A 144179-nucleotide genomic window follows, 5' to 3' on the forward strand; every position below is an offset into this window, starting at 1 on the left:
CTTCCTTCATTGATCCTCAAAGGTGGATTGTTTTGAAAACTTATTTTAACAATACCATCAAGATATTGTTGAATATGAATGATATCTAGTTCATCAAAAACAGCTTTAGCAGGAGGGGATTCTTGTTCCAACAACCAATCAGTAGGAAGCTTAACATCTTGCTATTGAATCATTTTTGGAACTTGAACTTTAGCATCAGGGGTTGAACATTAAATTAACATGGTTTTACCAAAAGGTTCTCTAGGAATCTTAGCACCAGGGTTTATTTGAGTACCCAACAGTCTATAATAAATGCAATAAATCAAAGCACAAGGCTTACTACCTTCTTCCATGTGATAACCAGATGAAGCAATGTTCAAAGTCAAAGCTTTAACAATATTAGGATCATCCAAAGCAGGAGTAAGATAAGGATAACAGTTAAAATAAACAGGACCATCATACATAGAAGCAGTAATCATACCAAGAATGCTATCTTTAAAGATCTTAAATCTAGCATCTCTTCGACACATAAGAACAGAAGCATCAACACCCTTTCGGGTGAGTGGTTTAATAGCAACTTGAACCATACCAATATGCAAATAACTAATTTTTTAGCATCAATAAATTCATTAATATTTCTTTTAGAAAACAAACAGCATTTTTCATGAATTTTTGAAATCAAGAATATTTGTTCAACAGTTCTAGCTTTATAAGCAGAATGAAAAACACTTTCAACAAAACTAGTTTTATAAACAATTTTAGTATCAACTTTAGGAATATTCCATTTATGAAAATTAGGGAGCAACTCATTATCATCAATAGTGTGATCTTCTTCGTTTACAATATCGGGAGGACAATTGTCCTGGACCTGACAAAGGAGTTGGATCTCTACAACCTATCCATACTATCCTAGGTTCAACACTCAATTATCATGTTTTTCTCACAACCGTTGCATTTCGTAACACATACCCTATTCAACCCTATACCTCTCATGCCCTACATGCTCTCTTGGCTCAAACGGGCCTTACTGTTTGGTTCTAGGAATTCACTTTCCGACATGAGTGGCGCCAACGACAGTAAGAAGGGAACACAATAAAGGAGTATCAAAGTTTCGGGTAGACACAGACAGAGAGACAGAGAACACAACCACACTATCACCGGCCAGAAAAGAATGGCTCTAATACCATAAAGGGGGAAGGACACCAAGCTAAAGGCGGAAGCACAGTTGCACAACAATAATATATGTTGAAAATAATATGAAAGCAAAGTAGGACCAGCTAAGGAGGCGATATTACAGTTATAATAAAAAATAATTCAAAAGTAGTAGTAAGGTGGTAGAACCAGCCAAGCAATATATATGAAAGCAATAAAAATTTAGAATTGTCCAAGATGGCAGTAGTAACAAGTAGTATAATGAACAAAAAACTGAAAATAATTATTACTGAAAGTAGAACAAACACTTACAGTAGTAGTAGTTACAAGATCTCAACAGTTACAAGTTAACAGTTATAAAGCTTGTTCTAGTCCTAGATACAAGATTGTAAGGTAGTAGGAAATAGTGGTAGTAGAAGCAAATAATTTTCTCTCTAAGAAGACTTCTCAGAGAAAAAGTTCTAAGGGAAGAAAAATTTGAAGTAAAACTTGTTTTTAACTTAAGGGACGACCCCCCCTTAAATAGGCAAAATTCAGAGTAAATAGTATCATGAACAGTAACAGGTGAATAGTAACGAATGAACAGTGTCGGGTGAATAGTGAAAAATGAATAGTAAAAGTGATTTTTTCTTCTTTTTGACTCAAGATTTTGGGGAATCATACGTAGATATCCAAAAGAGGCCTATAATTCAAGGGTCTATGCCATATTATTGATGTCCTTTTGTGCCAAAAGGAACCAATGAGCACCATCCTTCAGAAGCATTGTTGTCTTCTTGTGCTAAAGTAAACCACATGAGCACTATTATTGGGAATCTTTAGAAGCATCGTATTGGTGGGAATCAAGCTTTTAGCAATGGTAAATATTGAAGTGTTTTGGCCGTTGTGTAGACCAGACAAATAGGAGAATCAAAATCTTCCGCTAAATCTGGGGTATCTTGAAACAGTTTCGGATTGTAGGAAAAGTAAGAATTTTTTGCAGTATATCCTTCAAAATATTGAAGCATTTTGGCCTTTGTGCAAGCCAAGCAAACAAGGGAAAGTAGCATTAGTCTCCAAACAATAGTAACTGCAGGGGTGAAGTCATCAATTAGTGGAAGGAGCATCGGACGGATAACCATCATAAGGAGCCCATGGAAAGTTATCATCACATGCATGCTCATGATAAATAGCATATTTATTACATAGTCCATAATATAAAAGTGGCTCAAACTTTGGAGTTTTTCCTGGGATGAGAAGACTTGTTGGATTAGGATGATCTGCTATCCGCAAGTGAATAAGGGCATTAGCATAGGGTTTGGGACCAAAAACAGAGATTCTATCTGTGTTTCCTATGAAATGATAATTTTTCCTGAGATTCTGAGCAATCTCAAGAATTTGATAATTAAAGTAATTTCTCCAACATATTGCAAGAGCAAAAGGATCATTGAAGGACAAGTGAGAATTTCCTTCAAGCCATTGTGCTTGGTGGGTGTGACCGTTAATGAGAATGAGATGCTTTGAGGGTTGGACATTCATCCAATTATCTCTTACCCATTCTGGCAAAGTGCTCCAGCATCTAATGAAAACAAAAGGTCTAGTGGAAGAGCTTTCAAATCCTTTAATAGCAGTTTGAACAATTTGTGGAAGTTGACTAGCTTGTAAATTTTATGAACCTAATAAAGTCATATTCAAACATTTGGGAAAGCCAGCTAGGATTCCTATCATCATCATTATCTGAATCTTCATTAGTAAAATATGAACCATCATCATAATCAATCAGGAGACCAGGAAATGGATGTTTCTTTTCATACACTCTAAGACTACTCCTAAAGTGTTCTTCCCATTCAAGCTGAATAAAGACATTATCACCTTCGACTAATTCATCAGGATTAGGAATAGTGGCAGTAACAAGTTTCTTGAAATACTTGAACCATAGGTCAAAAGACCTAAACATAGCCTTGCATTCCAGAATACAAAATCATATATCTGAAGGCAAGTTAGCAACAACACTTCTTAACATAGATTGGGTCTTAAGACTCAATCTAGCATAATCAGTGCCCATTATAGTCTATTTATCCATTAAATGGATCTCCTCTTTGCCAAGGAGTTGACTACTATAGGCTTTAAGACGGCTTTTAAGAGCCTCATTTTCTGAAACAGAGGTATTTTTTGAAGCAGAGTTATTTTCTAAAATAAGGTTCTTTTCTGAAACAAAGTTGTTTTCTGAAGCAAGATTATTTTCTGGAACAAGGTTATCATAGTGGCTCATATAAGCCTCATTTTGAGCAATAAGGTTAACAAGGTGGATTTCAAGGGCTCTGATGGTTTTCTAGAAAACATTATGGTGGTTTTTGGTAAAAGCAAATTGAAGGTAGATTGAGAAGATTTAAACATAACTTTTTCTCTTTGATTGGATAGATCAATCAAAAGTTTATCAGTTTTAACAGAAACAGTTTTTTCAACAATTTTTTCTTCAATACAATCAAGCTGTTGACTAATAATATACAAAAATTCATTAGTAAAATTGTTTTATTCAATAAGACTAATAATGAGAGTTTGATCATTAGTAATGTTAAAAAAAAAAAGGCCTTTTATATATATATAATAAAAAAATAAAAAAGCTCATAAAAGCTATATGCGAACAAGAGCACGCCTTTTTTTTTTTTTTTTAATCCTTTTATGAATAACAAGAGCAAGCATTCACTTTTCCATCCTGTGAAAAGTCACTTTTGTTTTTATTATTTATTTTTCGATAAGTACGAATATAGTTGTCAAAACGTGAATCGTATCATGAATCGATTTTTAATTTTTCTGTATCGTGTATCGTATCGTAAGATACACAAACACTTAATAAAATTTATAAAAAATTATAAATATACATATATATAAAGGGTATATTCATTATAAATTTTGAATATATTCAACAAATGACTAATTTATTCATCACTTATGTAATAATATTTAACAAGCTAACTAAATAAATCAAACTAGCATGTGTTTATAACATACGCATTCATATTTCCTAAATCCAAAAGTGATAATATATTACAAATGACCCAAAAATAATAATTTATTTTCATCATATTGCCTAATCAACCCCATCTAAGTCAATGCTATCATCGTGTTTATAATTTTGTAAACTTATTTCTTCATTAAAATTTTCTCCATCGTCATTTGTCATTAACATTTACAATCTCTTCTTGTTCTTTTTATTCTAATAATATTTTTATAAAAAAAAAAAAATTGGCATTCTAGTTTCTTGGACTTATAACAATAATGATAAAAATAAAAAAATTTATATTGTCAATTAATATTTTATTCGTAGTATATAAAATAAATTTTTAAATATTAAAGTGAAGGATAAGTGTGTACTATGTAGTCTAATTGTAGGAGAGAGAGCAAAAAAAACTTATGAATATGTTATTTTAGTAGGGTAAACTAAGTAAACTAATAATTTTTTGTTAAAAACAAGTCTAACAACTTGTTAGATTCAAATAAAAGTACAATTTTTAACAAAAAATCTCATTTTAAAGCATTTGTCCATGTATCGTATGATACGTACGATTTTACGATACGATACGATACGATTCATACGATACACACACTGTATCGTACGATTCATGAGCACTTACAATACACCGATACGATACAATACTTTTTACACATGATATGATACGTATCGTACGATACGTGATACGTATAGTACGATACTGACAATTATGAGTACGAAAAGCACAGACAAAGTTAGCCATTTTAATATCAAACCTTTTAAAATAATATGCATATGATGTAACATGTGGATGCACATCTCAATAAAACGATTCTGGGGCGGTGGTCATATCTCTGACTTTAATGCTTTCATTTAAAAAATAAAACCATCTCTTTAATGCAAACAATTCAGCTTTTGCTTTATTTGCAATTTTTTATTTTTATTTGTCCGGCGAGAATCAAGCAAGATACTGATTTTCAATATTCGTGTCTGATTTTTCTTAAATTTTTAATAAAAAAATTATGTTTATAATATTTTTATAATAAATTTTAAATAATAAATTATTATTAATTCTTATAAAAAATTTATTAATAATTTTAATTTAAATTTATCAATAAAATTATTTTTTCTAATTATTTTTTTCTCATTAATATCATTAATAACAACTTATCGCTCCAAATTTATGGTAAAAATATATCATTAATGCCCAACCGGTTGCACTTTCCAAGGCCCTTTCGACATAAAGACCAATCGTAGGCCTCTACAATTTTTAAGAAGAAAATAGAATGTGAAAGCTTTGTTATGTTCGGCAGTTTGTCTATAAGAAGAAGGCTTTGAACGACCCAATATTCTCCAAACCTTCCTATTCTGTGTGTGTGTTTCGGTCAGAGAGAGATATCAAAGATGGGTTCCATTACAGCATCTACAAAACCTCATGTAGTTTGTGTAGCATACCCACTTCAAGGTCACATAAACCCAATGATCAAGCTAGCAAAACTCCTCCACCATAAAGGGTTTCACGTAACTTTTGTCAACACAGAATACAACCACAAACGCTTACTCAAGTCTAGAGGCCCCAACGCTCTCGATGGCTTGCCTGACTTTCACTTCGAAACCATTACCGATGGGCTGCCACCGGTAGATGCAGATGTTAGCCAAGACGTTCCTTCTCTTTGTGACTCCACCTCAAAGCATTCGCTAGTTCCACTTTGCAACCTTCTTTCCAAACTCAACGACACTTCGTCTTCGAACGTGCCGCCTGTGACTTGTATGGTCGCAGATGGTTGTATGTCCTTCAGTCTTGATGCCGCTGAAAAATTCGGAATTCCGATTGCCCTTTTCTGGACTCCTAGCTCGTGCGGCGTCTTGAGCTATATGCACTATCGCCATCTAGTTGAACGAGGTTTAATCCCCCTCAAAGGTATGATTTTGTATCATCATATATTGAAAGTGGTATTTGATAACACACCTCTCTCATCTCATTAATATCACGTCAGATTATTATACATGTTAACTTCAATTAAAAATCAAACAAACAAATGAGAAGTATATATTTAAAAGATGTGCATAGGTGATCTGTAATAACACATCTTAATTATCAAGTTTGATGTTTTTAATTTTTTTAATTTGCACGTTAGTTTTAATATTTTAATATTGGGTTAGTTATTCACTAAAGTCAACAGTACTTTTGCTTGATTCACAGATGTAAGCGACCTAACAAATGGATACTTGGAAACTCCAATAGATTGGATTCCTGGAATGAAAAATATGCGTCTTAAGGATTTTCCAAATTTTATTAGAACTACAGATAAGAATGATATTATGGTTAATTTCCTCATTCATGAAACTGAGAGAGCTCCAAGAGCTTCGGCTGTCATTTTGAACACATTTGATCCGTTTGAACAAGATGTGTTGGATGCTATGTCCTCAATGCTTCCTTGTATATACACAATTGGCCCACTTGTGTTGCTCGCTGATCAGATTAAGGACGATAAATTGAAATCAATAAGGTCCAATCTATGGAAAGAAGAACAGGGATGTCTAGAATGGCTAAATTCAAAAGAACCCAACTCTGTAGTATATGTAAATTACGGTAGTATAACTATCATGACACCTGAGCAACTTATTGAGTTTGCTTGGGGGTTAGCAAATAGTGAAAAACCCTTCTTGTGGGTTATAAGGCCTGATCTTGTGGGAGGAAATTCGGCTGTTGTTCCTCATGAATTCGTTACCAAAACTAAACATAGAAGTATGTTAGCAAGTTGGTGTTCCCAAGAACAAATCCTTAAGCACCCATCAATAGGGGGGTTTTTAACGCATAGTGGGTGGAATTCAACGCTTGAAAGTGTATGTAGTGGAGTGCCAATGATCTCTTGGCCCTTCTTTGCCGAGCAACAGACAAACTGTCGATACTGCTGTACTGATTGGGGCATTGGAATGGAAATAGATAATAATGTTAAGAGAGATGAAGTAGAAAATCTTGTAAGAGAGTTAATGGACAGTGAAAAAGGTAAAGAAATGAAGAAAAAGGCAATGGAGTGGAAGACAAAGGCTGAAGATGCTGTCAAACCTGGCGGTTCTTCTTACCTGAACTTGGACAAATTGATAGCCGAAGTTCTATTAGCTGGAAGTGCTTAAGCTAAACAAAATTTACTTTCTATATAGCTTTGAATGAACCAGCATTCTCAGTCTCATTACATGTGTTTATTTATATATATAATTGATTCCCACTTTTGCTGTAATAAATTCCAATTAAATTGTGTAACTTTTTTTTTTTTTTGGTGTGAAAATCTGAATTGTGTAATTTGTTTAATTAATGTTCTATTAGATAATGGTAATAATTTTCGTTTGTGCTGCAAATCTGTTCTTTTGTATTTTTCAAGTCTAGCTTTTCATAAAGGTAGGCAAAAACCCATTTAAGATTTATAAACCAGATGCGTTTAAGATAAGACTTTTGTTGCAATTCATTTGGTTGATGCAATGGGCTTATTGTGGGATCCGGGAAGTTAAAGAAGATACGGTTAGGCTTAACCCTATTGGAGCAAGAAATTTGGAGGGCTTAGATGCATTGGATAGATTAGGCTTGGAGGGCCTACTGCTATTCGTGTATCCTAACTTTATTCTTTAATAGATCATTTTCCCTTTTGGAGGGTGGCAGAAAGGTTTTCGCCGAGTTCTTCGATTTTCTCTTCGATAACACATGCTGGTGTTATCTTTGTGTTTGCATCTCTCTACCTCTTACTTTTACCTTTTAATTGCTACTATGTTGTGCTTAATTATAGTGTAGGGTTGTTTATCTATTTGGGGGACGGAGTGCACACATAAAATGGATTCAGAAACTAAGAAAGAAAGAGGGAGAGAGCTCTTGTACTTGCTTTTGGATGCCTGCATCCTTAGCAAGATTTGTATAAAAATCATTCCACATATATAAGATTTGTATCATTCAATTTAACACTCATGTTCTAATCTCCCATTGTGGATTATCCATCTCCCAACCTATATAAATTAATGTCAATCAATGCCTAGTTAACTCATCCGTTGTTTCTAGTTTTTAACTCCCACGTATAGTTTTTTTACTTTTTTTATATTAATTTAGTTTTGAAATTTAGTATATTTCTTATTCTTAAATGGTTAAAATTTTGTAACCCATGCTTTTGTACTCATAGATAAAATTTTGAATCAGTCTTTGGCTATACTTTTAGTCAACTAATTTTTCAAGTAAAAACATATAAAAAGAGTATTTGCTTCCCCACTAAAAAACCCAAGGCAGGGAATTTTTTATTTGTTCTTTTTCGGGGGCCGGGGGGGGGGGGGGGGGGGGGGGCGGGGAAGACGGGAGGAATAATATTGAGGCTTTACTAGTTTTGGCGTAAAACCCTTTCTTTCTTTTTTTTGGCTTTCTTTCTTTCATTGTATCCTTGAAAATAATCTAGAAAACATTTTATGACGTGTGGCTCATATGAAAAATCACAAACTATCCTCTCTCTCTCTCTCTCTCTCTCTCTCTCTCTCTCTCTCTCTCTCTCTCTCTCTCTCTCTCTCTCTCTCTATATATATATATATATATTATATAGAAACTTTAAATCACCACTATACAACATTAATACAAAACAACATTTAACTAGTATAATTTCACAAATATTAACATAATGAGCATAAAGCTTGCAATGCTAACTATAAGAATTTAGACTCCTGAAAAACACAATATGTTTAACCTAATTTATTAGCCAAATAGTTATTTAGATTAATTATTTAGATCTGGATTAAACATTCATCACATGTATCAAACATAGCGGAAAAGTAAATAACATAAGATGTGATGACTTAGAAAAATCAATGAAACAACTCATTTCAAGATAAAAAAACATGGGGAGAACTATCCCAAGAGAACAATTCACTATATCAAATTAAGATTTACGGTCAAGAATACCAATTCATTGTAAATCTAACACAGTTATCAAATTGAACTCTGAACTTCTCAGACTTCTTTGATCTGGATTCGTTCTCACATGAACCACCTGTTCATGCCTTAATCTTCAGTACACTTGATAGCTAAAGGCTTGGTTTTAACTTTACTCCATTGGTGCTAGCAATATGGTTTTGATCTCCAGTAGGTGCTTGATAGAGGTAGAAGATACAAAACCTCATCGATCTCACAGTAGTAACTCTCAAGACTTGAAAAACATGTATTAAGGTTTGCCTTTTACACCTAGCAGTGTTGGACTCAAACCCTAAACATTTCACTGGCTGTAGGGCATTATTTAAAATTCTGCAGATTCATAGTTTGATCGATCGAATCTCTCTCCCAATTGGTCGAGCTCTTCAATTTTTGAATTCTCTTTTCTTCAACTTATATGTTCTTAAATCTTGACTTGTATTAATTTGAGCAATGTCTAAAACACTTCAAAGACCTTAAGATTTAATCCTAGGAAATTTTTTGTTCTCGGTTTGCCAACAGACGACATATTTAGAACCAAAACATTTATGACTAAATATTTAGAATCTAACACCAACATCTCATCTAAAAGAAAATATCAAACTAACAATAAATGTAGCTGACAAAGCATGTAAAAGTTTTTACCTCAATGCTTTCAATGCCATAAATTATATAGAAATGTCACTCCACAACATTTTCACAACAAATCATAAGCGGCATATTGTTACAGGTTTTTAATTTGAATCCACCACTGAAATTACTTTCTTACCTACTAGTGATAGCTCGTAATAGTCTACCATCTAAGATTTGTTGTAAAAATCTTGTGGATGTAGTATTTCTCTAAATTTTAAGTCGAAAATTTAAAAGTTATATGATTGGAAATATCATAAAATTATTTTAGAAATTTTTTTATAAAATTATAAAATAGATGGATGGACAGAAAGGCATATAAAATTGAGAGAAATTGGTCTAAGGAGAATTGTGATGAGTGAGATCCACTAAGATAGAGAGAGAATGGGACAAATAAGGGCTTATTTGGTAAGAGATTTTTAGTAACGTTGTTTAAATTTTGTGGAAATATATGTGGTTAAAAAAGTGTGTGGAAATATGTGTTATAATGTTTAAACAACAGTTTTCATTGTCTATTGTTTAAACATTGTTACCAAACGAGGCCTAAAATTGCACAAAGTAGAGAAATTTATTAACTGGTGATGGCTTGGCCAACAATGGTCATGTGGGATAGGAATAGGGGCAATTCTGGGTGGGTGGGTTGATAGTGTTGTTCAGGGACATATTACACCTCAATGTGTATTTTTTTTTTCTTTTTTACCAAATTTCTTCGCAAAATATTTTATGTAGACAGAATCAAACAGGTCTTTATTTTTTATTTTTGATAATCTTCAATTCTCTTTCAACCAAGAAGAAGCAAGATGACACTTTTTTTTTTTTTTTTTTTTTTGGCTGAATGCAGTCTTATGCACTTTATTTATGCCTAAAGATAGTCATAGATATTTATAGTATTATTTTAAATACTATAAAATAAAAGATATTTATATTTATAGATATTTATGCATTCATTAGCATTTTCCTTATTTTAAAGCAATCCTATTCCTATCCATGATGGGTCAAAATTTGAAATTTCTTATCATCATAAAATCGTCATGCCTCTTTATTTTATTTTTAATAAAGTCCAATACTCCATGCTTCTTAAATGTGTCACAACCACTCTTCTTTTATATATATATATATATATATATATATATATAGTTGGTTTGCTTTTTTACTTGGGGGCGGGGGTGTTAAAAGTACAAGAAATAGAAAACTAAAAAACTTATGGGACAGAGACAATAACATTACCTTTCCACGTGATGGACAACAGAAGACCGTGGATTCCAATAAACCTTTTTTTTCTGTTTCTTTGTTTTGTTTTGTTTTGTTTTTTTTGTTTTTTTGTTTTTTTGTTTTTTTTTTTTGTGTCCTATTCAACAGTTAAAAGAGAAATGTCCAATTAGAGGGCTAATGGTCAACCGTTCCTTATAGTCCAAAAACAACTCCAAGAAAGAGACATAGTTCTCAATTCTTTTTCTTATTTGCTTACAATATGTGGGAAGAACAAGAACTCTAAGTCAAAATAACAGGCTAAAGCCTATTAGAAGTTGAGAGTTTGACTTGAAAGAACCTAAAAGGTAGGTGTGCACGCAAAAAACAAGGTTTATGGGACGGCCCTCGCTTGGGCTCACAATCTATTTGTAATGTGGGTTTTGGATTTCCTACACTAGTAGTTCTTAATGCAAAGACCCAACAAAGTGACCTCTCTTATGAATTCCTCTACTCTCACTGCTACTATTATGTTGCTCTCTCGCTCCCTCTACTCTTAGTCTCCTATGCCACCCTCCTCCAGGTTGTATTTATAGCCAAAAATTAGTGGAAAGTTATGATTACTTTCATGGTTAGTGAGAAAGAAGGTCCAATACCGTTATTCTTAAGTGGGTGTTAGTTGGGAGTAAGGTGCGGTGAGAGTGGCATAGGGGACTAAGAGTAGAGGGAGCGAGAGAGCAACAAAATAGTAGCAGTGACAATAGAGGAATTTATAAGAGAGGTTGCTTTGTTGGGTCTCTACATTAAGAACTATCCAAAGTCGGAAATCCAAAACCCACATTACAAATAGATTGTGAGCCCAAGCGAGGGCCAACCCATAAACCTCGTTTTTGGTGTGCAAAGTAGGCATGAAATTCACATCCAAATTATTTATTTTCTAATTTAATTCTGCAATATAACCATTACTAATTAATGGGAATAGTTAAGCTGTATTTCAATTTTAGATGAAGCAACAAAATTCAATATACTCAGGGAAAAAAAGTAATTTCCGCTCTTTATGTTTGAGGTAGTTCACAATTCCCACCTTATCTTTAAAACCAACTAATTTCGCCCTCTATATTTGCAAAATGAGCAAATACTCCTATGGATGATATGTTTCTCTTTTTGTTATTTCTATTATCATTATGTTTTCACCAACAACTCCAATTCATTACTTTCTAGTTAAAGTCAATGATTTTTTTTTTGGAAGTATTAGTCATATACTACAAGAGAAAACATTGATAATTGCATTATTGTTTTTTTGAATCTGCAATTGTAATCATTGTGATTCCGTTGAATTTAACTTAAAAAAAAAAATTAATAGATTGAGGGTATTTGCTCATTTTTCAAACATAAAGGGGGAAATTGATTTATTTTGTTTTGTTTTTATTTTTATGGAAGGAATAAAAAATTGGTTGGTTTTAAAAATAAGAGGAGAAATTATGAACTACTATGAACAATAAGGGGGGAAAATACATTTTCACAATATACTTATTTTAAAATGAACCCAAACACCTTTTAAGAATAATTTATTATGGGGTCCACCAAATAAAAAATTAGCATGAAGTGATGAGAGCATTCTCATCAAGGTGAGTAAATGCTATAAATCCTATTTTTTAGCGGCTGAACCCCAAAAAACACTCTCCATCGAAATTGTTAAATGCTATAAATTTTACAATCCTGCTACAGTGCACTCTCATTTTTGAGAGCACACTGTAGCTGTATTGTAAAATAAAAAATAGTTTTTTATTCACTAGCTCTTTCTCATTTCTCACTTTTTCCTCTCTCACTTCTTTCATCTTTGTTCTCTGTTCTCTCCTCTCTCCATGGTTCATGGTTTGTTGCTCGTTGCCGGTCTCTACACGTTGCCGATCTCTGCTCCGATCTCTGCTACTCTTCGTCTGCAATGCTAGCATGTCGCCGGTCTCTCTACTCTTAATCACTCGATCTCTCTACTCTCAATCACTCGATCTCTCTACTCTTTGGCCGCAGCGTCGCCAAGTCGCCGGTGGTGGCTGAGATTTTGGTCCAATTTTGGGTTTTATGGTGTTGTCTTCGAATCTCTGGTGGTGGATGCTATTGTTTTTCTAGGTTTTATGGTGAATCGGTGGGTCTCCGTCAGTCACCGATTTTGGGTTTTGTGGATGCTGTTGTTCTCTGGTGAATTTCTATGGGTCTCCGTTGGTTTTTCTGCATCTACTTATGTGTGTGTGTGTGTGTGTGTGTTTTTTTTTTTTTTGGTGGCTGGGATGGATATGGGTTTGCTGGGTTGAGATGGAAGAGTGTGAGTTTGTTGGCTAGATGGGTGGTTGGTGTTTTTTTTCCTGTGGTGGTGGCTGGGGTGTGTATGGGTTTGCTGTGTTAAGATGGTCAAGTTTGCTAGGTTGAGACTTGAGAGTGACAGAGAGGAAGAGAGAGAAAGAAATATAATTGAAGAATAAAGAAATAATAAAAAAGAATATTAAAATAAAATGGTAAAAAATATAGAATGTTTGATGTTTGGTGTATTGTAAAATGAGTTGTTAAAAGCTAAAATTTTGGGTTTTGAGGTGGTATATGCTAAAAATTTTACTCACCTTAATGGGAATGCTTTGAGAGAGTGATGCAAACTCAGTTGGAGTGATAAGAAGAGCTGAAAGGTTGAATTGTTTCTTTTTGGACAAAAATGCACTTACACATTTTCCTCCCTTTCACATTTTATTTCTCACCAAATCTCACTTTATCAATATTCTATCCATTTTATTTTACTTTACCAATATTAGTTGAGAACTAAAATCAAAGTAAGATAGATAGTACCAAAAAGTAGGATCTATGAATAATACCAAAAAGTACAGTAGGACCTATGAATGGTAACAAAAGTAAGTTGAATAGTAAAATAAGTTGACAAAAAATAATCTAGCCAAACAGACACATAATCTCAATCCCTTCATTTTAAAAAAGAAAAAGAGATGAAAAATGTTCAATGACGAATTAAGGAATTATTAAACAAGAAATAATTATTGTATATTATTTTATTTACATTTGTTTCAGCCATGGCGCGTAAAAACTAGAATCAAAGCAAGATAAAGGGGCTTGAAGATCGGAAAATTAGAATGTTTGAATCTATCTAGTGTGTTTGGAGTCAGGGTGAGTCTTCTAGTTTGTTTTTGAATTGGGGAGAAATAGGAGAAGGGTAGTTTGATCTCATTACTGAAGTTGATGTGCTTTTATGTTGGCATGTCAAACTGACTCTGCTGTGAATAAATGCTAGCTTTGTTGTCAATAAAATTAAAAATAAATATGTTCTAAATGGGTGCTGCACTACACCCGTTAACGACTCATTAACTGGACTCATAAAAGGATATGACTTTGGGCAATTAATGCCTCCTAGCCCGCCAAACAAAATAGCTAATACCTATAATTCTATAATATAAATAATTTGTTCTACTTTTAGTATTCCATTTTATAATCCATCAATCATAGTATGTTATGTGATTTTTTTTTCCCCATTTTATACTCTAATTATTTTATAAGGAAAGTTAAATGAATACAAGACAAATTGTGATTGATGGAATATAAAGTGGAATACAAATCCAAGGATAGAACACAAATTTTCTTTTTAATGAAAACTAGTGTATATTTAGTATTAACAAAATATCAATAACAAAAATGAGACAGAATTGGCCTCTGCCCTTTTCGGGCAAAATAAATAGCATTCTACCTCCTTTCCCAAACTAATTAGGGAAATGCCCCTCTTTTGAAACTTGACTTTCTCAAAATCAAACTAAAAAAAAAAAAAATTCTGGAGCCCTATAGTGGCATTTTGAGGAGCCTATAGTGACGTTTTAATGACTTATAGTGGCGTTTTGTAACTTGATTTCCATGAAGTCGAGTTACATGCAATTTTTTTACCTATAACTCGATTTCATGGAGTTTAAGTTAAAAAACGCTACTATAGGTCCTTAAAAACGTCACTATAAGACTGAACTCGATTTTGAGAAAGTCAATTTTCAAAAGATGGGCATTTCCCTAATTAGTTTGAAAAAAAGGGTAGAATGTTATTTATTTTGCCCAAAAAAGGCAGAAGCCAATTTTGTCCAACAAAAATGCTATTGTTGCTACTAATTTTACTAAAATCTTACAAACTAATGTGATAATGAATTGAATGGAATTAGCGAAACATCAATGCCACAATAAAATTACTACCAATTTTGCTACAAATATTTACAAGCTAATGTGTGAATCATGAATGTGAATGGTGCCAAATCAATCAACATTATAATAAACAAATATCTTAATTTTTCATTTAAATTGATATATCAGTTTGTAAAATTTATACAGTACAATTTATAATAGTTGCATCTAAGGGTGTGCATGGGTCAGGTTAGGTCAGGTTAAAGGGATTTTTCGATCTAACCCACCATGGTGGGTTAAAAAAAAATTCGACCCAACCCAACCCAACCCATCACAAGGGTATACAACCAAACCCAACCTAACCCAACCCACGTGGATCAGGTTAGGTTGAGTTGAACTTATAGGTTGGACAATTTTTTTTATTAATTACTATTATTATTAAATTGAACAGAAAAAATATATCTCATGTGCCACCTGAGTTGACAAACAAAATATACATGAACAATTATTCCAACTCAGTTATAAACAAAATATATCCAACTGAATTGATAAACAAAACATACACGAACTAGTATTCCAATTCAGTTATAAACAAATTGGAATGGAGCGGGAACATGGGAGTGGGATGCGACAAAAAGAGAAATAAGATTGTTAGGGTTTGTGAGATAATTGAGTTTTATATAGGAAGAGCCGAATAGAGGGAAAAATTAAATAAACAAATATTAATTATGTAATTTAAATTTTAAATATATAGGTAGGTCGGGTTGAGTTAGGCAAGTTTGTGATTCTTATGACCTGAACCTAACCTAACCCACTATTAAAAAAAATTTGATAACCCAGCCCAACCCACCAACCCACTAAAAACCAATCCAACTCAACAAATTGGGTTAGGTGAGGTCAATTTTCGCAAGTTGGCTGCACACTTCTAGTTTTATCACCATTTAAAATAAATTCCTTTCATCAATCACTAAAAAAAAAGACACAAAATAGTTGTTTCATATTTACATATATCAGTTTGTTTTTCATTTAAAATTTTTTGTTTGAACTATCATCTCTGTTAAAAAGCTATTGACACAGTTATATGTAAAATTTCAATTTAAAAAAAAAAATAGAAAGAAACATACTTAATAATTTTTAGATTAAATTACAAATCACATCCTCTAACTTTGCCTGAAATTCAATTCAATTCTATAACTTACTTTCGTACAATTCAATCCTTAAAATTTCAATTTTATTTAATTTAGGCATTTTGTTCAATTTCCATCAAAATTGCTGTTAGTAACCCAAAGTGATTGAATTTTTTATATTTTTAAAAAAAAATTTCAAGTAAAAAGAAGAAAAAATAATAAAAAATCATTTTCAGCAAAAAAAAAAAACCTATTTTGATGAATCGTTTGATGAAGAGGGAGAAAGAAGAAAAATCGTTTTATGAAGAAAATTTTCTGTACAATTTGATTGCTCATTTATGACGTTAACGCAATCAGAACATACCCAAATACATAAAAAGCACAACAAATCCAACTATTGGGCCTTACCCAGATACCTATACTGTACCCAAAAATACGGCAAAAATGGCCCATTACCATCAATTTTCAAAATAATTTGCTCAAAAACACTGTTTCCAAACTATATAGCAATATACCACTTTTTTAGGTACTCGAGTTTGCCAAGCTCGAGTACCATGTTTTTTTAATTCACTATAGCCTCATATTCAAGGAGCTCTATAGTGGCGTTTTTAAGCCCTATAGTGACGTTTTCGGACCCTATAGCGGCGTTTTTAAGCCCCCATACCAGGTTAAGGGCCCTATAGTGACGTTTTCGGGCCCTATAGCGGCGTTTTCCTGCAAAATTTTTTTTATAAGTCCCCGTAACAGGTTCAAGGGACCCTATAGTGGCGTTTTTTGAGCCCTATAGTGACGTTTTTGGGCCCTATAGCGGCGTTTTCCTGCAAAATTTTTTTATAAGTCCCCATACAGGTTCAAGGGGCCCTATAGTGGCGTTTTTTGGCCCGAAAACGTCACTATAGGGCTTAAAAACGCCACTATAGGGATCCTTGAATATGGGGCGATAGTAGATTAAAAAAACATGGTACTCGAGCTTGGCAAGCTCGAGTACCTAAAAAAGTGGTATATTGCTATATAGTTTGGAAACAGTGTTTCTGGGCAAATTATTTTGAAAATTGATGGTAATGGGCCATTTTTGCCCAAAAATACAGCTAACACATTATTCAAAAGCCTACTTTGTACAATAGCCAATAGATGCGATTGATGACCCAAGCCGATTTTGGGCCACAAAGAGACTATCACATCTCTTGCGGAACCTCTTGATCGAAATTGGAATTGGTTTATTATTATTTTTTAAAATTTTTCTTTCTTTTTTATTATTTGCTTAGATTTTTTTTTTAACTCATTAGTTAAATTTTTAAAATTTTAAAAATCTAAAGAAAAGCAGAATTCGAAAAGTGAATGACAATTCCTTAACAAAAGCAATTAAACGAGTGATTGAATTGTACATGACGAGGGGGAGGAGGGGGCAACGGAGCCTTTTGCTGTTGCTCCCCAATAAGTGGACCTGTCTCTTTCTTCGGCGGACGATCATCCTTGGTGCTATTTTTTCTCTTAAGCATGGATTTGAGGGCCACATTAGGAGTCGATCTCGATGCCTGCTTCTATTGCATGTGTATAGCAGTGGCTTTCCTCACCAGTGCCCTTTGCCTACCTATGTCTGTCTTCGGAAAAAGTGACAGGAGGAGTTAAAAAATGGACAGATAGATATAACAAAGTTACAAACGGATAGTAGGACTTATGACGTCGTGAGGAGGCGTGCAATTGTCGAGCTGTGGGCATCGGCTTAGGTCCTCTGCAAAATGCGTGAACGGTGTCAAGAGTGACCAAGTCCTTCCACTTCCATTGCAACAAAGGGATCTCCCAGACCTTCCAAAGAAAGTTCTCATGCTTGTCAGTTATTTTGAGACGGACTTACGCTGAAAACAAAAGAGAACAAAGTGTTAGATACATAATGAAACTGAAGAAGTAATAGAGAAAAGACACTGACAACTCGCTAGACTCTTTGACAATTCCCCATGTGTTGTCAAACCTGTTAGGCATGCCATCCCACTCTATTACCTTAAAAAAAAAAACTAACTATTTTTCCAATTTCTATTGGAATCTAGCATGTCAGATACTAATTTGAGCGACGATTTCTTAGCCAGGAAGTGGTAGATGCCCTTTGATGATGAAATTTTCTGGGGTTTGTAACAATAAAAGAACTCGTTAAGCATAAGTCAACGGTTCCCTCCGCTTAGTTAACCCTATATCACCTCGGCACCTATGAAAATCCTCCAGGCGTTTGGGGTGATTTGGTTGATAATCAAGCTGAGATAGTTGGCAAGTTGATGGTGTAGCTCCATTAGCGGCAATCTCAACCCAATGGTATACATAGCACCATACATCCCCATGTTTGCCATGATCCTTGAGTAACATTTCTCAAACTTACCTGGTAGACAGAGGGGAATGTTGTTTGGGATTTGGTGATGGTCACGAAAGGTGTTAAAAACTTTCATAGTCATGGTCGACTAAAAGTTGTTTATCGTTTGTATACTCGATAGAATGAAGGGCTTAGTGCTGCTATTGTCTACCTGGCACACCAACCCGTCATTATCCTCTTCACTCCCTTGTCACTCTCATCTTCTTCGTCATCATCTCTTCCTTCCTCTTTGTCATATCCTTCCTCCCCTTTGTCACCATCTTCTCCCTTATCCTCCTCATAACCCTCTTCCCCTTCAACAAGAGGATGGGCGGATGATTCCCTTGTTGGGGACTAGGTTAAATCCTCCTTAGGCTCGTGCCTTGACAGATAGGCCACGTCGAAGCCCGCGCCCTCATGGACTGACGATGACTATTGTGAGAGTGCCTTTTTCGGGATACTCAGGCCCAAGGATCCCGGGCCTGAATGAAAAGGAAGGATTTGGTGGACCAGGCCTTGACTCACCGCAGCTAACGAGCTGTTTAAGAATCAAGTGAATGCAGAGAATACTTCTGACAATATACAGAAAAATGACAAACAAGAATATCGAAGAGTGCCAAAAATTAACAACGTAAGTTCAGAAGGAAAGAAAAATAGGATTAGCAAGACGATAAAAAAAAAAAAAAGAAGTGCTGTGGGGATCTTGGAAATTATGAAACAGTATTTCATTAATACATTATCTGTTTGATTACAGAAAGCTCACTAGGACGTGATACAAGGTCCAATCAAGCTCAAAAATTACAGTCTTGAATGGCTATTTCAGCCTTCAAAACTTGCAAAGTTTGATTCTCGTTGAATCTGAGTATGTGCAATAGTGGCCTTTACAGGATATCGGGAAGCAGTATTTGTTTTTCCCTTAGTATTTTCTTTCTGCACAGATTTTTCTGATAGTTTTTCCTAGAGAATTTCTTCTTTCTTGCGTTTCTTTCTTTTTTTCTCGCTGCCTTCTTCACAACCCATCCCCTCCTTTTATAATGGAGTTTTCTGGGCGTCCCGGGGAACCGTTGGTTCCCCTGTTTTGTTCTTTTGCAAACAGAGCATGTTCTGTCCCCATCGTCTCGGTAAGTCCCTTTTCCATTTTCTCTCATTCTTTCCTTCTCTTGGTTTTGATTCCTTCGAAAGCTTCTGGTTGGCCATCCTCTTTGGGACGTGCTGAGGTATGCCCTTCTCGGCATCCCCATTTCTGGCGTCTTCCTCTTTTCCCTTTCTTTCCTATTTGGGCGGAATCCTGTTCTGCCATTTTTGAAAGTCATTTGTTACCATTCTTCTTCCCTGTCCTGGTTCCCCGAGGCCCTTTTTCTGTCTGTGCCATGAGAGGTCGCTCGCGTTTTTTGCTTTTATTTCTTGTTTTTTTCTTCTGTCTTCTTTCTATCGATCTGTCCCAGTCTTCCTTTTTATTTGTGCTTGAAGGGATCTGCGCTTATTGAGGATCCTTGCTTCCTTATACTTTGCTGTGGTCTCTTTTTTGAATGCTTCTTTCTTTTCTGGGCTTCAGGATCCTCTGGGCCTTCCTTTTATTCCCCCATGGGTCATCCGTATCTATTGCTTTGGGCTTAGCCTGAATTTTTCCTTTTGGGCTTGACTTGTTCTTCTGTTTTGGTCTTATTTTATTATGACCTTTTTTTAGACCTCAACATTTAGCCCCCGAGCTCGTGGGTTGCCTGAAACCCACGCGTGAGTGATTTAGGTTTCCTAAGATTTTCGTGGTATCCCCCGTTTTTCAACTTCTACTGGGTTCCCTTCCTTTTTACTTGGGATCCCGGCCCTTTTCTGCTGCTTTTAGTCACCTCCTTTTTGCGTGTTGCATTCCCTTATAATTATTACTTTTTGCAGCTTCCTCTTTATATGGGACGTGGCAGTTGGGTATTTGAGGTAAAACTCCTCTACCCACTTTTCTCATTTCCCGTTATTTCTCATTAATAACTGCTGATAAATCCCTACTTCAAATTAAATTTCTTGGCAACTGGCGCGTCTTTCCATAAACTGTTTTTCCCAACTGCTATTTGCGCCTTTATTGTAGCCGTTTCATCTTATCACTTTGCTTCTCTGAGTTTTTCACTCTTTGTGTTTCTCTTTCTTTTTCTCTTCTTCTCTGTTACTCTGGTCTTCCTCCCTTTCGCACTTTTAATCTCTTTTCTTCTCATAGTGCGTGTTGTTTCGATGGCTTCTTCTTCTTCTCGAAAGAGGAGAGAGCGTACTCCCAGTCCTTCTGAGGGCGAAGGTTCTTCTGGTTCTGCTCCGAGTGATTCTCACGAGGTTACTGAACGTCCGGCCTTCCCTTTACGGGATCCTTGGTATTCTCTCAGTTTATTTTTCCCTCATATATCTCATGGTGAGGCTCCTCCATCCCCTCACGTTTGGATGTTTTCTGGCCAAACGGGTTTCGCTGGTTCCGCCCAGGTTCCTGATCCTAGAGAGATTTTCGATCTCCAGATCAGACAAGGAATCCAAGAGGCGGTTCCTATTTTCTTTGATTTTGTTCCGGGAAAGATTCAGGGTTGGCCTATATGGGTAGACAAGGAACTGTCTGATGCTGAGTTTGTGGGTCGTTTGGAGCGCGCCGGTATCCTAAAGGCAGTGGCTATTTCCAGAAACCTTGAGGGCTTTAGAGACGCCAAAGGGCTCAGGCATCTGGTACGTCGTTGGTGTCCTTCCCTTCATACTTTTTTCTTTTCTACTGGTGAATTGACGATCACCTTGGAGGATGTGGTTAATAACTTCCTCCTCCCGGTGTTTGGTGAAGAGAATCCCTTTGATATTAACCTTTCTGGTGAGGATCTCGTGGTAGAAGAAAAATTATTTGGTCATTTTGGTGGTTGCGCCGCCTCTTCTGGTGGTAAGCCGGCTAGGATGGGGAGATGGGTGATGACCCTCTCTCGTGAAAAAGATAAGGAAGTGAGGTGGGTCGGTTTCCTGGCTTTTTGGCTTAGTAAGTTTTTGTTTAGTGAGTTCCCTGGGTACAGAGTTAAGTCTTCGTTTTTTCCGTTGGCAATCAAGTTGGCTCGAGGTACCCAGTATCCTTTGGCCCCTCTGTTTTTGGGTCATGTTTATTCTCAATTGGACCAGCTTCATGGAGATGAGGCCTGAGGGTGATTCTTGTTATGTGATCACTTCATCTCTTCACTGTGCTATTCTTCAGATTTTCATGTGGGACCGTTCTGCAGCTACTTTGGCTAAGTGCAGGAATTTGAAATTTGTGAAGGACAAGTTCCAAGGATCCCCCGACATAGTGAAGGGTCTTTGTGGCAATTCTACCGATGCCTTTCCCATTATTTTTCGTTGGATTAGCTTGAAAGGTGGTGGCCTCAATCTTGTGGAGTTGTTTGACCAAGCAGGGAGCTTATATTGGAGATCCCCTCGTGAGTTTGGTCCTGGCTTTGCGTGTGATTCTGTGTTGTCTTCTTTTTTATCTTCTACAGGTAATACCTTTAACTTGCGCCGTGGTGATGAGGGCAGTCTGGCTTATCTTGCCTGCATTAGCCCCTCCTGGCTTCCTGTGCCTTCTTCAAGTGGCCCAAAATATACTCATTATTCAGCACACCGGGTGCTCCGACAATTTGGTTTTGATCAGGACATTCCTCCAGTTTTTAAGGATGTGGTGCCATCCCTTCCTTCCTTGGATCCTTTCTTGAGGCTGCAAGCCTTTTCTTATTGGTCACGGAGGAGCCCCCAATTTGCAGTGCCTAACTCCCAGAGAGGAGTCTTTGCTTCTAGTGGCTATACCAGTTATTGGAGAAGAGTACAAAAGTCTTTTGTTAATTATGTTGGCACTGGTACAGTTCGGGAAGCCCCGAATCCTAGCATTGTTTCTGCTCCGACATCCAATAGACGTTTATCCTTTCCTACTGCTGGGATTGTTTCTGCTGCTGCAAGCAGCAAGACTGGGTTTGCAGAGTGGCATGCCTCCAGGGGAGGTTGGGTGGCTTATGGATAGGATTTTCCTGAGACCTGGCTGGGTGATAGTCTCATCATTGGTGCTTCCTCTAGGGTGCCCATCAAAAAGGGTGCAACAGAGACAATAAGTGCTGCCACTGCTCCGAGTAAAGGTAAGGATGTCAAGTCGAAGAAAATGAAAGTTGCTGATGTTGGCGAAAGTACAGGGGGTGTGGAGATAGGCTCTGAGGCGAAAAGAAGGAAAACGGGGAAATCTCAAGCACACTTGGCATCTCAGGAAGGCAAGGATGTCAGGGAACCTTTGGTTTCAAGGACCCGGAAGAAGACCAAGGTAGAGTCTTCTTTTCCCCAGGTTCCTGTGACTGCTTCAGTCCATGGTTCTTTAGGATCCTCTGGTTTGGTATCCCAGCCTCCTTTAGGACCCTCTGGGCGTACTCGTAGTAAGCAAAAGACTTCCAGAGAATCTGTAGAGAGAGAGAGAAGGGCAAGACTTCTTTCCTTCTTCTCTCTTTTTTTTTTTTACCTGTTCACCTTGTTGCACTTATTTCTATTTTGCTGACGAGTGGTGATTTCCTTTGCAGTCCAAGCGCAAGTCTGATCACAAGAAGGGTAAGAGCCAATCTTCTGGAGACGACATGGTACGTGTGTTCCCCCCCTTCTTTTGTTCTTTCCCTTTTGTTCTGACATTGTGTTGTTAGCATTTCCTGCTGTTATGTTTTTTTTTTTTTTTTTCACTTGGCACTGCCTTCTCCGCTTCTTCTTCCTTTAGGTGGAGGTATCCCCTCCTATGACTGACAAGGCTCTGGGGGAGGAAACTATCACAGCTCTTTCTGTTGTTTTTCCTGTTATGGGGGAGGAGCTCCCTACTGATGATCCAGTTGAGGAAACCGGGCAACCGATGCAAGGTTCCCAGGATTCTCAGGATCCCAAAGCTTCTAGGATCCCGTCATCTCAAAGTCCCCATCTTGAACGCACTCCTAGTCCTATCAGGACTGTGTTTCCTCAATCCTTGTCAGATAAAGGTGCTTTGGGAGACACTCCTTTATCCAAACAAACAGGTAAACCTTGTTTCCTTGAAATAGCGTTATATTTTTACTTTCTTTTCCAGTTTTTCTTGAGTTCCTCCTTTTCCTTTTCCTTTTAGGTCAAACCAGTGAGAAATCCGCTCCCAGTGTTGCCTCTTCTTTAGAATCAGAAAGCTCAGAAGGTGAGTGCAAGCTGCTCCCATCGTGTTTCCTTTTCTTCCCCCCCTTTTTTTTTTCTTTTATATGGCGAAGCCCCCTGCATCTATCCCTTCCTTTAGCCACTTTGCCATTGGTCCTTCACCTTTTCTTCAACTTGCCTTATGTTCCTTCCCAGAATCTTCGGGGAAGTCAGGAGATCAGGAAGAAGAGGCTCTGCCCCAAGAAACTGGAACCGGTTTGTTCTTCTTTTTCTCCTTTTTTTTTTTAAAAAAAAAAGACTAAATCTGTTCTTCCTTTTCTTTTCTTCTTTTTTTTGAATATTGATACAGGCTTTGCAGGTTCTGAGCCTGTTATCCCTGAAGGAATTGTGAGACCTGTTCAAGTTGCTGACTTTCATCCAGAGCAAAAGGCTGCAAGTCCTCCTGTCTCTGCAAGTGATGACACGGCGATAGGGGATGCCTCGAAGATGGCTGCCTCAGATCTTGATTCAAGGCTTTCCTCTTTCCTGGCTCGCTTTGATCTTTTGGAATTCAACAATCTTCCTGCCAGCCACTTCCATGTTTTTGGGTCTTCTTATGGCAGCTTCCTGCGCTTCTCTATTCCTGTGGAAGGCCTGCCGCTGCTAGAGAGCCTGCTCAAGAGTCACGGGGATTTTACCAGCGGCTTCAGGGGAGGCGTTTTTCTAGGCAATATTTTGATGGAGTTGCTGTGTGCTGTGCTGATTTCCCTAAGGAATTCCTCTGTAGATTCCTTGTCTGAAGAAAAGCTTCTGGAGTGGAGAGGGGTGGTGCAAGACCTTCTAGAGGCCAAGTTCAATTTGACTTTTCTGCTGGATCACTTGCGTCTGCTGGCTCATATGCTGTTTCAGAGGCAATCATTCAAGAGTGTAGACACTGAGATAGCTGCTGCTGAGGAAGCTTTGGCTCATGCTCACAAGGTTTTACAAGACTTGAAGGTCAAGCGGCAAAGGATCCTTTCTACTTTGGCTGTGCCTGTTATTTCTCCGGATGCCTCTCTGTTGGCCGGCCTCATTCCTTAGCTTATTTTTTTTTTCAGATTTACATGAACAATTTGGGGTTGTATAAGTTTTTTTTTTTGAACATTGCTCTGCTCTTTGCTTTCTCTTTTGTGTTTCAAAACTGCTTCTTATTTCTTAGTATGTGAATCTGCCTTTTTCTTTGGTATATTGCCTTTTCTTTCCTATGGCTCTTTTCTTTCCTAAGTCCTGGACCATGGTTTCCACAGGCTTCACTGTAAATTCTGGTCCAGGTACCCGGTAATCTATTATGCAAGTACTGAACTGGGTACACTGGTTTCCTTCCCTATGTATATTTTTTTTTTTTTTGAGATACGGTCCCAGTTCATGAACTTTGACAGGTTCCCCTTTTGCCAAGTGCTAGGCTAAGTATCCTAGATATTTTACTTTTATTCTGTGATCCTAGACCTATGCACTTGGGACTGTTTGTGGGATATCTGAAATTATTTGTGAGGTGGATCCTGGGCCATATGTAAAAGGGTATTACATACTCTCCCCTTTTTTTTTTACTCAGGTATCATTCCTTAAATTTATCCAAATTTGGTCTTTGCAGTATTTAAAGAAAAACTTAAATGTTGAAGAAACAGGAATTTCATTAAAACATGGTCATTTTTAAGGAACAAAGAAAAAGTCTTTTGGTACAGTATTGACTACAAAGTGTCAATCTATCACATGTTCCTGAACAAAATTATCTTAGACCAGAATTCATGATAAAGGCTGAAAAATAAAAAGACAAAAATAAAAAGAACTTAGCAAATAGTAAAGCTGGTGAAAGGACCCTGAGGTACCGGGATCCCCTTGTCCTTATGCATAGTATTGCTTCAGCCATTTCCCGTTTATGGGCTCTGTCAGGACTGTTCCATCTTCTTTGGCAAGGTAATAATACCCACTTTCATGAGCTGCATTGATGATGTAGGGTCCTTCCCGTTTTGGGGTGAACTTGGAAGGCCCTGGCAGGTTCCTCCTCACGTGCTCCGCCATCCTTAGCACTAATTGCCCTTTAGTGAACACTCTTGGGCGTACTACTTGTGCATATGCTCTGGTCATTCTTTGCTGGTATCTCTGGCTCCTTTTCTTGGCCAGCTCTCTTTCTTCTTCTACTCCTTCCAGATCTACTAGCCTCTTTTCATTGCTTGCGTCCTCACTTTCTCCCTGATTTTCCTCCAGAACTACCCTTGGTGTAGGAATGACTAACTCCACAGGGCTGATGGCTTCTGTTCCATAAACTAGGGAGAATGGGGAGAATCATGTGGCTGTCTTTACAGAGCTTCTACATGCCCAAAGCACATCTGCCAGATGGTCACTCCATTTTCCTCCATACTCATGCTTCATTTTCTTAAGGATTTTTAATATTACCCTATTAGTAGCTTCAGCTTGGCCGTTTCCTTGTGGGTAGTATGGGGTAGATCTTCCATGCTTGATGTGGTATGCTTCAGTTAATCCCTTCATATCTTTGTTTATGAATGGGGTTCCATTGTCGCTGATCAATCTTCTGGGGATCCCGAACCTTGTAATGATGTGGTCTCGAATGAAATTTGCTACAGCTGCTCCAGTAGCTTTTTTCAAAGGGATGGCCTCTACCCATTTGGTAAAGTACTCCGTGGCTACCAGGATCCATATATAACCATTGGATGGAGGATTTATGGGCCCTATGAGATCGAGCCCCCAAGTATGAAAAGGCCATGGCGTTGTCATATCCTGTAGGACATTTGGGTGAGTGTGAATTGCATCTCCTAGGACTTAGCAAGCATGACATGTTTTGACCAGCTCCTCAGAGTCTCTTTTCATCGTTGGCCAGTAATATCCCAACAACAGTAACTACTTGTACAGCCTTCTCTTCCCTGGGTGACTTCCGCAATCTCCAGAGTGCACCTCTCTGACTACTTCTCTAGCTTCCTTTGGTCCCAGGCACCTGAGGGGATCCCCATGGTATCCCTTTTTGAATAAAATGTCGTTCTGCAAGAAATACCTGCACGCTAGTTTTTTGAGCTTGTGGGCCAGTTCCCTGTCGATTGGCAGGATCCCCCGAGCCAGGTATCCTATGAAAGGAACCCGCCAATCTTCTGCAATAAACACCGCGTAGCTTTCTTCTTTATCGATTGCCAAACGACATTCCTGGCATTTCCCCTGTATGATTGCTGCTTTCTTGTCCATATCTGGCCAGTAATACCCCATGCGTTGCATCCTTCTGTATAGGCTGACTTTTTCTGCAACTCCACATGCTTGGGCGTGTAATTCTTCTAGTTTCGACTTTCCTTCCTTCTCGGTGATACATCTGGACAGTATTCCTCCTGGCAGTCTTCTATACAATTCTCCTTCTATCTGAGTGTAATCCATTAGTTCTTTGATGTTCCCTCTAGGGCTCGCCTCTTTCATCCTTTCTTTGACTTCGTCCCTCCAGTCCCACTGTTTGGATTCCCCGGGGTACATCCCTTGGAGGATCCTTACAATAGAATGTTCCTGCCTTCCTATTTTTATCAGCGTATCCCTCCCATTAAATGGTATTTGGGATCCCAGGGTGGCGAGAGCATCTGCAAACTTGTTTTCACTTCTTTGAGTGTATTCTATGCTGAAGGTTTGAAATTCCATCTCCAGCCTTTGTGCCCAAGTCCTGTAGGCTGCTAAGCTTTGTTCCCGTAATGCAAAGTCACCTTTCACTTGGGAGACTACAAGATTAGAATCTCCCAGCACTCTCATATGTTTCACTCCTATGCTGAGTGCTATAGTCAACCCAGTTAAGTATGCCTCATACTCAACTGCATTATTAGAGCATGAGAAACCAAGCTTGAAAGACAGGGGCATGATATCCCCATTTTCACAGCTTAGTACAATTCCTACCCCATTTGAAGTTGCTGTAGCTGACCCGTCAAACCTCATGGTCCATTTCTTCCCTGGGATCTCCATCACTGCTACCTCACCAGGGATTTCTTCGCTCAGCGGGCCTTCTTCCTTCCCTGGGAATTGAACTAGCAAATCTGCTATGGCCTGGCTCTTGACAGTCTTGGGAGTTCTCATACCTATATCATATTGTGAGAGCAACACTAGCCATTGTGCTATCCTTCCCGTGAGAAGGGGCTGGTGCAGGAGTGCTTTTATGGGGTGGGACTTGGTTACCAAGAGGATTTGGTGAGCTGAGAAGTACCTCTTCAACCTTTGGGATGCATAAACGATCACTAGGCAGGCTTTCTCTATTCTGGGGTACCTGGTCTCGGTATCCTTGAGTGTTCTGCTTACATAATATATGGGCTGCTCATTTCCTTGGTCATCTTCTTGTGCCAGCAAAGCTCCTATTGCCTGAGAGTTTGATGCTAAGTATAGCAACAGAGGTCGCCCACGTACTGGTGCCTGGAGGGTGGGCAGATGATTCATAATGCCCTGAATTCTTTGAAAAGCTTCCTGTTGCTCTGTTCCCAGGTAAATTCATTTCCCTTTTTCAATAGTTTGGATAGGCCTGCTGTAGCTGAGGCTAAACCAGGCACAAACCTCCTGATATAGGAGACCCTTCCCAGGAAGCTTTTGAGTTCCCTAACAGTAGTTGGTCTTCTCATCGTGGCAATAGCTGTGGCCTTGGCTGGGTCCACGCTTATGCTTTTGTGATGTACCAGGAACCCAAGGAACTTTCCAGCAGACACTCCAAAGGCGCACTTCATGGGGTTCATACGTAACTTGTATTTCCTGCATCTTTCAAAGACTTGCTCAAGTACTTGGAAATGTCCTGTTCTGGTTTTTGACTTGACCACAATATCGTCTACATAATCTTCCATCTCCTCATGCATCATGTCATGGAAAATGGCTGTCATGGTCCGTTGATACGTAGCCCCCGCATTTTTGAGGCCAAAGGGCATTACAGTGTAGTAAAAGTTCCCAATCGGAGTTCTGAATGCCGTCTTCTCTGCATCTTTGGCTGCCATGCGAATTTGGTTGTATCCATTGTACCCATCCATAAACGAGAACATTGAGTTTCCTGCAGCTGAATCTACAAGGAGGTCGATATTGGGCAAGGGGAACTCATCTTTAGGACATGCCTTGTTCAAGTTGCGAAAGTCTACACAGCAACGGATTTGACCATTTTTCTTCTTCACAGGTACAATGTTGGAAAGCCATTTTGGGTGTTGGATGGGTTTGATAAAACCAGCTGTTAGTAATTTCTTGACCTCTTGGACTATTTGAGCTTCTACCTCAGTGTGGAAGACCCTAGCTGGTTGGACTACTGGCCTCATCCCTGGGTCCACATTAAGAGAATGGACTACCAATTCCGGGTCTAGACCAGGCATCTCATCATAGGTCCATGCAAACACATCTCTGTATTTTTGAAGCAAGGTTACCAATTGTTCTCTTTCTTGAGCCACCAATTGACTACTAATGAAAACAGGTTTTCGGGATCCTGGTTCTGTTCCCAAGTCTACTTCCTTTAGTTCTTCCTCAGGCTGAATCTGGGCCTCCTTAACTGGTTCTTTTGGGATTTCTTCTTGGGCCATCATGCAGCTTGGTGGTCCGGGACCTTCCTGCACAATGCATTCGGGTCCCGCGCACCTTCACAAACGATAAATTAGCCTTCCCCCAAGTTCCCGCACCACCACACATTCTCGGGATCCTGAAGAGCTGGGCTCCCTCTTTTGTCTTTTTCTTTCTAGAAGGTTTCTCAGGTCATGGGTGCCCCTTCCTCCTTCTTCTTCTTCTAGGATAGGTGCCCCCGGGGTCCCCGGGGTGGGGTTCTCATCATCTGGCTCCAACTCATCATAAAACATCGTTTCTGCAAAATTCACTTCTCCCTGGCTGAAAGGATTATGATTGGCAGGGATCCTTATGGGCCTCCCATTCAGTCTCCCTTTAATGCATTGATGGAACATGGATGGAATAAGACGATGTTTATGAAACCACGGGCGTCCCAGCAACACGTGATAAGAAACTTCTGCATTAATCACATGAAACCTTGTCAGAGCTACTATTGGCCCCACCCTTAAGGCTAGCTGCACGTATCGTTCTGTTGATTCTACCGATCCTCCAAATCCTGTTATCTCCATGGGAGCCCCCAGGATCCTTCTGTCAACTAAGCCAACAGCTTCCAGGGTACTTAAGGCTATGAGGTTGAGTGATGCCCCCGTATCCACCAGTGCTCTTCTGACTTGAACACCGTTTATGGTGGCCATGAGATAAAGGGGTCCACGGTGGTCTGGGTACTCAATCTCCATGTCTTCATCAGTGAAGGTTATTGCATTGGTTGTTTCCAGGAAAGCTCGACTAGCATGCGACTCAGCTGTAAAGCATTCCATCCCTGAATCTGCTGCTATGCTCATGAGAGACTCTGTGGCCACCCTTCTTGCTTCTGGTCCGAATCCTAATTGATTGAATAGTGACCTGAACTTAGGATTCTTCTGGAGGGTTCTGACTGTGCTCGGGTGGAAGGATCCTTCAGATACTCCTGCTTCTGCCGGGTTCCCGTGTATTACTACTGCTACCACCCATTTTCCTTTGTGGTTAGGCAAGGGGTTCCTCTGCACTTCTGCCTCCTTCTGAGTGAGTTCCAAGGTTCCTTCTCTCAACTTTTTGTGGAAGAGTCTGCGAAGGGTCCAGCAGTCCTTAGTGGAGTGCTTCACATAATTATGGATTCTGCAAAATAAAGGATTCTTCCTTTCTTCTTCGGTTGGTGGCCTGGACACAGTGAATGGCCTGACAACCCCATCTCCAATCCATTTGTCTAGGACATGGCTTAACTCCTCAGCTGTGCATGGGATCACCGGTGGTTCCTCAAACACCTTCCCATCTGGTCTCTTCCTTTTCTCTCCTGCTGATGCTGTCATAGCTTGGGACGCGGGCAGCCTTTTTGTTCTCACGGTTTGCGTCGTCCTTCTGGTTCTCTGTAGCAGGTCAGCAAACTGTGTGATACATAAATTTTCAAGGTTGAGCCTGTAATCAAAAAGCATGTTGGCTATACAGGTTTCCACGAGCTCCTTTTCTTCATGGTCTCCATAGCAGTCTAGGGACACATCTTTGAATCTTTTAATGAATTGAACAGGATCTTCTCCAGGTCTCTGCCTCACCATTTGCAGGTTCTGAAAAGTGATTTTGTCTTCACTAGGGTAATATTTGGCGCAGAATTTTTCCATCATCTCATCCCAGGTCTTGATGGACCCGGGTCTCAGCGTGGTGTACCAAGTGTATGCCCTATCCACTAAGGATTTGGCAAATTCCCTTAGACATAATTCTTTGTCTCCTGCATAGAGGCCCATAGTGTGGACAAACCTGCTCACATGTTCCACGGCACTTCCATTCCTCCCATCGAAAGGATGGAACTTTGGGGGTTCGTATCCCTTAGGATATGGTTTGCCAAGAAGTTTTGGAGGGAACGGGGGATCCCGAGAGAATTGCTTGGGGATCCCTGAGAGTTTTTCCCTTTCTTGCTCCAGGAGGGCATTAACGTCTGCCAGTGTCAAGTACTGAGGGTTGGCTCTTCCTCCCACTGCTGACCCTCCTTCTGGCTGTGTCCCATCTTGGTGGCCAGTAGGGGGAATATTGTCTCTGATTTCCTGTGTCCTACCTTCTTTGAGAAGATGAACTTCTTGCTCCAGATCCTTTAACATTGTTGTCATCCTGGCCATTAGGTCTGGTTCCTGTCTTGCGTGTCTTTGTTCTGACACAACCTCCTGTTCTACCAAGGGTATCCCACCTCCTTGCCTGGAGACTTCCTCGTTTTCTCCTACAGGCTCAGAGGTCGTAGGTGGCACATTAGTTCCTTTGCTGTTTCTTTGTCTTGGAGGCATTCTTTGTGAAGGGGTTGTTTCTTCCTTCTTCTTTGCCCAGTCCCCAGCGGAGTCGCCAAAATGTGAGAGTGCCTTTTTCGGGATACTTAGGCCCAAGGATCCCGGGCCTGAATGAAAAGGAAGGATTTGGTGGACCGGGCCTTGACTTACCGCAGCTAACGAGCTGTTTAAGAATCAAGTGAATGCAGAGAATACTTCTGACAATATACAGAAAAATGACAAACAAGGATATCGAAGAGTGCCAAAAATTAACAACGTAAGTTCAGAAGGAAAGAAAATCAGGATTAGCAAGACGATAAAAAAAAAAAAAGAAGTGCTGTGGGGATCCTAGGAATTATGAAACAGTATTTCATTAATACATTATCTGTTTGATTACAGAAAGCTCACTAGGACGTGATACAAGGTCCAATCAAGCTCAAAAAATGCAGTCTTGAATGGCTATTTCAGCCTTCAAAACTTGCAAAGTTTGATTCTCGTTGAATCCGAGTATGTGCAATAGTGGCCTTTACAGGATATCGGGAAGCAGTATTTGTTTTTCCCTTAGTATTTTCTTTCTGCACAGATTTTTCTGATAGTTTTTCCTAGAGAATTTCTTCTTTCTTGCGTTTCTTTCTTTTTTTCTCGCTGCCTTCTTCATAACCCATCCCCTCCTTTTATAATGGAGTTTTTTGGGCGTCCCAGGGAACCGTTGGTTCCCCTGTTTTGTTCTTTTGCAAACAGAGCATGTTCTGTCCCCATCGTCTCGGTAAGTCCCTTTTCCATTTTCTCTCATTCTTTCCTTCTCTTGGTTCTGATTCCTTCGAAAGCTTCTGGTTGGCCATCCTCTTTGGGACGTGCTGAGGTATGCCATTCTCGGCATCCCCATTTCTGGCGTCTTCCTCTTTTCCCTTTCTTTCCTATTTGGGCAGAATCCTGTTCTGCCATTTTTGAAAGTCATTTGTTACCATTCTTCTTCCCTGTCCTGGTTCCCCGAGGCCCTTTTTCTGTCTGTGCCATGAGAGGTCGCTCGCGTTTTTTGCTTTTATTTCTTGTTTTTCTTCTTCTGTCTTCTTTCTATCGATCTGTCCCAGTCTTCCTTTTTATTTGTGCTTGAAGGGATCTGCGCTTATTGAGGATCCTTGCTTCTTTATACTTTGCCGTGATCTCTTTTTTGGATGCTTCTTTCTTTTCTGGGCTTCAGGATCCTTTGGGCCTTCCTTTTATTCCCCCATGGGTCATCCGTATCTATTGCTTTGGGCTTAGCCTGAATTTTTCCTTTTGGGCTTGACCTGTTCTTCTGTTTTGGTCTTATTTTATTATGACCTTTTTTTAGACCTCAACAACTATTCACTCATCGCTTTTCTACCATCTGACATCTATTCACCTACAAGTGACGGAGGTATTCTAAGAACCTATTCGATTGGTCTCGACGACAAATAGGAAAATAAATAAAAGTAGAGAACAAGGCAAAGAAACTTACAGTATGACGACTATACGAAGTGATGTTTGTATGAAATGACGGTTACTCGAAAATGATGGCACAACACGGCAGCTCTAATCTCTAAAGATCTTAAATAGCAAAAAGCAAATTAGAAAAATGACTGAAGAACAAGGGAGTATTTATAGAGAGAAGAGGCACGATATATGAAGCGACGCTTCTGATTAGAAATGAGGCCAACCAGCTGGTCTCGCGTGTCACCTAGCATTTAAACTCAGGGCCACTTATGCCATTTAATGACATTGTATCCAATAAAACACTTAGTTAATGGTCATAAATACTCAGGTACTCCATGGCCCATCAACAAAAGCTGATGGTATCACAAAGCAGGGGGCAGCTGATAGGGGTATTTTAGACAGATACAATACTTTTGAGAACGTCATACAAAGGAGCCGATGGCGCCTATAGGCCCATCAGTTTCACAGACTCAAATGGAAGACTTAGGGTGACAGTAACACAAATGACAACCTTGCAATGACATCCCGACGAGCGCTTATGTGAGCTGACGTTAGACCCTTAGATACCGCTCTTATATGGAAAGGTATCCTAAAATATTGGAAACCCTAGGTGCCAGACCCTCCTAGCAAGGAAAGATCTCTACTTTGGAGGGATTTTGATTCACCACTCATCACTATATAAGCACCAGACCCCCACTATTGTCAAGTACACAGAAATTCCTTACCTCTCTCATTATAGAGTTCTTATAGATTTCTTATTCACTAACTTAACCTTCAGAGGGTTCTTGGCCAATACCACACTGATGCCTTCTATTTGGTCTGTTTGTTCGTACTTCACAGGTACCCATTAAAGTGATTTGGAGCCTACAACTCACTAATACTTTCAGCACATCATCAGATTGATTTATATTTAGGTATTTGGGTTACATTAGGTTGGTTCTTGTTTGTATAAGATTAAAGAAGAACCTTGCTAGTATTCTTTGTATTGCCCTTTTAAGCTATCTCTATTTTTTTTCTAAGAGGAAGGGGGGAGGCAGAGATGGTTAACACAGAAAACACCAACAACCTTAATGAAGCAGTAATGCGTTTTCCTTTTCTTTTTCTCTTATTCAATTCATTTGTACCCCTTAACATCAAGCTTTTTATTTATTTATTTTTTTTATATAACTAATACAATTGATCAAAATTACCCAATCAGATCGTTAGGACCGGCTCAGGTACATTTTTCTCCATTTTTGTTTTTTAGATTTGGATGTGAAATATTAAATTTTATTGAGGTTTTTTTTTTTTTTTTTTTTTTTTTTTTTTTTTTTTTTTTTTTTTTATGTTGGATAGGTTTTGATTCCTTTTTGTTTCGAGTTTTTGGGTTCTCCATGAAAATGTTTATTTTTCACAATTTTTTTTTCTTTTCCTATTTTGGATTACAGAAATCACTAAAAATTGATTTTATTTTTGCACTTCTATTTCTAATTAAAACATTAAGTGTTTCAATTTCATTCTCTGAATTCTATTTAATTTTTTTTTTCTCCCTTCTTTCTTTTATCTTCAATCCTTATATGATGGTTGTTGTTGAAAGGTTGAGACAGAGTTATGTTTTGTTTTTTATTTTTGAAATTTAGGCATTAATTATGATTTAAATGTGGGTATTATGGTTCAATTGGTTACTAATATCCAAAACTGAGAGAAAATCTAATTAAATTCTAAATTGGAGTCTAATTTTGCACCACATGTCTCATCTAATTTTTAAATTTGTGTGTCAAGTGAATTATTAGGTGCAAAAATAAAAGAGTCTAAATTTAATTAGATTCTAAATTGAATTTTAATTGAAATGCAATTTTGTATCATGTGTCCCATCTAATTTTTTAATTTTTGTGGCAAGTGAATTATTGGGTGCAAAACCAAAAGAATCTAGATCCAATTAGATTCTCAATCATGTCTAATTTTGTGTCACGTGTCTCATCCAATTTTTAAATTTTCTTGTCAAATAATTATTGGATGCAAAAATCAAAGATTCTTAATTTAATTAAATTCTAAATTGAATTTTAATTGAAGTCCAATTTTGTGCCATGTGTCTCATCTAATATATATATATATATATATATTAATAACCAAAACTAAGTTAAAATCCAATAAATTATAAATTGGAGTCTAGCTTTGCATCACATGTCTTATCTAATTTTTAAATTTCTTTGTCAAGTGAATTATTAGGTGCAAAAATCAAAGAGTCTAAATTCAGTTAGATTCTAAATTGAATTTTAATTAATCTTCAATTTTGTGCCATGTGTTTCATTTAATTTTTTAATTTTTGTGGCAAGTGAATTATTGGGTGCTAAAATTGAAGAGTCTAGATCTAATTAGATTCTAAATCATGACTCATTTTGCACCACATGTCTCATCTAATTTTAAATTTTTCTGTCAAGTGAATTATTAGATGCAAAAATTAAAGAGTCTAAATTTAATTAGATTCTAAATTGAATTTTAATTGAAATTTAATTTTGTCCCATGTGTGTCCCATCTAATTTTTTAATTTTTGTGGCAAGTGAATTACTGGATAAAAAAATCGAAAAGCCTAAATCCAATTTGATTCTAAATATTGGTTTTAAATGTACCTGTACATATGCACAGAGTTGCACACTAGTTTATCTAGCGTAGAATAATTAAATCCAAGTGTCACATTTCAATTACCACACGTTATAAGCTTACATGACATTTAACGAACACATTAGCCAAAAACTAACAAAGGGGCTAACAATCAAAACGGTATGAAATTTCAAGGTATAAAATTCAAATTCTAAAACGTTAAAGTGTAAAATCCAAAAACTCTCAAACTTCAGGAATGTGTTTTACATTCTACCCAAACTTTTATGTATTAAACATTTTTTCTATTATTTAATTGAAGGAAAAATATTCTTTCACGTCCATTTATATCTATTATTTCACACACATATTCACATTTGATACAAGAATATTCAAATTTTAATGTGTGAAAAAGAGATTTGAAATAATAGATTTGTATGAATCAAACCCCTATTTAGGTATATCGAAGAAAAAAAAAAATCCCTTGTTTGGGTAATATTACAACAGAAAAAGCAAAAAAAGGAAGAAGTAGAGACATGGCTGAGTGCTTATTTCGTACTTAAAAAATCTGATCATTAAAGGAAATATGTGTAAGTACCAACTTGATAATTGAATTAAACTTGATGGACACAAATGAACACCTTCAAAAACTCTCAAGGATACAAGCAATTAAGGCACAGGACAATGAAAATCAACCGTCCTTGTTGAACTTGCCAGACAAATGATAATTTAAAAAAATTAAAAACTAAAACAATGGTTACAAACTTAAAAAGCTGAACTATTTTGGTTTTTTTTTTTTTTTTTTTTTTTTTTTTTTTTTTTTTTTTTATAGATAAATTTGAACTATTGTTCTAAGAATGTGTCTCTTGAAAAACTAGTCTAATCCTACTTCTTCTTCTTTTCTTTTCTTCTTTTTTATTTTATTTTTTATTTTTTTTAATGGTGAAACTAGGAATAGATATATTCCAATTGAAAATGGAGTACAACAGAAAGGAAAGCAACTAAGGAATAGAGTTACATGACAAATCAGATATAAGAAATTGCAGCATAAGAAGAGGGGAGATCCCTTTCCAGACTTGGGATGTCCCAGAAGATTTAGCTGCTTTGGCTAATTTGTGAGCTATTATGTTGTTGTCCCTTTTCAGGTGCTGAAAGGAACATGAGCTAAAGGTGTTCTTGGTACTTCTAATCTCTTGGAGGATATGTCCCTATTCACCCCCATCCTCACCAAAGTTCAAAGCTTGGACAAGGGAAAGGACATCAAATTCAAAGATGGCTATCTCTAATAATCACCCTAATGCTAGAGTTTATGTTATCATTTGAATCTGCCCCATCAACATTGATTTTGAAAAAACCATGAGGGGGGGGGGGGGGGGGGGGCTTTGCAAGTGAGATAGATGAGGGCTGTAATGGAAGGGAAGTTGAGATGGCACCTTTATAGTCCACCAAAGTTCTTTTGGCTATTTCCCAAGCCTGAGTAGAAGGAGAGCCCAAGTCATCATGAGTAGCTTGGTTGCGATTCCACCAAATTGTCCAAGCTATAGTAAAGAATAGCTCTAAGTCATAGGGTGGTACCCTTATCTAGCAATTTTGAGGGCGATGTCTAGGACAGTCTAAGCTTCCAAAGACAAGTCCACAATGCAGTTATTCCAATAAGCCCAAGTTCTTTTTGCATGTTCACAATGAAGTAAGGCATGAGGGAGGCTTTAAGGGACTTTGTCATAGAGGGGGCAAAAACCAGCAGTGTTCATACCTCTGAGCTTTAAATTCTGCATTGTAGGGATGGCATTCGTGCATGTTTGCCCTGCAAAAATATGAATTGTTGCTGGTAACTTTAGCTGCCGCATCAATTTCTAGAGTTGAGACCTTGAATCCCTATTTGAGCTTTCTCCCTCCTTACTGGAGTCAACAATTTTAGCATCAATGTAGTAAGCTTTTTTTACTGTGAAGTAACCCATTTTATTTCCCATCCATATCAATTTGTCTTTTGGCAGATTGTAGCTTAAAGGGATTTTTAGGATTGAGCTTGCTTCAAAGGGGAGGAACAGATTCTCAGTAGTATGCACTTTCTACCATTTTGTGTCCTCGTTGATGAAGGATGAGACCATTGGGAAGTGTCCAAGGTCATTAGGGGGAGAAATCACTTTAGAAGTAGTCGGAGTGGGGAGCTATTTATCTTCTGAAATATGGATTCTTCGGCCATTTCCTACCCTCTATTTGGTACCCTTCCTTATCACCTCTAAGTTGTTATGGATGCTTCTCCAAGCATATGGAGGATTATTAACCTTCTTTGAGTTAAGTTCACCATTAAAAGGGAAGTATCTAGCTTTGAATACTTGGGCAGCAAGCGAATCTAGATTTTGGAGAATTCTACAACCCTATTTGGCTAGCATAGCGAGGTTAAAAGAAGGGTTAGTATAGCCTAACCCTACTTACTCCAAGCAACATAGCCTTTTCAAATTGGCTCCACTTCACTATATATCCCTCCATCAAATTTTTCTATGTAATTATCTAGTGTGTAGAAAGTGATGAGCTTATGTATGGGCCAAGGGGACTACCTATTGATTTTTTGATTTATTTTACTTTCCTATGCTATTGTATATTTTATAAAAAAGAAAAGGAAAAAAAAGATATGGTATAAAAATTTCTTAGCTAGCTCCCCCTTAAAATTGAAAATGTCTCCTTGAAACCCCAAAGTTCAAGTGGCCATCTACAAGAACATGTAGACTCTTTTTCTTTTTGGTAGAAGAGGCTTTTCCTTAACAATAACTAACTAGCCCCCAATAGAGCTAATAAAGTGGTTATACAAAACACTAGTAGCATCTAAGTTAAGCAACAAAATCTTGAGAGAGAAGAGCTCCTCTTCTAGCAAGAGTGTCAACACACTTGTTGGCTTTCCTATAACTTATGTTGCATGGACACAACATTTTTTGCCTAGTGCTTGACATGTGTTGGACATAGGTGCTGTTAAGACACGCCCAAAATCTATGTCCAACGATATCTCTCTTTTTTCTTTTTCTTTTTTAAATTTCGACACAACAGACATGACAAATCCAAAAAAGAAAAGAAAAGGAAAGCTCAAGATTTTGACATTTGGACAACCACTTACCATTAATCTTGTTTGAATAAACCCTAAAAGTTTGCTTGCCTCTATCTTCTAGGACTGACGCCTCACACAGTCACACACACACTTCTTCAGACTTCAGCCCTTACTCCTCAACTCTTCTCATCTGTTGTGCTGAGATCAGCCCACCATAGAGCGTAGATCGGTGACCACCAAAGCTTCTCCGATAACCTTAAAGCCTCTCTCTCCCTTTGACGTTTCTCTCTCCTTCTTCAAGTATCTCTAATTGCGTTCTTTCTCTCTCTCTTTATTTTCGTCATTCTTTCTTTTCTTTTATTTTTTTTCTATTCTTTGTATTCTTTTGGTTTGTACTTTAAACAACATTTTATAAGTGAAATTTTATTAAAAAATAAAACAAAATCAAATTGGAATACATCCTCTAGGTCACTAGATAGATATTCTACCCATAACATTCCTTAAAGAGCCCTCGAAAAACAACCCTGATCCTAGCACAGTCCAAACAACCAAAAAGGGCAGCGTCAAAATTACCTTTGTAACAGGTGTTGGGTGGTGGAAACCAGTAGATTGGTGGCCATTGAATCAGAATCCTCACCTCCTGTTTGTGTACCTCCCAAAACTCATGAACCAATGCCGATGCTTTCTCATCAATCTCGTGAAGTTGCCATGAGAGTTGGTGTTCCCTCAACCTGTTCCGTCACTGCCATAAACACCAAGCCACTGAAGCGAACAAAGCAACTCTAAAACTGGAACCATTTTTGAATACCTCCTCCAAAATATCATACACAGACCTAAACTCTTTTCGAAATAAAAAGCCTCAGGTTCGACCTCTAAACTGACTTGGCCTAATCGCACAACCATAAGCAACGTAGTATCGACTTCACATGACCACCACATACATAACAAATGTCATCCACCAAAACATGGCTTGTCTTCAAGTTCTATTTAGTAGGGAGAGAGTCCTTCACAGAACGCCAAAAAAAATGCCAAATTTTATTTAGGACCCTGATCTTCCAAATAGCCTTCCAAAAAACCTGAGAAGGGTTCGAGGAGGATGAACTCGGCATGGAACTACACTCCGCTGCAACAAGCATATGATATGCGCTACGGACATTGTATTCACCATCTAAAGTTAACGGCCAAATTAAAATATCCTCATCCTAATCTTCACAAAGAGGAATCCTAGCCACCATCTTAGCTTCCCATGGAAGGACGCATTCTACCAATCACCTTGGATCCCAAATCCTAGTATCTGAGTAGAAAAGATCACACACTCGAGTCATTGAAGAATCGTCCCTAGGTGAGATGATTTTGTTACATGCCGGATTAGGCTGGCAATTGTGATTCCAAACATCTATTAAATGACCATTCCCTACCCTCCAAATTGCCCCTTAATTAATAACATCTCAAGCTTGCAAAATACTTCTCCATGCATTGGAACACTTCGGGCGAACATGAGCCTCAAGGATACTACCAGTGGGAAAATATTTAGCACTGAAGACTTTAAAAAGAAGCGTGTTTTTTTTAATAAAGAAGGCACCACACTTGTTTATCTAGCAAAACATTGTTGAATTTTTGGAAATCACGAAAACCCATACCTCCCACAGATTTAGAGGAGCATAGGGAACTCCATTTAACCCAATGAATTTTCTTTAAATCACCATTGTCCCACCAGAATTTTCTAATCATTGCTTCAAGATCTTTACATTGACCAAACGGAAGCTTGAAGACACTCATAGAGTAGGCAGGAATAGATTAGACCACACCTTGATCATGACCTCCTTTCCTGCTTGAGATAGGAGCTTTTCCTTCCATCCTTGCATTCTTGCCCATATTCTTTCTTTGATCTGAGTAAAACACACTGTCTTATTTCGTCCCACAAATGAAGGTAGTCCCAAATATTTCTCATAATGCTAAATGGCAAGCACATTTAAAGCCACCTTGATAGCCTCCTAGGATTGCTCATCCGTATTCTTGCTAAAGAATAGGGTAGTTTCCTCTTTATTAATCATTTGGCCCGAAGCTACTTCATAATAGGTAAGAAGTTCTTGAATTTTGTTACACTCCTCCAAGATAGATCTACAAATAATCAGACAATCATTTGCAAAAGAAAAAGATGAGTCAGTTTAGGCCCATTTTGACAAATAGAAAACCCTTGTATTTCTCCTCTTGATACAGTATTACGAAATGGTGCATTTAACCCTTCCACACAAAATAGGATTAAATAAGGAGAAAGAGGGTCCCCATGTCTTAGGCCTCTTGATGGAGTGATTAGACCTTTCAGTTCCCCATTCACAAGGATAGAGTATGACACTGTAGTAATGCACACCATAATTAAAGCCACCTAAAAATCTTGAAAGCCCAATTTGAGGAGGATTTTTTCAAGAAAGCTGCACTCTACTCTGTCATAAGCCTTACTCATATCCAGTTTCATAGCCATAAAGCCTTTCTTTCCTATGCAATTGGTCTTCATATGGTGCAAAGATTCAAATGCTATTAAGATATTATCAGTAATCAATATGTCAGCAATGAAAGCACTTTGAGTCTCTGAAATAATAGAATTAAGCATAGTCTTAATACAAATAGCTATCACTTTACTGACAATTTTATATATTACATTACAAAGGCTAATGGTTTGAAATCAGAAACTTTCTCTAGGTTATTAACTTTAGGGATCAAAGTAATGAAGGTATGATTGATAGATTTAGGAATGGAGCCTGAGTTCAAGCAAGACAACAAAGCCTAAGTAATAGCCATACCTACATCAGTCCAATAAGTTTGAAAAATTGAGGAGGCATACTATCAGGACCTAGAGCTTTAAGCAGAGCCATCTCACTCATTGCAACTCTAACCTCTTCATTGGTGTAAGGATTTGTGAGAGTTACCCTTATCTCATCTGATACTATGGGTTGAACCCCTTCAACAATGTGCTCTAAATCATGAAGAGATGATGAAGTGAAGAGTTGAGAGTAGTAATCAAGCAAAAGGTCTGAAACTACCTTCTCGTCCTCCTGCCAGACCCCATTCCCATCATGTAGCCCTTTAATAAAATTTCTCCTCTTCCTATGGGTAGCCGAACCACGAAATTTTTTTGTATTCTAATCACCCCCCTTTAGCCATTGAATCCAAGACCACTGTTGCCACATCTATTCTTCCTTGTCATACAAAGAATTCAACTCATTCTTCAAATAGACTATTTCCTCAAGATTGCCAAAGCTGGCCAAAGCTTCCTTTGCCCTTTAGAGCTGCTCTTTTGCTATTTTAATTTTTCTCAGAACATTGCCAAAGTGATCCCAACTCCATGCCTTTAGATGTTTCTTGCACTGCTTTAATTTTGTTGCAGCTGCATACATAGGCGTACCATCAGGAGTATAATCCCAAGCTCTAGTAATTATCTCTTTGCAACCTAGATCTTCAACCCACATAGCCTCAAAACGAAAAGGTTTCCATCTACACTTTTGGTGTTCCCCATTCTTATCCAATGACAAGAGAATTAGCCTATATCCGAAGTAAAGCAGTTGAAATGTTTAATCCTGCCCGTAGGGAACTTAGCTAGCCACTCATAGTTTGCAACACCCCTATCCAATCTCTCCCATATCAACTCCCCCCTACATATACAGTGCCAATCCTAAATCAACAAATCCACAATGGTCTAGGATGACACGAAAGTCCTGCATCAAATTATGTGTCCTAGGAACGCCACCATATTTATCCTACACCTCAAGTAATTCATTAAAATCCCCAAAACAACACCATAGGAGTTCCGGCTTTGAGCTCAACATTCTTAGCATATTCCATCCCTCCTTTCTTTGAATAGTATTAGGTTCACCATAAAATCTAGTAAACCTCCACACATTTTCTAAACCACCATGAACAATTGAATCAATATGGTACTTTGAAAAACTATTAGCCTAAACATTTACACCTACCTTCCAAAGGAAAGCCAAACCTCCTCCCCTTCCATCGTTTAGTACCATGAAACACACATCAAAGTAAATCCTATCTCGGACCCACTTCATATGCTCCTTATTTGACCATCTTTCTAACAAAAACACAATAATGGGATCTTGTGCTTGCACTCTATCGACATGCTCTTAAACTGCACGACGGTTCCTAAGCCCCCTGTAGTTCCAAGCTAAGAGTTTCATGGCTGTTGGCAGGGCTAATCATCAGCCTCCACCATTTTGATAAAAGTTTTTGATGTCCTCTTCCTATGAAAACTCTCTTCCTCCTTGTCGTCTTCTAAATCCTACCTTATATGCTTAGATAAAACCAATTCCATCTTCCCAAGAAGCAAACTTGGCTACCTAACTACCCATGACATATTCTGCTTCACTAAAGCTTGTTTGCTTGATCCAGTGAGAGTGAACAAATCTTTCAAAAAGACTGCTGAATCCACAACTAGAGCACCCACCCCACCTGGCAGAGCAGTTGATTTCGTATCCTTGTCCTCATCCTATTGATTAAACCTTGACAACTTTTCATCAATAATTTGCAGTTATGCTTGGAAGTCACAAGAAGGAGGTGCATCCACAACCTGCACTGAAGCCATACCATCAGGTGAGTTAATAGTCTCAAGGTCTGAAGCAGCACTACTCAAAGCTCCGTGTGCCACCCCCAGTTTAATCTGCTCAGCGTCCACTGTCATGTGTTCCCCTTTTGATGAAGCGTGAACACTAGCTTCACCTCTGCATTCCATACCAAGCTTTGTCGGATCATTAGTCTCCCTTACTTCCGTGTGGTCCATCCTAGTGCTCTTCACTACTCTCGGCAATGCCTCAATATCGTTGCTATCAACATCTTTATAGCCCACTACATGAATTATAATCTTTTTCCAAGGTTCGGGGTGCTTGCTCTCAGCTCTGGCCCGAAGTATTGATCACCCTCCTTCAGTGGTCCCTTCTGTTTAGACCACAATGAGCATTCCTTGTCATGATGGGTAAGACGGCCACACCAGTAACAGAGACTAGGCAGGTGCTCATATTTGAAGCTAACCCAACTTTCCTCCCCATCGTTCAACCTGATCTTCCTACCTCTACAAAAAGGCTTTGTAATATCAACGGACACCCTAACTTGCATGAACTGGCTTCCCTCATAGTCTTTGTTGCTTTCTTCACTCACATTGACTTCTCCAGTAATTGAAACAATATCTTTAGCCACTCCCATATTCAAAAAACATAGAGGAAGATCATGGACTTGTATCCAAAAACTTGCCTTATCAAAGATCAATCCCTTCACCTTCGTGTGTTGTCAGACCTTCTCAGTGCCACTAGGTTCTTACCAAACGACCACAGCTCCTTTGACAGGACCTTGTCAATATCGGACTCATCTGAAAACACAAATAGAACTCTATGGTCTCCCATATCGTGCACCTCAAACCCTTTCGTGGTATGCTAGAGGATTTTAAAGGTACGAGCCACGGCTTCCATACTCAACACTCTACTGGTAAAGAATCTTATAGCCAACAGAAATTTTCCTTCATAACCCTTCTCGTAAACTGGGTATTTACTACCTTCAGACTCAAAGAGTGAGAAGTTCTCCCATATAATAGATAGGTTTTCCATCCCAGATCAATTGAGAACAGGTTTCACGAAGAATAAAGCAAAATTGAAGAAGAAAGATAGCTAACGGCAGCCTAACTCAAGGAGTAGGCACGAATTCTACTAACTTCTAGGGTTTCCAGGGAGCACTAGCACAGAGAAACTTTTTTCATTTTATTCTAAACTAAGTACTCTTGGGTGATAGTTTACTTATTTGTTGTTCTTACTTAAGTTAAATCCTAGACATAAATATATTTTATGTCCTAAAATATTTAAAAATATACATAAATATAAAATTAATTAATTGTCGTACCCATGCTATATCGTACCCTTTTTTTCAAAAATTGCGGTCTCTTAAGGCCCACAACTTTGCTACAACACTTGTAGTAATCCCAATGGCTCTAGTGTATGGTGTACCCTCTGATCCAATCTCTGTTAGGCTCTTTGCTACCTACACAATAATTCAAGAAGATAATCAGGTATAGATTGAAGAAGGTCAAGCTTTTAACATCTCTTATGAATGCAGATACCAAAACTATGTCAACTGCTGTTTTTGTGAGCGCACATTTGCAATGTTCAATCCATCTATGGTGATATTATAGAAGGACATCAGGTGTTTGATATAAGTCATGCCTAGGAAAAGGCTAAAAAGCATTTAGTATTGATGATGCTGAAAAATCACCAGTGAGCCACACAGCCCTTGCACGCTCGTAACAATACCTGCAGAACAAAAACAAAAGACCTTACAGAGAACACTAGTGTAGTGCCGACTGAATACCCTCCAAAGGTTAAGTTAGAATCCTTTCATAACTCTAGAGTGCTAGAGCTGGGATTAATTATGCGTACCTATTTTCCGAGGGTCTTTGGGTTTTTATAGTAGTGTAAAGCCAAACTCCTTGACTTGCATCACAAGTCTTTTCCTTTTGGAGAAGATCTCCATCAATGCGCATATCTTTCAGAATCCTCTTTATGTTAGAATTCTATTCATATTGGGACTCTATGGACTAGGGCTAATCTTGAGATGCAAGTCATTTCCGTTTAGGGTTTCTTGGAGACCACATAATGACCAGTTGAGTGCCATGTGGACTTTTGATCCATCCACCTTGGGTCTGTTCACATTGGATTCATTTACTTTAGCCTATTTTTCTTGCACTGTCAAGTCCATCTAAATGGATCCGTCACCTCCAATTTTCTCCCTCTTCACTTGCCCCCCCACCCCATGGGTCCGTGATCTTTGAGTGGAAGGACCCATGGGGTGACGGTTCAATCTAGTCTCTTGATGAACACCCCAAGCCTTAATAGGCTGGCCTAAGATCATTAATGATGAAGGACACATGACATTAACTAAATGATCACTCACTTGGATCGAAGCACCCCTTCATCTTCCGTGTCGTTCCCTCTATATAAACCAAATTCTCTCCCTCTCATTCCTTTACTTTCTACTAAGATCTACGATTAGAGCGCACTAGTCATTATTGTCAGACGAACTTACCATTTAGTTGTTTCATCTGTCATCAACACTTCTTTAGCTTCCAACCTGGTAAGCATTCTTTTCCCTCAAAACATTTATGTACTTTTTATCTCTAGACTTTGTACTACTATCATCCATTATAGACCCATTAGAGTATTAGGATTTACCATCAAGTGTAAGTCATGTCTAGTGCATTGAGTAACCAGTTGTTTGTTCACAACTGGGCAGGCTACGATGAAGTGTACCCGTTAGGAGTCCGTCAGCAAGTTCTCCTTCCTCAAGAGATGAGGAGACCCTAACAGTCCGAGTGAAGATAGGAGTCTGTTAGCAATTTCTCCTTCCTCAAGAGATAAGGGTTTAGAGACAGAAAAGCTAGAGGATGATGGCATTGTAGATGATGCTAAGCCCCCAATCCAATCCATCATAGGTTTTGATGGACTCAGGAAATTCATCATGTTACCCATATGGATGGTCAATGACTTTACCTCTATAATTAAAGAATCTCACTTTAAAACACTTAGGGAGAAGTACCAAATACCCATCAACGTACCCCTCCGTCTACCCTACATGTCAGAAAAGTGTTACTACAAGGGCGTTGAGGGTGTCGGGGTCTATAAGCAGATGCTGAAGGCAGGGCTCAGATTCCCCCGAAGTTCATTTCATCGTCAACTCCTTCAATATCTAGGCTTGGCCATCACCCAGATCTCCCCAAATGCCTGGAGGGTCTTCCTTAGCGTAGATGTTTTATATGGGATCATGTCTGATGGAACACGGAGGCTTAAGGTGAAAGAATTCTTTCATTGTTACCGTCCAGATGAGATTGCTCAATCAAAATGCATGTATAGCTTTGTGCCTAGGAGCTCATTGTTGAGGCTTGTATGTGAGACCCCCGATTCCAATAGGAACTGTAAGAGTCAGTATTTTTTCATGGAAGGTGACAAATGGATGTGTCGTCCTGGTGACACAAATTATATGCCTGTCAACAAAATACGGGGCATATTGCCCCCGTCTGGTATGAATTCGTCCATATTCAGTATATAGTTTTTAATTATTATATCACTAACCATCTTATTTTATAGTTCGGGACAGTCCATAAGAGTCTCTAGAGGAATGGAGCTTTTTGGAAAGAATTTTTAGCAAAACTAAGTTAGGGGAGAGGACGTGGGCAAAGTTAGTCATGCTAGATACCCTCCATTGGTACTGTGACGATCCAAAACCAACAGTAGTTGCCCGTTAATACGATGCTCAAGTTTGTCAATGTAAGTCTATCACCCTATCTTTGGGTTTCTTAATACTTTATTTTACTCTAGCCATTCGTCTTCCTTTGTGTGGAAATGGACACTGCCAAGAGAAGGGCTGTCATCAAACAACAGGCAGCCAAAAAGAAAGAGGTGGAAGGATAACTCCCTAAAGAGACGGGTTCATCCAATCCGTCCACAAAAAGAAAGCTGCTGGAAAAGCAAGGTCGTCTCCCCAAGAAGCCCAAAACCATCCTGGAGCCTGTCGTGGGACTAGAGGCTGAGGGCAAGAAGATGATTACCCCTGCCAAGCATGAAGCGGGAAAAGGTTATATGAAGGATCCATTTACTACCCAAGAGAAGCCATTCGTCCTCCTCCGTGAGGATTCTAAATTTGCTTTGGAGAAACTTTCATCCATCATAACATCCAAGGACTATGAGGACTTAAGCAACCATGCTACGAAAGCCATGGGGGAGATGGGGCTCTTTTGTATTGCTCAGGTAAGTCATGTCCGTCCACACACTATCCTTCCTTTCCACTTACCTCCGTCACTAACCAACTTTGTCTTCAAGCGATGGTGATAATGAAGGGACTGGTGGGATGGTGCCTAAACCATGAGACAGTGCTGGACAGTGTAAGGGCGAGGGCCAACGAGATAGAGGATGAGCTGAATAGTCTTAAGGCTTGGAATGTTGGCATGGAGAAAAAATTCAATACGTCGGAGAAGGCCAGGAAAGAACTTGAGGAACATATGGAGACCCTGAGAAAGGTCTTAGAGGATAAAAAGAAAGAGATCAAGGATGCTAAGGACTAACTCTGTCAGGCAAAGGAGTCAGCGATCCATGAATATTATGGCTCTGACGCCCTCCTAGAGGAGCTCTGGACCTCTTATGCGAATGGCTTCGATGATGCTAACCATTAGGCCAAGAAAGCTTATCCTGACCTTAAATTTTCTCAACTCAACATTGATACCCAAGCCCAAGCCACTGCTTAACTCGTCGCCTCTGAGAGTACAGAGGATCTGTTTACTGATAATGCAGCTCTTGGCAACAGAGAGTCAGCTCCTGTTTAAAGCCCAACTCAGCCTATTGAGGGTGATGCCTATCAACCTGAGAATGTTCAAAAGAATGTTGAAAACATCCCCTTCTTCAATAATTTTTTTTTTGATGGAATTGTACTATTTGGGGAACAGCCTTTTAACATATTCATCATGCATGTAAAACATTTCCCTTTAAGGGCTTTAAGTAATATTTACTTATTCTATTATTTGTCTACTTTTATGACTTTAAACATGTAGTTAGTGACCAAACAACAACCATCTTTTAGATGGATCCGTCCTCTGATGAATGTGTAGTGTCAATTTTAATTTTACATTGAACCCGTCTACTATAGGGATCTTATAATTATCCTCTTCAAGGGGGCCCGTTCACTTATGGACAAGTGAGGAACATTCAACTGTAAGTTGGGTCCATCCTTTACGATGAGTCCGTCCACTTAGGGACTAGTAACATTAATCCAACTTTATGTTGAATCCGTCCTTAATATTGACTAGTTATCATCTTTTTAGGATGAGTCTAGCAACATTAATCCAATCATAAGTTGGATCCGTCCACTATATGGGCTTTATTTTGAATTTCTAAATGGAGTCCGTCCACTTTACGGATTTTACAATTTAAATCCGTCCACTTTCTACACTTATCTGCTAGCTTTATATTTTATTCATGATTATAATGGGTCCGTTTTGTTGAACCCGTCCACTGTGTGGGCTAGAAGCCGTTGATTTTGACTTATATGCTCCTGTCTATTTTATGGACTTGATAAAATTTCATCTTTCCTAGATGAATCCGTCCATTATAGGAGCTTAATGATTTTTATCCTTCTTGGTTGAATCCATCCAATTTAAGGACTTCAGAATATTTCATCCTTCTGGGATGAAACGTCCAGAAGGATTATATTTATTCCATCCTTCACGGATGGATCCGTCCACTTTATGGACTTGATTAATAACTTGTCCTTTTCATGGACTTCAGAACATCCCATCCTCCTAGGATGAACCATCCATTTTATTGGACTTCGTAATAGACCCGTCCACTTGTTGGACTAATATTTTCACCCTCTTGGGATGAATTCGTCCACTTTATGGACTTGATAAAATTTCGTAGAAAAAAAACACTAGTCATATCTGAATACTCCTCTTATTATATAGTCATTTATTCGTGGGAGAGTAATTCTCTAGGGAGAAGCTTAAAAAGAAACTTAAAAATAATTGTAGCAAAAATAAATTTTCTAAATAGTGAATTGAAAAACTAAAAAATCTAGCAAAAATTAACTAAAAGTAAACTGGAGGTCTGGTGGATGTTGCTCTCCATGTCGTCATCTCTACTGATAGTACTTTCGTCGGTGCTTAGTGTTCCATGGATGTTGCCCATTTAGTGGCTCAAGGTGGTAGATGCATTTCCTTTGCCATGATGTAACTCTATAAAGTCTTTCCTAGTTGGGGCTAAGCTCTCCTTGAATAGGATCTTTAGCGGTGCCCATTACCTTCCTCAAAACAAGGTCTCTAACCTAGAAGTCTCTGTGTTTGACTTTGGAGTTATAGTGATTCGCCATGAGGTTATGGTATCATGCCAACCTTTGCTCAGCTGTTGCCCAGACCTCGTCCACCAGGTCAAGTTACAGGCGTATAGCTTCATCATTCTTGCTCTTGTCATGATTCTCCACCTGGTAGCTTGTGAGCCCTACTTCTACTGGGATGACTGCCTCACTTCCATATGCTAGTCGAAATGGTGTCTTCCCCGTAGGTGTCCTTGCTGTTTTCCGGTCTGCCCATAAAACACTTGGTAGTTCATCCGGCCATATGCCCTTTGTCCCCTCAAGCCAAGTCTTGATAATCTTGAGCAAGGATCGGTTTGTAACTTCAACCTATCCATTGGCTTGTGGGTGGGCAGTTGACGAGCAATGGTTCTTGATTCCTAGTTCCGAACAGAAGTCTTTGAATGTTGTCAAACTGCTTTCTGTTGTTCGAGACAAGCACCTTGGGTGTCCCATATCTACAAATGATGTTCTTCCAGACAAAACTCTAAATATTCTTTTCCATAATAGTGGCTAAGGCTTTTGCTTCCATCCAATTAGTGAAGTAGTCGATGCCAACTACTAGGAACTTTAGCTGTTTTACTGCTATTGGGAAGGGGCCTAAAATATCTAATCCCCATTGGGTGAATGGCCACGGGGCCTTTATAGGGGTGAGTTCCTCAGATGGTTGTCTGATGATGTTGCTGAATCTTTGGCACTTGTCGCAAGCTTTAACATAAGTTTGCACGTCCTTCTGCATTGTAGGCCAGTAGTATCGTGCTCGAATCAGCTTGTTCACCAATGATCGTGCCCCCGAGTAGTTTCTGTAGATCCCCTCGTGGACCTCTCTCATGACATAATCTACTTCCTCGGGGCCCAAACACCTTAGGTACAAGCGGGAGAAACCTCTTTTATATAAGACGTCTTTTATTAGAACAAATTGCAATGCTTGGACCTTTAATTTTCTAGTGGTGTCCTTCCAATATGGTAGCCTACCGTTTCTTAGGTAGGAGACTAATGGCGTGGTCCAGTTGTTTTCAGAACCTATCTCCTGCACACTCGTAACCTCATCTATGAGTGAAGAGATTTGGATGAAGGATAGTACATGATCTGGGACGAGCAAGTATTTTGTAGAGGCAGCCTTAGATAGTTGATTGGCACACTCGTTCTCCTCCCTTGGGATTTGGATGAATTTGATTTGGAGACTATCAATTCGACCCTTCACCTCCTCAAGGTACTTCTTCATCCTTTCGTTCTTGCATTTGTAGTTGCCATTAATTTGACTAGTTACAACTTGGGAGTCACAGTATATGACCATGTTTTCAGCTCTTGCTGCTTTTACGAGGTCCAATCCTGCCACTAAAGCTTCATATTCTGCTTCATTATTTGTCATAGGAAAGTCCAGGCGAATCATGAACTCGATCTTATCTCCCTCCAGGGTGTGGAGTACCACACCAACCCCTCCTGCTTGTTTATTTAAAGATCCGTCCGTATGGACACTCCACTGTGGAACAACTTCTACCCCCTGGCCTTCCATAAAAGTGAATTTGGTGATGAAGTCAGCCACCACCTGTCCTTTTATAACTGTACATGGATGGTACCATTTATCAAACTCATTCAGCTCGACCGCCTACAGCACCATCTATCCCACAGCTTTGGGGCTACTCATGGATCTTTTCAGAGGCCTATCTGTCAAAACAACAATTGTATGTGCTTGGAAATACGACTTGAGTTTTCGTGTTGTAGTTACCAATGTGAACGCTAGCTTTTCCATCTGGGGGTACCTTTCTTCTGCTCCTCAAAACCCTCGACTTGTAAAATAAACGGGTCTCTACAAGCCATCCTCTTTTCTTACCAAAGCCACGCTGACAGCTGCTTACAAGACGGCTAAGTATAGATAGAGCTCTCCCTCTGGCTTGGATGGGCTCAGTAATGGAGGAGACGAAAGTTACAACTTTAGATTTTCAAACGCCTGCTGGCACTCATTCGTCCACTCGAATGATCTCTTCAATAAGCGGAAGGAAGGTAGGCATTTATCCGCTGCCCTTGAGACGAACCTGTTTAGTGCTACTATCTTGCCATTCAGGCTTTGCACCTCCTGACCGTCTTCAGTGGGGCTAGCTCCACTATAGCCCGTATTTTCTCTAGATTGACCTCGACACTCCTTTGGGATACCATGAATCCCAGGAATTTCCTCTCAATAACCTCGAACACACACTTATTTGGATTTAATTTCATGTTGTACACCCGGAATGTGTCGAAGGTCTCTTAGAGGTCGCTCAAGTGTTTATCTTCTCGTAAGCTTTTCACCAGCGTGTCGTCTACATAAACTTGCACATTTCTCCCAATCTGGTGTGCAAACATCTTGTTCATTAATCTCTAGTACGTTGCCCCTACGTTCTTGAGTCTGAAGGACATCACTTTGTAGCAAAAGAGTCCTTGGCTGGTAACAAAAGAAGTCTTCTCTTGATCAGCCTCCTCCATTTTGATCTGATTGTATCTTGAAAATGCATCCATGAAGCTCATAAGTTGATACCTCACGGTTGAGTCTACCAAAGTATCTATCCGTGGGAGTGGGTAACTATAATTAGGGCAGGCTCTATTAAGGTCCATGAAATCTATACACATCCTCCACTTTTCATTGGCCTTTTTGACCATAACAACATTTGCCAACCACTCAGGGTAGTACACTTCTCGAATTAAATCTGCTTCCAATAACTTCCGAACCTCCTTAGCTATAGCTTTGTCTCATTCCTGAGCGAATACTCGCTTTTTCTGTCGGACGGGAGAGGATGAAGGCAACACATTCAATCTGTGAACTATGACTAAAGGGTCAATCCCTGGCATGTCCTCGTGACTCCAAGCGAATATGTCCTGATTTTTTCTTAGAAACGTCGTGAGTGCTTGATGTATCGACTGACAAGCCAACATACCCATTCTAGTCATCCACTCGGGCCTTGAGTCATCAAGGGTCACTTCCTCTAGTTCTTCCACCAGCTCCGCTGTTGTTCGTTGTTCTTTTATGCACATGGTCTACTGGTGATCATCCATCTCTAGCATGACAATGTAGCATTCACGTTCTGCCACTTGATCCCCTCTTACTTCTCCTACCCCCGTATTCAGTGGGAAACTTGATCATCAAATGTTAGGTTGATGTTACATCCTTCCATGAATTCAAAGTAGGACTTCCTAATATGGGTTGTACGCGAAAGAGCAGTCAACGACTAGGAAGGTCATGTCCTTTGTGATCTGCTGAGGGTAGTCTCTGATCGTCACTGGTAGGGTGACTACACCCAATGGATACACCCTTGTTCCTCCAAATCCTACAAGTAGGGCATTGGTTGGGATCAATCGTTCTCTCTTTATTCTCATATGCTGAGAGGTTGGATAATATAAGATATCAACAGAGCTCTTGTTGTCTACCAGCACGTTGTAGGTGTTATAGTCTCCTACCTGTATACTGACTACGAGTGCATCATCATGTGGGTGGTGGAGACGTCGGGCATCTTCCTCCATGAACCCAATTATGGGATTGTTGACCCACGCCATCTTTGGGGCATACCCTATTAGTTGAATACTTTGAACCATCTGTAGGTATGTCTTACGTGCCTTCTTAGAGGAACTAGAAGTACTGCCCCCTATGATTATCCTTATGTCTGCCAAGGGTGGCCTGGGTCACTTGTTTTCTCTCTAGGCTGGTGCTCCTTGGTTTTGTTCTATTTCTTCTTTGCTGACGAATTTCTGTAGTTTCCCTTGCCTAATAAAGGCCTTTATCTGCTGCTTCAAATCATAGCTTTCATACGTGTCGTGACCGTGGTCTCGATGGAAACAACAATATTTATCCTTGGATTTCTTGCTGGGATCACCCTTCAATTTGCCGAAGAATTTCAAGGCTCCTTCGTCTTTGATCTGCATAAGGACCTAATCAATGGGCGTATTCAGGGGAGTGAAGTTTGTGAACCTCCTTGTCGAGGGTTTGGATCATCGATCATCTCTTTTATCTCCCGTTCTTGCCATCTTTTAGCCTCTATCTTGCCAGGCTTCCTCCTACCTCTCTCTCTCTTCTTAGGGTTCTCCTCTCGAGCCAGCAATGCATCTTCAGTAATCATGTACTTAGTGGCCCTATAAAGCACATCTGACATGATTTTCGGGTCATTCTTGTATAAGAAGAATAGAAACTTACCCTTTCATAGCCCGTTAGTGAAGGCTGCCACGAGTATCTTGTCCTCGACTTCGTCAATTGAGAATGGTTCCTTGTTGAAGTGGGTTATATAAGACCTCAGCGTCTCATCCTCCCGTTGCCTAATACTTATTAGGCATGCAGTTGACTTCTTATATCTACGTTCCTCGATGAAGTGTGAAGCGAACTAGGCGTTTAGGTCTTTGAAAGTACTGATGGAGTTAAGTGTCAACCTGCTGAACCAAATTCTTGTGGGACCCCTTAGTGTGGTAGGGAAGGTGCTACACATGATCTCTTCTACCACCCCTTGAAGGTGCATCAGGGTTTTGAAGGATTCCAAGTGATCTAGAGGGTCCTTAGCTCTGTCATATCTGCGGCATGCGAAACTTCTATGGTAGAAAGAAGGAGTTGACAGACCTGGTGAATGGTGAATCGAATTGGTGGACCAAATCGTCGAGGTCGCTGGACACTCTCCCCATGAGAGCGTTCATCATAAAGTCTATATGTTCTTTCATCATCTGCATCTCTACAACAATGTAGGGTGGAACCATATCAGTGATGGATGGATGGCTCATATCTTGTCGTTCTAGTCTACTTGAGGCGTTACTACCTTCCGGCCCCTTTTGGTCTCTTTGTTCAACATTGGTACCTTTTTGGTCTTCCTCTTGGGTACCCATCGCTACATTCTTCTACCGTAGCTATTCTTCTAAGTCTTGGTTCTGCTTGGTGAGACGTTCCACTACTGCTGTGAGGGTTTGGACCTGCCTCTCCAGGGTAGTGGGTCGCAGCTCGTCTCCCTGAACATTGTTGGTGGTCACCATCGAGCAAGTAAGTACCATACAACTCTTTGTCTGGGAAGCATTTGTATGGCCTACAAGTCGCTGTCTTTCCCATAGATGGCGCCAATTAATGATGTCAAAAAATCACTAGTGAGCCACACAGCCCTTGCACGCTCGTAACAATACCTGCACAACAAAAAGAAAAGACATTACAGAGAACACCGGTGTGGTGCCAGCCGAATACCCTCCGAAGATCAAGTTCAAATCTTTTTGCAACTCTAGAGTGCCAGAGTTGGGATCAATTATGTGTACCTACTTTCTAAGGGTCTTTGGGTTTTTATAGCAGTGTAGAGCCAAACTCCTTTACTTGCGTCACAAGTCTTTTCCTTATGGAGAAGATCTCCATCAATGCACGTATCTTCCAGAATCCTCTTCATTTTAGAATTTTATTCATAATAGGACTCTATGGACTAGGGCTAATCTTGAGACGCAAGTCATTTCCGTTTAGGATTTCTTGGAGACCATATAATGACCAGTTGAGTGCCACGTGGCCTTTTGATCCACCTACCCTGGGTCTGTTCACATCAGATCTGTTTACTTTAGCCCATTTGTCTTGCATTGTCAAGTCCATCTAAATGGATCCGTCACCTCCAATTTTCTCCCTCTTCAAGTATTTTACGGAATCTTTACTAGTTTCCCCTTGTTCAATTCAACTTGTCAATTTGTTTTAGCTATCGAAAAAAGTTGCTAGCTGGTGTAACAGGTTTTACCAATCACTTTTAATTCCAAAAAAAAAAAAAAATGGTGACCGTGTTGCTGGTTGTTCCCTTCTAAAACAAAGACAAATTTTTCTTTTTAACAACCCAAAAAAAAAAAAAAATAAATCTAATAAAAAAATTCTTCACTAAAGAAAAATTGCAAGTAACTTATGCTTTATAAGTATATGTTTGGTATCACATTTTGGTTAGAGCCCAAAATTAAAAGTTTTGAGCTTTTGAATTTGGGCACCATCAGGTTTTCTAGCTCCTCTTATTGCTTGGCACGTGTGCATCTTCTGGCAGGTTGAAGCCGCGAGTCCACCCGCGAGTCCCAGCCGCGACACTCTGTTTTCTTGCACACTCTTGAGCAAACTTCACTTTATCTCACTCACTACCCTTACAACAATCCCACCTAAATACAGGGTTTCTATATGCTGAATTACAAGCAAATTTGGCACGGAATAAAGCCAATTAGATGGTTGAATAATTTCAACCTTACAATCTCCCCCTTTGGCTATTCCGTGACAAAACCCTAAAACAGACTCTAGACTTAACATGTGAGTTGGGAACAGTTGAACAAAACTCACTCACACCTAACTCTAGAAGCTGTGAAGCACTTGAATCATATGAACATAAACTCCTGAAACACAACAATACACCATGATCATTGTAAGCAGAAAATTATAAATGCATATGAAACAGGCAATAAGAGATCAAGCAAAGATGGAGTTAATAAACAAACCATGGCTTGATCAACCAAGTGAACACCACAAGGTAGTGATCACAGTGCTCATTCACACTTGGAATGAATACAAAGACATACAAGTTAACAAGCACAAGGCAAGACACTTGTATGCTCAACACTCAACCAATGCATAGCACACAAGGCATATGCATCTAGGAACAATCCTACAAGGGCACAAGAGTGACAGTACATAAACCAAAATGCAGAACATTTAGATTAAGGTACTGATTTCAACATAGCATAAAGGCTGCACTTAAGCAAGGTACATACCATAAAGCCTACAAACTATGCATAAAACAATAACCCTGAAAGCTTACAAAAGCATATGGGTACAAACCAACAAATACCTGAATAACATCATCAAACATATATTAAAGTTTAAAACAAGAGTATATGAAAAGAGTTAGAAACAGTTATACACCAAAACACAGTGTATCAAAAACCATAAAAACCATAAGTTTAGAAGATAAGACTAAAAACAAAAGTATGACAAAAGTATGTGTGTACTCCCCCTATCACTATGCACACTTCCCTTTGACCTTTTCTCCCCCTTACTGAATGCTCTCCCCCTTTTTGTCACGAATAGCTAAAGACTCTCGTCCAACTTTCGTTGAATCTCATCTAGCTGATTCTCCATAGTCTCGAGGCGCATTTGGACATGGTTGTTTGTGGAGTAGAGAAGTGCCACAAGCTCATCAACGCGTTTCTGAATATGCTCAAGTATACTGTCAACTCTGTCAGTATGAGAAGCAGTTTGTGTTTGCGGAATACCAGCCGGTGAAGCTTCAGGAACAGCACGAGATGCAGATGTGGTATGTGCAGGAGTCTCTGAGTCAGGGGCAAATGAAGTAACCGGAGAGATGTGAGCACTTCTTGGTGATTTGGAGGAGTGACTTCTGCTCGCTTGAAGAGTGAATAATGAAATGGGACGTTGACGAGTCAACATTTTACCATCTGCAGGAGGGGTAATGCCTGCACTAAGAATGAGTTTCATGACGAGACTGCAAAATGGAATGATTCCTCGAGCTGTAGATCGACACGTGGTCTTCCTCAAGTTGTAGTAGATGTGAGCACATATATCAATGGGGGCTCCAGTAATGAGATCACACAGAAATATAGCTCTCCCAAGATTGATGAATGTAGTGTTGGACAGTGGGTAGAGATTGGTGAACATGATCAACTTCAGTGTGGTCAGCTCAGATGCAAACTTTGCGGTGCTGATGGAAGTTCCTGCACTGGATACCTCATGATCGTGGCCTAGGATTTGTAAAATTTCTCCAACCTCTAGATTTCGTTCATCATAGGGAGTTAAATTCACATTCTGAGGTCTGGTGATGCCGAGAAGATCTGCGATGGAGTCTGGGGTAACACAGAACTCTGTTCCTCTGACCCAGAAAATTTGGTTAGGTCCAAGATCAGTTGCATTGGAGAAGCATTCTTTGACCAGCTCATCCATTGGATCATCAAAGTTTCCGAACAAGTTTGCCCAGTCTCGTTTCTCAAAGATTCGAGGGATGAAAGTAGTCCCTAAGGTGTTGAACTCTACTACCCGCTCCACTATAGTTGTTGACTTGTCAAACTCATTTGAGTAGGCGTGTGAGTTAAGGGGAACTCTGAATCTATCCTCATTGGGATCTTGAGATGCTTGAGATGATAGACGAGTCCTTTTAGCAACTGGGGTTGCTGGTTCATCAGCAACAATGTCTTTACCCCTGGAAGATCGACGAGACATCTGCAAGAGAACAGACCAACAGAAAAGAACCAAGCAACAATACCCCACAAAAAATTGTCAACAAGATTCAGTATAACCAATATTTCAATATATAAACCCAGACTGATTATAGTGCAGACCCAACCAAACCTTCCAACAATACACAGAAGCACAAACTAATCCATGTATCAAACTTGGTGAAAGTGCACCAAGACAAAGATAGACATCACAACTGACAAAGACTGACATTGAGACAGGTTAACATGACCATGATATGCAATAAGATACAGCATTTGAACATTTAGAGCAGATAACATAAATCACTCCATCAGAGACATGAACATGGGGAAAATATTTCAATCAAGAAGGAACCAAACATCCACACTGGAGCACGTGGTTGAGAATCATACATTATGTTATCATAACCACTCAGTGACCAAAACCAAACACCAACATCAATATTCAGGCAAGTGTAATGAGTAAGTCAAATAAACACCAAACCCATTTCAGAAAAGATTCTCAGATTCAATAATAGGCAAAAATCAGAACAATGAAATATACATTGTGACTGCTCAGCATGAAAACAGGTGAGAACAATATCAAACAAGCCACTCCATACCCATTACACATAGAGAAAAGTATAACGAACACAAAACCAGTCCAAACAGTAACAGAAATATGCAGGACAAAGAAAACTGAGATTGAGAAAGCAAAAACCATACCTTTTCTTGATGATTTGGATAAGAAACGAAGCACCAAAGGGATTTGAAAGAAGGATTCACGAAGTGTTTGGAAGGAAACAACAATTTTAAGAGTAGATGAACAGTTACAAAAGTTCGAGGGAAAACTGAAAGAGGTTTAAAAACTGCTCCTGTTTCTGCAAAACACGCGATTTTCGCGACTGGATTAAGTCGCCACAAAGTCGCCAGCTCAAGCCGCCAAAGCACTCAAGAACAAAATTTTGAAAAATTTTTCTAAGTGTTTTTCGCGACTGGAAGGTCTACCCGCGAGAGAGTCGCGAGCTGAGCCGCGAAAATCTCTGAGTGAATCTCGCGACTGGACCTTCCACTCGCGAACAAGTCGCCAAAACTGACCAGCGAAGATGCGACTGAGGCTCGCGACTTGACATACCCGCGACTGAGCCGCCAAAATAGGGCAAGACTGTATTTTTGAAAATTTCAGATTTTTCCAACAAAATACTTTCCAAAAAAAAACACCTAAAACACTCAAAAATCTTTTTGTGTTTGAATTAACAAAGATTGAGCATGTGAAAACACATTTTATCAAGTACAATCACACAAATGAATATGGCATTTATCGAACATAAACTTGTGTGTTGTGTGTGGATATCAACAATGAGATAGTCCTTTGTCTAATGTGAAGCTTCAATGATCAATTCAACCAAGGCATACACAATTAGCACTAAATCATGTGACCAATCTCAATTATAGAAATATGAATATATGACTTCCCACACAACTTGATAACATAAATTGGAGCTTTTCATTTGACTCCACTTTCAAACATAACATTTGATCTTTTTGATCTTTTTGAGACAATCAACTCTCATTGTGAGAGGGATATGTAACATTTCTCTTTGAAGAACAGGCCTTTGGCCTTTTTGAATGAAATTTCACTTTTAATATAAGGTCGCTTACCCTTTTTCCTAGTCAAATACTAGAATGTGCGACAGGCTTTTGCAGCTCAATATCTCTTTTCATTTGGAGATTTACATTTGGTGAGCTCTTTTTAGCAAAAAAAAATAAAAAGTGGGAAGATATATAGACACAAGTCTATGCATGTTTCAAGACCAACATAACCATTCACTAATCATTCATGACAAGTTTGAAGATCTATTTACAACAATCACATAGATTTCAAGATTTTTCCCATAGTGATATAGGTGCATGAAGACAAGCAATGCTCGGAAATGCACAAAGCCATTAGCACAAAGGTACACGGCAAAACGAGTTTTAAGACAAAACTCAACAAAGTCAATCAAGCTTTTTGATTTTCAAATTTTTTTTTATGTAATTTTTTGGATTTTTGACTCAAGAAACAAAAAGATTGATAAAACACAATTAAGAAATATTCACAAGAAGACAAGCAAACAACCAAAGTCAAAAACAACAAGCATACCACACAGACATAGTCACAAAGCATAGGAAGTATTGATGCATGGACATGTTGTAATGCTTATGCATGAGTACCCCTTTTCACCCACACGTCACTTGCGTTTGGGGTGATTTCCTTAAAGGATTGGGTACGGGAGTTAGGGCTTTCAAACCTTCGTGAGAAGCTTTCCAAGCAGTTGGTGAATGCACCAATCATCTTCATCACGTTCATCATTCCGGGATCTCCATTTTGCTTTCTAGGTTGATCACTTGCCCAAGTTCTCCTATCAATTCTTGGTCCTCCTGACCTTTGAGGAGTTGCACTGTTCTTTGCTCTCAGCTTTTGGCAATTTGGTCGAGTGTGCCCTTGAAGTCCGCAATAATGGCACACATACATTCCTCTAGGACCTCTTTGTGGTCGTGGACGTGACTTGGCACGAGATTCAGACCTGCCCACAGACTGATTACGATAATTCAGCATCGTTGGTCCACCACACTCTTCTTCTCCTCCACTTCAAGCTTCACACCAGTAGGGTCAGCTACAACTGGATCTTTGGCCTTCACAAACTTCACTTCTTTAGTGACATTTCCAGTTGAACTACTTCCTCCGGTATATCCCAGTCCGGATTTGTCTGAAAAGCTCTTTTGAGAAGATATAACATCATATAGCTTCTTGGTGGTGACCCTCTCTATTTTAGCATTTGCTTGCATCACCTCGTTCTCAAGAAATCTCACTTTAGTGTAAGCTTCGGACAGCTCACCATTCAGAGTTTCAATCTCGCATTTGGCCTCCCTATACCAGATTAGGAGACTTTTGTAGTCCTCCTCAGCCTTCTTCATCTTTCTTACAGCAGCCTTGGCTACCCTTGTGTATTCACCCGACTTCTCCAAGAGTGAGTTGTAATTTTCTTGAAGAGTTGCTGTGCTTTCTTCTTCTTCAGCTTCCGATTCTTCAACAATTCCTAGTGAGTCATCCTCACTATGTTCTCCAAGGTCTTGAACAAGCAAACTCAACTCATCCGAAGACTCAACATGAGCAATAGTCATGAAAGCTGAATAGTTCCCTTCTCCATCACAGCTCTCTTCAGATTCTGAGTCGGACGAGTCTGAATCACTCAAGGTCGTGGCATACACCTTGCCTTTCGATTTCAAATAATTAGGACATTCCTTCTTAAAGTGTCCATGCCCGTTGCATTCAAAACAAGTGACACCTTGTGTGGATTGGGATTCTTTTCCATCTTTCCTTTGGAAATCCCTCTTCTCCCTTCCAGAATTTTGGAATTTTCTCTTATCATCAAATTTTCCATTGTTTTTGAATTTCAAAAACTTTCTGAAATTTTTAACAAGATAGGCTACATCTTTGTCCACCATATCTTCTCCCGATGAGCCTTGATCTTCCACCTTCTCATTAATGGTCTTTAGAGCAAGGGATTTACTCTTCCGTTGATTTGGCAGCGACATCTCATAGGTCTGTAGAGAACCAACCAGCTCCTGTACCTTGATGTCGTCAAGATCCTTGCTCTCTTCAATAGCTGTCACCTTAGCACGAAAACTTTCCGGCAATGATCGAAGGATCTTCCTCACAATCTTTGAGTCCTCCATTTTCTCCCCCAAGTTAAACTTACTGACAACCACTTCGTTTAGCTTCCCATAGAAAGAGTCGAAAGACTCATCCTCACTCATCTTGAGCTCCTCAAACCGAGTGGTCAGCATTTGTAACTTGGTATCTTTCACTTTCTTCGTGCCTTCATAAGTTGTTTCCAGAATCTCCCATGCATCTTTGGCAATGATAATGTGAGAAATCCTGTGAAATTCATCTGGAGACACACCACAGAAAATAGCATTTAGTGCTTTACTGTTAGCATTAGATGCAGCAAGTGCTGCCTTATCCCATGTGGATTTGGCTGCCTCAGGTTTGGTCCAACCAATCTCAACAGCATCCCACACGGATTCATCAATAGAGCATAAAAAAGCTCTCATACGAACCTTCCAAAACGCATAATTACTTCCATCAAAATATGGAGGTGCATTAAGGGATTGAGACCTATCCATCTCAAAAAAGGGAGTCAAGGATCACACAAATGGTAATGAAACCAAACAGCAGTGTACCCGCTCTGATACCAATTGAAAGTTCAAAAACGTGTACAAAAACACTTTTGAACGTTTAGACCCCCAAAAACCAACTTAACCAACACAAGCAATATGTCAAACAACTAGTGTGCGGAAACTTAACATATGCTATAATATGGAATTGGTTAAACAACTATCTAAGCCATAACAAAATAAACCACAGCAGATAATGTAAAGGCAGAGATAGAGAGGAAGGAAGATGCAAACACAGAGATAACACCAGATATGTTATCGAAGAGGAAACCGAAGACCTCGGCGAAAAACCTCTCCGCCGCCCTCCAAGTGGTAATCAATCCACTAGAAAATACAGTTGGGATACAAGGACAGCAATAGACCCTCCAAGCCTAATCTACCCAATGCACCTAAGCCCTCCAAGCTTCTTGCTCCAACGAGGTTGCGCCGAACCTTTTTCTTTTCTAGCTTTCCGGATTCCGCTACTACACCGTAGCATCAACCAATGAAGATTGGCTCCTTCCTAACTGCTTCCCAGAACTCCAAACGACTGTCTCACAGAGATGATGATGGTGAGAACCAGGTTTGGTATAATGCCTCTCAAGGATTTGACAATGGAGAGGAAGAGAGTGAGGGAATTTGATGAGACTCTAAGGTAGAGATTGTGGGTGAAACAATCTGGTTTTTCTTTAGGGTTTCTCTCTCAAAATTCTCTCTGGAAGCTCTCTTTCAATCGTGGGTTAAAAGAGTATTTATACTGGAGTGAAGAGGAATGTGAAACGTCAGGTTTTTCCAAAACAGGGGTGGCTCGCGGCTTGACCTCGCGGCTTGACTAAGTCGCGAGTTCTAGTCGCGAGTTAACCGTATGGCCAGTTGTCCTGTTTTGTCCTGTAGTGCTCTAGCTAGCATGACTGTTCATCTTCCAGCATGCTTGGCACGTGTGCATCTTCTGGCGGGTTGAAGCCGCGAGTCCACCCGCGAGTCCCAGCCGCGACACTCTGTTTTCTTGCACACTCTTGAGCAAACTTCACTTTATCTCACTCACTACCCTTACAACAATCCCACCTAAATACAGGGTTTCTATATGCTGAATTACAAGCAAATTTGGCCCGGAATAAAGCCAATTAGATGATTGAATAATTTCAACCTTACAAAATAGGTTATAAATGGGTCATTTGTTTTGATATTTACATGACTTGTTAATGAAACAGGTTAAACGTATCGTGTTGCTCAACCTGTTTAACAAACAGGTAGTGTTAGAGTCGAGAATTCTTGATACTTCTACAAAACAAGTCGGGTACTCGGGTTTGGGTCAACCCATATAGCTAAATACTCATGGCTTAGCACGACAAGTACCCGATATGTGAATATGAATTGCCACCCCTGATGCCTAGCCTATTCATTGGGTTGGGAGCATGACAAATTCCTTTTTTTTTTTTAAAAAAAAAAAATTATGTATCGTGACTACTTACGTTGATATATTTTTTTTTTAAAAAAATAGAATCTGGTTTTATTTTTTTAAGTATTAATTTAGTTTTTAATTTTAGTATATTTTTAGTCTTGAATCAGCAAAATTGGTTAATTCAAATTTTGTCTCATCCTTTCAATCAAAATCCTGACTTTATCCTTGTGTTTGGGAGAATAAGTCTATACACATGTAAGAGTATAATTAGAACTCTGAACACCCCAAATAGTTATGTTCATTTTAAATTTTCAGTAAACAAGTTCATCCAATCTGTCAAAGTCCAAAATAATAATAATAATAATAATAATAATAATAATAATAATGGAATACCACTATTCAAATATATATTTGTACATCACATAGGATAACAACCAGTTATGTTCATTTTAAATATAATCAAACTAGTAAAAATTTAATTTAAACCAATCTTATGGGACAAATTTGTAGAGTCTATAGATAAAATGGAAATATGGTTATAAAAAAAATATATAAAATGAAAATATGAATAAATTATAATTATCTTTCTAATTATTATTGCCACCATCATCATTATATCGGTTCCCACCTTCATGCCATTTTTGCTGCCAATATTAGCCATTCAATTTTCAATTTTCCACCACCACACTATCGAGTCCAAGTCTTCTGTCCCACTCTTCTTGCTCTACTATATACTCTACAAATAAAAACATGCCACATGTCCATCTAATTTATTAAATGCTAAATTTATGCTTTATATTATTTCAATTTCCTAAAATAAATAAATAAATAACCCATCATATTTAGGTAATTAAAATAATAGAAGGCACAAGTTTAGCATTTAATAAATTAGATAGACATGTGGCATATTTTTATTTGTGGAATATATAGTGGAGCAAGAAGAATGTGATAGAAGATTTGGACTCCACACCATAGTTGCGTTCACTCCAACAATTAAAAAGCAATAAAGAATAAAATAATGTCATGGTTTCTATTTACGCATGACATTTCCGCAAATCTCTCTTTTTTTCTTTTTCAAAAAAAAAAAAAAAAAAAAAAAAAAAAAAAAAACTTTTACAATCAAACAGAATGATCTTTTCTCAGTCCAAAAGTTAGGCATATCCTGAACTCAACACAAAAAATCGAAAAATTTGGTGTTATTTTTATATTTAATTATATATATATATATATATATTATTTTAAAAGCTCATAAAAGTTGTAAGCAACTAGTCGCTAACCTATATTGTGCATAAGAACCTACCTATTTTTGAGATAAACTAAAATAATTTTATAAAATCTTAAATTGATTAAAAAATTACACCACCGCATGATTTGTTCTTGTATGACTTCAATTTGTGTTACAATTTTATAAATAAGTCATTGCTTGAACGTCTAATGACTTACAAATTTTTTTTTTAGACAGTTTCAAATACTGCAAAAATATAACTCAAAAGTTTAGATATTAAAACTTTTGAATAGCCAAAAAATATTAAAGAATAAGATGATTCAATGTTTAGAAATTATTGAAACAAAATATATACGATTAAATAATAGAGAAATATAAGAGAAAGATGAGTTACATTCAAAAGAATAATCCATACCTATAACTATTGAAATGAATTAAAAGATTCAGAACCTACAAATTATAGATAATATATATATATATGTGTGTGTGTGTGTGTGTGTGTGTGTGTGTGTGTGTGTGTGTGTGTGACTACTCAAATTCAGTTGTTAAAACTTCCAAAGTGTCATAAAAGATATATAATTAAAGAATAAGTTATTGAAAAAATTCAAAAAATATATGACTATTCAAAAAAGAAATATAAGAAAAAGAAAAAAATACACAAACCCATAAAACAATAAGTTATATATTTTAACAAGTCTAAACTTTAAACGAACCTTATCAGCATGTGGCCCATGCTAAAAAATGTTGAGTAGGAGCCCATGTTGAAATAATGCAAGCCATACCTCCTCTTAATATATCGTATATAATCTTTCTGCCTAAAAAATTAACATACTTTCATATCGTGAGGTGAAGTAAAGACATATGCAGTAGCAGCAACCTCAAATTGCAAAAGAGAGTCTGGTGGTTCACGTACAAATTTTTTTTTTTTTTTTTTAAATTGTACGTGAATCACCAAACTCTCTTTAGCCGTTTTTTACAAGATAAAAAAGCTTGCAATACATGAAGAACCATACTATATATATATATATATATATATATATTAACAAAGTAGAGGAGAAGAAAATAACAGAAAAAGAGCTCATACCTCTACTCTGTTTTTTAAAAAGAAAAAACAATATATATATAAATATATATATATATATGTATATATATTGGGGTTTGCACTGCTTTTATAGTATTCATGATTATCAACGTTTAAGTTTGAGTTTAAATTGGACTTGTTAGAAAGAAAGAATTTCACTCCTTATTAAGTTTGGACTAAACAAAAATAATTTTGTTTAAAAAAAATGATAATGATGAGTTTGATTTTAAGTTGGACTTGTTAGAGAGATAGAGTTTTTTTTTTTTTTTTTTTTTTTCTTTTTTTCTTTTTAATTGTCGAGAGATAGAGTTTCACTCCTTATTAAGTTTGAACTAAATAAAAATAATTTTATTTTAAAAAATAATAATAATGTGGTATGTTTGAGGGAGGTCAATAAAAAGTCAAAAATTTCAGTTATATATATATATAATATGAAGAGTTACAATTATAACTTAATTGAGCAATTTTAAGTTTTTGTTTGTTTGTTTGTTTGTTTGTTTGTTTGTTTTTTTTTTTTTTTTTTTTTTTTGGTTGAGAAACAGCCCTTTTAAAGTTAAAACGCAGTATTATTACCCGTTAAAACGTGTTTCGCATGGGGACATCGCAACTCAAATAATAATGGTTGTCATCCAATAAGCTTGATAGATAGGGCATGAGAACGTGAACAATATGGTCCAAGAGATTGACAAATTCTCCACGGTACTGTATTATAGTCTTGCATGGTCTCAATCTCACCTGTAAAGCAAGTGGCCATATATGCACCCAAAAATATCTATGCAGTAAACACAGACAAAATTGGCCTTTGCTCTTTTTAAAAAAAGCAATCCAGCATTTTATCCTTTTTCCTAAACTAATTAGAGAAATGCTCCTCTTTTGAAACTCGACTTTTTTAAAATTGAGTTTTAAAAAAAAAAAATTCTAGAGGCCTATAGTGGCATTTTAAGGATCCTATAGTAACGTTTTAAGTATCTATAAGGGCGTTTTGTAAATCGATCTTCATGAACTCAAGTTCAATATAAGTTTTTCCTTTTTTTTTTACCTATAACTCAAGTTTATGGAGCTCAAGTTACAAAACGCCACTATAGGCTTATTAAAACGTCACTATAGACTCCTAAAAACGACACTATAGGGCATAACTGGATTTTGAGAAAATCGAGTTTCAAAAGAGGGGCATTTCTCTAATTAGTTTGGAAAATGAGGCAAAATACTAGATTTTTTTTTTTAAAAAAAAAAGGACAAAGGTCAATTTTTTCCCAGTAAACATTGTCCAAAATGAGAAGAATTCTTTCTCTCTCAAAAAAAAAAAAAAAAAAAAAAAAAAAAAAAAAAAAAAAAAAAAAAACCATCATATTTTCCTTGACAATGATATCCTCTTTTTCTTTCACATTTCAAACAAATGATAGGTTCACATCCAAAAACAAAAAAACAAAAGCAAAAAAAAAAAATCATAGGTTAGGTGAAAGTTACTAGCATATATACTAATACCACATACAAACGAGGACAAAAGAAAAAAACGCTGAAGGCAAAGAAGAAAGCGAAGGTGAAGATGTTACACTTATAGAATGTGTTTAGATTTGATCCACGTCATTGTTCCCTCGTTCCCCTTCCCCGAGGAAAGAAGGCAAAGAAGAAAGCGAAGGATGAAGAAGGGAAGGATCTTTTTACTAAAATGATCTATGGTGAAGAAGACAGCAATAGTAAGGTCACTCTCTCTGGTTTGTTGAATTTCATAGATGGATTTTGGTCGGCTATTGGAGGGGAGAGGATCATTGCTTTCACCACCAATTATTTGGAAAAGCTTGATCTAGCTCTCATTAGGAGGGGAATATGGACAAGCACATAGAATTGTCTTATTGTGGCTTTGAAGCATTCAAGGTGTTTGCCAAAAAATACTTGGGTATTGACTCACACCCTTTGTTTGCGACTATTGGCCACTTGTTGGAGGAAACCAATATTACTCCATACAGATTTTTATTTTTTTATTTTAATTCCGATTTTTTTTTTTTAAAAAAAAAAAAAGAGAGAGGGAAAAACGGCGTTGTTTTAGTGACATTAATGGTAGCCCATGACTGGGGTTTAACGGAATCCTACATTGACAAAAATTGAAAGTTAGAGGACTAAATTGATAAAATTGAAAATTAGAGGACTGAAATGAAAAAGAGTGAAAGCTAGAGGGTCAGTTTTGCATTTTTGCCTTAATTTAAAGTTAGGTCAATTGAATATCTAGTGAGGAAAAATGTTTTTTCTCTTCAAATTTGTTAGGACATATGTGATTCAATGTTAGGAACATATGTCAACATTTTATGTAATTAGCTAATCATTTGATAAAACGCATTTTACTTGTAATTAGGTAGATCTAGGATGTGTTTAATGCTTCAAGAAATAAGGTTTCAAGTTCAAGTGTTAAAACCATCCAAGTTTGTCCAAGAATCAAGTGAGAAAGTACAATATTTTAAAGCTTGACAGTTAGCTTGATAGCTAGATCTATCGAGATTTAAAAGCTGCTGAAGCCCGTGGCTTGACAGCTAGCTCGATAGATGGCTATCTATCAAGGTTTATGAAGTTCAGTTTTTCAAGCAGATTTTCATCCAATCTATGAATATATGTTTGGACTTTCTTTTCTCATAACCTTAAACATATATAAGGATTATTTTGAGGGTCGTAAAAGGTTGCACAAAAGCAAATTCCACAAGTGTGAAGAAAGGTGTGAACGGAAACCTAGTTTGCCCTAGTTCTTGAAGAAGCTATTGTGTTTGTGCACGATAGGGTTTTGTGACCAAGCAACTTCATGATCTTCATTGTGTGATGAGCTGAAGAATTTTGTAGCCAACATCCTTCTCAAGTTGGTGATCAAGTCGGGTACTGGGATCCGCGCAATTGGTTAGTCATGTATTGAGAGCCGTGCATTGAAAAAGAGAGATTGTCACTACAGAATAAGTATAATTGGGTATTGGGGTAGGGGTTCAACTGTAGGTTGGTATAAGGTATTGGGATTCCTTTACTTGTAATCGTTTGTTTTGATAATAGTAGATTCTCGGGAGTGGTGACCTCAAATCATCTGGTGGGGTTTTTGCCGTGTAAGTTTTCTCCATTCGTAAACAAATCACCATGTCAATTTATTTTCTGTTGCATACTTTAGTTAATTGGTGATTTGTTTGTGCTACTGTGTGCTATCATGCGCTTTGCATGTTAATTTGATTAATTAATAAACTTGACTAATTAATCAATTAATTCATCACAAGAGGTCAATTCGTCGTTGGCCTATCAAGTGGTATCAAAGTAGACACACTCTGATTAGGTTAATTTCTGTTGTGTGATCCATTAGCTCCTGTTTGTTATATATAGAAGATAGTCTCTTATTGTACCTCATTTATTTGATGGCACTAACTATGCATACTGGAAAGTATGCATGGGAGCTTTCTTGTAGTCTTTGGATGAGAAAGTGTGGCAAGTTGTGGAGATAGGCTGGATTAAGCCTACAGAAGCGCCGACCGACTGGGATGATGCTAAGATCAAGGTGGAAAACTTCAACAACAGGGCATTGAATGCACTATTCAGTGCAGTCATGAATGAGGAGTTCAAAAAGATATCTTCCACTGAAACTACAAAGGAAGCATGGACCATCCTCCAAACAACCTATGAAGAAACCAAGGTTGTCAAGGATTCAAAACTTTAGAGGCTCACTACCAGTTTTGAAGAGATCAAGATGGAGGAGGATGAGTCATCTAATGAGTTCTATCCCATGCTCAAGGACATAGTAAACTTAACTTTTAATTTTGAGGAAACCATTCCTGAACCCAAGATTATGACAAAAGTGCTCAGATCTCTACTCGAGAGATTCCACGCCAAGATCATTGCCATTGAGGAATCAAAGGACATTGACAAAATTCCTTTGATAGAGTTGGTTGGCAATTTGCAGCCTTATGAGTTAGGTTTGACGAGGATAGGGAAATCAAGCAAGAGCAAGATCATGGCTTTGAAAGTTGAGAGTAGTGACATGAATGAGTCTTCAGACGATGAAGATTCTAAGATGAAGTCTTACATCAACAGGCAATTCAAGAAGTTCATGAAGAATGCCAATGCAAAGGGCTTCGACAAGGATAGTAGACAATTGAGTTCTTCTTAATCTAAGAGCCAAGACAAAGGGAAGAAGGATGCTAGGGATGGTGGTCAGTACACTATTCCCTTAGGACCAAAGTGCTTTAGGTGTCAAGGTTTCGATCATATGAAACACGAGTGTCCTACTTATCTCAAGACCATTAGGAAGAGCAAGGCACTTGCTGCTACCTTGAGCAACACTGAGCTTAAGGATAACTCCGATAATAAGGATGACGGAATCCTAAATGCCTTCACTGCCACTGTAGATCTTACTAAGGGGATTGTTGAAGATATGGATGAAGAAAAGGAATTAGTGGAGTCTAAGTTTGATAAGATGGATAAACAAGACGACATCAACACACCCTATTCAAAGTTATACAAGGTCTCAAAAAAAACATGAGAAATTGTATAGGTTGGCCATCAATAAACTTAGTGATGTGGAGCTCGAGCGAGTTGAAATCTCTATAAAGTTTGATGAAGCAAATTAGACTATTAGAGTATTAAGATTTGAGAATAATTTCTTGGCTAAGAAGACCAAGAAGCTTGAGATAGAACTGTTCTAAGTTAGAGCTCAGCTAGAAAGGACTTTAAGCACTAAGCTCAATGAGATGCTCAGTCTTCAGAAATCGGCTTCCAATCGAACTAGTTTAGAGTATGATTTCTCTTCTCCTAGTATTGCTTCTACTTGTGCTACTGTTTTTGTTCTTCCTGCTAATAATATTGAAATTAAGAACAATGATGTTAAAAATGAATTAGCTAGTGAGAACACAGATAAGGTTAAATTTATCTTAGGAGCACCCCCTAAACTTGATAAGAAAGAGATTAAAAACCCTAGGGCTAAGAAGGGAAACTCTCAAAAGTCTAGGGAGAAAAAGCAGCACTTCTGTCATCACTGTGGAGCAGCTAGACATACTCGACCTAATCGCTACAAGTGACTAGCCACTCAAAAAAGCAATAGCATGATTGCGTCAAGAGATTAGAATCAGTTTCCATCCTTTTTTGCTCTTCTCGGAGATCTTCTCAAAACCCTAATGTTCCTTTCGAACTCGAATGAGTTTAACTCTTCCCCCTTACTACCGAATCAAGGTTTGCTAAACAGAAAGGCTCTTCCAAGGTGTGGAAGGAAAAAGGCTCTGAGTGATTTTGTCACTTATTCTCTCTCCCTTTCGTGTTTTTTGTGTTTTGCGTTACTTGTGTGTTTAGCTTTTTATTTTGAGTTAGTCTAGTTTTATGCATTGATTTGTTTTGTTCAACATGTTTTTGTTTGTTTATTTTTTTTTTTTCAATTTTGCTTTATTTTTTTTTCATTAAAAAAAATTGAAAAATCAGAAAAATACAAAAACAGTGTGTGTGTACATTGATACTTGTGTACCTTGGATGGCCATTAAAACAAATTTTTCTAAACTTTGTATCTTTTGTAACTTAGATGAGCATCTCTATGCACAACTAAGCAAGTGAGTTTTGTGGCTTGTGTTTGTGATGAGTAAGATTAAGTAATCTCTTATACTTAACACTTATATCACTTTTTTTGATAGGAAGGACTAGAAAATCCTAAGAGAAAGGCATAAATAACCATCTCACTACTGTTCCTAGCCAATCATGAAATGCTATTTGTATGCTTTGGCATAGTAAAAGTGGAATGTCAAATGCTTAACATAATTGGGTATTTCTTTTCTTTCTCTTATATGCCTATGCATGGTTTGCTTAAAAGAAAAATATGTAAAGAAAAATAAAAGCAAAAATATCAAAATGCTTTATATATAATTGCAAGCATGTATTCTGGGAGATGTGGGAATTATAGGATGTACCTTGAAGGTGATAGTCCCCATCAAACAGTTATAATTGTGTGTGAGTTAAAGTGATTTTCTCATATCTCAAATCATCATAACATGAAGACATTTATGCAATCTTGCGATGTTTTTCACACACAACACGCAATATTCTTTACTACTTTTGATACATGTGTAAGTATAATGTGATTTGGCTAATACAAGGAATACTTTATGTTAATGTATGCTCACTAAACTATCTTAACTTGTTTTTGAAATATAAAATTAGTTAGACTTGTTTAGTGTGTGTGTGTGTGTGTGTGTGTGTTTTGGGATCTATGTGCTTGCATTTTTCTTGATTGAGAGATGTTTTTGAGAGATTAAAATGTTTTTGGATCCTTGGTTGAATTGCATGTTTGATTACATTCATGTCTTTGTTTTTCTCTTCTTGAAAAATTGTTTTTAAGCAATCTCAAGAGCTCCTCAACACCTCTCAATGGCTGGCTTATTTATCGAGCTCTTCAACTTCTTTTTATAGCAATCTCGATAGCTTCTCGATAGCTCCTTGATCCATCGAGAAAGTTTCTGTCTCCTTGATAGCTATTCGATAGCTCCTTGATCCATTAAGCATGTTTTTACTGTGGACACCTCTGGACACCTACTCGATAGTTGTATCTCTTCATGCCTTTAAAACTCGACACCTCTCAACACTTCTCGATCTGTCGAGAATTCTGAAACTTCTATATATACGTGCTTCACGATTTTTGTCTCATTTCTCTTTTATCTCTCTCGATAGACAAACTTCTCTCTCACTCCCAAACTCTTCTCACTCAACCCCTTCATCTTCCTTACTCATTCTTTGGCCTTTTCATTGCATATTTCACATGTATGATTTCTTTTTTCTCAAGCCTTTAATCATACATTTCATCCATTCTAACCTAGATTTGGGGATTTGTTGAAAAATTTGGGGTTTTGCAAAATCAAAGAGGTTTTTGCAAAACTTTTGGCATGGGCTTTGTGAAAATGGTTCAAAATCATCATGCATTGCATCTTATTTGCAATATAACAATGTTTTATTGATGATTGTTGTGTGTTTACTTTGTTGAACTGATTGTGTGTTGGTATGATTGGATTGGGCTAAGCCCATGATGTGTTTACTATTGCATATCACATGCTCTTGCATTTTCATGCATACGTACCTTACATTCTCTATATTCTTTTATATTGATTGTGTTTGGTGCTTTTCTATGTGTTTTTCTCTCTCTTGTTTACGTTAGTTGCTTCATGGTACCTAAACGTAAATCTACTTTGTCTTGGAACCCTCTTCGTTCTGGGGCATCCACTTCTTCTGACCTTACTCCCTTACACGTCCAGTTCCGTGATGAGAAGACCAAAATGGACTTCTTTGAGAACTGAAAGTTCAAAAACGTGTACAAAAACACTTTTGAACGTTTAGACCCCCAAAAACCAATTAAATCAACACACGCAATATGTTAAACAATAGTGTGCGGAAACTTAACATATGCTATAACATGGTATTGATTAAACAACTATCTAAGCCACAACAAAATAAACCACAGCAGATAATGTAAAGGCAGAGATAGAGAGGAAGGAAGATGCAAACACAGCGATAACACCAGATATGTTATCGAAGAGGAAACCGAAGACCTCGGCGAAAAACCTCTCCGCCGCCCTCCAAGCGGTAATCAATCCACTAGAAAATATAGTTGGGATACAAGGACAGCAATAGACCCTCCAAGCCTAATCTACCCAATGCACCTAAGCCCTCCAAGCTTCTTGCTCCAACGAGGTTGCGCCGAACCTTTTTCTTTTCTAGCTTTCCGGATTCCGCTACTACACCGTAGCATCAACCAATGAATATTGGCTCCTTCCTAACTGCTTCCCAGAACTCCAAACGTCTGTCTCACAGAGATGATAATGGTGAGAACCAGGTTTGGTATAATGGCCTCTCAAGGATTTGACAATGGAGAGGAAGAGAGTGAGGGATTTTGATGAGACTCTAAGGTAGAGATTGTGGGTGAAACAATCTGGTTTTTCTTTAGGGTTTCTCTCTCAAAATTCTCTCTGGAAGCTCTCTTTCAAACGTGGGTTAAAAGGGTATTTATACTGGAGAGGAGTGGAATGCGAAACGTCAGGTTTTTCCAAAACAGGGGTGGCTCGCGGCTTGACCTCGCGGCTTGACTAAGTCGCGAGTTCCAGTCGCGAGTTAACCGTATGGCCAGTTGTCCTGTTTTGTCCTGTAGTGCTCCAGCTAGCATGACTGTTCATCTTCCAGCATGCTTGGCACGTGTGCATCTTCTGGCGGGTTGAAGCCGCGAGACCAGTCGCGAGTCCCAGCCGCGACACTCTGTTTTCTTGCACACTCTTGAGCAATCTTCACACTATCTCACTCACTACCCTTACAACAATCCCACCTAAATACAGGGTTACTAAATGCTGAATTACAAGCAAATTTGGCACGGAATAAAGCCAATTAGATGGTTGAATAAATTCAACCTTACAATCTCCCCCTTTGGCTATTCCGTGACAAAACCCTAAAACAGACTCTAGACTTAACATGTGAGTTGGGAACAGTTGATCAAAACTCACTCACACCTAATTCTAGAAGCTGTGAAGCACTTGAATCATATGAACAAAAACTCCTGAAACACAACAATACACCATGATCATTGTAAGCAGAAAATTATAAATGCATATGAAACAGGCAATATGAGATCAAGCATAAGATGAAGTTAATAAACAAACCATGGCTTGATCAACCAGGTGAACACCACAAGGTAGTGATCACAGTGTTCATTCACACTTGGAATGAACACAAGGACATACAAGTTAACAAGCACAAGGCAAGACACTTGTATGTACAACACTCAACCAATGCATAGCACACAGGGCATATGCATCTAGGAACAATCCTACAAGGGCACAAGAGTGACAGTACATAAACCACAATGCAGAACATTTGGATTTAAAATACTGATTTCACATAGCATAAAGGCTGCACTTAAGCATGGTACATACCACAAGGCCTACAAAGCTATGCATAAAACATAAACCCTCAAAGCTTACAAAAGCATATGGGTACAAATACAACAAGAACCTGAATAACATCATCAAACATATATAAAAGTTTTATCCAAGAATATATGAAAAGAGTTAGAAACAGTTTATACACCAAATCCCAGTGTATTAAAAACAAAAAAAATATAAAAACACTAATTACTCCCCCTCAAGAGCTGCTTTTCTGCTTCAATTATCAATGAACTCTCTCCCCCTTTTTGACATGGAATGGCCAAAGGGTCACTGGTCATGCTGAGTTGTGAAGCTGTCAAGTGTAGCAGCCAAGACATCAATATGGTCTTGCATGGCTCTCATTCTGTCAGAATGCTCAGTCTGGACTGCCCTGATCCCATCAAGCCTTTCCAGAATGATCTGGAAAGCATCTGGAGGTGCATCTGCAGAAGTTGAAGCTCTGGACCTCTTGCCACTCCTCCTTGGTGTTGAGGTGGATGCATGCCCTGCTGTCTCTGCATCAGTCTCCATTGGGACTTCCTCTCCTTCATCACCTTCATCTTCTTCTCCTGGAAGCCTAACACTGATCCTTTTGCAGGTAAGTTTGTTGATTGCAGAGGGTGTAGACATGTGACTGATGTCTTGAGGAATTTGAACACCCTTCCTTCGAAAAATCCTCATTAGGAGACTAGGAAAGATCAGTTTTGGTCTAGATGTTGTTCTTGTCTCATCCACAATGATGTCAAAGATGTGGGAACTTATATCTATGAAGTTCTTCTCTTTGAGATCCATCAGAAAAATTGCTCTAGCACAATTGATTGTGGTCAACTTCCTAATAGGATAAAGGTTAAACATCATGATTATGGTTAGAACCCTCATGTCCACTGGAAAGGCAGTGGTATTCAAACACTTCCCTTCTCTCTGCCCACCTATTCTCTGTTGAACTGTTTCAATAGAGACACTCCTATCCTTGAAATTGACAAACTCCTCATCATCCAAACCCTCAAGCCCTAGTACATCATCTATGACATGTGCATCCAAGATGAATTCTTTCCCCCGAACCCAGCAATTTAACTCATTCTCCTTTATCACAGCATTTGAATAAAATTCTCTAATCAGAGGTTCACACACCAAAGGAAAATCACTTAAAAGTTTGTCCCATCCTCTTCCTTCAAAACAACTGGGAATAAAAGTTTGCCTTAAATCATCCAAATCCACAAATCTCTCTTGAATGATTCCTGCATTCAAGAAGTTATCCTTGTATCTCTCAAAATGATGAACTGACCTAAACAATCTAGGATCCATCTTAAGTCTTTTGTCAGCTTTCTTCGCAGTAGATTTCTTCTTCTGGGGTGAAGGGGCCATCTGTGAACAATCAGAAAAGGCCACAACAACATATAACAATATATGTGCACAACCAGTTAGTACCATGTATTTAACAGAGAAAGATATCAATCAAACAATGTGAACTTCAAACAGTTAACCAGCAAGCAATTTAGTTCAACCATATAGATAAACTAATCCTAGGATAGGAAACACATGAACAACATGGTGAAGCCATCCTGAAGGCAGATGAAGGACATTGAGGCAGAAAAAAATGATAAGACAAACAAATAATATATAGAACCTAACATGGTCTTCCCACAGATTATCAAACAAAGACATGCACATCTTGCAAAGGAAAAACTCACAACCTCAACAGAACCAATAGTAACATCTCAACAGCTCAAAGTTCAGATTGAATATGAAAGGAAAACTTAGCTAAGCACAAGAGCAATAGGACAATGACTATCATTAACACAACCTCATTAACACAACCTATAACAACAGAATCCACAAGCTAAGCAAGAACAAATAGCAGAGACCGAACCACAAACCCATTTCAAAAACACAATCAAATGCGAAAAATCAAGGGTAAAAGCACAAAATCAAGTAGAAAAGAGTGAAAATCAGAAAACCCATACCTGGAACTCGACGATTTTGGGCTGTAAGGATGCAACACAAGAGATTGGAAAAGGGAGCACGGAGTGTTTGGGAGGGAGAGTGTTTAGAGAGAAGATGAACAGTTACAAAAATTCGAGGGAAAAACTGAAAAAGTTTAAAAACTGCTCCTGTTTCTGCAAAACACGCGATTTTCGCGACTGGTTCAAGTCGCCACACAGTCGCCAGATCAAGCCGCCAAAGCACTCAAGAGGAAAATTTTGAAAAATTTGTCTAAGTGTTTTTCGCGACTGGAAGGTCTACCCGCGAGTGAGTCGCGAGCTGAGCCGCGAAAATCTCTGAGTGAATCTCGCGACTGGACCTTCCACTCGCGAACAAGTCGCCAAAATTGACCAGCAAAGATGCGACTGAGGCTCGCGACTTGACACACCCGCGACTGAGCCGCCAAAACAGGGCAAAACTGTATTTTTGAAATTTTTCAGATTTTTTCAGCAAAACACTTTCCAAAAACACCTAAAACACTCAAAAATCTTTTTGTGCTTGAATTAACAAAGATTGAGTAAGTGAAAACACATTTTATCAAGTACAATCACACAAATGAATATGGCATTTATCAAACATAAACTTGTGTGTTGTGTGTGGATATCAACAATGAAATAGTCCTTTGTCTAATGAGAAGCTTCAATGATCAATTCAAACAAGGCATACACAATTAGCACTAGATCATGTGACCAATCTCAATTACAGAAATATGAATATATGACTTCCCACACATCTTGATAACATAACTAGGAGCCTTTCATTTGACTCCACTTTCAGCCATAACAATTGATCTTTTGAGGCAATCATCTCTCATTGTAAGAGGGATATATAACATTTTTCTTAGAAGAACAGGCCTTTGGCCCTTTTTGAAAGAAATTTCACTTTTAATATAAAGTCGCTTACCCTTTTTCCTAGTCAAATACTAGAATGTGCGACAGGCTTTTGCAGCTCAATATCTCTTTTCATTTGGAGATTTACATTTAGTGAGCTCTTTTTAGCAAAAAAATAAAAAATGGGAAGAGATATAGACACAAATCTATGCATGTTTCAAGATCGACATAACCATTCACTAATCATTCATGACAAGCTTGAAGATCTATTTACAACAATCACATAGATTTCAAGATTTTTCCCATAGTGATATTAGTGCATGAAAACAAGTAATGTTCGAGAATGCACACAGCCATTAGCACAAAGGTACAAGGCAAAACGAGTTTTAAGACAAAACTCAACAAAGTCAATCAAGTGTTTTGATTTTCAAATTCTTTATGTAATTTTTGGATTTTTGACTCAAGAAACAAAAAGATTGATAAAACACAATTAAGAAATATTCACAAACAAACAACCAAAATCAAACAAAAACAGCAAGCATACCAAACAAACATAGTCACAAAGCATAGGAAGTATTAATGCATGGACATGTTGTAATGCTTATGCATGAGTACCCCTTTTCACCCACACGTCACTTGCGTTTGGGGTGATTTCCTTAAAGGATTGGGTACGGGAGTTAGGGCTCTCAAACCTTCGTGAGAAGCTTTCCAAGCAGTTGGTGAAAGCACCAATCATCTTCATCACGTCCATCATTCCGGGATCTCCATTTTGCTCTCTAGGTTGATCCCCTGCCCAAGTTCTCCTATCAATTCTTGGTCCTCCTGACCTTTGAGGAGTAGCACTGTTCTTTGCTCTCAGCTTTTGGCAATTCGGTCGAGTGTGCCCTTGAAGTCCGCAATAATGGCACACATACATTCCTCTAGGACCTCTTTGTGGTCGAGGACGTGACTTGGCACGTGACTCAGACCTGCCCACATACTGATTACGATGATTCAGCATCCGTTGGTCCACCACATTCTTCTTCTCCTCCACCTCAAGCTTCACACCAATAGGATCAGCTGCAACTGGATCTTTGGCTTTGACAAACTTCACTTCTTTGGTGACATTTCCAGTTGAACTACTTCCTCCGCTATATCCCAGTCCGGATTTGTCTGAGAAGCTCTTTTGAGAAGATATAACATCGTCAAGCTTCTTGGTAGTGACCCTCTCTATTTTTGCATTTGCTTGAACAACCTCACTTTCAAGAAATCTCACTTTAGTGTAGGCTTCGGACAGCTCACCATTAAGAGTTTCAATCTCGCATTTGGCCTCCCTATACCGGATTAGGAGACTTTTGTAGTCCTCCTCAGCCTTCTTCATCTTTCTCACAGCAGCCTTGGCCACCCTTGTGTATTCACCAGATTTCTCCAAAAGTGAGTTGTAATTTTCTTGAAGGGTAGCTGTGCTTTCTTCTTCTTCAACTTCCGATTCTTCAACAATTCCTAGTGAGTCATCCTCACTATGTTCTCCAAGGTCTTGAACAAGCAAATTCAATTCATCCGAAGACTCAACATGAGCAATAGTCATGAAGGCTGAATAGTTCCCTTCTCCATCACAGCTCTCTTCAGATTCTGAGTCGGATGAGTCTGAATCACTCAAGGTCGTGGCATACACCTTGCCTTTTGATTTCAAATAATTAGGGCATTCCCTCTTGAAGTGTCCATGCCCGTTGCATTCAAAACAAGTAACACCTTGTGTGGATTGGGATTCTTTTCCATCTTTCCTCTTGAAATCCCTCTTCTCCCTTCCAGAATTTTGGAAATTTCTCTTATCATCAAATTTTCCATTGTTTTTGAATTTCAAAAACTTCTTGAAATTTTTAACAAGATAGGCTACATCCTTGTCAACCATATCTTCTCCTGACGAGCCTTGATCTTCCACCTTCTCATTAACGGTCTTTAGAGCAATGGATTTACCCTTCCGTTGATTTGGCAGCGACATTTCATAGGTCTGTAGAGAACCAACCAGCTCCTGCACCTTGATGTCGTCAAGATCCTTGCTCTCTTCAATGGCTGTTACTTTGGCACGGAAGCTTTCCGGCAATGATCGAAGGATCTTCCTTACAATCTTAGAGTCCTCCATCTTCTCCCCCAAGTTAAACTTACTGACAACCACTTCATTTAACTTCCCATAGAACGAGTCGAAAGACTCATCCTCACTCATCTTGAGTTCCTCAAACCGAGTGGTCAGCATTTGTAACTTGGTATCTTTCACCTTCTTCGTGCCTTCATAAGTTGTTTCCAGAATCTCCCATGCAACTTTGGCAATGGTAATGTGAGAAATCCTGTGAAATTCATCTGGAGACACACCACAGAAGATAGCATTTAGTGCTTTACTGTTAGCATTAGATGCAGCAAGAGCTGCCTTATCCCATGTGGATTTGGCTGCCTCAGGTTTGGTCCAACCTATCTCAACAGCATCCCACACGGATTCATCAATAGAGCATAAAAAAGCTCTCATACGAACCTTCCAAAATGCATAGTTACTTCCATCAAAATATGGAGGTGCATTAAGGGATTGAGACCTATCCATCTCAAAAAGAAAGGGAGTCAAGGATCACACAATGGTAATAAAACCAAACAGATGTGTACCCGCTCTGATACCAATTGAAAGTTCAAAAACGTGTACAAAAACACTTTTGAACGTTTAGACCCCCAAAAACCAATTAAATCAACACACGCAATATGTTAAACAATAGTGTGCGGAAACTTAACATATGCTATAACATGGTATTGATTAAACAACTATCTAAGCCACAACAAAATAAACCACAGCAGATAATGTAAAGGCAGAGATAGAGAGGAAGGAAGATGCAAACACAGCGATAACACCAGATATGTTATCGAAGAGGAAACCGAAGACCTCGGCGAAAAACCTCTCCGCCGCCCTCCAAGCGGTAATCAATCCACTAGAAAATATAGTTGGGATACAAGGACAGCAATAGACCCTCCAAGCCTAATCTACCCAATGCACCTAAGCCCTCCAAGCTTCTTGCTCCAACGAGGTTGCGCCGAACCTTTTTCTTTTCTAGCTTTCCGGATTCCGCTACTACACCGTAGCATCAACCAATGAATATTGGCTCCTTCCTAACTGCTTCCCAGAACTCCAAACGTCTGTCTCACAGAGATGATAATGGTGAGAACCAGGTTTGGTATAATGGCCTCTCAAGGATTTGACAATGGAGAGGAAGAGAGTGAGGGATTTTGATGAGACTCTAAGGTAGAGATTGTGGGTGAAACAATCTGGTTTTTCTTTAGGGTTTCTCTCTCAAAATTCTCTCTGGAAGCTCTCTTTCAAACGTGGGTTAAAAGGGTATTTATACTGGAGAGGAGTGGAATGCGAAACGTCAGGTTTTTCCAAAACAGGGGTGGCTCGCGGCTTGACCTCGCGGCTTGACTAAGTCGCGAGTTCCAGTCGCGAGTTAACCGTATGGCCAGTTGTCCTGTTTTGTCCTGTAGTGCTCCAGCTAGCATGACTGTTCATCTTCCAGCATGCTTGGCACGTGTGCATCTTCTGGCGGGTTGAAGCCGCGAGACCAGTCGCGAGTCCCAGCCGCGACACTCTGTTTTCTTGCACACTCTTGAGCAATCTTCACACTATCTCACTCACTACCCTTACAACAATCCCACCTAAATACAGGGTTACTAAATGCTGAATTACAAGCAAATTTGGCACGGAATAAAGCCAATTAGATGGTTGAATAAATTCAACCTTACAAGAACTTTTCTAGACGAGGCATTTATTTAGAATGCCAAGTCATTTTGTTAGACTTCTTTAACATTGACCTACCCATTGTCATTCACAGTAGGGGTTGGGAGTCACTGTATAACGTCTCGATCACATGTCCATTCGTGCTTATTTAGGAGTTCTACTCCAACATGCATGGATTTGATTATTCAGTACCTCTCTTTGTTACTCGCATTTGAGGTACGCGCATCGTGGTCACTTCGGATATTGTATCCAAGGTGTTCCATGTCCCGAGGGTAGAGCGTCATGACTACCCTGGTTGTGAGCATCTGAGGACTGTGTCCAAAGACAAGCTCATATCTTCTTTTTATGAGCGTCTCTCTAATTGGGGTGATCATCAGTTTACTTCTTGTATGGCCTTTGCTAAAGGTCCTCGATTTCTTAACATGGTTATGACTTTTTTTTTACATTCCTTGTCTAATTATAACTCCATTACAAGGCCCCGTGCTTGATTTTTACTTTCCCTTTTAGAGCATTTTACTATAGATTTTCCCTCTCATTTTATTCTTTCCATCATAGATGTATATAGGGATACGGCGACCTATGATAAGCTCATCTTCCCTTTGACTATCACGAGGATTTTACACCATTTTTCTATTTCCTTTGCTATTTCTGACCACTTTCATGTTATGTGTGCCATAGATGTCGCTACCATTAAACAGAGTAAGGCGTAGCTATGTTCGAGGCGGTCCGAGTCAGCAGCTCCTCCCATTCCTTAAACTCCATCCACCTTCGCTCCCTCTTCTTTTGCGGGAGGTGTGACTCTTGATGTGATTATGGCGTAGCTTCAGTGCATGGATGCTTGCCTTGACATTCTCAGTGATGAGTTATGTCAGGTGAACACCGGTGTCGACCATATTGCCAGGTGGCAGGCTCACCTTAGTGGCTTTGTGGAGTCTCCCTCTCCTCCTCCCAAGGCATCTGAGGATGATAAGGCATTTAAGGACGATGATGACTCTGACGACGACAATGATGATGAGGATGGAGATGCTAGCTCTCCTAGTGCTAGCGAGATATCTACTTGATACTTTTACCCTTTGTCACTCATGACAAAAAGGGGGAGTAGTTTTGGATATGAGAGTAGTCATACTCGTAGGGGGAGGATTAGTATAGGAGATTTTTGTTAGGGGGAGTGTGTATTTTGAGAGATATAGTGAGGACTTTATGTATCTTTTTCTTTTCTTTCTATTTTTAGATGCATTGTTCATGTACCTTAGATCTTGTGATCATATTGTGATAGCAAACCTTGTACTTGTTGATATATATACATTTGAGGTTGTTATTAAAGATCTTTCACCTATCTTTACATGTGTTGTTTCTTTTTTTATTTATACATATGTTTCTTATTCATTGTATGCAATCTATTATTTCTATTTCACACTAAGATGCCGTGATGAGTTTTGTTTAAAGTGTTTCAGAAATACAGGTTGTCAAAGTCTACTTGCCATAAACTCTCTTCTTGCAAAGTTTTCAAGAGTTTGTGTTAGGATAGATTTTATTGTATTTAATAAGTGAGTAAGAGTTGAGTGATTTATGATTTCTCTCGTATATTCATTTGTTTGTTGTGGTTTTGTCACAGATTGCCAAGAGGGGAGATTGTTAAACATATGTGATTCAATGTTAGGAACATATGTCAACATATTATATAATTGGCTAATCCTTTGACAAATGACATTTTACTTGTAATTGGGTAGATCTAGGATGTGTTTAATGCTTCAAGAAACAAGGTTTCAAGTTCAAGTGTGCAAACCATGCAAATATATCCAAGAATCAAGTAAGAAAGTGTAGGATTTTAAACTCGACAGCTAGCATCTTTCAAGATTTAAAAGTTGCTGAAGCCCGTGGCTCGACAGCTAGCTCGATAGATGGCTATCTATCAAGGTTTATGAAGTTCAGTTTTTCAAGTTAATTTTCATCCAATCCATAAATATTTGTTTGGGTTTTCTTCTCACAACTCTAAACATATATAAGAATTATTTGAGGGCTGTAAAAGGTTACATAAGTTGCACAAGAGCAAATTCCATAAGTGTGAAGAAAGGTGTGACCAGAAACCTAGTTTGTCCTAATTCTTGAAGAAGCTACTATGTTTGTTCACTACAGGGTTTTGTGACCAAGCAACTTCATGATCTTCATTGTGTGATGAATTGAAGAACTTTGTAGCTAATATCCTTCTCAAGTTGGTGATCAAGTTGCGTACTGGGATCCACGCAATTGTTTAGTCATGTACTAGGAGCCGTACATTGAAAAGGAGAGATTATCACTACAGAACAAGTCCAATTGGGTATTGAGGTAAGGTTCAATTGTAGGTTAGTATAAGATATTGAGATTTCTTTACTTATAACTGTTTATTTTGATAATTGTGGATTCTCAGGAATGGTGACCTTAAAATCACTTGGTGGGTTTTTGGCCGTGTAGGTTTTCCCTATTCGTAAACAAATCATCATGTTAATTCATTTTCCGCTGCATACTTTAGTTAATCGGTGATTTGTTTGTGCTACCGCATACTTCGCATGTTAATTTGATTAATTAATAAACTTAGCTAATTAATCAATTAATTCATCACAAGGGGTCAATTCGTCGTTGGCTTACCAAAATTTGGGGTAGAGTGTTAGTTAACCACATCTTAAGGGTGGGAAGTAAATTACTCTTAATATTTTTTTTCCCAAGATGAGAACCATTTTTACCCCTAATGATGATCGATAAATTAAGCCAACATTTGTGAAAACCATCAATACTCCACTAATAAAGACAAATTTCTGATAGAAAGAAAAGGGTGGAGGGTGGGGTTTAAATGCTTATATGCCACGTAATGTGTTTAACTTTTTTTTTTTTTTTTTTTTGGTGATGAATCATAATGTGTTTAACTTATAACCTTTTTCTCTATTATTATTATTATTATTATTTATTAAAAGCTTTTCTACTCCATGATTACTTGTAGAGAAAGAAAATTGTTTGACCTATAGAAACAAGAAATTCATCATTGAGGCAAATTTATGCTCTAGATTTAATTAATTACTTCTAATGATTCTATTGATGCAATGATGCTGATTGACTTGCCCCATAGACAATGAATTAAAGCAGAATCATGAAGGTAGATAGAGGGGGAATCTAGGCGAATGCCCTTTTTGTGCAAAAAAATCAGTGTTTTGCCCCTTTTGCTAAACTAATTAGGGAAATGCCCCTGTTTTAAAACTCGATTATCTCAAAATCGAGTTTCAATTTAAAACTCGATTTTTGGACAATCGAGTTATAGCAAACTGAAAATTTAAAATAAAAAAGAAATTTCTAGAACTCGAACTCCATGAACTTGAGTTCCATGCAATTTTTTAAAGCCCTATAGGTGCATTTTAAAACATGCAAGTTTTTTTTCTTAAGTATGATCGCTCCATAGGGAGCCCTATAATGGCATTTTAACATGCAAATTTTTTTCTTAAGTCTGATCACTCCATAGGGAGCCTTATAGTGGTGTTTTAAATACCTATAGTGACATTTTTTATGGAACTCGAGCTCTATGAACTCGAGTTCCATGCAAATTTTTATTTTATTTTATTTTGTTTTAAATTTACCTATAGTTGTGTTTCATGGAGGCCTATAGTGGCATTTTTAATGGAACTCGAGCTCCATGAACTTGAGTTCCATGCAAATTTTTTTTTTTTTTTTTTTTGAAAGTTTGATTGCCCCATACTCGATTTTCTACAAATTGAGTTTTACATTGAAACTCGATTTTGATAAAATAGAGTTTCAAAATAGGGACATTTTCCTAATTAGTTTGGAAAAAGGGGCAAAACACTGATTCTTTTGCACGAAAAGGGCATTTGCCCATTTTGGCTGTAGAAAGAGAAAGGAGAACAATGTATTAACATATATGGAAAAAGTATTTAAGAGTGAAGAAAAAAAGAGCCATAATAACAAACAAGAAAACATTAAAGACTTACAGTACCACAAATGCAATAAACTCAATTAAGGGAGTTGAAAGTTCTTATCATATTATCATCTTCTACAACACATAATTTAATGTTTTGCTAAATTAGATAAAACCAACCACTTTACACTTCCACCTCCATGTGATGTTATTTAATTAGAGTTAAAAGATCCAGAAATGGCATCCGCAAGCGCTGAACATAAACTAAGAAAGGGAAAATTTTAATGGATGGCAATAGTTTAGGAACTATTTTAGAAATATTTTATGAAAAAAAGAAAAATAGTAACTAATTTTTTTTACAGTGTTTTATGTTTCTTGTAAAAGTGGTATAAAATTTTCCTAAAATGACCCATTAATAAATGCCCTAAAAGCAACTAGGAGTTAGTGATGTTGATGAGTAGATGCTTCGGTTGGCTACTGAAAAGTCAAAATTAACTGAAAGACCACTAAGAATCTCATATCTTCACATTCCTCATCAACCAAACTAATAAGGATTAGGCATAATTGACTGGGGTATCCTTATTTAATTTTCTGGACAGAAGGTTAATTAATGTTTTATATTTGAGTATTTTGGTTCTGGGATACATTTACTCATCGAGCATCATGTATATCAATAGCATACTAGCAACTTATGGCACAACCAGCATAGAAAAATATAAGAATTACAATGGCCATAAAAATTTTTTTAAGAAAAATAAGCAAATTATTCTAATAAATTAGTCTTTGGAACAAAACTTTTTTCATTCCATAGAAAACTTACTATTGTATCCACGTCAACGTTGTTGTATTAAAAATACACATGTAAATATATAAAGTATTACAACTTTCTTTTAGGAGCTTTTATATTTCGAAATCATTACAACATAGTTCATTATCAGTTGTTGTTATGCTTAACCCAATTCCACCCATTACAACATAATTCATTACCGGTTAAAAAGCATGCAAGTACTCTTTTCTTTTTCTTTTTTTGTGAAAAAATCACAAGTCATACATGAAGTCATGAATAACAAATTTGTTGTGCGCTGTTAAGTTTATGACACATGTACTTGACTGGATCAAATCTAAACACATTCTATAAGTGTAACATCTTATTATTACATGTCCATATTTTATGGATTTTTCTTCTTGATTTTGAGAAACATGGTTGAATCGATATTCACGTGGTTTGGGTCCCACAAATTTGTCTGGATTGAGAAATTTGTAAAAATTGGAACTTGTAGTAAATGCTAGTAATAGTATCACACTCACCTTACCTATGGCTATGATAATTTGTTTGAATTGAGAAATAAACAAGGTATCAGGGTTGTTGTCATCGTCGTTGTTGTTGTTGGTTTTTTTTTTTTTTTTTTGGTAGTAAGTATATTCTAGTGAGCCTAGTATCATTCACCTTACCTATGATTTGCTTGATTTGAGAAAGTAAAGCAAGAGATCAAAGAAAATCAGCTTTTTTTTTTTCTTTTGTCCTCGTTTGTATGTGGTATTAGTATATATGCTAGTAACTTTCACCTAACCTATGATTTTTTTTTTTTTTTTTTTTTTTTTTTTTTTGCTTTTGTTTTTGGATGTGAACCTATCATTTGTTTGAATTGTGAAAGAAAAAGAGGATATCATTGTCAAGGAAAATATGATTTTTTTTTTTTTTTTTTTTTTTTTTGTCCTCATTTTGGGAGAGAGAATTCTTCTCATTTTGGACAATGTTTACTGGGAAAAAATTGACCTTTGTCCTTTTTTTAAAAAAAAAATCTAGTATTTTGCCTCATTTCCCAAACTAATTAGGGAAATGCTCCTCTTTTGAAACTCGATTTTCTCAAAATCTAGTTATGCTCTATAGTGTTGTTTTTAGGAGCCTATAGTGACATTTTAATGAGCCTATAGTGGCGTTTTGTAACTCGAGTTTAAAACTCGAGCTCTATAAACTCAAGTTATAGGTAAAAAAAAAGGAAAAACTTGTATTGAACTCGAGTTCATGAAGATCGAGTTACAAAACACCCCTATAGATCCTTAAAACGTTACTATAGAATCCTTAAAACGCCATTATAGGCCTCTAGAATTTTTTTTTTAACTCAATTTACTCGAGTTTCAAAAAATGAATAATTCTCTAATTAGTTTGAGAAATGGGGCAAAATGCTGAATTGCTTTTTATAAAAAGAGCAAAGCCCAATTTTGTCTGTGTTTATTGCATAGATATTTTTGGGTGCATATATGGCCACTTGCTTTACAGGTGAGATTGAGACTATGCAAGACTATAATACAGTACCGTGGAGAATTTGTCAATCTCTTGGACCATATTGTTCATGTTCTCATGCTCTATCTATCAAGCTTATTGGATGACAACCATTATTGTTTGAGTTGCGATGTCCCCATGCGAAACGTTTTAACGGTAGTAATACTGCGTTATAACTTTAAAAGGGTTGTTTCTCAACCCAAAAAAAAAAAAAAAAAAAACCTTAAAATTGCTAAATTAAGTTATAATTGTAACTCCTCTTATTATATATATAAATATATATAAACTGAAATTTTTAACTTTTTATTGACCTCCCTAAAACTTATCACATTATTATTATTTTTTAAAATAAAATTATTTTTGTTTGGTTCAAACTTAATAAGGAGTGAAACTCTATCTCTCCACAGTTATTAAAAAAAAAAAAAAAAAAAAAAAAAAAACCTCTATCTTTCTAACAAGTTCAACTTATAATCAAACTCATCATTATTATTTTTTTAAAACAAAATTATTTTTGTTTAGTCCAAACTTAATAAGGAATGAAACTCTCTCTATCTCTCTATCTAACAAGTCCAATTTAAACTCAAACTCAAAGGTTGATAATTTATCTTCAAATTTGCGGTGTTAATCATGAACACTATAAAAGCAGTGCAAACCCCAATAAATATATATATATATATATATATATATAAACAGAGTAGAGGTATGAGCTCTTCTTCTGTTATTTTCTTCTCCTCTACTTTGTTAATATATATATATATATATATACACATACATACATACATATATATATATATATATATGTATATATTGTGGTTCTTCATGTATTTTTTAAAAAATAATTTTTGTACATGAACCACCAAACTCTCTTTAGCCGTTTTTTACAAGATAAAAAAGTTTGCAATAATTGAAATTTAAGGTTTCTGCTACTGCATATGTCTTTACTTCACCTTACGATATGAAAATATGTTAATTTTTTAGGCAGAAAGATTATATTCGATATATTAAAATGAGGTATGGCTTTCATTATTTCAACATGGGCTCCTACTCAACATTTTTTAGCATGGGCCACATGCTGATAAGGTTCGTTTAAAGTTTAGACCCTTTAAAATTTAAAATTTATTGTTTTATGGGTTTGTGTACTTTTTCTTATATTTCTCTTTTGAATAGTCATATATTTTGTGAATTGTTTCAATAACTTATTCTTTAATTATATATCTTTTTTGGCATTTTGGAAGTGTTAACAACTGAATTTGAGTAGTCACACACACACACACACACACACACACATATATATTATCTATAATTTGTAGGTTTTGAATCTTTTAATTCATTTCAATAGTTATAGGTATGGATTATTCTTTTGAATGTAACTCATCTTTCTCTTATACTTCTCTATTGTTTACTCGTATATATTTTGTTTCAATAATTTCTAAACATTGAATCATCTTATTCTTTAATATTTTTTGGCTATTCAAAAGTTTTAATATCTGAATTTTTGAGTTATATTTTTGCAGTATTTGAAACTGTCTAAAAAAAAATTTGTAAGTCATTACACATTCAAGCAATGGCTTATTTATCAAATTGTAACACAAATTGAAGTCATACAAGAACAAATCATGCGGTGGTGTAATTTTTTAATCAATTTAAGATTTTATAAAATTATTTTAGTTTATCTCAAAAATAGGTAGGTTCTCGTGCATAGTATGGATTAGCGACTAGTTACTTACAGCTTTTATTAGCTTTAAAAAAAATATATAAAAATAACACCAAATTTTTCGATTTTTTGTGTTGAGTTCAAGATATGCCTAACTTTTGGACTGAGAAAAGATCGTTTTGTTTGATTGTAAAAGTTTTTTTTTTTTTTTTTTGAAAAAGAAAAAAAGAGATAGATTTGCGGAAATGTCACGTGTAAATAGAAACCATGACATTATTTTATTCTTTATTGCTTTTTAATTGTTGGAGTGAACGCAACGATGGTGTGGAGTCCAAATCTTCTATCCCACTCTTCCTGCTCTACTATATACTTCACAAATAAAAACATGCCACATGTCTATCTAATTTATTAAATGCTAAATTTATGCCTTCTGTTATTTTAATTACTTAAATATGATGGGTTATTTATTTATTTATTTTAGGAAATTGAAATAATATAAGATATAAATTTAGCATTTAATAAATTAGATGGACATGTGGCATGTTTTTATTTATGGAGTATATAATGGAGTAAGAAGAGTGGGACAGAAGATTTGGACTCGATGGTGTGGCGGTGGAAAACTGGAAATTGAATGGCTAATATTGGCGGCAAAAATGGCATGAAGGTGGGAACCAATATAATGATGATGGTGGCAATAACAATTAGAAGGATAATTATAATTTATTCATATTTTCATTTTATATATTTTTTTTAAAACCATATTTCCATTTTATCTATAGACTCTACAAATTTGTCCCATAAGATTGATTTAAATTAAATTGTTACTAGTTTGATTGTATTTAAAATGAACATAACTGGTTGTTATCCTATGTGATGTACAAATATATATTTGAATAGTGGTATTCCATTATTATTATTATTATTATTATTATTATTATTTTGGACTTTGACAGATTGGATGAACTTGTTTACTGAAAATTTAAAATGAACATAACTATTTGGGGTGTTCAGAGTTCTAATTATACTCTTACATGTGTATAGTCTTATTCTCCCAAACACAAGGATAAAGTCAGGATTTTGATTGAAAGGATGAGACAAAATTTGAATTAACCAATTTTGATGATTCAAGACTAAAAATATACTAAAATTAAAAACTAAGTTAATACTTAAAAAAATAAAACCAGATTCTATTTTTTTTTTTTTTCTAATATATATCAACTTAAGTAGTCATGATACATAATTTTTTTTTTTTAAAAAAAAAAAAATGAATTTGTCACACTCCCAACCCAATGAATAGGCTAGGCATCAGGGGTGGCAATTCATATTCACATATCGGGTTCTTGTAGTGCTAAGTCAAGAGTATTTAGCTATATGGGTTGACCCAAACCCGAGTACTCAACCTGTTTAGTAAAAGTGTCAAGAATTCTCGACTCTAACACTACCATTTTATTAAACAGGTTGACCAACACGATACGTTTAATTTGTTTCATTAACAAGTCATGTAAATATCAAAACAAATGACCCATTTATAACCTATTTGATTAATAAGTCATACTTAACTTGAATAAAATGCTATCGATTCCTATATGTCTAAATTTAAAATACAATTATAACCACAAATATAGTAATAAACATATAATTAGAATTTCTTTAGTGAAGAATTTCTTCTATTACCAATCATTTTTAATTCCAAAAAAAAAAAAAAAAAATGGTGACCGTGTTGCTGGTTGTTACTTGCAATTTTTCTTTAGTGAAGAATTTCTTTTATTAGATTTTTTTTTTTTTTTTTTGGTTGTTAAAAAGAAAAGAAAAAAAATTGTCTTTGTTTTAGAAGGGAACAACCAGCAACACGGTCACCATTTTTTTTTTTTTTTTTGGAATTAAAAATGATTGGTAAAACCTATTACACCAGCTGGCAACTTTTCCCGATAGCTAAAACAAATTGACAAGTTGAATTGAACAAGGGGAAACTAGTAAAGATTACGTAAAATACTTGAAGAGGGAGAAAATTGGAGGTGACGGATCCATTTAGATGGACTTGACAGCGCAAGACAAATGGGCTAAAGTAAACGGATCTGATGTGAACAGACCTAGGGTGGACGGATCAAAAGGCCACGTGGCACTCAACTAGTCATTATGTGGTCTCCAAGAAATCCTAAACGGAAATGACTTGCGTCTCAAGATTAGCCCTAGTCCATAGAGTCTTAATATGAATAAAATTCTAACATGAAGAGGATTCTGGAAGATACGTGCATTGATGGAGATCTTCTCCATAAGGAAAAGACTTGTGTTGCAAGCAAAGGAGTTTGGCTCTACACTATTATAAAAACCCAAAGACCCTCAGAAAATAGGTACACATAATTGATCCCAACTCTGGCACTCTAGAGTTACGAAAAGATTTTAATTTGACCTTCAGAGGGTATTCGGCCGGCACCACACCGGTGTTCTCTGTAAGGTCTTTTCATTTTGTTATGCAGGTATTGTTACAAGCATGCAAGGGCTGTGTGGCTCACTAGTGATTTTTCGACATCATTAATTGGCGCTGTCTATGGGAAAGACAGCGACTTATAGGCCATACAAATGCTTCCTGGACAAAGAGTTTCATAGTACTTACTTGCTCGGTGGAGACCACCAACAATGTTCAGGGAGACGAGCTACGACCCACTACCCTGGAGAGGCAGGTCCAAACCCTCACCGCAGCAATGGAACGTCTCACCAAGCAGAACCAAGACTTAGAGGAACAGCTACGGTAGAAGAATGTAGTGATGGGTACCCAAGAGGAAGACCAAAAAGGTACCAATGCTGAACAAAGAGACCAAGAGGGGCCAGAAGGTAGTAACGCCTCAAGCAGACCGGAACGACAAGACATGAGCCGTCCATCCATCACTTATATGACTCCACCCTACACTGTTGTAAAGATGCAGATGATGAAAGAACAGATGGACTTTATGATGAACGCTCTCAAGGGGAGAGTGTCTAGCGACCTCGATGATTTGGTCCACTAAATCGATTCACCATTCACCACGTTCGTCAACTCCTTCCTTCTACCACAGAAGTTCCACATGCCACAAATAGAAAGTTACGACAGAGCTAAGGACCCTCTAGATCACTTGGAAACCTTCAAAACCCTGATGCACCTTCAAGGGGTGGTAGACGAGATCATGTGTAGCACCTTCCCTACCACACTAAGGGGTCCCGCAAGAATTTAGTTCTGTCATCATTATTGGAGTCATCCTCAAGCTTAGTGTTGCTCAAGGTAGCAGCAAGTGCCTTGCTCTTCCCAATGGTCTTAAGATAAGTAGGACACTCTTGTTTCATATGACTGAAACCTTGACACCCAAAGCACTTTGGTCCTGAGGGAATAGTGTACTAACCGCCATCCCTAGCATCCTTCTTCCCTTTGTCTTGGTACTTAGACTAAGAAGAACTCAATTGTCTACTATCCTTGTCGAAGCCCTTTGCATTGGAATTCTTCATGAACTTCTTGAATTGCCTGGTGATGTAGGACTTCATCATAGAATCTTCATCGTCTAAAGACTCATCCGTGTCACTGCTCTCGACTTTTAAAGCCATGATCTTACTCTTTCTTGATTTCCCTATCCTCGTCAAACCTAACTCATAAGTCTGCAAATTGCCAACCAACTGTATCAAAGGAATTTTGTCAATGTCCTTTGATTCCTCAATGGCAGTAATCTTGGCATGGAATCTCTCAAGTAGAGATCTAAGTACTTTTGTCACAATCTTGGGTTCAGGAATAGTTTCCTCAAGATTAAAAGCTGAGTTTACTATGTCCTTGAGCATGGCATAGAACTCATTAGATGACTCATCCTCCTCTATCTTGATCTCTTCAAAACTGGCAGTAAGCCTCTAAAGTTTTGAATCCTTAACAACCTTGGTTTCTTCATAGGTTGCTTGGAGGATGGTCCATGCATCCTATGTAGTTTCAGTGGAGGATATCTTTTTGAACTCCTCGTTCATGACTGCACTGAATAGAGCATTCAATGTCTTGCTGTTGAAGTTTGCCACCTTGATCTTAGCATCATCCCAGTCAGTCGGCGCTTCTATAGGCTTAGTCCAGCCTATCTCCACAGCTTGCCATACTTTCTTATCCAAAGACTGTAAGAAAGCTCTCATGCGTACTTTCCAGTATGCATAGTTAGTGCCATCAAATAAATGAGGTATAATAAGAGACTATCCTCTATCCATAACAAAGACAAGTCAATGGATCACATAGCAAAGATTAACCTAATCAGAGTGTGTCTGCTCTGATATCACTTGATAGGCCAATGACGAATTGACCCCTTATGATGAATTAATTTATTAATTAGCCAAGTTTATTAATTAATCAAATTAACATGCAAAGCGCATGGTAGCACAAAGTAGCACAAATAAATCACGAATTAACTAAAGTATGCAACGGAAAATAAATTGACATAGTGATTTGTTTACGAATAGAGAAAACCTACACGGCAAAAACTCCACCAGATGATTTTATGGTCACCACTTCTGAGAATCCTTCATTATCAAAACAAACAATTACAAGTAAAGGAATCCCAATACCTTATACCAACCTACAGTTGAACCCTTACCCCAATACCCAATTGTATTTATTCTGTAGTAACAATCTCTCTTTTTCAATGCATGACTCTCAGTACATGACTAACCAATTGCGCGGATCCCAGTACCCGACTTGATCACCAACTTGAGAAGGATGTTGGCTACAAAGTTCTTCAGCTCATCACACAATGAAGATCATGAAGTTGCTTGGTCACAAAATCCTATCGTGCACAAACACAGCAGCTTCTTCAAGAACTAGAGCAAACTAGGTTTCTGTTCACACCTTTCTTCGCACTTGTGGAATTTGCTTTTGTGCAACTTGTGTAACCTTTTACGACCCTTAAAATAGTCCTTATATATGTTTAAGGTTATGAGAAAAGAAAGTCCAAACATATATTCACAGATTGGATGAAAATCAGCTTGAAAAACTAAACTTCATAAACCTTGATAGATAGCCATCTATCGAGCTAGCTGTCAAGCTACAGGTTTCAGTAGCTTTTAAATCTCAATAGATGCTAGCTATCAAGCTAACTGTCAAGTTTTAAAATCTTGCACTTTCTCACTTGATTCTTGGACAAACTTGGATGGCTTTTGAAAGTTCAAATATGTGTATAAAACACCCTCAAACGTTTAGACCCCCAATTACAAATTACCAATTCAAGTTTTATGACAAACAACAAGTGTGCGGAAAATGAACACAAGCTATAAACATAATTGGTAAACAATCTAAACCAATTAAAATCACATCCACAGCAAAAAATAAAAGGCAAAGATTAAGGGAAGAGAGATGCAAACACAGGACAACACACGATGTGTTATCGAAGAGGAAACCGAAGCCTTCAGCGTAAAACCTCTCCGCCGCCCTCCAAGCAGTCAATAATCCACTAGAAAATGTAGTTAGGATACATGAACAACAATAGACCCTCCAAGTCTAATCTACCCGATGTACCTAAGCCCTCCAAGCTTCTTGCTCCAACGAGGTTGTGCCGAACCTTTTTTTTTTCTAGCTTACCAGATTCCGCTATAATCCATAGCATCCGCCATCCTTGGCATCTTCCAATGCTTCCCAAAGCTCCAAAAACACTCAACATTCTAAATAGGTGTGGGTAGTGTTTGGATAGAAATCTCCTCTCAATGGGTATGACAATGAGAGAGGGAATGAGAAGAGACTACAAAGATTTCTTTCTAAGAATGAGTAGCTCTCTCTAATTGGGTAGGTGTTTTTAAGAAACCTCTCTTAGGGTTTTTCTTTCTGAATAGCCACATATATTTTATGGGAATGAGAGGTATTTATACTAGTGTAAGAATGGAATACAAAGAGTCAGTTTTTCCAAAACAGGGTTGGCTGGCAACTTGACCTCACGACTTGACTGAGTCGCGAGTTCAAGCCATAAACTAACTGAATGGCCAGTCTGGATTTTTGTCCTGTAATGCTCTAACTGGCATGACTGTTCAGCTCCCCTGCATACTCTGCACGTGTGCAACTTTTGGCGGCTTCCAAGCCGTGAGCCTCCCGCAAGATCTAGCCGCGAGTCCCTGCTTCACTGTACAGTCTTGAGCATTACATGATTCCGTGACAAGCAAATTTGTCACGGAATAAAACCAACACATGGTTGATTAAATTCAACCTTATAGTTTTAACACTTGAACTTGAAACCTTGTTTCTTGAAGCATTGAACACATCCTAGATCTACCTAATTACAAGTAAAATGCGTTTTGTTAAAGGATTAGCTAATTACATAAAATGTTGACATATGTTCCTAATATTGAATCACATATGTCCTAAAAAATTTGAAGAGAAAAAACATTTTTCCTCACTAGATATTCAATTGACCTAACTTTAAATTAAGGCAAAAATGCAAAACTGGCCCTCTAGCTTTCACTCTTTTTCATTTCAGTCCTCTAACTTTCAATTTTTGTCAATGTAGGATTCCGTTAAACTCCAGTCATGGGCTACCATTAATGTCACTAACACAACGCCGTTTTTCCCTCTCTCTTTCTCTCTTTTTTTTAAAAAAATTTGCAATTAAAATAAAAAAATAAAAATCTGAATAGAGTAATATTGGTATCCTCCAACAAGTGGCCAATAGTCGCAAACAAAAGGTGTGAGTCAATACCCAAGTATTTTTTGGCAAACACCTTGAATGCTTCAAAGCCACAATAAGACAATTCTATGTGCTTGTCCATAGTCCCCTCCTAATGAAAGCCAGATCAAGCTTTTCCACATAATTGGTGATGAAAGCAATGATCAGAAATCCATCTATGAAATTCAACAAACCAGAGAGAGTGACCTTACTATTGCTGTCTTCTTCACCTTCGATCATTTTAGTAAAAAGATCCTTCCCTTCTTCATCCTTCGCTTTCTTCTTTGCCTTCTTTCCTTGGTTTTGATTTCAGGGGAAGGGGAACGAGGGAACAATGACGTTGTTCCCCTTAAATGTTTTTCTCTTTTTTTTTTCTTTTTTTTTTTCTTTTTTTACATTTTTTTCTTTTTTTTCTTTTAATTCCAAAATTTAAAGAAAAAAAAAAGGAGGAAAAAAAGGGCGTCGTTTCAGTGACATTAACAGCAACCCATGATTGGGGTTTAACGGAATCCTACATTAACAAAAATTGAAAGTTAAAGAATTGAATTGATAAAACTGAAAATTAGAGGACTGAAATAAAAAAAAGAGTGAAAGTTAGATGGTCAGTTCTACATTTTTGCCTTAAATTGATATTAAAAATGTTGTGTACTAACCTTCCATTTGCTTAAGTATAAGTTCTCAAAATTATCTTATTTCATAATTAAAATTCATTGTTTTAAATTTTTAAATAAAGTATATTTTAAAATTTTAAGTGTGAATTTTTTATTTTTTTTTTCATCAAGTTATGGAGAGATTGTAGTTGCAAGTGTTTTGATACTTGATAAATTTTGCATTTTTATTATTAATTTATCAATTATTTTTTTTTACTAATCATGGTTAAAATTTTGTAAAGAAATTCTTATAAGAATTTAGAATATTTAATTACTAAATATAAACAAAAAGGGAGGGGGCATTAATTTCTTCAAATTTTAAAGGAGGTGAATGTCTTTTCCTCTTAAGTTTGGAGTGAAATGTCATTCCCCAAACCTTAAAAGAGTATAGTGTAATTACCTCTAAATATTATTTCATAAAACAACGACAAAGTTTCTTTGGAAAAGTTGACCCTCAAAAATCCTATAGTAAAATCAATTTATTTCCTAATTAAAAAAAATAAATAAATAAAGAAGAAGAAGAAGCTTAGGAGAGGAGGGTAGCAAACTCTACGTGCTGAGGGTAATAGAAATGGAGATGAGTATCAACGTGCTCATTAGTGGTGATTAGGCAACTTGAATCCAAGTCAAAAGTTTTATTGGCCTATGGTATGGCAATAATGGCCCACAATAATAGCCCTATCAAAAGTCTAGTGATGCATGTTGTGTTATTCATTACCGTTATGTAACGTGTGGTTGATTGGACCATACTAAATACCTTCTTTTTTATTGGGTTAAAAAAAAAAACTTATGGTCTTAAACGCGTCTAGAAATGTTGTTGTAACTTGTAAACAAGATGACTACACTCTAGGTAGTGTAGCTTTCTTGGTGAATAGGTAGGTGGAGTCCATGACTTGATTAGTTAATAATAATTGCCCATCTAGAAAGTCCTTCAATGCCTCTAGAAAAATTTCAATCTACTTCCTGGTGTTCTGTCAACTGCTCAACTCAACTTATTCAAAACTCCCAATGTTATGGACTCACAATTGTAATTTCATCATTCACAACTTGTTATGTGTTTAGTTGTAATTAAAGTTGTGAATTTTTTTGTATCCTTAGCATTTTCTTATTTAGAAGTTTGTTAATTAATTATTGCTAACTGGTTCCTTGATGGCTTTGTTTTCCCCCATCAATATTTGTCTTCACTTTTTTTTTTTCCCTTCTATTTATAAAATTGTATTCACTGTTAGTCTTTAGCAAAGTTTGTGTTTTATTATTCATTTATTCTTCAATCTACTATGGTTAAAAAGAAATATAATTTATTTGTGATGCAAAAATAACAATAAAATATAAGCTTTTGAATCCCATTCTATAGTGAGGGGGTGAAAAGTGCATAAGCAGAATGATTTTTAAGCATAGGCTTATGGATGGTAGATGGAGTTATTCATAAAAAAATAAAAAATAAATAAAAAAAACAGCAAAATTCATAATTTACAATATTGTATGTTTTTTATAAATGTATATAATGTTTTACACATTTTACATGTCTATGATATAAGTTTACATTGGTAGGCTATGCGAACAAGAGCATGCATTGACTTTTCCATCCTGTGAAAAGTTACATTTTGTTTTTATTATTTATTTTTTGATAAGTACGAAAAGCACATAAAAACCAAAATTTAAAATAAGTACGAAAAGCACATTTTGTTTTTATTATTTATCTTTCCAAAATCCTTTTTTTGACATAAAGACCAATCGTAGGCCTCTACAATTTTTAAGAAGAACTAGTGTTGGCTGCATGCGCAAGGCACATGCTACCCTTTTAGTTAAAAAATTAATATATTTTTTTTTGAAGAAGTATGAAATCATGTACTTAAATTTAAAACAGTTATTTGAATATCTATTTACTATGACAATTTCTTAGAACCTATTTACTAAATGTAATATCTACTCACCAAAAATGCTACAAAGAATGATAATGAATGTCATTATCTTTACATAATATTTAAACTTTCATAATGAATGATGATATATGTTATAACTTTTTAAAAAATCTTCATCAAATTAAATACTTGTAACCATCTATAATGAAAATTTTGTTATTCATATTTCATTCTTTATAATCTTATTTTATGAGTCTAAATACGATGTTTAGATTACTTATTTTTAATGAACACCCTTTTAAGTAGGAAAAGAAATTAAAAAAAATACAAAATAATGAAAGACATTTGTCATCAAAGTTTCTATTAGATATAATTATAAGTCTAGAAGATTTTAAACCTAATAAATCTTTAGTGAAGAAATTATAAAAAAATACAAAATAATGAAAGACATTTGTCATCAAAGTTTCTATTAGATTTTATCATCATTCTAACTTTTCAAGCATGACTACCAGTCTACTACATAATATTCAAAATACATGAAGAAATTTTTTGAGACATGAAAATATAGTAGGTGTATTTTAGACATTCGACAATGGAATATTTTAGGAATTATAAGATTTCGTTAGGGTTTACCTAAAAGAGTAACAATAGGAGTATATGCTCATTTACAAAATATAAAGGAGAAAATTATTCAACTTTAATTCAGGGGGGAATGAAACTGCCCCAAACCTAAAGGAGGAAAGTGCTACTTCATCAATTTTTGTGTGTGTGTGTGTTTAACTTGAAACAATGTGTTCAAAAAAATCAACCCAAAAAAACTATGCATAAAACAATGAATTTTGGTTCAACAATTTGACTAAACCAAAAAAGAAGTTTAGGAACACAACAAAATGTCACGATATTTTTACAATACCTTCTATTTCTTGGTATGGTGGGTTCTGATCTGATATTTTATTATTTTATTTTAGAGTGATGCTACATCAACAATATTTTCATAATAAATTATAGGTGGTAAATTGTTATTGATTTTAAACTAGGCTAACCACTTTTAACTGTGTATTAAAAAAAAAAAAAACAAAAAACAAATAAAAAGCCAATTGAAGAAAATTGTGCCTAAAACAATGAATTTTGGCTTACCAAATTTGACTATACAAAAAAAGAAGCCCAGGAACACAACAAAATGTCACACACAAAAAAAATCCTAGGAACACAACAAAATGTCATAACATTTTCTCAATATTTTTTTATTTCTAGCTGTGGTAGGTCTCAGTTTGATATTATAATTTATTTTTTATGTCCACAGCATTTTCATAGCCAATCTTTGGTGAAAAATTATTACCGGTTTTAAAATTATGCATTAAAAAAAAATAAAAAGACAACACAAGAAAATTGTGTGTGAAACTGTGAACTTTGGCTCACCCAATTTGACTATACTTAAAAAAAAAAATCTAAAAATACAACAAAATATCACAACATTTTCACAATACCTTCATTTTTAAGATCCGAATAGATTTTTTTTTTTTTTTTAATTTTGTTTGAGAAAAATGCTACGTCCATAATATTTTTAGAAAAAATTCTAAATGACAAGTTGTTGTTGGTTTTAAATTGAGCCCACTACTGATATCACTTTTTTATCCATAAAAAACACCTTGTCACATAACATTTATTGTGAAATTATTGTGAAAATGTAGTGGACATAGCATTATTCGTTAAACTTTAAAATAAAACAATTTTTTCCTTAATATTTTGGAAAATAGCAAAAATGTCATATTTTTATTCTTTCAATCAAACCCTAATGAAAGCTTATGATTCTTAAAATATTTATTGTGTAATGTCTAAAATACTCCTACTAAATTTTAACATCTCAAAAATTTTCTTCATGTATTTTGAGTTTTAGATGATAGTAATTCTAAGTTTCTTATTTTATTCTAACCTTTAAAAGATTAACACCTCAATAATTGTAAAAATATTGTAAAAATATGTTGTGTTAGTGTAACTGTATATGCACATATAAATATTTAAAAGAAAAAACTAAAAGAGCACAAGCAAAACCAGCTTACTATGAAAAAAAAAGGCCAATGAATTGTATATATTATCAAATAATTGTGAAAATACTGTAAGAAGTTATTAAGTCGGTATAATTGTATATGAACGTGCAAATAATAAATATCTAAATGAAAAGACAATCAAGCACGTACAAAACCGGCACAGAACCAAAAAACAAAAAAACAAAAAAACTGATGAACAGTAAGGGTTAAACAAACCATATGTACAGTACAGATTACTGTACCCGCATTCGCGCAAATGTGAAAGCTTTGTTATGTTCGGCAGTTTGTCTATAAGAAGGCTTCGAACGACCCAATATTCTCCAAACCTTCCTATTCTCTGAGTGTGTTTCGGTCAGAGAGCGAGATCAAAGATGAGTTCCATTACAGCAGCTACAAAATCTCATGTGGTTTGTGTAGCATACCCACTTCAAGGTCACTTAAACCCAATGATCAAGCTAGCAAAACTCCTCCACCATAAAGGGTTTCACGTAACTTTTGTCAACACAGAGTACAACCACAAACGCTTAATCAGGTCTAGAGGCCCCAACGCCCTCGATGGCTTGCCTGACTTTCACTTCGAAACCATTACCGATGGGCTGCCTCCGGTAGATGCAGATGTTAGCCAAGACGTTCCTTCTCTTTGTGACTCCACCTCAAAGCATACGCTAGTTCCACTTTGCAACCTCCTTTCCAAACTCAACGACACTTCGTCTTCGAACGTGCCGCCTGTGACTTGTATGGTCGCAGATGGTTGTATGTCCTTCAGTCTTGATGCTGCTAAAAAATTCGGAATCCCGATTGCCCTTTTCTGGACTCCTAGCTCGTGCGGCGTCTTGAGCTATATGCACTACCGCCATCTAGTTGAACGAGGTTTAATCCCCCTCAAAGGTATGATTTTGTATCATCATGTATTGAAAGTGGTATTTGATAACACACCTCTCTCATTTGTATCATTAATATCACGTCAGATAATTATACATGTTAACTTCAATTAAAAATCAAACAAACAAATGAGAAGTATATATTTAAAAGATGTGCATAGGTGATCTGTAATAACACATCTTAATTATCAAGTTTGATGTTTTTATTTTTTTTAATTTCTATGTTAGTTTTAATATTTTAATATTGCGGTAAGTTATTCAATAAAGTCAACAGTACTTTTGCTTGATTCACAGATGTAAGCGACCTAACAAATGGATACTTGGAAACTCCAATAGATTGGATTCCTGGAATGAAAAATATGCGTCTTAAGGATTTTCCAAATTTTATTAGAACTACAGATAAGAATGATATTATGGTTAATTTCCTCATTCATGAAACTGAGAGAGCTCCAAGAGCTTCAGCTGTCATTTTGAACACATTTGATCCATTTGAACAAGATGTGTTGGATGCTATGTCCTCACTGCTTCCTTGTATATACACAATTGGCCCACTTGTGTTGCTCGCTGATCAGATTAAGGACGATAAATTGAAATCAATAAGGTCCAATCTATGGAAAGAAGAACAGGGGTGTCTAGAATGGCTAAATTCAAAAGAACCCAACTCTGTAGTATATGTAAATTACGGTAGTATAACTATCATGACACCTGAGCAACTTATTGAGTTTGCTTGGGGGTTAGCAAATAGTGAAAAACCCTTCTTGTGGGTTATAAGGCCTGATCTTGTGGGAGGAAATTCGGCTGTTGTTCCTCATGAATTCGTTACCAAAACTAAACATAGAAGTATGTTAGCAAGTTGGTGTTCCCAAGAACAAATCCTAAAGCACCCATCTATAGGGGGGTTTTTAACGCATAGTGGGTGGAATTCAACGCTTGAAAGTGTATGCAGTGGAGTGCCAATGATCTCTTGGCCCTTCTTTGCCGAGCAACAGACAAACTGTCGATACTGCTGTACTGATTGGGGCATTGGAATGGAAATAGATAATAATGTTAAGAGAGATGAAGTGGAGAATCTTGTAAGAGAGTTAATGGACAGTGAAAAAGGTAAAGAAATGAAGAAAAAGGCAATGGAGTGGAAGACAAAGGCTGAAGATGCTGTCAAACCTGGCGGTTCTTCTTACCAGAACTTGGACAAATTGATAGCCGAAGTTCTATTAGCTGGAAGTGCATAAGCCAACAAAATTTACTTTCTATATAGCTTTGAATGAACTAGCATTCTCAGTCTCATTACATGTGTTTATTTATATATATAATTGATTCCCACTTTTGTTGTAATAAATTCCAATTAAATTGTGTAATTTTTTTTTTTTTTGGTGAATAATTGAATTATGTAATTTGGTTAATTAATGTTCTATTAGATAATGGTAATAATTGTTGTTAGTTCAAAAAACATGTACAAAACACCTTTGAACGTTTAGACCCCCAAATTACAACTTAACCAATACAAACAATATGTCAAACAACTAGTGTGCGGAAACTTAACACATGCTATAATATGAAATTGGTTAAAAACTATCTAAGCCATAATAAAATAAAACCACAGCAGATAATATAAAGGCAAAGATAGAGAGAAAGGAAGATGCAAACACAAAGACAACACGCGATGTGTTATCGAAGAGGAAACCGAAGTCCTCGGCGAAAAACCTCTCCGCCGCCCTCCAAGCGGTAATCAATCCACTAGAAAATACAGTTGGGATACAAGGACAGCAATAGACCCTCCAAGCCTAATCTACCCAGTGCACCTAAACCCTCCAAGCTTCTTGCTCCAACGAGGTTGTACCGAACCTTTTTCTTTTCTAGCTTCCCGGATTCCACTACTAGACCATAGCATCAACCAATGAAAATTGGTTCCTTCCTAACTGCTTCCCAGAAATCCAAACGACTGTCTCACAGTGATGATAATGGTGAGAACCAGGTTTGGTATAATGCCTCTCAAGGATTTGACAATGGAGAGGAAGAGAGTAGGGGAATTTGAAGAGACTCTAAGGTAGAGATTGTGGGTGAAACAATCTGGTTTTTCTTTAGGGTTTCTCTCTCAAAATTCTCTCTGGAAGCTCTCTTTCAATCGTGGGTAAAAGGGGTATTTATACTGGAGTGGGAGAGGAATGTGAAACGTCAGGTTTTACAAAACAGGGGTGGCTCGCGGCTTGACCTCGCGGCTTGACCAAGTCGCGAGATCCAGTCGCGAGTTAACCGTATGGCCAGTTGTCCTGTTTTGTCCTGTAGTGCTCTAGCTAGCATGACTGTTCATCTTCCAGCATGCTTGGCACGTGTGCAGCTTCTGGCGGCTTGCAGCCGCGAGTCACCCGCGAGTCCCAGCCGCGAGTCTCTGTTTTCTTGCACACTCTTGAGCATTCTTCACTCTATCTCACTCACTACCCTTACAACAAACCCACCTAAGTACAGGGTTACTAAATGCTGAATTACAAGCAAATTTGGCACGGAATAAAGCCAATTAGATGGTTGAATAAATTCAACCTTACAATCTCCCCCTTTGGCTATTCCGTGACAAAACCCTAAAATAGACTCTAGACTTAACATGTGAGTTGGGAACAGTTGAACAAAACTCACTCACACCTAACTCTAGAAGCTGTGAAGCACTTGAATCATATGAACATAATACTCCTGAAACACAACAATACACCATGATCATTGTAAGCAGAAAATTATAAATGCATATGAAACAGGCAATATGTGATCAAGCAAAGATGGAGTTAATAGACAAACCATGGCTTGATCAACCAAGTGAACACCACAAGGTGGTGATCACAGTGCTCATTCACACTTGGAATGAACACAAGGACATACAAGTTAATAAGCACAAGGCAAGACACTTGTATGCTCAACACTCAACCAATGCATAACACACAAGGCATATGCATCTAGGAACAATCCTACAAGGGCACAAGAGTGACAGTACATAAACCAAAATGCAGAACATTTAGATTAAAGTACTGATTTCAACATAGCATAAAGGCTGCATTAAGCAAGGTACATACCATAAAGCCTACAAACTATGCATAAAACATTAACCCTAAAAGCTTACAAAAGCATATGGGTACAAACCAATAACATCCTGAATAACAGTTTACAAAACACAATATATAAACTTAAAGAAAAAAATTGAAACTGAAAAAGAATGTAAAGACACTCCCCCTTAAGTAATATTCTCCCCCTTTGATATATTCTCCCCTTTTGATCATGCCCATCACTCCCCCTTTTTGTCATGGAATAGGCTAGTCATCCTCTTCCAGCTTTCTCTGAATTTGATCCAATTGAGTTTGAAGAGAAGTAAGCTTCATATCCCATCGAGTGCTGTGATGGTGTAGAGAAGCTGTGAGTCCAGACATCTTTGTATTCAACTCGTGGACAGAGGATACAATGCGATCAAGTTTCTCATCTAGGGAGAGAGTGCTAAACTGAGAGTCACTATGAGATGTAGAAGTTTCTGGTTTGGCTCTCTTCCGACTATGTCCAATGCTTGCATTGAATGTACGCATGTTGATTGGACTTGGTTTGGAGAGAGGAGTTTCATCAGCCGTTGGATAAATTCCCTTGAGCTTCAAGATCCGTGAGATGAGACTGCAGAAAGGAACACATATCCGAGACTCATTTCGAAGAACCGTTTTGCGCAGAACATGAAAGATATGAGCACAGATGTCTATTTCCATATCAGAGATTAGATCTTGAAGAAACAAAGCACGTCCGAGGTTCATATACCCAGTGCTTGATAAAGGGTACAAATTGTGAAACATCACAATTGTAAGCACTCTCAGCTTTGGAGAAAGGGAGGAAACACTGATGGATTTGCCATTGGGTGAGAACTCCAAGTCTTGACCAAGACTTTCTTTGAGAAGCTCCTCATCAGGACAGAGATCATCATAGACCGGTGAATGTCGGAAAATGGGTCTGTTGATGTGAAGAATTTCTGCCAGATATGTAGGAGAGACAGAAAAGCTCTTGTTCCGAACCCAGCACTTAAGTTCATCTCCTTCCACAATTGTGTTAGCATAAAATTCTTTTACTAACTCTTCATACACGTCATCCGGATCAGATAGAAGGTAATTCCAATCCTTGTGAGCAAACCATTTCGGAATGTCAGTGTCATGAAGTGAGGACTGATCCAAAGCTCTTTCTAGTAATGGTGTGGCATGTAGAAAGAAGTTCTCATAAGACTGATAGGCTGCATATGATCTGAACTTGTTGGGATCGAATCTCCTTGATGAAGAGCGAGTCCCTTTTGGCTGAGGTGGGTAATCATCAACATCAATTACGGGTTCCTTCCCTTTGGAACTACCTCCTTTCACAGCAGCTTTCTTGAATGGTGACATGACCAGTCTGCATTATGAACAAGGGAAATGACAGAACACAATCCAACAGACTAAATTAGCAGTGGGTTAGTGGAATTTTAGGGACAACGAAGAAACCCTAATAGCTGGATGAGAATGGTCAGAAAATAGCAATGAGGGACACAAATGGCCCAAATTGAACTACACAATATAGGGAGACCAAAAAGAACCACATAATCAGCTGAAAAAGGACCCACATTCAACAACACATCAACATGATACCACACAGGATCATAGTGAAACAAGACATCAACAGCAGATCAGACAAAAATAGCTAACCCTAGCTAAGCACATGATGAAGAACACAACCACCAACATAAACTAGCTCAAAAACAGAAACACAAGCATCCAAGCGAAGCATGGACAAAGAATAATAGTTGAGCTAAAAACCCATCACAAAATCACAATCAAATGTGAATAAACCAGAGGGAAAACCATAACAACAAGTAAAATAGAGTGCAGGACAGAAAATCATACCTGTTAGTCGATGATTTTGAGCTGAAAAGAGACAAGTATTGGAGATCGAAAATGGAGGCACGGTGACAATGTGTAAGAGCAGATGAGAGAGACAATGAACAGTCACAAAAAGATCGAGGGAAAAATAAAAAGTTTAAAAACTGCCCCTGTATATCCAAAACACGCGATTTTCGCGACTGAAACGAGTCGCCAAAAAATCGCCAGATCAAGCCGCCAAAACACTCAAGGACAAAAATTTGAAAAACTTTTCTAAGTGTTTTTCGCGACTGAAAGGTCTACCCGCGAGTGAGTCGTGAGCTGAGCCACGAAAATCTCTGAGTGAACCTCGCGACTAGACCGTCCACTCGCGAACAAGTCGCCAAAAATGTCCAGCGAAGATGCGACTGAGGCTCGCGACTTGACATACCCGCGACTGAGCCGCCAAAACAGGGCAAAACTGTATTTTTGAAATTTTCAGATTTTTCAAACAAAATACTTTCCAAAATCAACTAAAACACTCAAAAATCTTTTTGTGCTTGAATTAACAAAGATTGAGCATGTGAAAACACATTTCATCAAGTACAATCACACAAATGAATATGGCATTTAATGAACATAAACTTGTGTGTTGTGTGTGGATATCAACAATGAGATAGTCCTTCGTCTAATGTGAAGCTTCAATGATCGATTCAACCAAGGCATACACAATTAGCACTAGATCATGTGACCTATCTCAATTATAGAAATATGTATATATGACCTCCCACACAACTTGATAACATAACTTGGAGCTTAACATTTGACTTCACTTTCAATCATAACATTTGATCTTTTTGATCTTTTGAGACAATCATCTCTCATTGTGAAAGTGATATATAACATTTCTCTTTGAAGAACAGGCCTTTGGCCTTTTTGAATGAACATTCACTTTAATATAAGGTCGCTTACCCTTTTTCCTAGTCAAATACTAGAATGTGCGACAGGCTTTTGCAGCTCAATATCTCTTTTCATTTGGAGATTTACATTTGGTGAGCTCTTTTTAGCAAAACAAAAATAAAAAATGGGAAGATATATAGACACAAGTCTATGCATGTCTCAAGATCAACATAACCATTCACTAATCATTCATGACAAGTTTGAAGATCTATTTACAACAATCACATAGATTTCAAGATTTTTCCCACAGTGATATAAGTGCATGAAAACAAGCAATGCTCGAAAATGCACAAAGCCATTAGCACAAAGGTACAAGGCAAAACAAGTTTTGAGACAATACTCAACAAAATCAATCAAGCTTTTTTATTTTCTAATTTTTTATGTGATTTTTGGATTTTTGACACAAGAAACAAAAATGATTGAACAAACATAAAAAGAAGCAACAGTATACACAAATGGACAAACAAACAAGAAACATGTTGCACAAAAAGCTAATCAAAGAGGTGTGTGCCCCAACACAGACAGACTTATCATATTATAAATATGTGAAGCACACAATACACAAGAGAGTCAAGGAATTGTACCAACACCAATGGTCTTACGGAGTGATTCAAACCGTGGACCATCGAGAGGCTTGGTGAAGATATCCGCCTTTTGATTGTCAGTGTGTATGAACTCAAGACACACAACTCTTTCCTCTACCAAATCCCGAATGAAATGGTAACGTATCTCTATGTGTTTGGATTTTGAATGCTGGACAGGATTCTTGGAAAGATTGATGGCACTGGTGTTGTCACAGAAGACACACATCGTTTCTTGAGGAATTCCATAGTCATGAAGTAATTTCTTCATCCAAAGAAGCTGAGTGCAGCAACTTCCAGCAGCGATGTATTCTGCTTCTGCAGTAGATAGAGACACTGAATTCGGCTTCTTGCTCATCCACGAGACAAGATTGTTACCAAGATAAAAACAGCCGCCTGAAGTGCTTTTCCGATCGTCTACATTGCCAGCCCAGTCAGCATCTGAATACCCAGCAAGACAAGCATTTGAGTCTTTTGAATACCACAGACCATAGTTTGCAGTACCATTCACATATCGAATGATTCGCTTAGCAGCAGTCAGATGAGATTCCTTCGGATTAGCTTGATACCTGGCACAAACGCCTACACTGAAAGCAATGTCCGGTCTACTGGCTGTAAGGTAGAGCAAACTCCCTATGATGCTCCTATACAATGTAGGACTTACTTCAACTCCCGACGAATCCACATTCAGTTTAGTGGAAGAGCTCATGGGAGTGGAGGCATGTTTTTTGGAGTCTAGTCCAAACTTCTTGACAGTGTTTCTGGCATACTTCTCTTGAGATACAAATATACCCTCCTTATGTTCTTTGACTTGAAGACCCAAGAAGAATGTGAGCTCCCCCACCATACTCATCTCAAACTCCTTCTTCATCTCCTCAGAAAATTCAGTAGCACGATCTTCGATAGTTGCTCCAAACACTATGTCATCAACATAGACTTGTGCCACAAGGAGATAATCTTCATCATTTTTGACAAACAGAGTTCGATCGGCGTACCCTCTCTTGAAACCTCTATCTAGAAGATAATGTGTAAGACGATCGTACCAGGCTCTAGGCGCTTGTTTTAAGCCATAAAGGGCTTTCTTCAATCTTAATACATGATCTGGAAAATGAGGATCCTCAAATCCTTTTGGTTGCTCAACAAATACTTCTTCATTTAGATATCCATTCAGAAATGCGCACTTAACATCCATTTGATAAAGTTTGAAATTCAACGTGCACGCAATGGACATGAGGATTCGAATGGATTCGAGTCTTGCCACCGGAGCGAATGATTCATCAAAATCCACTCCTTCTACTTGAGTGTATCCTTGAGCTACTAACCGAGACTTGTTTCGAATTATCTCTCCATCTTCATCAGTTTTGTTTTTGAAAATCCACTTTGTACCTATAACATGAACGTTCTCAGGCCGTGGAGCAAGTTCCCACACATCATTCCTCACAAATTGATTCAGCTCTTCATGCATTGACTCAACCCAATTCTCATCTTGAAGAGCCTCTTCAACCCTTTTTGGTTCAAACTGTGCAAGATAACAATGATATGTTACATGATTGGCTAGCAGAATATTTCCTTTCCTGAGGCGAAGACCGTCATCAAGAGATCCTATGATATTACTTTCCGGATGATTCTTGATAACTCTTGAAGATGGCCTTTTTGAAGTGGAAACTTCATCACTACAAGAGATAGGAGGATGAACTTCTGGAGGAGTAAGAGGACTTGAAGTTCTAGACATCGATCTCGTTTCCATTCTTGGGTTGATGGGAGTCGATTCTACTTCTGGTATAGGTTCTTCACCTTCTATATCCAAAGCTTCTACCTCAACATCAGGCTCTTTGGTGCTCTGCCCTTCTACATCATCAATCATTTCCACCTTAGGTAAGGCATCATCAATCTTGACATTTATGGACTCCATCACAGCCTTTGTTCTCTTGTTAAACACTCTATACGCTCGACTTGTAGTAGAGTAGCCAAGAAAAATACCCTCATCACTTCTCGCATCAAACTTCCCAAGATTCTCTTGATCATTTAAGATATAGCATTTACTTCCAAATACCCGGAAATACTTCACTTTAGGCTTCTTCCCATTCCATATCTCATATGCAGTCTTCTTTGTACCAACTCGAAAGAAAATCCTATTGCCAATGTGACACGAGGTGTTGACAGCTTCTCCCCAAAATTTTTGAGGTATTTGCTTGTTAAGCAACATGACTCTTGCCATCTCCTGAATCACACGATTTTTTCTCTCTACCACTCCATTTTGTTGTGGAGTTTTGAGAGCTGAAAACTCTCTTTTAATTCCATTCTTCTCACAGAAGGACTCGAATCTTGCATTCTCAAATTCCCTCCCATGATCACTTCTAACTTTGGCTATCGGAATCCCTTTTTCGTTTTGTAGTTTCTTGCACAGAATCTCCAACCTCTCACAAGCTTCTGATTTTTCTCTAAGGAATTCAACCCAAGTGTATCTTGAGTAGTCGTCCACAATGACCATAATGTATCTCTTCCCCCCTAGGCTTTCAGTTCTGGTGGGCCCCATTAGATCAACATGAAGTAACTCCAAGCACCGAGAGGTGGCTATCACATTTACCTTGTGATGACTTGCCTTAGTTTGCTTCCCCATTTGACATGCACCACAAACGGTCTTCTTCACTTTTCCAAACTTAGGAAGTCCCTCGACTGCTTCAAGTTTGGAGACTTTTGCTACTTGTTTGAAGTTGGCATGCCCAAATCTGTGATGCCACAGCTCCAACATATCCACCCGAGCACTTCTACATGATATTGGTGCCGTGGGAACTATTCCATAACAGTTATCTGTAGTCCGATTTCCTTCCAAAACCTGAATCCCCTCTTCATTGATGATCAAACATCCTTTCTTAGAGAATTGTACCAGGAAATCATCATCACAAATTTGAGTGATGCTCAGCAAATTCGCCTTCAGCCCTTTTATGAACAGCACATCTTTCAACAGAGGCAAACCAGGTATCTCAATGGTTCCTTTGCCTAGGACTTGAGCATGACTTCCATCACCAAAGGTCACATAGTCACCAACCTTTTCTTTGAGTGTTTTAAACAGTGACTTATCCCCTGTCATATGGCGAGAACACCCACTGTCAAGATACCACAAACACACATTAAACACCTTCAATGAGGTATGCACAAATAGGTTCACATGTGACAGACATTCTTGACCTTTAAACACAAACTCATCATCAGTTTTCATGCTTCTTTCAGATTGATTTTTCATTTTCAGATTCTCAATCATGTCACACAACATTCTATTCTTTCTTTTATATTTCTTAATCAATGATTTAGATTCAGATATGCTACTGTGTAAGACAAGATTCTGATTTTCAAGATATTCCAGCATGTGAGCAATAACTCTAGCATGTTTCTTAGTTTTTAACAACTCTACAAGATCATCAGTAAGACACCTTTCAGACATATGCATAGAGTCATTTTCACAAACACTTAAGCTACAATTCAGCATGGTATAATCCAAAACAACAACCACAACACAGGGGTCTGGGATCACACTTAGGTAATAAAACCACAACAAGTGTACCCGCTCTGATACCAATTGTTAGTTCAAAAAACGTGTACAAAACACCTTTGAACGTTTAAACCCCCAAATTACAACTTAACCAATACAAGCAATATGTCAAACAACTAGTGTGCGGAAACTTAACACATGCTATAATATGAAATTGGTTAAAAATTATCTAAGCCATAATAAAATAAAACCACAACAGATAATATAAAGGCAAAGATAGAGAGGAAGGAAGATGCAAACACAAAGACAACACGCGATGTGTTATCGAAGAGGAAACCGAAGTCCTCGGCGAAAAACCTCTCCGCCGCCCTCCAAGCGGTAATCAATCCACTAGAAAATACAGTTGGGATACAAGGACGGCAATAGACCCTCCAAGCCTAATCTACCAAATGCACCTAAGCCCTCCAAGCTTCTTGCTCCAACGAGGTTGCGCCGAACCTTTTTCTTTTCTAGCTTCCCGGATTCCGCTACTAGACCATAGCATCAACCAATGAAGATTGGTTCCTTCCTAACTGCTTCCCAGAAATCCAAACGACTGTCTCACAGTGATGATAATGGTGAGAACCAGGTTTGGTATAATGCCTCTCAAGGATTTGACAATGGAGAGGAAGAGAGTAGGGGAATTTGAAGAGACTCTAAGGTAGAGATTGTGGGTGAAACAATCTGGTTTTTCTTTAGGGTTTCTCTCTCAAAATTCTCTCTGGAAGCTCTCTTTCAATCGTGGGTAAAAGGGGTATTTATACTGGAGTGGGAGAGGAATGTGAAACGTCAGGTTTTACAAAATAGGGGTGGCTCGCGGCTTGACCAAGTTGCGAGATCCAGTCGCGAGTTAACTGTATGGCCAGTTGTCCTGTTTTGTCCTGTAGTGCTCCAGCTAGCATGACTGTTCATCTTCCAGCATGCTTGGCACGTGTGCAGCTTCTGGCGGCTTGCAGCCGCGAGTCACCCACGAGTCCCAGCCGCGAGTCTCTGTTTTCTTGCACACTCTTGAGCATTCTTCACTCTATCTCACTCACTACCCTTACAACAAACCCACCTAAGTACAGGGTTACTAAATACTGAATTACAAGCAAATTTGGCACGGAATAAAGCCAATTAGATGGTTGAATAAATTCAACCTTACAATTGTCATTTGTGCTGCAAATTTGTTCATTTGTATTTTTCAAGTCTTGCTTTTCATAAAGGTAGGCAAAAACTGATTTAAGATTTATAAACCTGATGTGTTTAAGATAAGACTTTTGTTGCAATTCATTTGGTTGATGCAATGAGCTTATTGCGGGATCCGGAAAACTAAAGAAGACACTATTAGGCTTGGAGAGTCTACTACTATTCGTGTATCCCAACTTTATTCTTTAATAAACCTTTTTACCGTTTGAAGAGCAGCAAAAAGATTTTCGCCGAGATCTTCAATTTCCTCTTCAATAATATGTGCCGGTGTTATCTTTGTATTTGCATCTCTCTAACTTTTACTTTTACCTTTTAATTTCTGCTGTGTTGTGCTTAATTATGGTGTAGAGTTGTTTATCTGTTTGGGTTTTTGCTTGTACTTATTATTCCTCACATTTCTTGTTTAAGCATAAGCTTGTGTTGGTTATATTTAAAATTGGGGGTCTAAACATTCATTAGTGTTTTATATACCAAGTAAACTTTCATACTATTAAAAGTAGGTTTTAGTGGAAGATGCTTTTCAAACAAGACTATTTGATTTTGTACATTAAAAAGGAAATTGCTCTGAAATTTAGCACATAATTAATTATAGATGATTTTTGGTCTTAAGAAAAAGTTAAATATCACTTTTAATGTAGGAGGTGGGCCGTAAATTGTACTCACTGGGCCACCAATCATAAGCCTGTCCAAGAGATAGACCAAGCCCAAGGGGAGAGCCTAGACCCCTAATAAAGGGAATGAAGAAAAGCCGTAGAGAGCTATCCCACCTCCTTGGATAAATGCCCAAAAATATACAGCTCCTAGGCCCCGATACAGCCGATGAGTTCAGTTCAAACAAAGCCAATGAAGATGAGAACAGTCAAAGGAAAAATGTTCGAGGAACTTGAGAAGATGGCTCTAGGATTAAGAAGCAATCACTTTTGCATTAGCAAATGATTGACTTGAATAGTACTTTATGACCCAAAGGTTCATTTTCATCATTAAAAGAGGTGAGGAGACATGTGATGGGACTAGTATCTCCTCACCTCATTTTAACAGCCTACTACTAAAGAAAACTTGAAGGGTATAAATAAGGTCGGAGTGCACACATAAAATGGATTTGGAAATTAAGAAAGAAAGAGGGAGAGAGCTCTTGTACTTCCTTTTGGATGCTTGCATCCTTAGCAAGAGTTGTATAAAAATCATTCCACATAAATAAGATTTGTATCATTCAATTTAACACTCATGTTCTAATCTCCCATTGTGGATTATCCATCTCCCGACCTATATAAATTAATTGTGTCAATCAATGCCTAGTTTACTCATCCCTTGTTTCTAGTTTTTAACTCCCACATATATATTTTTTACTTTTTTTTTTATATTAATTTAGTTTTGAAATTTAGTATATATCTTATTCTTAAATGGTTAAAATTTTGTAACCCATGCTTTTGTACTCATAGATAAAATTTTGAATCAATCTCTGGCTATACTTTTAGTCAACTAATTTTTCAAGTAAAAACATATGAAAAGAGTATTTGCTTCCTCACTAAAAAACCCAAGGTAGGGAATTTTTTATTTGTTCTTTTTTTTTGGGGTGGGGGGGGGGGGGGGGGGGGGTAACATTGAGGCTTTACTAGTTTTGGTGTAAAACAGTCTTTTTTTTTTTTTTTCTTTTCTTTTCTTTCTTTCATGGTATCCTTGAAAATAATCTAGAAAACATTTTATGACGTGTGGCTCATATGAAAAATCACAAACTCTCTCTCTCTCTCTCTCTCTCTCTCTCTCTCTCTCTCTCTATATATATATATATATATATAATGGAATCTTTAAACCACCACTATACAACATTAATACAAAACAACATTTAACTGGTATAATTTCAAATATTAACATAATGAGCATAAAGCTCGCAATGCCAACTGTAAGAATTTAGACTCCTGAAAAACACAATATGTTTAACCTAATTTATTTGCCAAATAGTTATTTAGATTAATTATTTAGATCTAGATTAAACATTCATCACATGTATCAAACATAACGGAAAAGTAAATAACATAAGATGTGATGACTTAGAAAAACCAATGAAACAACTCATTTCAAGGTAAAAAAAAAACATGGGGAGAACTATCCCAAGAGAACAATTCACTATATCAAATTAAGATTTACAATCAAGAATACCAATTCATTGTAAATCTAACACAGTTACCAAATTTAACTTTGAACTTCTCAGACTTCTTTGACCTGGATCCGTTCTCACATGAAGCACCTGTTCATGTCTTAATCTTCAGTACACTTGATAACTAAAGGCTTGATTTTAAATATACTCCACCGGTGCTAGCAATATGGATTTGATCTGCAGTATGTGCTTGATAGAGGCAAAAGATACAAAACCTCATAGATCTCACAATAGTAACTCTCAAGACTTGAAAAACATGTATTAGGGTTTGCCTTTTACACCTAGCAGTGTTGGACTCAAACCCTATACACTTCATGGGCTGTTGGGCCTTATTTAAAATTCTACAAATTCACAATTTGATTGATCGAATCTCTCTCCTGATCAGTCGAGCTCTTTAGTTTTTGAATTCTCTTTTCTTTAGCTTATATGTTCTTAAATCTTGACTTGTATTAACTTGAGCAATGTCTAAAACACTTCAAAGACCTTAAGATTTAATCCTAGGGAAGTTTTTGTTTTCGGTTTGCCAACATACAACAGATTTAGAACCAAAACATTTATGACTAAATATTTAGAATCTAACACCAACATCTTATATATCTTAAAAAAAAAAATCAAACTAACAATAAATGTAGCCGACAAAGCATGTAAAAGTTTTTACCTCAATGCTTTCAATGCCATAAATTATAGAGAAATGCTACTCCACAACATTTTTACAACAAATCATAGGTGGCATATTGTTACAGGTTTTTAATTTGAATCTACCACTGAAATAGCTCGTAATAGTCTGCCACCTAAAATTTGTTGTAAAAATCTTGTGGATGTAGTATTTCTCTAAATTTTAAGTCAAAAATTTAAAAGTGATATGATTGGAAATCTCATAAAATTATTTTAGAAATTATTTTTTTTATAAAATTATAAAATAGATGGATGGACAGAAAGGTATATAAAATTGAGAGAAATTGGTGTAAGGAGAATTGTGATGAGTGAGATCCACACAGATAGAGAGAGAATGGGACAAATAAGGGCCTATTTGGTAAGAGATTTCTAATAACGTTGTTTAAATTTTGAAGAAATATATGTGTGGTTGAAAAAGTGTATGGAAATACGTGTTATAATATTTAAACAACAGTTTTCATTGTCTGTTGTTTAAACACTGTTACCAAACGGGGCCTAAAATTACACAAGATAGAGAAATTTGTTAACCGGTGATGGCTTGGCCAACAGTGGTCATGTGGGATAGGAATAGGAGCAATACTGGGTGGGTAGGTTGATGGTGCTGTTCAGGGACATATTTACACCTCAATGTGTTTTTTTTTTTTTACCAAATTTCTTCGCAAAATATTTTATGTAGACAGAATCAAACAGGTCTTTATTTTTTATTTTTGATAATCTTCAATTCTCATTCAACCAAGAAGAAGCAAGATGGCAGTCTTTTTTCTTCTCTTTTTTTGGCTGAATGCAATCTTATTCACTTTATGTATGCCTAAAGATAGTCATAGATATTTATAGTATTATTTTAAAGCAATCCTATTCCTATCCATGATGGGTCAAAATTTGAAATTTCTTATCATCATAAGTTGGCCATGCCTCTTTATTTTATTTATTTATTTTTTTTAATAAAGTCCAATACTCATGCTTCTTCTTTTTTTTTTTTTTTTTTCCCAATACTCATGCTTCTTGAATGTGTCACAACTACTCTACTTTTATATGTAGTTGGTTTGCTTTTTCACCTGGGGGCGGGGGTGTTAAAACCACAAGAAATAGAAAACTAAAAAACTTTTGGGACAAAGAGACAATAACATTACCTTTCCACGTGATGGACCACAGAAGACCGTGGATTCCAAAAAACCTAAAAGATCTATCTTCGTTACAAACCATCTTCGAAGGCTTTAATCTCACATCATCATCCTCATTTTCAGCACCACAACATTTGGAAAGTGTACTTTTTTTCTGTTTTTTTATTTTTTATTTATTATTATTATTTTTTTTTTTTTTTTTTTTTTGGCGTCCTATTCAACAGTTAAAAGAGAAATGTCCAATTAGAGGGCTAATTGTCAACCGTTCCTTATAGTCCAAAAACAACTCCAAGAAGGAGACATAGTTCTCAATTCATTTTCTTTTTCTTTTTCGCTTACAATATGTGGGAAAAACAAGAACTCTAAGTCAAAATAACAGGCTAAAGCCTGTTAGAAGTTGAGAGTTTGATCTTGAAAGAACCTCGAAGGTAGGTGTGTGCGCCAAAAACAAGGTTTATGGGCCGGCCCTCGCTTGGCCTCACAATCTATTTATAATGTAGGCTTTGAATTTCCTACTCTGGTAGTTCTTAATGCAGAGATCCAACAGAGCGACCTCCCTTATGAATTCGTCTACTCTCATTGCTACTATTCTGTTGCTCTCTCGCTCCCTCTACACTTAGTCTCCTATGCCACCCTCCTTCGGGTTGTATTTATAGCCAAAAATTAGTAGAAAGTTATGATTACTTTCATGGTTAGTGAGAAAGAAGGTCCAATGCCGTTATTCTTAAGTGGGTGTTAGTTGAGAGTGGGGTGTGGTGAGAGCGGCATAGGAGACTAAGAGTAGAGGGAGCGAGAGAGCAACGGAATAATAGCAATGAGAGTAAAGGAATTTGTGAGTTTTTAGACCCCTTAAAATACAATTGGATTAACCTAGTTAATTAGCCAAGTGATTACTTAGTCCAAATTTCAGATCTAGATTAACACAATCATATAATCATATCAATATAAAGTGTGAAATATAAAGAACACAAAGATATGATGACCTAGGAAACCACACCGGTAAAAACTTAGGGAGAATTTAACCTAACTATCCTCAAGGTAAAAAACAAATCCACTATGAAAGAATTGAAGTTTGTACAATAGAACTTAGACCTCTAACATCCTATTGCTACCTCGAGTAGAAAACTTACTTCCACAACCTCATAGCTTCGAGTCCACGAACTACTTCTTTCTTTGGCCTTTGCAAAACACAAACACCCACATTTGTGACTTTGAGATCTCACTCAAAGGTTTAGCAACACAAGCTCTCCTGTTTGTGCCTACAAGACCATCCTTGAAGGTTTAGATCATCAGCAAATTTGATGACTAGAGAAGACAGCAACTTCTACAACACTGGATCTTGAGATTCTTCAAGTAATAACACTGGTAGAAGATATAAGAGAGCTTTTTAGGAACAAAACCCTAAATACAAAAGAGGCATACTCTTCTCTCTCTAAAATGCCTTATAAAAACGTGCTTAAAGTTTCCTTTATATATTGGGAGAAGTAAATGAGAAACCATAATCCTTAATGGGCTTGAACTGCTATTTGGGCTTAATTGAAATTCTGTAGATACGACTTTCGATCGGTCCAGCTTGCCTTTAACTAACTCTCCCCCTAAGTTAGATAAACCAAAAATTTTTTATATTCTCTCCATTTCAAAAACAATTTCAACTCCCCCTAAACAAAACAAACAGGATTCCCACATTTCATCTATTTTTCCCCTTTTTTGTCACGTATTGACAAAAACAACTCAAACAAAGAGTAAAGAGAAAACATACGCAACAAAAGTCAAGAGAAAATAAAGAATTAAGAGAACATAAAATAATTCAACTCTATAGAAAATAGAGACAACTCCCCCTATGAACAACAAAAGTTAAAAACAAATTTTTCTACCTGTAAAAATATGAAAAATAAAACAAGTTTTGGAAAAAACAGTTTGGAAAAAATCATTTTCAGCAAAAAAAAGAAAAAAAAAAAAAAAAAAAAAAAAAAAAAAAAAAAAAAAAAAAAAAAACCATTTTGATGAATCGTTTGATGAAGAGGGAGAAAGAAGAAAAATCGTTTTATAAAGAAAATTTTCTGTACAATTTGATTGCTCATTTATGACGTTAACGCAATCAGACGCACAACAAATCCAACTATTGGGCCTTACCGAGATGCCTATACTGTACCCAAAAATACAGCTAACCCATTATTCAAAAGCCTACATTGTACAATAGCCAATAGATGCGATTGATGACCCAAGCCGATTTTGGGCCACAGAGAGACTACTACATCTCTTGCGGAACCTCTTGATCGAAATTGGAATTGGTTTATTATTATTATTATTATTTTTTTTTTCTTTTTTTATATTTTTTATTATTTACTTAGATATTTTTTTTAACTCATTAGTTACTTAGATTTTTAAAAATTTAAAAATCTAAAGAAAAGCAGAATTCGAAGAGTGAACAACAATTCCTTAACAAAAGCAAACGAGTTATTGAATTGTACATGACGAGGGGGAGGAGGGTGCGACGGAGCCTTCTACTGTTGCTCCCCAATAAGTGGACTTGTCTCCTTCTTCGACGGACAATCGTCCTTGGTGTTATTTTTTCTCTTAAGCATGGCTTTCAGGGCCACATTAGGAGTTGATCCCGATGCTTGCTCCTACTGCTTGTGTATAGCAGTGGCTTTCCTCACCAACGCCCTTTGCCTACCTATATCCATCTCTGGAAAAAGTGACAAGAGGATTTAGAAAATGGACAGACAGATATAACAAAGTTACAAACGGATAGTAGGACTTATGACATCGTGAGGAGGCGTGTAGTCGTCGAGCTGTAGGCATCGGCTCAAGTCCTCCGCAAAATGCATGAAGGGTGTCAAGAGTGACCAAGTCCTTCCACTTTCGTTGCTCCAAGGGGATCTCCCAAACCTTCCTAAGAAAGTTCTCATGATCGTCAATTATTTTGGGACGGACCTACGCTGAAAACAAAAGAGAACAAAGTGTTAGATACATAATGAAACCGAAGAAGTAACAGAGAAAAGACACTGACGACTCACCAGACTCTTTGACAATTCCCTATGTGTTATCAAACCTGTCAAGCATGCCATCCCACTCCGTTACCATAAAATAAAAAATAAAAATAAAAAACCTATTTTTCCAATTTCTATTGGAATCTGACATGACAGATGCTAATTTGAGCGACGACTTCTTAGTCAGGAAGTGGTAAATGCCCTTTGACGATGAAATTTGCTGGGGTTTGTAACAATAAAAGAACTTGTCAAGCATAAGTCAACAGTTCCCTCCGCTTAGTTGACCCCATATCACCTCGGCATCTATGAAAATCCTCTAGGCGTTTGGGGTGATTTGGTTGACGAACAAGTTGAGATAATTGGCAAGTTGACGGTGTAGCTCCATTAGCGGCAATCTCAACCCAACGGTATACATAGCACCATACATCCCCATGTTTGCCATCTTCCCTGAGTAACATTTCTCAAGCGTCCCTGGCAAACAGAGGGGAATGTTGTCTGGGATTTGGTGACAGTCACAAAGGGTGTTAAAAACTTTCCTAGTCATGGTCGAGTAAAAGTTGTTTATCGTCCATATACTCGGTAGAATGAAGGGCTTAATGTTGCTATTGTCTACCCGGCCCACCAACCCGTCATTATCCTTTTCGCTCCCCTGTCACTCTTATCTTCTTTGTCCCTCTTCGTCATATCCTTCTTCCCCTTTGTCACCATATCCTCCTCCCTGTTCGTCATATCCTTCCTCCCCTTTGTCACCATCTTCTCCCTCATCCTCCTCATAACCCTCTTCCCCTTCAACAAGAGGATGGGCGGATGATTCCCTTGCTGGGGACTAGGTTAAATCCTCCTTGGACTCATGCCTTGACAGATAGAACACGTCATAGCTCGAGCCTTCATGTACTGACAACGACTATTCACTCATCACTTCTCTACCACCTGACATCTATTCACTTACAAGCGACGGAGGTATTCGAAGAACCTATTCGAGTGGTCTCAACGACAAACAAGAAAATAAATAAAAGTAGAGGACAAGGCAAAGAAATTTACAGTATGATGATTGTACGAAGTGACGTTTGTATGAAATGACGGTTACCCGAAAATGACAAAGCGACACGGCAGCTTTGATCTCAAATAGCAAAAAGCAAATTAGAAAAATGACTGAAGAATAAGGGACTATTTATAGAGAGAAGAGGTGCGATATACGAAGCGACGCTTTTGATTAGGAATAAGGCTAACCAGCAGGTGCGCCACGTGTTGCCTAACATTTAAACTCAGGGCCGCCTATGCCATTTAATGACACTGTCTCCAATAAAACACTTAATTAATGGTCATAAATACTCAGGTACTCCATGGCCCGTTAGCAAGAGCTGACGGTATCACAGAGTAGGGGGCAACTGATAGGGGTACTTTAGACAGATTCAATACTTTTGAGAACGTCATACAAAGGAGTCGACGAGGCCCATAGGCCCGTCAGTTTCATGGACTCAAATGGAAGACTTAGGGCGACAGTAACACAAATGACAACCTTGCAATGACAACCCGACGAGGGCTTCTAAGAGCTGTCGGGGGACCTTTGGACAGGGTGAAGAGGCTGATAGGTGGAGAGGTCGACAGGTCCAACGTGGCTTGGCTTGGTCCCCACGAATACCTATACATGGAAACATCTTGCACAACACGTAAGACACAACCCATTGCTTAGCCATACCACTCTTATATGGAAAGGTATCCTAAAATATCGGAAACCGTAGGTGCCAAACCCTCCTAGCAAGGAAAGATCCCTACTTTGGAGGGATTTCGATTCACCACTCATCACTATATAAGCACCAAACCCCCACTATTCTCAAATACACAGGAATTCCTTAGCTCTCTTATTATAGAGTTCTTAGAGATTTCTCATTTACTAACTTGACCTTTAGAGGGTTCTTGGCCAGTACCACACTGATGCCTTCTGTTTGGTCCGTTTGTTCATATTTCACAGGTACCCATTAGAGCGATTTGGAGCCTACAACTCACTAATAATTTCAGCACATCATCAGATTGATTTATATTTAGGTATTTGGGTTACATTAGGTCCTTGTTTGTATAAGATTAAAGAAGAACCTTGTGAGTATTCTCTATATTGTCCCCTTTAAGCTATCTCTATTTTTTTTTTTTTCTAAGAGGGTGGGGGGAGGCAGAGATGGTAAACACGGAAAACACCAACAACCTTAATGAAGCAGTAATGCGTTTTCCTTTTCTTTTTCTCTTATTCAATTCATTTGCACCCCTTAAAATCAAGCTTTTTGTTTTTTAAACTAATGCAATCGATCAAAATTACCCAATCAAATCGTCGAAACTGGCTCTGGTACATTTTTCTCCTTTTTTTTTTTTTTGATTTGGGTGTGAAATATTACTTTTTATTGAGTTTTTTTGTTGGATAGGTTTTGATTCCTTTTTGTTTCGGGTTTTTGGGTTCTCCATGAAAATGTTATTTTGACAATTTTTTTTTTTCTTTTCCTCTTTTGGATTACAGAAATCACTAAAAATATTGATTTTAGTTTTGTACTTCTGTTTCTAATTAAAACATCAAGTGTTTCAATTTCACTCTCTGAATTCTATTTAATTTTTTTTTTCCTTCTTTCTTTTATCTTCAATCCTTATATGATGGTTGCTGTTGAAAGGTAGAGACAGAGTTATGTTTTGTTTTTTATTTTTGAAATTTAGGCGTTAATTATGATTTACATGTGGGTATTGTGGTTCAATTGGTTATTAATAGCCAAAACTGAGAGAAAATCTAATTAAATTCTAAATTGGAGTCTAATTTTGTGCCACGTGTCTCACCTAATTTTTAAATTTGTGAGTCAAGTGAATTATTAGGTGCAAAAATAAAAGAGTCTAAATTTAATTAGATTCTAAATTGAATTTTAATTGAAATTCAATTTTGTATCATGTGTCCCATCTAATTTTTTTAATTTTTGTGGCCAGTGGATTATTAGGCGCAAAACTAAAAGAGTCTAGATCCAATTATATTCTCAATCATGTCTAATTTTGTGTCACATGTCTCATCCAATTTTTAAATTTGCTTGTCAAATAATTATTAGATGCAAAAATCAAAGATTCTTAATTTAATTAAATTCTAAATTGAATTTTAATTGAAATTCAATTTTGTGCCATGTGTCTCATCTAATAGATATCTATATATATATATATATATATATTAATAACCAAAACTAAGAGAAAATCCAATTAAATTATAAATTGGACTCTAATTTTACGCCACGTGTCTTATCTAATTTTTAAATTTGTTTGTCGAGTGAATTATTAGGTGCAAAAATCAAAGAGTCTAAATTCAATTAGATTCTAAATTGAATTTTAATTAATCTTCAATTTTGTACCATGTGTCTCATTTAATTTTTTAATTTTTCTGGCAAGTGAATTATTGGGTGCTAAACTGAAGAGTCTAGATCCAATTAGATTCTAAATCATGTCTAATTTTGCACCATGTGTCTCATCTAATTTTAAATTTTTCCGTCAAGTGAATTATTAGGTGCAAAAATTAAAAAGTCTAAATTTAATTAGATTCTAAATTGAAATTTAATTTTGTGCCATGTGTGTCCCATCTAATTTTTTAATTTTTGTGGCAAGTAAATTACTGGATAAAAAAACTGAAAAGCCTAAATCTAATTAGATTCTAAATATTGGTTTTAAATATACCCGTGCATATGCATGGAGTCACACACTAGTTTATCTAGCGTAGAATAATTAAATCCAAGTGTCACATTTCAATTACCACACGTTATGAGCTTACATGGCATTTAACGAACACATTAGCAAAAAACTAACAAAGGGGCTAACAATCAAAACGGTATGAAATTTCAAGGTATAAAATTCAAATTCTGAAACGTTAAAGTGTAAAATCCAAAAACTTTCAAACTTTAGGAATGTGTTGTACATTTTACCCAAACTTTTATGTATTAAACTTTTTTTCTATTATTTAATTGAGGGAAAAATATTCGTTCACATCCATTTATATCTATTATTTCACACATATTCACATTTGATACAAGAATATTCAAATTTTAATGTGTGAAAAAGAGATTTGAAATAATAGATTTGTATGAATCAAAACCTTATTTAGGTATCTCAAAGAAAAAAAAATCCCTTGTTTGGGTAATATTACAAGAGAAAAAGCAAAAAAGGAGGAAGTAGACATATGGCTGAGTGCTTATTTCGTACTTAAAAATCTGATCACTAAAGCAGATAAGTGGAAGCACCAACTTGATAATGGAATTAAACTTGAGGGACACAAATGAACACCTTCAAAAACTCTCAAGGGTACAAGCAATTAAGGCACAGGACAATGAAAATCAATCGTCCCCGTTGAACTTGCCAGACAAATGATAATTTAAAAATTTTAAAAAAATAAAACAATGGTTACAAACTTAAAAAGCTGAACTATTTTGGTTTTTTTTTTTTTTTTTTTTTTTTTTTGAGATAAATTTGAACTATTGTTCTAGGAATGTGTCTCTTGAAAAACTAGTCTAATCCTACTTCTTCTTCTTTTCTTTTCTTTTCTTCTTTTTTATTTTTTTATTTTTTATGGTGAAACTAGGAATAGATATATTCCAATTGAAAATGGAGTACAACAGAAAGGAAAGCAACTAAGGAATAGATTTACATGACAAAATCAGATATAAATAATTACAGCATAAGAAGAAGGGAGATCCCTTTCCAGACTTGGGATGTCCCAGAAGATCTAGCTGTTTTGGCCAATTCATGAGCTATTATGTTGTCCCTTTTCAGGTGCTAAAAGGAACATGAGCTAAAGGTGTTCTTGGTACTTCTAATCTCCTAGAGGATATGTCCCTATTCGCCCCCATCCTCACCAAAGTTCAAAGCTTGGACAAGGGAAAGGACATCAAATTCAAAGATGTTATGAGAGAGTTTCATTTCTGAAGCAAGATGGACTCCTTGTTGTAATGCAAGGGCTTTAGTAACCTTTGCTAGATAGGGCATGGGCAAGAGCTTGCTTATAGCTACTAAGGGTGATATATGGCTATCTCTAATAATCACCCTGATGCTAGAGTTTATGTTATCATTTGAAGCTGCCCCATCAACATTGATTTTGAAAAAACCATCGGGGGGGGGGGGAGGGGGGGGGGGGGAGGGGGGGCTTTGCAAGTGAGACAGATGAGGGCTGTAATGGGAGGGAAGTTAAGATGGCACCTTTATAGTCCACCAAAGTTCCTTTGGCTATTTCCCAAGCCTGAGTAGGAGGAGAGCCCAAGTCATCATGAGCAAGCTTGGTTGTGATTCCACCAAATTGTCCAAGCTACAGTAAAGAATAGCTCTAAGTCATAGGGTGGTACCCTTATCTAGCAATTTTGAGAGCGATGTCTAGGACAATCTAAGCTTCCAAAGACAAGTCCACAGCGCAATTATTCCAACAAGCCCAAGTTCTTTTTGCATGTTCACAATGAAGTAAGGCATAAGGGAGGCTTTAAGGAACTTTGTCATAAAGGGGGCAAAAACCAGCAATGTTCACACCTCTGAGCTTTAAATTTTGCATTGTGGGGAGGGCATTCGTGCATGTCTGCCTAGCAAAAATGCGAATTGTTGCTGGTAACTTTAGCTGCCACATCAATTTCTAGAGTTGAGACCTTGAATCCCTATTTGAGCTTTCTCCCTCCTCACTGGAGTCAACAATTTTAGCATCAATGTAGTAAGTTTTTTTAACTGTGAAGTAACCCCTTTTATTTTCCACCCATATCAATTTTTCTTTTGGCAGATTGTAGCTTAAAGGGATTTTTAGAATTGAGCTTGCTTCAAAGGGGAGGAACGGATCCTTAGTAGTATGCACTTTCCACCATTTTGTGTCCTCATTGATGAGGATGAGACCATTGGGAAGTCTCCAAGGTCATTAAGGGGAGAAATCACTTTATAAGTAGTCGAAGTGGGGAGCCATTTATCTTCTGAAATATGGATTCTTCAGCCATTTCCTACCCTCTATCTGGTACCCTTCCTTATCACCTCTAAGTTGTTGTGGATGCTTCTCCAAGCATATGGAGGATTATTACCCTTCTTTGAGCTAAGCACATCATCAAAAGGGAAGTATCTAGCTTTGTATACTTGGGCAACTAGCGAATCTGGATTTTGGAGAATTCTATAACCCAATTTGGCTAGCATAGCGAGATTAAAAGAAAGGTTAGTATAGCCTAACCCTACTTACTCCAAGCAACATAGCCTTTTCAAATTGGCTCCACTTCACTATATATCCCTCCATCAAATTTTTCCATGTAATTATCTAGTGTGTAGAAAGTGATGAGCTTATATATGGGCCAAGGGGACTACCTTTTGATTTTTTATTTGATTTATTTATTTATTTTAATTTCCTATGCTATTGTATATTATATAAAAAAGAAAAAGAAAAAAAGATATGGTATAAAAATTTCTTAGCTAGCTCCCCCCCTAAAATTGAAAATGTCTCCTTGAAACCCCAAAGTTCAAGTGGCCATCTACAAGAACATGTAGACTCTGTTTTTCTTTTTTCTTTTTCTTTTTCTTTTTCTTTTTCTTTTTGGTAGAAGAGGCTTTTCCTTAACAAAAACTAACTAGCCCCAGCAGAGCTAATAGAATGGTTATACAAAACACCAGTAGCATCTAAGTTGAGCAACAAAATCTTGAGAGAGAAGAGCTTCTCTTCTAGCAAGAGCGTCAGCACACTTGTTGGCTTTCCTGTAATTTATGTTGCACGAACACGACATTTTTTGCCCAGTGCCCATGTCCGACATATGTTGGACACAGGTACTGGTAAGACACGCCCAAAATCTGTGTCCAACGATGTCTCTCTGTTTTTTTTTTTCTTTTTTTCTTTTTTTAAAATTCTAACACAGCAAACAATACAAATCCAAAAAAGAAAAGAAAAAGAAAGCTCAAGATTTTGACATTTGGACAACCACTTACCATTAATTTTGTTTGACTAAACCCTAAAAAATTTTTTGCCTCTATCTTCTAATACTGACGCCTTACACAGTCACACACACACACTCCTTCAGACTTCAGCCCTCACTCATCAGCTCTTCTCATCTGCTGTGCTGAGATCAGCCCACCATAGAGCATAGATCAGTGACCACCAAAGCTTCTCCGATAACCCTAAAGCCTTTCTCTCCCTCTAACATTTCTCTCTCCTTCTTCAAGTATCTCTAATTGCATTCTTTCTCTCTCTTTTCGTCGTTCTTTCTTTTCTTTTCTTTTTTTCTTTTTTCTTTTTTTCCTTTCTTTGTGTTCTTTTGGTTTGTAGTTTAAACAACATTTTATAAGTGTTATTGTATTACTTTGGGTGTTAGTTTACTTTCTTTTCTTTTTTTTCTTTTTTCTTTTTTGAGAAAAAGGTAAGCGAAATTTTATTAAAAAATTAAACAAAATCAAACTAGAATACATCCTCTAGGTCACTAGGTAGATATTCTACCCATAACATTACCTAAAGAGCCCTCAAAAAACAACCCTGATCCTAGCACAGTCCAAACCATCAAAAAGGGCAGCATCTTGTAATAGGTGTCGGGTGGTGGAAACCAACAGACTAGTGGCCATTGAATCAGATTCCTCACCTCCTGTTTGTGTACCTCCCAAAACTCATGACCCAACGCCAATGCTTTCTCTCCAATCTCATGAAGTTGCCATGAGGGTTGTTGTTCCCTTAACCTATTCCATCGTTGCCATAAACACCAAGCCACTGAAGCAAACAAAGCAACTCTAAAACTGGAACCATTTTTGAATACCTCCTCCAAAATATCATACACAAACCTGAACTCTTTTCGAAATAAAAAGCTAAACCCTGGGTCCGACCTCTAAACAGACTTGGCCTGATCGCACAACCATAAGCAATGTAGTATCGACTCCACATGTCCACCACATACATCACAAATGTCATCCGTTGAAACATGTCTCGTCTTCAAGTTCTGTTTAGTAGGGAGAGAGTCCTTCACAGCACGCCAAACAAAATGCCGAATTTTATTTAGGACCCTGATCTTCCAAATAGCCTTCCAAAAAACCTGAGAAGGGTTCAAGGAGGATGAACTAGGCATAAAACTACACTCCGCTGCAGCAAGCATACGATATGCGCTACGGACATTGTATTCACCATCTAAAGTCAACAGCAAAATTAAAATATCGTTATCCTAATCTTCGCAAAGAGGAATCCTAGCCACCATCTCAGCTTCCCATGGAAGGAAGCATTCTGCCAATCACCCTGGATCCCAAATCCTACTATTTGAGTAGAAAAGATCACACATTCGAGTCATTGAAGAATCGGCCCTAGGTGAGATGATTTTGTTGAATGCCGGATTAGGCTGCCAATTGTGATTCCAAACATCTATTAAATGACCATTCCCCACCCTCCAAATTTCCCCTTGATTAATAACATCTCGAGCTTGCAAAATACTTCTCGATGCATAGGAACACTTCGGGTGAACATGAGCCTCAAGGATACTACCAGTGGGAAAATATTTAGCATTGAAGACTTTAAAAAGAAGCGTGTTTTTTTTTGTAAAGAAGATGCCACTCTTGTTTAGCTAGCAAAGCATAGTTGAATTTTTGGAAATCATGAAAACCCATACCTCCCATAGATTTAGAGGAGCATAGGGAACTCCATTTAACCCAATGAATTTTCTTCAAGTCATCATTGTCCCACCAGAATTTTCTAATCATTGCTTCAAGATCTTTACATAGACCAACCAGAAGCTTGAAGACACTCATAGAGTAGGCAGGAATAGATTAGACCACGCCTTGATCATGACCTCCTTTCCTACTTGAGATAGGAGCTTTTCCTTCCATCCTTGCATTCTTGCCCATATTCTTTCCTTGATCTGAGTAAAACACGCTGTCTTATTTCATCCCACAAATGAAGGTAGTCCCAAATATTTCTCATAATGTTGAATGGCAGGCACGTTTAAAGCCACCTTGATAGTCTCCTGGGATTGCTCGTTTGTATTCTTGCTAAAGAATAGGGTAGTTTCCTCTTTATTAATCATTTGGCCTGAAGCTACTTCATAATAGGTAAGAAGTTCTTGAATTTTGTTACACTCCTCCAAGATAGATCTACAAAAAATCAGACAATCATCTGCAAAAATAAAGATGAGTCAGTTGAGGCCCATTTCGACAAATAGAAAACCCTTGTATTTCTCCTCTTGATGCGGTATTATGAAACGGTGCATTTAACCCGTCCGCACAAAACAGGATTAAATAAGGAGAAAGAGGGTCCCCTTGTCTTAGGCCTTTTGGTGGAGTGATTAGACCTTTGGTTCCCCGTTCACAAGGATAGAGTATGACACTATAGTAATGCACACCATAATCAAAGCCACCTAAGAATCTTGAAAGCCCAGTTTGAGGAGGATTTTTTCAAGAAAGCTCCACTCTACCCTGTCATAAGCCTTACTCATATCCAGTTTCACAGCCATAAAGCCTTTCTTTCTTGTGCAATTGGTCTTCATATGGTGCAAAGATTCAAATGCTATTAAGATATTATCAGTAATCAATATGTCAACAATAAAAGCACTTTAAGTCTCTGAAATAATAGAGTTAAGCATAGGCTTAAGACGATTAGCTATCACCTTACTGACAATTTTATATATTACATTACAAAGGCTGATGGTTTGAAATTAGACACTCTCTCTGGGTTATTAACTTTAGGGATCAAAGTAATGAAGGTATGATTGATAGATTTAGGAATGGAGCTCGAGTTCAAGCAAGACAACACAGCTTGAGTAATATCCATTCCTACATCAGTCCAATAAGTTTGAAAAATTGAGGAGTCATACCATCAGGACCTAGAGCTTTAAGCGGAGCCATCTCACTCATTGCAACTCCAACCTCTTCACTGGTGTAAGGATTTGCGAGAGTTACCCTCATCTCATTTGATACTATGGGTTGAACCCCTTCCACAATGTGCTCCAAATCATGAAGAGATGATGAAGTGAAGAGTTGAGAGTAGTAATCAAGCAAAAGGGCTAAAACTACCTCCTCGTCCTTTTGCCACACCCCATTCCCATCACATAGCCCTTTAATAAAATTTCTCCTTTTCTTATGGGTAGACAAACCATGAAATTTTTTTGTATTCTGATCACCCCCCTTCAGCCATTGAATCCGAGACCGCTGTTGCCACATCTATTCTTCCTTGTCATACAAAGAATTCAACTCTTTCTTTAAATAGACTATTTCCTTAAGATTGCCAAAGCTGGCTGAAGCTTCCTCAACCCTCTAGAGCTGCTCTTCTGCTATTTTAATTTTTCTCAAAACATTGCCAAAGTGATCCCGACTCCATGCCTTCAGATGTTTCTTGCACTGTTTTAATTTTGTAGCAGCTGCATACATAGGCGTACCATCAGGAGTACAATCCCAAGCTCTAGTAATTATCTCTTTGCAACTTGGATCTTCAACCCACATAGCCTCAAAATGAAAGGGTTTCCATCTCCACTTTTGGTGTTCCCCATTCTCATCCAATGACAAGAGAATTGGCCTATGATTCGAAGTAAAGCAATTGAGATGTTTAATCCTACCCATAGGGAACTTAGCTAGCCACTCATAGTTTGCAACACCCCTATCCAATCTCTCCTATATCAACTCCCCCCTACGTATACAGTGCCAAGTGAAATCTAGACCTAAGAATCCTAAATCAACAAACCCATAGTGGTCTAGGACGACTCAAAAGTCCTGCATCAAATTATGTGTCCTAGGAACACCACCCCGTTTATCCTACGCCTCAAGTAATTCATTAAAATCCCCAAAACAACACCATAGGAGTTTCGGCTTTGAGCTCAACATTCTTAGCATATTCTATCCCTCCTTTCTTTGACTAATATTAGGTTCACCATAAAATCCAGTAAACCTCTATGCATTTTCTGAACCACCATGAACAATTGAATCAATATGGTACTTTGAAAAACTATTAGCCTAAACATTTACACCTGCCTTCCAAAGGAGAGCCAAACCTCCTTCCCTTCCATCGTTCGGTACCATGAAATACACGTCAAAGTAAATCCTATCTCGAACCCATTTCATATGCTCCTTATCTGACCATCTTTCTAACAAAAACACAATCATGGGATCTTGTGCTTGCACTCTATCGACAAGCTTTTGAACTACACGGCGGTTCCCAAGCCCCCTGCAGTTCCAAGCTAAGAGTTTCATGGCTGTTGGCAAGGCTAATCATCAGCCTCCACCATTTTAATAAAAGTTTTTGATGTCCTTCTCTTCCTATGAAAACTCTGTTCCTCCCTGTCTTCATTTGAATCCTGCCTTATATGCTTAGATAAAACTATTTCCATCTTCCCAAGAAGCAAACTTGGCTACCTGACTACCCATGACATTTTCTGCTTCACTGAAGCTTGTTTGCTTGATCCAGCGGGAGTGAACAAATTTTTCAAAAAGACTATTGAATCCACAACAAGAGCACCCACCCCACCTAGTAGAGTAGTTGATTTCGTATCCTTGTCGTCATCTTGTTGATCAAACCTTGACAACTTTTCATCAATGACCTATAATTGTGCCAACAAGTCACGAGAAGGAGGTGCATCCACAACCTGTACTGAAGCCATACCATGAGGTGAGTTAATAGTCTCAAGGTCTGAAGCAACACCACTCGAAGCTCCGTGTGCCACCCCCAATTCAATCTGCTCAGCGTCCATTGTCATGCGTTCCCCCTTTGATGAAGCATGAATACTAGCTTCACCTCTACATTCCATACCAAGCTCCGTGGGATCATTAGTCTCCCTTACTTTCGCGTGGTCCATCCCAGTGCTCTTTGCTGCTCTCGTCAATGCCTCAACATTGTTACTCTCCACATCTTCATAACTCGCTACACGAATTATCGTCTTTTTCCAAAGTTCATGGTGCTTGCTCTCAGCCATGACCCGTACTGTTGATCGCCCTCCTTCAGTGGTCCCTTCCATTTAGACCACAATGAGCATTCCTTATCATGGTAGGTAAGACGGTCACACCAGTAATAGAGATTAGGCAGGTGCTCATATTTGAAGCTAACCCAACTATCCTCCCCATCATTCAACCTAATCTTCCTACCTCTACATAAAGGCTTCGTAATATCGACGGACACCCTAACTCACATGAACTGGCTTCCCTCGTAGTCTTCTTTGCTTTCTTCACTCACATTGACTTCTCTAGCAACTGAAACAATATCTTTAGGCACTCCCATATTTAGAAAACTCAGAGGAAGGTTATGGACTTGTATCCAAAAACTTGCCTTATTGAAGATTAATCCCTTCACCTCCGTGTGCTATCGGACCTTCTCAGTGCCACCAGGTTCTTATCAAACCACCACGGCTCCCCCGACAGGATCTTGTCAATATCGGACTCATCTGAAAACACAAATAAAACTCTGTGGTCTCCCATATCACACACCTCAAACCTCTTCTTGGTATGCCAAAGGGTTTTAAAGGTACGAGCCATAGCTTCCATACTCAACACTCTATTGGTAAAGAATCTCGCAGCCAACAAAAATTTTCCTTCATAACCCTTCTCGTAAACCGGGTATTTACTACCTTCAGACTCAGAGAGTGAGAAGTTCTCCCACATAATAGACAAGTTTTCCATCCCAGAGCGATTAAGAACAAGCTCCATAAAGAATAAAGCAAAATTAAAGAAGAAAGATAGCTAACGACAACCCAACTCAAGGAGTAGGCATGAATTCTACTAACTTCTAGGGTTTCCAGGAAGCACTAGCGTAGAGAACTTTTTTTAGTATATTCTAAACTAAGTACTCTTGGGTGTTAGTTTACTTATTTGTTGTTCTTACTTAAGTTAAATCCTAGACATAAACATATTTTATGTCCTAAAATATTTAAAAATATACATAAATATAAATATTAATTAATTGTCATACCCACGCTGTATTGTACCCTTTTTTTCAAAAATTACGGTCTCTTAAGGCCCACAACTTTGCTGCAACACTTGTAGTAATCCCAATGGCTCTAGTGTATGGTGTACCCTTTGATCCAATCTCTGTTAGGCTCTTTGCTACCTACACAATAATTCAAGAAGATAATCAAGTATAGATTGAAGAAGGTCGAGCTCTTGACATCTCTTGTGAATGCAGATACCAAAACTGTGTCAACTGCTGTTTTTGTGAGTGCACAATTGCAATGCACAGTCCATCTGTGGTGATATTATAGAATGACATCAAGTGTTTGAAATAAGTCGTGACTAGGAAAAGGCTAAAAAACTTTTAGTATTAATGATGCCGAAAAATCACCAATAAACCACACAACCCTTACACCCTCGTAACAATACCCACACAACAAAAAGAAAAGACCTTAGAGAGAACACCAGTGTGGTGCCGGCCGAATACCCTTCAAAGGTCAAGTTAAAATCTTTTCACAACTCTAGAGTGCTAGAGCTGGGATCAATTATGCATACCTGTTTTCTGAGGGTCTTTGGGTTTTTATAGTAGTGTAGAGCAAAACTCCTTTGCTTGTGTCACAAGTCTTTTCCTTATGGAGAAGATCTCCATCAATGCGTGTATCTTTCAAAATCCTCTTCATATTAGAATTCTATTCATATTAGGACTCTATGGACTAGGGCTAATCTTGAGATGCAAATCATTTTTGTTTAGGGTTTCTTAGAGACCACATAATGACCAATTGAGTGCCACGCGAACTTTTGATCTGTCCACCCTGGGTCCATTTACTTTAGCCCATTTATCTTACACTGTTAAGTCCATCTAAATGGGTCCGTCACCTTTAATTTTCTCCCTCTTCAGCTGCCCCCTCACCCCATGGGTCCGTGATCTCTGAATGGAAGGACCTGTGGAGTGACAGTTCAATCCAGCCTCTTGAGGAACACCCCAAGCCTTGATAGGCTGGCCTAAGATCATTAATGACGAAGGACACCTGGCATTAATTGAATGGTTGCTCACTTGGATCGAAGCACCACTTCGTCTTCCATACCGTTCCCTTTATATAAACCAAACTCTCTTCCTCTCGTTCCTTTACTTTCTACTAAAATCTACGATCATAGTGCACCCGTCATTATTGTCAGACGAACTTACCATTCAGCTATTTCATCTATCATCAAGGCTTCTTTATCGTCCAACCTAGTAAGCATTCTTTTCCCTCAAAAAATTTATGCACTTTTTATCTCTAGACTTTGTACTACTGTCATCCATTATAGACCCGTTAGAGTATTAGGATTTACTAACACGTGCAGGTCATGTCTAGTGCGTTGAGTAACCAGTCGTTTGTTTGCGACGGGGTAGCCTACGATGAAGCGTACCCGTCAGGTCACAAAGACCCTGACAGTCTAAGTGAAGATAGGAGTCTGTCAGCCAGTTCTCCTTCCTCAAGAGATGAGGGTTGGGAGATGGGTAGGCTAGAGGATGATGATGTTGTAGATGATGCTGAGCCCCCAATCCAATCTGTCATAGGTCCTGATGGACTCTGGGAGTTCATCATGTTACCCATATGGATGATCAATGACTTTACCTCTACAATTAAAAAATCTCACTTTAAAACACTTAGGGAGAAGTACCAAAAACCCGTCAATGTACCCCTCCGTCTACCCTACATGTCGGAAAAGTGTTACTACGAGGGCATTGAAGGCGTCGGGGTGTATGAGTAGATGTTGAAGGCAGGGCTCAAATTCCCCCTAAGTTCCCTTCACCATCAACTCCTTCAGTATCTAGGCTTGGCCGTCGCCCAGATCTCCCCAAATGCCTGGAGGGTCTTCCTCAGTTTGGAGGTTTTGTACGGGGTTATGTCTGATGGAACACGAAGGCTGACGGTGAAAGAATTCTTTCACTGTTACCGTCCAGATAAGATTGCTCAGTCAAAAGACATGTATAGCTTTGTGCCTAAGAGCCCATTGTCAAGGCTTGTGTGTGAAACCCCCGATTCTAACAAGAACTGGAAGAGTCGGTACTTTTTCATAGGAGGTGACAAATGGATGTCATCCTGATGACACAGATTATATGCCTGTCAACAAAACATGGGGCATATTGCCCCCATCTGGTATGAATCTGTCCATATTCACTATATAGTTTTTAATTATTATATCACTAACCATCTTCTTTTACTGTTCGGGACCGTCCACAAGTTTCTCTAGAGGAGTGGAGCTTTTTGGAAAGAATTTTTAGCAAAACTAAGCTAGAGGAGAGGACGTGGGAAAAGTTGGTCATGCTAGGTACCCTCTATTGGTACTGTGATGGTCCAAAACCAGCAATAGCCGCCCGTTGATACGATGCTCAAGTTCATCAACATAAGTCTGTTACCCTATCTTTGGGTTTCTTAATACTTTATTTCACTCTAACCATTCGTCTTCCTTTGTGTAGAAATGGACACTACCAAGAGAAGGGCCGTCATCAAACAACAAGCAGCCAAAAAGAAAGAGGTGAAAGGACAACTTCCTATGGAGACGGGTTCATCCAACCCGTCCACAAAAAGAAAGTTGTCAGAAAAGCAAGGTCATCTCCCCAAGAAGCCCAAAACCATCCTGGAGCCCATCATAGGACTAGAGGGTGAGGGCAAGAAGACAATTACCCCTGCCAAGCATAGAGTGGGAAAGGGTTTTATGAAGGGTCTGTCTACTACCCAAGAGAAGCTATCTGTAATCCTCTATGAGGATTCTAAATATGCTTTGGAGAAACTTTCATCCATCATAACGTCCGAGGACTATGAGGACTTAAGCAACCATGCTAAGAAAGCCATGAGGGAGATAGGGCTCTTTTGTATTGCTCAGGTAAGTCATGTCCATCCACACACTATACTTCCCATCCACTTACCTCTATCATTAACCACCTTTGTTTTCAAGCGATGGTGATGATGAAGGGACTGATGGGATGGTGCCTAAACCACGAGACAGTGTTGGACCGTGTAAGGGCAAGGGCCAACGAGACAGAGGATGAGCTGAACGGTCTTAAGGCTTGGAAGGTTGGCATGGAGAAAAAATTCAATATGTCAAAGAAGGTCAGGAAATAACTTGAGGAACATATGGAGACCCTGAGAAAGGTCCTAGAGGATAAAGAGAAAGAGATCAAGGATGCCAAGAACCAACTCCATCAGGCAAAGGAGGCAATGATCCATGAATATCGCGACTCTGACACCCTCCTAGAGGAGCTCAGGACCTCCTATGCGAACGGCTTTGATGATGCTGTCTGTCAGGCCAAGAAAGCTTATCCTGACCTTGACTTTTCTCAACTCAACATTGATACCCAAGCCCAAGCCACTGCTCAACCCATTACCTCTGAGAGTATAGAGGATCTGTTTGCTGATGATGCAGCTCTTGGCGACGAAGAGTCAGCTCCTGTTCAAAGCCCAACTTAGCTGTCGAGGGTGATGCCTATCAACCTGAAAATGTTCAAGAGAATGTTGAAAACACCCCCCCCCCCTCCCCCGCCCTCATCAGTAATTTTTTTTTTAATGGAATTGTAACTATTTGGGGAACAGCCTTTTAGCTTATCCTTTATGCATGTAAAACATTTCCCTTTAAGGGCTTTAAGTAATATTTACTTATTCTATTGTCTGTCTACTTTTATGACTTTAAACATGTAGTTAGTGATCAAACAGCAACCATCTTTTAAATGGATCCATCCTCTGATGAATGTGTAGGGATCTTATAATTATCCTCCTCAAGGGGGCCCGTTCACTTGCAGACTAGTGAGGAACATTCAACTGTAAGTTGGGTCCATCCTTTAGGATGTGTCCATCCACTCAGGGACTAGTAACATTAATCCAACTTTATGTTGAATCCGTCCTCAATATTGACTAGTTATCATCTTTTTAGGATGAGTCTGGCAACATTAATCCAATCATAAGTTGGATCCGTCCACTATATGGGCTTTATTTTGAATTTCTAAGTGGAATCCGTCCACTTTTGGATTTTATAATTTAAATCCATCTACTTTCTATGCTTATCTTCTAGCTTTATATTTTATTCATGATTATAACGGGTCTGTTTTGTTGAACCCGTCCACTATGTGGGCTAGAAGCCGTTGATTCTAACTTATATGCTCCCATCTATTTTATGGACTTGATAACATTTCATCTTTCCTGGATGAATTTGTCCATTATAGGAGCTTAATGATTTTTATCCTTCTTGGTTGAATTCATCCGATTTAAGGACTTTAATAATTTGTCATTTTCATGGACTTCAGAATATTTCATCCTCTTAGGATGAACCATACAGAAGGATTATATTTATTCCATCCTTCACGGATGGATCCATCCACTTTATGGACTTGATAAATAACTTGACTTCAAAACATCCCATCCTCCTGGGATGAACCGTCCATTTTATTGGATTTCGTAATAGACCCGTCCACTTGTTAGACTAATATTTTCACCATCCTGGGATGAATTTGTCCACTTTATGGACTTGATAAAATTTCATAGAAAAAAAACACTAGTCATATCTAAATATAGTCATTTATTTGTAGGAGAGTAATTCTCTAGGGAGAAGCTTAAAAAGATACTCAAAAATAATTGTAGCAAAAATAAATTGTCTAAATAGTGAACTGAAAAACTGAAAAATGTAGCAAAAATAAACTAAAAGTAAACTGGAGGTTTGGTGGATGTTGCTCTCCATGTCGTCATCTCTATTGGTAGTACTTCCGTATATGCTCAACGTTCCATGGATGTTACAATTCCCGCCCATCTAGCGTCTCAAGGTGGTAGGTGCCTTTCCTTTGCCATGATGTAACTCTGTAAGGTCCTTCCCAATTGGGGCCGAGCTTTCTTTGGATAGGATCTTTAGTGGGGCCCATTAGCTTTCTCAAAACAAGGTCTCCGACTTGGAAGTCTCTATGTTTGACTTTGGAGTTATAGTGCTTCACCATGAGGTTCTGGTATTGTGCCAACCTTTGCTCAGTTGTTGCCCAAACCTCATCCACCAGGTCAAGTTGCAGGAGTATAGCTTCATCATTCTTGTTCTCGTCATAGTTCTCCACCCAGTAGCTTGTGAGTCCTACTTCTGCTGGGTTGACTGCCTCGCCACCGTATGCTAGTCAAAATGGTGTCTCTCCCGTAGGTGTCCTTGCTATTTTCTTGTTTGCCCATAAAACACTTAGTAGTTCATCCCGCCATATGCCCCTTGCCCCTTCAAGCCGAGTCTTGATGATCTTGATTGGTTCGTAACTTCAACCTATCCATTGGCTTGTGGGTGGGCAAGTGACGAGTAGTGGTTCTTGATTCCTAGTTCCGAACAGAAGTCTCTGAATGCGCTATTGTCAAACTGTTTTTTGTTGTCCGAGACAGGCACCCTAGGTATCCCATATCTACAAATGATGTTCTTCCAGACAAAACTCCAAATATTCTTTTCCATGATAGTGGCTAAGGCTTCTGCTTCCACCCATTTGGTGAAGTAGTTGATGCCAACTACTAGGAACTTTAGTTGCTTGACTACTATTGGGAAGGAGGCCATGATATCTAATCCCCATTGTGTGAACAGCCAAGGGGCCGTCATAGGGGTGAGTTCCTCGGATAGTTTTCTGATGATGTTACTGAATCTCTGGCACTTGTCACAAGTTTTGACATAAGTTTGCGCGTCCTTCTGCATAGTAGGCCAGTAGTATCGTGCTCGAATCAGCTTGTTCACCAATGATTGTGCCCCCGAGTGGTTTCTGCAGATCCCCTCATGGACCTCTATCATGACGTAATCTACCTTCTCGGGGCCCAAACACCTTAGGTACAGGTGGGAGAAACCTCTTTTGTATAAGACGTCTTTTATTATAACAAACCACAATGCTTGGACCTTTAATTTTCTAGCGGCATCCTTCCCATCTGGTAGCATGCCATTTTTTAGGTAGAAGACTAATGGCATGGTCCAGTTGTTTTCAGAACCTGTCTCCTATACACTCGTAACCTCATCTATGAGTGAAGAGATTTGGACGAAGGATAGTACCTAATCGGGGACGAGCATGTATTCTGCTAAGGTGGCCTTAGATAGTCGATTGGTACACTCGTTCTCCTCCTTTGGGATTTAGACGAATTTGATTTGGAGACTGCCAATTCGACCCTTCACCTGTTCAAGGTACTTCTTCATCCTTTCGTTCTTGCATTTGTAGTTGCCATTAATCTGACTAGTTATGACTTAGGAGTTGTAGTATACGACCATGTTTTCAGCTGTTGCCGCTTTTGCGAGGTCCAATCCTGCCACTAAAGCCTCATATTTTGCTTCATTATTGGTTGTAGGAAAGTCCACACAGATTATGCACTCGATCTTATCTCCCTCCAAGGTGTGGAGTACCACACTGGCCCCTCTTGCTTGCTTATTTGAAGATCCATCCATATGGACACTCCACTGTGGAACCACTTCTACCCCTTAACCTTCCATGAGAGTGAATTCGGTGATGAAGTCAGCCATCACCTGTCCCTTTATAGCTATACATGGATGGTACTATATATCAAACTCACTCAGCTTGACTGCCCATAGCACCATCCGTCTTGCAGCTTTGGGGCTACTCGAGAAGAGGCTTATTCGTCAAAACAACAATAGTATATGCTTGGAAATACGGATCGAGTTTTCGTGTCGTGGTTACCAATGTGAATGCCAGCTTTTCCATCTAGGGGTACCTTTCTTCTACTCCTTGAAACCCTCAGCTTGTAAAGTAAACAGGTCTCTGCAACCTATCCTCTTCTCTTACCAAAACCGCACTGACAGCGACTTGTGAGACGGTTAAGTATAGATATAGCTCTTTCCCTGGCTTGGATGGGCTGAGTAATGAAGGAGACAAAAGATACAACTTTATATTTTCGAATGCCTGTTGGCACTTGTTCATCCACTCGAATGATCTCTTCAATATGCGAATGAAAGGTAGGCATTTATCTATCACCCTTAAGATGAACCTGTTTAGTGCTACTATCTTGCCATTCAGGCTTTGCACCTCCTTGACCATCTTCGGTGAGGCTAGCTCTACTATAGCCTGTATTTTCTCTAGATTGACCTCGATACCCCTTTGGGATACCATGAATCCTAGGAATTTCCCCACAGTAACCTCGAACACACACTTATTCGAATTTAATTTCATGTTGTACGCCCGGAGGGTGTCGAAGGTCTCTTGGAGGTTGCTCAAGTGTTCGTCTTCTCGTAAGCTTTTCACCAGCATGTCGTCTACATAAACTTGCACATTCCTCCCAATCTGGTGGGAAAACATCTTGTTCATTAATCTTTAGTACATTGCCCCTGTGTTCTTGAGTCTGAATGACATCACTTTGTAACAGAAGAGTCCTTGGCTGGTAATAAAAGAAGTCTTCTCTTGATCAGCCTCCTTTATTTTGATCTGGTTGTATCTCGAAAATGCATTCATGAAGCTCAGAAGCTGATGCCTTACGGTCGAGTTTACCAAAGTATCTATCCGTGGGAGCGGGTAACTATCATTAAGGCAAGCCCTATTAAGGTTCGTGAAATTTACGCATATCCTCCACTTTCCATTGGCCTTTTTGACCATAACCACGTTTGCCAACCATTCAGGGTAGTACATTTCTCGAATGAAATTTGCTTCCAGTAACTTTTGAACCTCCTCAGCTATAGCTTTGTCTCGTTCCTGAGCGAATACTCGCTTTTTTTGTTGGACGGGAGAGGATGAGGGCGACACATTCAATTTGTGAACTATGACTGAAAGGTCAATCCCTGGCATGTCCTCGTGACTTCAAGTGAATACGTCCTGATTTTCTCTTAAAAACGTCATGAGTGCTTGACGTACCGGCTGAGTATCCAACGTACACATTCTAATCATCTTCTTGGGCCTTGAGTCATCAAAGGTCACTTCCTTTAGTTCTTCCACCAGCTCCGCCGTTGTTCATTGTTATTCTATGCACATGGTCTACTGGTGATCATCCATCTCTAGCATGGCAATGTAGCATTCATGCATTGCCACTTAATCCCCTCTTACTTCTCCTACCCCGTATTCAGTTGGAAACTTAATCATCAAATGGTAGGTTGATGTTACAACCTTCCATCAATTCAAAGTAGGACTTCCTAATATGGCGTTGTACGTGAAAGAGCAGTCAACGACTAGGAAGGTCACGTCCTTCATGATCTGCTGAGGGTAGTCTCCGAACGTCACTGGTACGATGACTGCACCTAGTGGATACACTCTTGTTCCTCCAAATCCTATGAGCGGGGCATTGGTTGGGATCAATCGTTCTCTCTATATTTTCATCCGCTGAAAGACTGGATAATACAAGATATTAGCGAAGCTCCCGTTATCTACCAGCACCCTGTAGGTGTTATAGTCTACTACCTATATACTGACTATGAGTGCATCATCATATAGGTGGTTGAGACGTTGGGCATCTTCCTCCATGAACCCAATTACGGGATTGTCGACCCGCACCATCTTTGGGGCATACCCTGTTAGTTGAATACTCTAAACCATCCATAGGCATGTCTTATGTGCCTTCTTAAAGGAAATAGAAGTATTGTCCCCTATGATCATCCTTATGTCTGCCAAGGGGGGCTTGGGTCGCTCATTTTCTCTCTGGGCTGGTGCTCCTTAGTTTTGTTCTGTTCCTTCTTTGCCGACAAATTTTTGTAGTTTCCTTTGCCTAATGAGGGCCTCTATTTGTTGCTTCAAATCATAGCATTCAGATGTATCGTGACTGTGGTCTCGGTGGAAACGGCAATATTTATCCTTGGATCTCTTGCTGGGATCACCCTTTAATTTGTCGAGGAATGTCAAGGCTCCTTCATCTTTGATCTGCATCAAGACCTGATCAATCGGGGTATTTAGGGGGGTGAAGTTTGTGAACCTCCCCGTCGGGGGTTTGGATCATCGATCATCTCTTTTATCTCCCGTTCCTACCATCTTTCAGCCTCTATCTTGCCGAGGCTTCCTCCTGCCTCTCTCTCTTCTTGGGCTTCTCCTCGCGAGCTAGCAATGCATTTTCAGCATTCATGTATTTGGTGGTCCTGTAAAGCACATCCGACATGGTTTTCGGGTCATTCTTGTATAAGGAGAATAGAAACTTACCCTTTCATAGCCTATTCATGAAGGCTGCCACGAGCATCTTGTCATCAGCTTTGTCAATTGAAAGTGCTTCCTTATTGAAGTGAGCTATATAAGACCTTAGCATCTCATCCTCCTGTTGCCTAATGCTCATTAGGCATGCGGTTGACTTCTTATATCTATGTCCCCCGATGACATGTGAAGCGAACTGGGCGCTTAGGTCCTTGAAAGTACTGATGGAGTTAGGTGTCAAGCTATTGAACCAAATTCTTGCGGGACCCCTTAGTGAGGTAGGGAAGGCGCTACACATGATCTTGTTTGCCACCCCTTGAAGGTGCATCAGGGTTTTGAAGGATTCCAAGTGATCTAGAGGGTCCTTGGCTCTATCGTATGCAAAACTTCTATGGTAGGGGGAAGGAGTTGACGGACATGGTGAATGGTGAATCAATTCGATGGGCCAAATCGTCGAGGTAGCTGGACACTCTCCCCCTGAGAGCATTCATCATAAAGTTCATCCATTCTTTCATTATCTGCATCTCTACAACAATGTGGGGTGGAGTCGTATAAGTGATGGATGGACGGCTCATGTCTTGTCATTCCGGTCTGCTCAGGGCATTACTACCTTCTAACCCCTCTTGGTCTCTTCGTTCAGAATTGGTACCTTCTTGGTCTTCCTCTTAGGTACCCATCGTTGCGTTCTTCTGCCATAACTATTCCTCTAGGTCTTGGTTCTATTTGGTGATATGTTTCACTGCTTCCGTGAGGGTTTGGACCTGCCTTTCCAGGCCAGTGGGTCGCGGCTCGTCTCCTTGAACGTTGTTAGTGGTCACCATCGAGCGAGTAAGTACCATGCAACTCTTTGTCCGAGAAGCGTTTGTATGACCTACAAGTCGCTGTCTTTCCCATAGACAACACTAATTGATGATGCCGAAAAATCACCAGTGAGCCACACAGCCCTTGCACACTCGTAACAATACCTGCACAACAGAAAGAAAAGACCTTACATAGAACACCAGTGTAGTGCCAGCCAAATACCCTCCAAAGGTCAAGTTAGAATCTTTTCGCAACTCTAGAGTGCCAGAGTTGGGATCAATTATGCTTACCTATTTTCTGAGGGTCTTTGGATTTTTATAGTAGTGTAAAGCCAAACTCCTTTGCTTATGTCACAAGTCTTTTCCTTATGGAAAAGATCTCCATCAATGCGTATATCTTCCAGAATCCTCTTCATGTTAGAATTCTATTCATATTAGGACTCTATGGACTAGAGCTAATCTTGAGACGCAAGTTGTTTCCGTTTAGGGTTTCTTGGAGACCACATAATGACCAGTTGAGTGCCACATGGTCTTTTGATCCGTCCAACCTGGGTCCGTTCACATTGGATCTGTTTACTTTAGCCCATTTGTCTTGCACTGTCTAGTCCATCTAAATGGATCCATCACCTCCAATGTTCTCCCTCTTCAAGTATTTTACGGAATCTTTACTAGTTTCCCCTTGTTCAATTCAACTTGTCAATCTGTTTTAGCTATTCAGAAAAGTTGTCAACTGGTGTAACAAGTTTTACCAATCACTTTTAATTCCAAAAAAAAAAAAAAATGGTGACCTTGTTGCTGGTTGTTCCCTTCTAAAACAACGATTTTTTTTTTTTTCTTTTTACCAACCAAAAAAAAAAAATCTAATAAAAAAAAAATTCTTCACTAAACAAAAATTGCAAGTAACTTATGCTTTACAAGTATATGTTTGGTATGACATTTTGGTTAGAGCCCAAAATTAAAAGTTTTAAGCTTCTGAATTTGGGCACCACCATGTTTTCTAGCTCCTATTATTGCTTAATTTACGGTTGTAATTATATGTTTATTACTCTATTTGTGGTTGTAATTGTATTTTAAATTTAGACATATAGAAATAAAAAATGGAGAAACAGAGCTCATTGCCTTTGCCTCAAACTCGAGCAACAGAGCTCATTGCCATCGATCATCGCCAGTCAGATCAGAGATCAGTCATCGCCTTGGCCTTGCCAATCAGATCAGAGATCGAAATGGCACAGATCGAATCGAAGATTCCTTCCTCACCAGTCGCCTCGACGTGCTGCCCAGCCCGATGACGCCGCCCCTCAACCTCAAGGTATTTCATCTTTACTTTACACTTTTCTTCTCTTTGACTCTCTCTTTTTCTCTAATGAGTTTACTCTCTACTCTCTTACTTCTCTTTGTCTCTTTCTCTCTTTTATCTAAAGACTAAAAGTATGAAAGTGAAATGAGAGTCTCTCTCTTTTTAAGATTGGAAACTTAATATGATTGGCTGATTCTCTTTTTTTTTTTTTTTGGTGAAATTGCTTAGCTTTATTTTATATTATTTTTTTGATACGGGCTTGCTTAGCTTTATTGAACTATAATTGCTTAGCTTTATTGTAACTTTATTAATATTTGTGATTAGCTGATTCTCTTTTTTTTCTTTTAGTGTATTGTCTATTGTGATTGGTGATTGTGAATTTCTGATTGGCTCTTGTGATTGGGGCTTGTCTGTTGAGTGGGAGAAAGGGTGAATGGGGCATGGGACCGGGTGGGAAGTAAAGGCATGAGAGGTAGGCAGTGGATAATGCACATGGGGTGTGTGCTAATAGTTAGTAAAGAAAAATAATGAAGCAACTAATAAACAATAATTAATAATTTAATTAACTAATACATTATAAAAGATAAACAAATTAAATTATGTTAGACTAAACAACAATTAGTAATTTTAATAATTAATGAAACAACAATATAACAAATTATAGTTTATAAAAGACAAACAAATTAATGAAACAACTAAACAAAAATAATTAATAATTTTATTAATATTTCAAATGAACTTATAGTTTATTGTATACGTAACTTTGTTCATTTCTTTTCTTTTCATTTTTTTTTCCTTTTTGAGGTTTTTCAGTGTACAAAATGCAAATTTGTTGTGGTTTTAAGAATTTTTTTTTTTTTTTTTTTAAGCACAAACTTCATGCCAGCCAAATCTTGAATTTCGGCCGGTATTTCTCGAAACACCCGAAATAGACCGAAATGACCTGAAATTTTTTCAAAGTAGAATAGGAACACCCTAGACAAAATTCCTGGAGTCACCACTGTCAACCATTCCTTATAGTCCAAAAACAACCATTCCTTATAGTCCAAAAACAACTCCAAGAAAGAGACATAGTTCTCAATTCTTTTTATTTTTCTTTTTTGCTTACAATATTTGGGAAGAACAAGATCTCTAAATCAAAATAACAGGCTAAAGCCTATTAGAAGTTGTGAGTTTGATCTTGAAAGAACCTAAAAGGTAGGCATGAAATTCACGTCCAAATTATTTTTTTTCTAATTTAATTCTGCAATATAACCATTACTAATTAATGGGAATATTTAAACTGTATTTCAATTTTAGATGAAGCAGCAAAATTCAATATACTCAAGGAAAAAAA

The 144179-nt window shown here is 37.8% G+C and overlaps 2 protein-coding genes across 3 annotated transcripts; one reads left to right on the forward strand and one right to left on the reverse strand.

The window, feature by feature from the left end:
- The first annotated feature begins 5338 nt into the window (after positions 1-5338).
- On the forward strand, positions 5339-102188 carry LOC126707276 (7-deoxyloganetin glucosyltransferase-like). Of its 2 annotated transcripts, XM_050406865.1 has the most exons (3): positions 5339-5815; positions 100578-100782; positions 101070-102188. In XM_050406865.1, the coding sequence occupies exons 1-3, from the start codon at positions 5504-5506 to the stop codon at positions 102002-102004; spliced, it is 1452 nt and encodes a 483-aa protein (XP_050262822.1). In that variant the 5' UTR covers positions 5339-5503; the 3' UTR covers positions 102005-102188. The 2 variants fall into 2 exon arrangements, with proteins under 2 accessions (XP_050262822.1, XP_050262821.1); XM_050406864.1 differs by lacking the exons at positions 100578-100782; positions 101070-102188 and adding an exon at positions 6303-7445 and having other exon boundaries at positions 5339-6020.
- Positions 74520-76811, reverse strand: LOC126707277 (uncharacterized). The gene is made up of 2 exons (XM_050406866.1): positions 76258-76811; positions 74520-75658 (listed from the first exon to the last, which is right to left on the reverse strand). The coding sequence occupies exon 2, from the start codon at positions 75656-75658 to the stop codon at positions 74582-74584; it is 1077 nt and encodes a 358-aa protein (XP_050262823.1). The 5' UTR covers positions 76258-76811; the 3' UTR covers positions 74520-74581.
- Positions 102189-144179: the final 41991 nt, after the last annotated feature.

This window comes from Quercus robur, chromosome 11 (assembly GCF_932294415.1).
Source record: "Quercus robur chromosome 11, dhQueRobu3.1, whole genome shotgun sequence".
NCBI lineage: Eukaryota > Viridiplantae > Streptophyta > Magnoliopsida > Fagales > Fagaceae > Quercus > Quercus robur.

Coding starts and splice junctions, on each gene's coding strand:
- LOC126707276 (XM_050406865.1), top strand. CDS start 5,504: ATGGGTTCCATTACAGCATCTACAAAACCTCATGTAGTTTGTGTAGCA. Junction 5,816..100,577: donor CGCTAGTTCCACTTTGCAAC/CTTCTTTCCAAA, acceptor CCACTTTGCAAC/CTCCTTTCCAAACTCAACGA. Junction 100,783..101,069: donor AGGTTTAATCCCCCTCAAAG/GTATGATTTTGT, acceptor CTTGATTCACAG/ATGTAAGCGACCTAACAAAT.
- LOC126707277 (XM_050406866.1), bottom strand. CDS start 75,658: ATGGCCCCTTCACCCCAGAAGAAGAAATCTACTGCGAAGAAAGCTGAC.